A 139,749-nucleotide genomic window follows, 5' to 3' on the forward strand; every position below is an offset into this window, starting at 1 on the left:
CTACTGGAGCTGTGAGAAGAGGGCCACTGTCCTCCAGACCCCAGGATGGTACATCCACCGACAACTTGCATTCTGCAGCTGGAAAGCTGCAGACACTCAATGCCAGCCAGTGAAAGCTGCCAAAAGGGGGTCTGTACCCTGCAAAGCTACATGGGTGGAGCTGCCCAAGACCATGGGAGCCCACCTCTTACATCAGCATGACCTGGATATGAGACATGGAGTCAAGGGAAATCATTTTGGAGCTTCAAGATTTGACTGCCCTGGCCAGGCTGTGGCTCATGCCTGTAATCCCAGCACTTTGGGAGGCCGAGGCAGGCAGATTGCATCAGGTCAGGAGTTTGAGACCAGCCTGAGTGACATGGTGAAACCTCGTCTCTACTAAAAATATAAAAATTAGCTGGGCATGGTAGTGGGCACCTGTAATCCCAGCTACTCAGGAGGCTGAGGCAGGAGAATCGCTTGAACCCAGGAGGTGGAGGCTGCAGTGAGCCAAGACCAGGTCATTGCACTCCAGCCTGGGCAACAAGAGTGAAACTCTGTCTCCAAAAAAAAAAAAAAAAAAAAAAAAAAAGGAAGATTTGACTGCCCCCTTGGATTTCAGACTTGCATGGGGCCTGCAGTCCCTTCGTTTTGGCCAATTTCTCCCATTTAGAACAGGTGTATTTACCAAATGGCTGTACCCCCACAGTATCTAGGGAGTAACTAACTTGCTTTTGATTTTACAGGCTCATAGGTGGAAGAGACCTGCTTTATCTCAGATGAGACTTTGGACTGTGGACTTCTGAGAAAATGCTAAAATGAGTTAAGACTTTGGGGGACTGTTGGGAAGGCATGACTGGTTTTGAAATGTGAGGACACGAGATGTGGCAGGGACCTGGGCAGAATGATATGGTTTGGCTGTGTCCCCACCCAAATCTCTCCTTGAATTGCAAAAATCCTCATGTGTCAAGGGCGGGGCCAAGGGACGGTAACTGAATCTTGGGGGCAGTTTTTCCCCCATACTGTTCTCACAGTAGTAAGTCTCACAAGATCGGATGGTTTAATAAACAGGAGTTCCCTCGCACAAGCTCTCTTGCCTACTGCCATGTAAGACCTAACTTTGCTCATCATTTGTCTTCCACAATGAGAGTGAGGCCTCCCCAGCCACGTGGAACTGAGTCAATTAAACCTCTTTCCTTTATAAATTACCCAGTCTTCATTAGCATGTCTTCATTAGTATGTCTTCATTAGTAGCTTAAGAACAGTATGAGTTCAATTTCACACAGTTGAGGACAGCGGGTTTGATTTAAAAAAAAAAAAGGCTGAAACACTTGAAACACTTTGATAATTGTGTAATAGCCTCTCCTTGGATAATGCAAATGGTTACTATGTTAATAGTAGGGGTCATTTGTTGCATATACTATCTAAATGTTGGGATTTCCCTTTTAAGACAAAAAGACTAGACTTCTGAGTTGAGAGCTCATGTGTACTGAAACCTGGATAGTAGGGGAGACTGCAGGTGCAGGCTTTGAGCCAGCCTAAACTCAAGCTGCTGGAGAGAAATGGCCCTGGGGAAACCAACCACGGATTCACACAGTAAGGAATACGTTGGTTTTGGGAATACACCGGTTTTAGTGACTTACACCGCTGAGCAAGCACTTACACACCAATCTCCAGAAGTCAGAAGAAAATAAGGGAATATATAATAAAAGTTCTGTGACACTGGACGCCTCCTAAGGTACCTGTGGTAACTTCACCTGGATCAGACAGTATCATCACTTGGACACTGTCACTTGACCAACATGCCTTCAGCCTCCCAGAGACTTACGTATCACTACTGCACAGGCATTCCCTCCCTTCTACCTCCCCATCAGCCTAGACCAATTCCTGGTCCTGATCTGGCTGGCCTGCCCTGCCTGGAGGTTACCTAGGACCCAAGCCTCAAAGGGAAAAACAAAAAAGGCAGACTTTAAACATCCAGCTTTCTGTTCTTCTCTCTCCCTATGTATTTCTAGAGAATTAATATTTCTTGTCACTCAACACTACAATTCACAGGGGAGTTATTTTAAAAGGGAGAAGACACAAGAGTGGCACTGAAACATGGATCCAAGACAAAAGAAACACCAAGCTGGGCGGTGGCTCACACTTGTAATCCCAGCATTTGGGAGGCTGAGGTGGGCAGATCACCCCAGGTCAGGAGTTTGAGACCAGCCTGGCCAACGTGGTGAAACCCTGTCTCTACTAAAAATACAAAAATTAGCTGGGTGTTGTGGTGTGTGCCTGTAATCCCAGCTACTTGGGAGGCTGAGGCAGGAGAATCGCTTGAATCCAGGAGGAGGAGGTTGCAGCGAGCCGAGATCGCACCACTTCACTCCAGCTTGGGTGAAAGAGCAAAACTCTGTCTCAAAAAAAAAAAAAAAAAAAAAAAAAAAAAAAAGAAACACCAGTAATGTGAAGCTCGACATGCAGGTGATTGCTCTATTTTCAGCGTTAATGATGAATTTATAAGAAGCACAGATGGCTAGCTCCACTCCCTCCTGAAATGCAACTAAAATGAGAGTTAAGGAGAAAACAAGACATAAATCCACAAAGAGAACAGCAGCAGACAAAAGCAGATGAGACACAACATTTTGAAGGTTCTAAGACAAACAGACAAGTGGCAACTAACATAAAATATGGCCACTTCTACTCTGTCATGTGGTAATAGAAGCCAAAACACAGCAAGCCAACTCCTGCCACATAAAAATAGATTCAGAAATTGGAGGTAAGAGAATTCTAAAGGTGGGGGAAATATCAGGAGAATTAATGGAAAGTCTTCAAAGGGGTCACCTGGCACCCACCCATGTAGACAGGGACCCTCCCTGATCCTGAAGATGATGTCTCTGGCGACTGGGCGCGGCCACACCACACACAGCTCAAAGTGACAGGCCACACTTAGAAGGAGAATATAGTCCACGCAAGTCAAATTCTCTATCTTCTTCCTTACTTCCCAGACTCGAGTTCTGAGCAAACGCACAGTCCCAAGAGGAAAGGTTCACTGATACTGACAACTGGGTGTTCTGTAATGAAAAAGCCAATCTTTGCCTAACACCCTCCAGGGAAGCTCACCAAGAGATAGACTTGAAGCAAACACACAGACTTCCAATCAGCTTTTCAGTACCTCTCTGAAGCAGGAATACAGAGCGAGCATCATCAGTCTGAGTGGAAAAAGATACTATTTTTCCTCTGCTCTCACATCACAACAATCAACATAGAAGACTTCTGTGACCAAATGCGTGATGGTTTCTCCCCACATACCAAGCAAGAAATCAATTATGCAGCAAGCCCATGCGCAGTGTCGCGTGTCTGTAATCCCAACACTTTACTAGGCGAAGGTGGGGGGACCACTTGAGCTCAGGAGTTTGAGACCAGCCTGGGCAACATGGTGAAACCCCAACCATACAAAAACATACAAAAATTAGCGATCTGCCCACCTCGGCCTCCCAAAGTGCTGAGATCACGGGCGTGAGCCACCGCACCCGGCCTAGTCTTTAACCCTTGACCTCAACTAATCCATCTGCCTTGGCCTCCCAAGGTGCTGGGGTGACAAGCATGAGCCCCTGTGCCCGGCCGAACTTCCCTTTTCTTTCCTTTTCTTGGTATTTTGAAAGTGAGCAGCCATGGAACAGCTTTTTCTTTTTCTTTTTCTTTTTTGGTAGAGACAAGGTCTCCCTAGGTTGCCCAGGCTGATCTCAAACTCCTGGACTCAGCAGCTGGTGCAGATCCAGCTGGTATGCTCGTTAGGCTTCTAGCTGAAGGAAGTGTCTACTGTAATCTCGCTGGCATCCCATCACCTTCCAGAAGCAGGACATCCGCCAGCTGTGTGTGCTCTTGGCCCATTCTGAGCCTGTGCTCGGGGTGCTGGTCTGGCCTGTTTCCCAACCCCTTGTTTTGGGTGAGATCCCCGCCCAGCTGGCACGGGAAGGAGGATGGGGAGTGGTCACCACTGTGGTTTGTTGCACAGTGAGGTCGGTGGCTGTCCTGCCTGGGCCCGGCACCTGTGTTTCTCCTGCTTGGCTGCAGCTCCAGCCCTTCTGCGTCCCCCGTAGCTTCCTGCCCAGTCCCACACTGCAGCGTTCCCAGCACCAACCCCACAGAACTCCAGCGTCCCCTCCTCTAGACTTTTACACACACCTGGTAAGTCGGGCCCGGGACCCACAGCTCCATAATGTGAGCTGTACACGGCCTGGCGGGTTGAGGTGCTAAGGTCACCCCTCACCTTTACAAAGCCTCAGCTTATACCGGGTGTACGAGCTCTGGGGCCCTCAGAGCCCAAGCTCCCCGCCTGAGGGTCTAGGGCTGTGGCCTCACCTGCCCATAGTCCTGCAGTGATCTCTGTCATGAGTCCAGCCGGCTCGAGCCGGGCGCGGAGCAGCAGTACCTGGACACGCTGAAGCAGCTGTCCAAGTGCATCAATCCCCCGCACCCCGTGGTCAACAAGATCGACAAGAACGAAGGTGGGCTGCGGCCGGGGTGGGGGCCACCGCCCTGGGGATGCCACTGGGCTCGTGTCTTAGTGTCCCCTCTGCTGTCCCAGACAGAAAAAAGGACCTGAGCATGATGAAGAGCCATCTAGACCTTGTGACAGACCCCTCCAAGCTGTGAGCTTTGCCCACAGTCCAGGGACGGTCCCCAAGGGCAGAGGTGGCCCAGCTGTGGACCGGCACTTGGTGGTGATGTGGGTTTGGCAAAGGCACCAGGCAGCTCTTTGGGCCCTCGACAGAGGCCTCCAAGGCTCCACTCTTGTGTGCTGGGACTTTGAGTCCAGGCTTCATCTTGGCCAGTGCCCAGTCTTTGCCCTACTCCTGACCACTGCTGTGGCCCTCATGCTGGCCCATCACAGCCAGGCCTCGTCCAGCCAGTAGCTGGGGGCCCAGCTTGCAGTGGCCTGACCATGAGCTGGCTGTGATGGGCCTGAACCTGACCTGGAGTTCTGCCCCTGACTTCCCAGTGACTGGGCAGGCAGCTGCATCTCATTACCCCATTTGCAGCCCATGTCTGCTGTCGTGAAAATGAAACAAGACGGTGCTGGTGAGAAGCAGGTGAAAGGCGGGGCCACTGGCCACAGGCTGCTGTGAGCTCAGGCAGCACCTCAGAACTGCATGGGCATTGGCCTGTACCTCCCTCTCATCTAAACTCAGGCTGTCCCCGCACCCCCATCTAGAAGCGTCTGTCTGTTCTGCTTGTCTGGATAGAGTGCCAGTCACTATTGGGTGGTCCTCCGGGCCTTCCTGAGTTGATCCTTAGGGTTATAGGACTGGGTGGGACAGGGATTGATCTAGATGCGACTGAGGCCTTCCCAGCCTGGTCAGGGGCCTAGCCACTGTCGCTTCTCTTGACCCATTGCCTCACTGCCAACAGGGATGGGCAGCTCCTGAGGGTGAGGGCCGCCTGCCTAGACTCTGGGTCTGGGAACAGCTGGTCAGCTGAAGGGAGCTCCTGCAGAGGTTCTGAGGGCCGAGGCCCAGTGGCGGTGGTTGGGATCCCAGATCCGAGCCTGAGACCAGCCATGTCTCCCAGCCCTCCGGCACGGAGCTCAGCCTAAGTTCCCTCTCTCTGCAGGTCCCCGAAGACCTTGCCAAAGTGTGACATCACCCTGGAGAAACTCCAGAATGACGTGGCAGTGGTGCGTGGGATGCTGGGAGCCCTACGGGAACTGGGGCTCCCCCAAGAGCTCCTGGGAGCACCGCAGGAGGGTCCTTCCAGGTCAGTGTGGCTGGGTGGGGGCTGGGCCTGACCCGAGACCCTGCCCACCAGGCCTCTTCCAGGCCAGGTTTGCTGTGCTGGGTGGGAACATGGGAGAAGTCACCCTCTGTCTGTGGCTCCCATGGGTGCCTCTGCCACCCGGCCCAGAGGAGGCAGGGACTCTGGGGAGGACAAGGCTGTGGGGGTGGGGGATTACACCCAGGATCAGCCAACATTGTCTGCACAAGGGTGGAGGCTGAGAGAGAGGCCTCCGGAATCAGGCTGTGAGTGAGGACAGGCCTGGGGTGGGAAGGCCCCTGAATGGAGAACCCTCGGGTCCCGGGCTGCTGACCGTGCCCATCTTGCCTCCAACCCACTGCCCCTGGTGCTGCTGACCAAACAGCAGCACCTGTGCCAGCAGCTCCTGGATGCCATCCTGGCCAACATCTGCTCACCTGTCTTCGGCCATTCCCTGCGCATTCGCTTCAGCTGTGACTGTCATCCACGGCCCACTCATCACGTACATCCAGCTGGGCTGGGCTTTGTGGATGGCGGCTGGCCAGCCGTGGGCCATATGTGCCCAGTGTGGTCACCATGCTGCCTTCTCAAGGCCCCGGTGGTATGCACCCAGAAGCACAGGCTTGAGGACGACCAGTGGCAGAGCACCCCTAGCATGCTCCAAGGCGAGGTGGCCAGGCTGGACCCCAAGTGCATGATAAACCCAGACCCTTCTCACTGTAGCAACAATGGCACCGTCCGCTTGATCTGCAAGTTGGGCGAGTGTCCAGGAGTGTCAGGCTGGCACTGGTTAGCAAACCTTGACCGCAGCCCCAGACCTCTGCCATTTGAGCCGGAGGGCACAGTGCCCAGACCCCACCCTGTGTTCACGCTCCGGCAGGCTGTCTGCCCTGTCTTCACATACACCGAGCCCAGGACAGACTGGCCATGTCTCTGCCCCCACCGCCAGAGCCCACGCACCCTCACCTCCCCAACACAGATGTGGCTCTGCTTGCCTGTGGCCCTAGGGACGTGGTGGGCAGGACCTGTGGGTACCCATCAATGCAGGGCACTCCGGGCTTCAGGTTTGGAAATCTGAGAGTCAGAGAGACCTCCAGGCTTTGCCACAAGCCTCACCAGAACCTCCCCGGGTGTGAAGAGTCCTGTTCAGGAGCAGAGTTTTGAGGCAGGGCAGGCCGGGGCTTGTCCAGTCACAGGTACAGCCTTGTGTGTTGCAGACGACAAGGACCTCCCAAGAGTGCCACCACGTGCCCACCGACTGCCGTGCCCAGAGTCCACTACGGATGGACTGACAGTGGCTGTACAGTGGGCAGACCCAGAGGAGCTGTCTGGGGGTTCAGGGCAGGCAGGGGTCGTTCAGGAAGACCAGGCTTCCAGTGCGGCAGGGACAGCCTCTGTGCACTCCAGCCCCTCCCAGCTCAGGCCCCTCCATCCCCTTTCTGGCTCCCCCTGTGCTGACAGGAGCGGGTTGTCCAGTGGTCACCTGAGAGAGAGGGTCTCTGCTATCTCCTGTGTCCTTTTGCCCCTTCATCTTGTATCAGGTCAGCTGTCCAGGGTGGCTGTGTTGGGTGGCTGAGGGGTGAGAAAGCTGCGGCTCAAGGACAGACCCTGCTCTTCCCAGAGCCCACTAGGGAGCTCAGCGCAGCTGACTTGTCCTACCAGTAGCTTGGACACACAGGGCCCCATCTAGGTGATGTGGCACCAGAGAGCCACGTTGACAGGGATCAATCTCCCTGAGCCCAGAGCTGGCACACAGCAGAGCCAGGGCTGGGTCCCCAAGATTGTCAGAGGCAAAGCCCTGGCCTCCAATTCCCGTTCAGATTCAGTTCTTCACTGACGATGAGGCTCTGGGAGGAGAGCCCGACGGCCAGGCAGGCAGCGTGCAGGGCTCCACCTGGTGCTTCAGCCAATCCTGGTGTGCAGGGCAGGTGTGCAGGGCCTGGGTGCGGTGCCGACTGCCTCAGGCTCATGCCCACTCTTCTGTTGGAGGCACCCACCCCTTCATCAGGTCGGTGCACTGCTGTGTGACCTCCAGGCTGCCACAACTCCCGGACAAGCACTCGGTTACCACCTTGCTCAACACCTGTGCCCAGAGCATCCACCAGGCCTGCCTCCCGACTGCCTAGCCAGGACTGCAGGGATGGCCCGCAGCCTCATCAGGGCCAAGGACACACGCCTCCTGTCAGACACTTCCAGGTGTTGGCTTCCATGGAGAGCCTGGAGTTAGGTTAACTTTCCTCCTTTTCTCTTCTGCCTTGGGGATCTCTCAAATGAAATCCCACACTTGCGCAGACTGAGACGGGCACAGTGGAGCGGGCTGCCTGCAGGGCGATGGCCATCTTCTTGGAGAAGGCGTTCCATGTGACTTCCTCCACAAAGCCGGACACGGTCCCCAGCCACCATCTTCGGGCTGCTCTCACCGTGGCCTGTCCAGGGTCCGGGTCTGTCTCAGCAGCATCAGGGTGCGCTCAGGGTGTTAGAGCGTCTTGTGTGTGCTCGACACACCTCCGCTCCTTTCTATAGGAGAACACGGAGGACATAGGAAACTTCAAACACACATGGGATTCTCTGCTCACAGTTTGGGGTTCAGGCTGCGCTGCTTTGGGCAAGTGGGGCACCCCCTGGGGAAACCCCTGAGTCCAGGGCACAGGCTGCCTATCGGAGGGAGGGCTGGCCGATGGCTGCTGCCAGCTCCCTCCCACCAGCTGGGCTTCGGCCCTTGTGGCATTCCTGCTGAGCACTGTGGGGCCCCCAGGGAGCAGGGGCATCAGGGATCGTGCTGCCAGCACCCCTGTGCCACTTGTGTAAGGGCCGTGTCCCTATTGTGAAGGATGAAGAGCGAGGCCCTCAGTACCTGCGTCCTCAGAACACCACGCGCTGCACCACCCAGAGAGAGCCTGGCAGTGGGCGGGGCCCCAATACGGTGAGTGCCTCCCTGTGTTGCCCGCTAACTTGGGCACCGGCCAGCAGCCCTTTGGTGATAAGAGGTCCTCCCTTTTTATGCGTACTACCCCATCATCTGTGATTGTTATAATCTTGTTATTCCTGTGTTTGTCAGGAATTGTCACTGTGTCCCCCTCTCCGTGAACCTGGGCCTGCTGTGCTGTTAGGATGCTGTCAGCCTTGGGGCCGGCACTGTCCACTCTGGCCCCAGGCCTCAGCTGTCCTTTCTAACACACCATCCCATTCCTTGGCCTGGTTCATCCCCCAGCTTCCTGGCAAAGTTCCTGCTCCCTGAAGCAGGGAGAGGCTGAGATTAATGCCAGGGAAGTGGGGCCATGGGCTTGGGAAGACTGTGTGGCTGGGTGAGGGTGGGCACTAAGCTGGCCACCCCACCCCCGACAGTGGACATGGTTGTGCTGTGGTGGAAGGGGTGGTGCGGGCATGTCCACACCATTCTGGAGATGGCCCTCCAAGGAGTAGGGCCAGCCTGGCTGGACCTCTTTGCGGTGCTGTGTCAGGGCAGGAGAGGACAGCCTCTTGCCCCCAGGAGCGTATAGTCTGGGCAGGAGACCCAGAGTGATCATGTGTTTGGAACGCAGCTCCAGCCCAGCCAGGGCACCAGAAAAGCCCTCCTGCCTCCAGGGAGGATGTGCACAGCTCTGCCAATGCGCCTCTCCCAGGGCTGCTGGCAGGTCCCGGGATGAGCAAGACAGGGCTGCCCAGGCAGCTCTCTGCAGACAGCAGGGGCTGGGCTAGGAGCCAGGGGCTGGGAATGGGAAGGGACATGACGCCGGATAGCCAGTGAGGAACCAGGCACACAGCTTGGAAATAAACAAGCTTTATTTTCAGTTTCTACAGGTGAGGCGATACCTACTTCATCATGTGCTTTTTATGTAAATGCTAAATACCAAAATAACAGAAAATAAATGGTTTGTTAGTTTAGAGATCAAGTATTTTATCTATTTTAAGTGTCCTCTATCTTGGAATTTAGCCAGGCCTAAAAGTAGTGGAAGTATCGGGAAATGCTATAGAGAACCAGTTTCCAGCGGCAGGTTGGTGGGCCTGGCACTGACCAGATATGGGTGCCTCAAAGCACTGAGCGGTGCAGGCGCCGTTTCTGCATTGCTTGCAGCCTCTTCTGCCTCTCGGCAAAGTTGTTCTTTGGGGTCTGCTTCAGGGCAGGCAGGATGGCACGCTGCGCCACAGGTGGGCTCAGAAGCAGGCTGGGGGTGGGTAGAGGGACGGTCACTGTGGGCATCCCTGGGAGTGGAGTGGTGTTGGAGTGGGGCCTGCATGGCCCTCACTGGGACCTAGAGAGCCCTCTGCGTGCTCTGCTTCTGCGCCGCCACCATCCCTTCCCCACTCCCTCCCTGGGGCCCAGGCTGCAGGGCTGCCCCACTGTCCCCATGCCCATGGGACTCACCATTTCTTCGAGAGGCCCTTCGTGGAGACCTTAGGAAAATGCATGACTCCCTGGTCCCTGGGTGAAGGAAGAGTCAGCAGTGAGCTGTGGACAGGTGCCCAGGGATGGGGCAGGGGTGCACCAGGCACTCACCTGGGAAAGCTAGACCCAGCCTCCTCTGGGGCTGCCTGGGGCCTCTGGCTCCCTTCCAAGAGGGACCTGAGGTGCTGCAGCTGAAAGGCAGGGGCAGGGGCGTGGTGGGGCCTGTGGCAGCGCCAGACTGCGCAGGGCCACCCCTACCACCCAGGGCCTCACCTCCTGGGTCTGCAGGAGGTTGGTGTTCCACAGCTCGCGGATGAGCACTTCGCACTGCTTCAGTGTGGTGGGTTTTCGCAGGTGAAGGGGCAGGGTCATTGGGGGGTGTGCCCCTGCCCCCATCATCTGCCTGTCCTGGTGCTGGCTGCTCCCCATGCAGGCCGCTCCTGCGTTAGAGGCCTTTGCTTTCTCCTTTCTGAAACAGTCATTGCAGCAGCCAGAGGTGACCTGCCCAGGTGTGTAACTGCTCACCCAGCATACCTCCCCAGGCAGCGTCCAGGCCCATGTGGGGAAGAGGGCCTGGTTCCCTCCTCCCACTCAGCAGGGTGCTCTGGGCACCAGGTGTGGGTCTCTGGGACTGCGGCCTGCCCCTTTCTCCCCTCTGAAGGTGCCCTAAGGGTCAGATGGGCTTCAGTGGGTAACCAGCTAGCTGCCAGGCTGCTCTTGGTCGTGACCCCACACCCAGTGGGGCATCTTGCTCCAGGCCTGGTCTTGGGATGTGCAGAGATGCAGGAGCCTGTCCTGGTGCTTGCGCTGCTGAAAGTGTGCACTCTAGCATCCCAGGGCGGTCCCAGAAACTCAGAGATCATCAGAACCTGGTCCTGCTCTGTACTGCTGGTCTAGTGCCCTCCAAAGGCAGGCTGTGGCCAAGGGGCAGCAGGAACGCAACTCACTTTTCTTGGTAAGAACATTACTTTTCTCTGAGAAAGTGGTGTAGGGGCTGCTACTGGTCCCCCTTGTGGGCTCAGGTCGGCACAGGTACCGCCAGGGGGAGGGAGGAAGACAGCGCCCACCGATGGGTAGAGCGTGGCCATCATCCGCTGTCATGAGTCCTGGAGACAGGCCCCTGGAGCTAGGGGCAGAGCAGCTGGTTGAGCGTGAGCCTCATAAATGCAGTCATGGGGCCCTTCAGGTGCAGGCAAACCTTACCTGGCCTGGCCTTGCACCCTAGGAACACCCAAGCCTTACCTGGCCTGCCCTTGCACCCCAGGAACACCCAAGCCTTACCTGGCCTGCCCTTGCACCCCAGGAACCTTGTCTAGCTTGCTGTTGTGAAGTAGGGGCTCCTCTTCCAGGTCTGCCTTCTGGGGGGCGTCAGTTTTCGAATCTTGCTTGTTGAAGGAGCCGGGCTGGGGCCTGGCCTTGCCTTGAGAGTTGGCTGCAAGTCAGACCCTACAAGGCCGGTCACTGCAGGCACCAACAGTCACTGCCCAAGTTTTCCAGGATCAGTTGTGTGTACCCAAGAAGCCCCTGCCCCTGCCTGTTTCCTCCTCTGTAAAGGGAAGCCTTGGACGGTGCTGGGGGGAATCACTGAACTGCTGAGGGTGAAGCCCATGGGTGGTGCCTGTGAACACCCTGCCCCTGCCTCAGTTTCCTCCTCTGCAAAGGGAAGCCTGCCTTGGACGGTGCTGGGGGGAATCAATGAGCTGCTGAGGGTGAAGCCCATGGGTGGTGCCTGTGAACACTCTAGAACAACTAAGATAGTGGAGGCTGGCCCCATTTTGGGTAAAATGAAACTGCATGAGAGGCTTGGGACCCAGCCTGCGTGGGTTTCCTCGGCAAGGACAAGGCCCCTCTGGCGCCTGGCCCATCACAGGAATGGTGCGGGTGAGGGCTGGGCTGAGGAAAACGTCTGGCCTCCAGCGGAGGCACAGTGGGGAAAAGAGGCTCTCTGCTCCGGCTCACTTTGCAGAAGGTGCCATGAGCCCAGGGCTCTGTGGGCAGTGCCATCCTTCCTGTGTCCTGCCTTCCTGTGGCAGGAATACGGCCAAGCAGGGCTCCTGCTGGGCAGCCAGGGTACATCCTCCCTAGAAGGCCACCTGGGGATACCCCTCCTGCCTGCCTGCTGCCTCGCCTGGGGTGCCCGCCCTGAGGCCTTACTGCCCTGTGTCTGGCCCCTGGTCCTGCCCACCCTCCCTTAGTCCCCTCCTGGTGGCTTCAACTTGCAGGGCTCTTTTCCGCTGCCCTTTCACCCCCAAATCCTTGAGCTTGGCCCAGCAGAGGGGGCCTGGTCAGCACCCCTAGTGGCCACCCAGGCTGGGATCCCCGTGGGGCACTCACCCCTGCGAGCACATGGACGCCAGCCTGCTCACCTGAGTTAGAGATGGACTTGACAGACTGGAAGCTTGACGTGGAGAGGCTGTCTGCAGGAAAGCGCAGTGTCGGTGCTGCCGCCTGCAAGACGCCCATGCTTGCCTCCTGGCCTGTGTGTCCGTGAGGGGCCCTCCTTCAGCCTGGCAGGGCTGTGTCCTCCCGGCTCTACCCACACTCCGCGGATGCAGACCCAGCAAGCACCCAAGGGAGCAGAGGCCCCGGAAAGGTGGTTTCCTGAGGGGGCCATCTGGAAAGCAGGAGAGCTTGGGACACATGGAACAGCAGATCCCGAGGGAGAGCATGGCCTCTTCCTGTGTCCCCTTCCTGTGTCCCGTCAGGGTCTCTGGCACCGCAGGGCTGGGGCTGCTGGCTGGGCCGCACTTTGCCCAGAACAGCTCACTGGAGTTGCTACAGCGGCTAGGGAAGGGCCCTCCCTCCACCCCATTCTACGTGTCTCCCTGGGTAGGGAGAGCCCTAGGCACTGCCCCAGCTGTGATGTTCCCAGGCCGGTGCCATCCACCAGTCAGATGTCCTGGTGTCATCCCCGGCCCCAAAAATAACCAGGAGTGAGCTCGAGACCACAACCCAGAATCCTGGGCTGGGTGGGGGCCACCGTCAGGATGGGGAAGTGCCTTGGACAAGTGGCGAGGAAACAGGACTTTGCTTCCTCCCTTTGTCCCCATGGTTGCTGCCCAGGTGGCAGGAAGGGATCCCTGGATGGAGTGTGTCCAGAGCCCCTCCCACAGGATGTCAGGACTCAGAGCCACAGGGCTGGAAATCCTGGGCCTGGCCACAGCAGCAATCTGAGGTAAAGACCTAGCAGGGCAAGGGCTGTCTCAGGGGTTCCCTCCCATGTCAGCTCTGCTTGGAGGAGGGAGGGTCTGGGAAGCACCCTGTGCCCACCTCCCCACTGCGATGATCTCAGGCCCTGGGCTAACTGAGAGCAGCACGTGCTGTGCTTGGCTGCATAACATCGTCCAGCCACGGCTAGAGGTAGCAGCATCTGTCCAGGTCCCCCAGAACCTGTCCCCACTGGGTTGGCATACAGGGGCAAGTGCAGCCAGGTGGGCAAGGACAGTCTGCAGGCACTTTCCTGGGTGGCAGGAGCATCCCCTCAGGCACTGAAGGGCCCAGTTCTCACCTTTCTTCTGTGATGTCTGATTCATTATGAGCTTGTAATGGAGATCTGGAAGCAAGCACAGGCTCTCCTCAGCACTTGTGAAACCACAGCCATTCTGAGAAAAGCCTGGCCTCTCCCCGCTGCTGAGCCTGAAGAGTCCTGGCTCCCCACTGGCTGACTGGGCCCTGCTCCATGGGTCCCACTCTCCACCACGCCTTTGCCGTGGGCATCAGGCCAGGAATGCCCCTGCCTGTTGCCTAGGCAGAGTCCACCCGGCATACCAGCCTCATCCATCTGAGATGACTGGAGGGCATGAACACCGTCAGGCAGGGCCTGGGCTTTAGGGGTACAGAGGTGAATTCCAGAACCCCTGGCCCTGGCGGGGTCATGATCCTGTGGGCATCAGGGACTGGGGGGGAAGCTCAAGAAGACATGAGGAAGAGGGGTCCTCAGGCTCAAGAAGACATGAGGAAGAGGGGTCCTCAGGCTCAAGAAGACATGGGGAAGAGGGGTCCTGACAAAACAGACGCCTGGTGATGGGATACTCGGCACTCAGGTAAGGCAGCACTAGGGAGTGGAGCGGGAGAGGCAGCTGTGGGCACTACTGCCCCTGCTGGAGCCCTCCTGAAGCAGAAGCGAGGAGCGAAGCCACATCCCACATCCTGGCAGACCCTCGTTCTGCTGGGGGAGTGGGGTGGGGTGGACGGTGGGGGGTGGTCCGTGGGGGTGAGGAGCTGCTAAGGGTGCAGTTGGGAAGGCCTAGCCCGAGGACAGCGTGGGCGCAGGCGAAGCGGTGTGGGGGCATGCCTGCTCCTGATCCCATGTGTTTAGCTGGAGGAAATTCACTGAGCTGCGCACTCGCACTTGGGCACGTTTCCCTCTATAAAGTTTTTGTTTGTTTTTGTTTTCTGTTTTGTTTTTTTGAGACGGAGTCTCGCTCTGTGGCCCAGGCTGGAGTGCAGTGGCCGGATCTCGGCTCACTGCAAGCTCCGCCTCCCGGGTTTACGCCATTCTCCTGCCTCAGCCTCCCAAGTAGCTGGGACTACAGGCGCCGCCACCTCGCCCGGCTAGTTTTTTGTATTTTTAGTAGAGACGGGGTTTCACCGTGTTAGCCAGGATGGTCTTGATCTCCTGACCTCGTGATCCAACCGCCTCGGCCTCCCAGAGTGCTGGGATTACAGGCCTGAGCCACCGCGCCCGGCCCCCTCTGTAAAGTTTTTAACAGGTGTGCCTGACCCTGCCTGGAGAGAAGAGGACTGGCGGGGTGAGCATCGGAAATGACGCTGCCCCAGGAGACAGGCGGACAGGGTCGGCACTGCCTGGGGCCACGCGGGTCTCCCTCCGGGAGGAGGGGACAGCTCGGCCTGGCAGGACCCGGGGCGGACTTGCTGTCCTGTGATCCCCGAGCCCAGGCGTGTGCGGAGTTCATGGCTGTATTTCTGCGCTGCGGGAGCGGCAGTGTTCGGGGTGCTGGGGAGGAAGGGCTGGCCTGGGGTCCCGCGCCGGCTCACCCTTGTTCTCCCGCTTCAGGTGCTCGATCTCCTCGTGGAGCTTGGCCAGCATCTCCGAGTGCTGCTGCTGCAGGAACTGCAGGCTCTTCTCCAGGTCCAGGTTCCGTTTCTGCGGGTCGCTCGGCCTGAGCTGCGGGCTCTGCGGCCTCAGGGACTGGACGCCCACGGAGGGGCGCTGGCGCCGGCGCCGGCGCCGGGAGCCCGGGGTCGGCGAGCTAGGGGGGCGTGTCCCAGCCACCACCCCCGCGACGCTCATCTCGCCATCGCCAGGAACCTTCCCGCGCGGCTGCACCCCGGCTCCGTGGCCGGGCAGCCCCAGCCTGGCGCCCGTCACCATGGAAACGGGCGACGGAGGCCGAGGCGGTTGGCGTGGGCGGGGCCTGTCGCTTGCTCTTCCGGGCTGAGGAGTGACCTCCAAGGCGTCCAGGGCCAGGCGCGGGGGCGCACGCCTGTAACCCCCGAACTTGGGGAGGCCGAGGCGGACGGATCACTTGAGGTCAGGAGTTCGTGACCAGCCTGACCAACATGGCGAAACCCCGACTCTACTGAAAAGTACAAAATTTAGCCGGGCGTGGTGGCGGCGCCAGCAATCCCAGCTACTCGGGAGGCTGGGGCAGGAGAATCGCTTGCCCTGGGAGGCAGAGGTTGCAGTGAGCCGAGATCGGTGCGCAGCCCTCCAACCTGGAAGCAGAGTGAGACTCTGTCTAAAAAAAATTAAACAAATAATAATAATAAAAGGCACCCAGGCATCCTTTCCAGCCTGGATGGAAAGTGAGACCCCAGTCTCTATAAAAAAAAAAAAAAAAAAACCTGGGCATGGTGGCTGGCCCCTGTAGTCTCAACTACTCGGGAGGCTGAGGTGAGAGGATCGCTGGAACCCCGGAGGTCGAGGCTGCAGTGAGCTATGATGGCACCACTGAACTCCAGCCTAGGCGACAAAGTGAGATGCTGCCTAAAAATAAGAGGCCGCGCACGGTGGCTCACGCCTGTAATCCCCGCTACTCGGGAGGCTGAGGCAGGAGAATCACTTGAACCCAGGAGGCGGAGGTTGCAGTGAGACAAGATTGCGCCATTGCACTCCGGCCTGGGCGGCAGGGTGAGACTCTGTCTCAAAATAAATTAATTAATTTAAAAATAAAAAGAAATACGTCTTTTTGCTTGTTTTTTAAACAAGGCCTGCCCTGAAAAAAAAAAAAAAAAAAAAAAAAAATCACAGCCAGGCCAATTGTGATTTTAACAAACCTGGAGGAAGAGAACATAATCTAACCCCAGCCTGCTCTGGCTCCCCTTCCCCACATCTTACTGCCACATCGACAGGGCTCCTGTACAATAACAGGGGATACAAGTGAAAGAACTGCTCATCTCAGAGCTTATTTGAGAAATCTCTAGGAAACCCTAAACAGGGAGACAAAAACTAACACCAGAGATTTAAGCCTCTGACACCTACAGTTAAAAAACAGCACACATGGCACAACCCCTACCCAGACCAACATAAAACTTCACACAGTCCATTTACCTCTTCCTGGTTCAGCACGACCAGCCCTCAACAAAAACGTGTAAGGCATAATAAAAAACACAGTTTGAAGACACAGCAAACATCAGAGCCAGACTTAAATATGGCAGAGATGTTGGAATTATGAGACCAAGAAATGGAATACAACTATTATTAATATGCTAAGGGCTCTAATGGAAAAAAGTGGACAACATGAGATTACAGACTGATAATGGGAACAGTAGAGGTAGACACTCTAAGAAATAATCTAAAGAAAATGTGAAGGCCAGGCATGGTGGCTCATGTCTGTATCCCAGCACTTTGGGAGGCCGAATTGGGCAGATCATTGAGGTCAGGAGGTCAAGACCAGCCTGGCCAACACGGTGAAAGCCCATCTCTACTAAAAAATACAAAAATTAGCTAGTGTGGTGGCATGCACCTGTAATTCCAGCTACTTGGGAGGCTGAGGTGGGAGGATCACTTGAACCCAGGAGGTGGAGGTTGCAGTGAGCCGAGATCATGCCACTGCCCTCAAGCCTGCGCAACAGAGTAAGAAAGACTCCATCTCAAAAAAAGAAAAGAAAGAAAATGCATGAAGTTGGCCGGGCGCAGTGGCTCACACCTCTAATCCCAACACTTTGGGAGGCCAAGGTGGGCAACTCACTTGAGGTCAGGAGTTCAAGACCAGCCTGGGCAACATGGTGAAAACCCATCTCTACTAAAAATACAAAAATTATTGGGAGGCCGAGGCGGGCGCATCACAAGGTCAGGAGATCGAGACCATCCTGGCTAACATGGTGAAACCCAGTCTCTACTAAAAATACAAAAAATTAGCAGGGCATGGTGGTGGGCGCCTGTAGTCCCAGTTACTTGGGAAACTGAGGCAGGAGAATGGCATGAACCCGGGAGGCAGAGCTTGCAGTGAGCCAAGATCGTGCCACTGCACTCCAGCCTGGGCGACAGAGCGAGACTCCCATTTAAAAAAAAAAAAAAAAATTAGCCAGGCATGGTGGTGCATGTCTGTAATCCCAGCTACTCAGGAGGCCGAGGCCAAAGAATTACTTGAACCCAGGAGGTGAAGCAAGCTGAGATCCTGCCACTACACTCCATCCCAAACAACAGAGTGAGACTCTGTCTCAATAAACAAAAAGAAAATGTAAGAAGTCAAAAACACAACAGAAATGAAGTCAGGTGCATGGCTCATGCCTGTAATCCCAGCACTTTGAGAGGCCAAAGCAGAAGGATCTCTTGAGCCTGAGAGTTGGAGACCAGCCTGGGCAATATAGCCAGACCCTGTCTCCACAAAAAACTAAAAAATTTGCCTGCATGGTGGTGCACGCCTGCAGTCCCAGCTACTCAGAAGGCTGAGACTGCAGTGAGCCATGATTGCACCACTGCACTCCAGCTTGGGCAACAGAGAGACCCTGTCTCAAAAAAAGAAGGAAAATGACATAGGAAATTTGGATCTAAAGAAAGGGAAGTGCATTAGAGAAGAAATAAATGAAGATAAAACATAATCTTGTATTGTTCTTATTTTTAACAGATGACAGGGTGTTCAAAATAATTATAGCAACATATATTCAGTAATTATGGCTTATTGATAGTGGAATGAATGGCAGCAATATTATTGCTGGGAGGGAGGATCTCCTGAGTGGAGAGAAAGTCATCCAGGCAGGAGGGCAGTGGCACAATTATAGCTCACTTGCAGCCTGGAACTCCTGGACTCAAGCCATCCTCCTGCCTCAGCTTCCCTAGTAACTGGGATTACAGGCACACACCACCATGCCTGGCTAATTTTTTTTTTTTTTTTTGTCTTGCTATGTTGCCCAGACTGGTCTCAAACTCCTGGGCTGAGGCAGTCTTCCTGCCTCAGCCTCCCAAAGTGTTGAAATTACAGGTATGAGCCTCTGTGCCTGGTGTGTGGTTGCTTTTGAACGTCCTAGTCCTAAACATCTGGTTCCGAAGGAGAAAAGAAAAATGAAGGCAGGAGGAGGTGCTGATCCATAAAAACCTCCTGGAAGGTATGTCCCCAGGGAAGGGGTGAGGGTTGAGGAGGGAGGTTGCAAACATAGCCTTGGAGATTGCAGCAGTGGCTGCCTGACTCTTTGTCTGCATTTTTACAATCAACAGCAACCATCATCAATCAGAGCACAGATCCCCAGGATTTGGAGGATGGGACTCTTAACTGCCCGCTCTAGTTCCTGCAAGCTATAGGGAAGCTGCTCCAGAAATGCATGCGTCGCTGTTTCACCACCAACTTAAATGCTAATTTCTTCTGAAAACACCCTTCCAGACCTGCCAGGAAATACTGTGTCTACTAAAAAAAAAAAATACAAAAAATTAGCTGGGTGTGGTGGCGGTGTGTAACCAGATGTGTGTGCATCCAGTGGCCCAGACAAGTTGACATACAGAATTAACCATCACAAGTCCACCCCTTGTCAACCTGGCACCCATACACATCTCCTTAAACCCTACTTACTCTCCAAATAAACACAGTAACCAAGTGTTACTGTGTTAGCAGTGGAAGGTGTTCGAGTTAATAGTGTTAGCAGTGGAAGGTGTCCAAGTTACTGGCAGCGAATCTGATGGGTCTTTAGCAACGACAGTTCTTGGCTCCTCAGAAGAAGGAATTCGACTGAGGGGCATAAGGCAGAAAAAGAGACCAAAGCAAGTTTCAGAGCAGGAGTGGAAGTGTATTTTAAAAGGCTTTAAAACAGCAAAGAAAGGAAAGTACACTTGGAAGAGACCTAAGTGGGCACATGAAGGTCAAGTGTGGTGTTTAACCTTGATCCTAGGACCTTCTAGACTGGCCCCTTTCCCGTGATCCTTCCCTTAGGGTGGGCTGTCCCGTATGTATAGTGCCCTCCTTACCCTTGGGAGGAGAGCACTCGCAGTGTGTTTAGGAAACCGTATGCATGCATCTGAGGGTTTTGGGTGGGGTGCCCCCAGAAGGTCATACTCCACCACTTTGTCTCCTAATGCACATGCCTGGGAAGTTGCTTCTCCCTGGAATCTGCATTCAATTAACACTTTAGTGAAATAGGTGTGGCCCATCAGGAAATGGCCTCTCCCTGGCATCAGCTGCCAGTTATCACTTTTATTTTTTATTTATTTTTTAGAAGGAGTCTCTGTCACCCAGGCTGGAGTACAGTGGTGCAATCTCGGCTTACCTGCAACCTCTGCATCCCAGGTTCAAGCGATTCTCCTGCCTCAGCCTCCCAAGTAACTGAGATTAGAGGTATGCGCCACACTAGCTAATTTTCATATTTTTAGTAGAGATGGGATTTCACCATGTTGGCCAGGCTGGTCTCGAACTCCTGACGTCAAGTGATCTTCCTGCCTCAGCCTCCTAAAGTGCTGGGATTACAGGCGTGAGCCACTGCACATGGCCAAAAGTAGGAATTCTTGACTGGGAAATAATTTGATATGTTTTGGCACCTTGTGACTTGAGAAAATTATGTTAGGAATTCTGGTTTGGGGAGTCAAGGGAAGCTAGCTTAGTTTTTACAGTGAAGGCTACATAAGAGTCCTCTCTCCAGTGTGGTGGCTCGCACCTGTAACCCCAGCACTTCAGGATGCAGAGGCGGTCGATCACTTGAGCCCAGGAGTTCAAGACCAGCCTGGCAACACAGTGAGACCCCGTCTCTACAAAAAAATTTAAAAATTAGCAGGGTGTGGTGGCGCATGCTGTAGTCCTGGCTACTTGGGATGCTGAGGCGGAAGGACTGCGTAAGCCCAGGAGTTACAGGCTGCAGTGAGCCGTGACGGTGCGGTGCACTCCAGCCTGGGCAATATAGCAAGACTTTGTCTCAAAAAGAGTTCTCGGCCGGGCGCGGTGGCTCACGTCTGTAATCCCAGTACTTTGGGAGGCCGAGGCGGGTGGATCACGAGGTCAGGAGATCAAGACTATCCCGGCTAACACAGTGAAACCTCGTCTCTACTAAAAATACAAAAAACTAGCCGGGCGTGGTGGTGGGCGCCTGTAGTCCCAGCTACTCGGGAGGCTGAGGCAGGAGAATGGCATAAATCCAGGAGGCGGAGCTTGCAGTGAGCCGAGATCACGCCACTGCACTCCAGCCTGGGCGACAGAGCGAGACACTGTCTCAGTAAAAAAAAAAAAAAAAAAAAAGTTCTCTCTCATTTATATTGGAAATGTCAGGGTTATTGGTGAGAGCTGGCCTTTAGGGGATCTAACTTGCTCTTGGATGTCCAAGGGGAAAGGTAGAGATTTCTCCTGACTGCACAGGGCCTCTGCTTGTGAGTTGCTTGCACAATCAGAATCTGACTTACCTCAGATCACAGGGGCGCTGGTATATCCTAGAGGTATAATGTGTTGGTCGTGGAAGGGAGTGGGCCATGAATGGGCTCCAGGGAACAGCACTGCCTCGGGGCAAGGACAATGTGGAGGTGCAGGGGGCAGGGGTGATATCAGTACAGCCTGAAGCTGTGCTGTCAGGGCCACTTGGTCAGAGAAGCATCTGGATTTGGCCTGTTAGCAGGGGAGTGGGGCCCAATGGCAAAAGTCAAGGGCGTCCTAGGAGCTGAGGCGGCGGCGGCGGTGGCAGTTAGGGCAGACCACTCTGGAGGCATCCAGGGGTGGAGACGAGAACGTGCAGGTGCTCCTGCCTCCAGCCTGGCCTCCCTCCTCCTTGTGCCCCAGACAGAACTGCTTCCCAAGATGCTCCAACTACAGGCCTTCCCTGGAAGTCCCACAAGTGCCTCCTGGCCGGGGCCCCCCCAACTGCATTTTGCTTCTGCTCTCGTCCCAGCATTTTCTCTAGAGTGAAAGCTCTTGGCAATTTAAATCCCAATTTATTGGCGAGGTCCCTATCCCCCACCTGTAAGTGGCTGGAACCTAGTTGCCTGCTGCCGTCCTCGCTCCCCAGGCAGGAGCCACTGAGCTGGCTTTGTGGCCATCACTGTCCAGGTCCCAGCCACCAAGACCCTGCCCCCTCACTCACCTTTGCTGTTCTTGGTTCTCAATATGTTTTTGTCTGCACCCCCGCTCCTGGCCAGACAGTTCGGCCCCCAGCAACTCCCGCAATCCTTGGAGCTTCTGGAAGCCACAGACATGGCAGCACACATTCCTGGAGGTCCGCTTTTGAGAACAGGGTCTCACTCTGTCACCCAGGCTGGAGTATAGTGGCGTGATGAAGGCTCACTGCAGCCTTGACCTCCTGGGTCCTGACGATCCTCCAAACTCAGTGTCCCAAGTAGCTGGGACCACACATGTGAGCCACCATGCCTAACTTTTTGCATCTTTTGTAAAGATGGGGCAAAGTCTACTGTGCCTCTGAGAGAGGAAAGAATAGGAAGCCAGAGGCCCAGGCCTGTGGACACTGCAGGGAGGGGCCGACAGGGTGCCCAGCAGTTGTTCCTGCAGCCCCCGTGTGCTCAGGGACTCTGTACAGGTGAACCTCCTGGAGACTGAGCCCAGGTGCCAGAAGACTCAGAAGCAAGGACAGGTTTATTCAGATCCATGGTCGAGTTACAAGCTTGATTTTTGGTCACAGGCCCTAAAATGCCATTATTCTGTTTACATCAAAATACAAAGCCCAACATTTACAATATGAAAAACATTAAAGCAAACCCCTAAACCCCCACACCAAAAACAAAGGCTTGGTTTGGAAATCGCCACTGAGATGCTGTTGTCCCTGGTGTGTCATCTGTGGGGTGAAGGAAGGTGAAGACCCCGTGCTGGTTTCTGTCAGAGAATCTGCAGTTGTCGTCCATTTTGAATACTTAAGTACCATCAAACAGTTGCCATGTCTTTGAGCACTTGATGTTAGTGAAGCGACAATGCTTCTGACCATCTTTGGCTGCAGAGCAGAAACTGGCAGAATCCGACCCCATGGACCCAGCAGTGTCTGCAACACCTGAGGACCAGCACCCATCTGTGACAAGGCACAGGGGTCCATGATGTTGGCCACTGCTCTGGGCGATGTGCTCGATGGCTTGGGGTCTGCGGTGAAGCACCTGGGCTCTGGGCGGGTCTTAGGCTCCTGAAACATGGAATTCTACGGCCCAGTCTTGGAACAGCTGGGAGAACATGAAGAATGCCCCTCACAGTGAAGAATCAGAGGACAGCCACTCTCAATAGTTTTCTCACGACTCTAGAAACTTTGATTCTTCCCTGGAGTGGAGGCTGAGCCACCGTCCTGGTCCCACACAGGGAGAGGAGGCACCACAACCCACTCTGCCCACCTCAAGGCCAGCCAGTCCGGAGGCCAGGCCAGGGGGCTGTTGGCAGGCTGGCTCCCAAGCTTAGTGTGGCAGAGTACCCAAATGGGCGCTGGAAAAAGGCCCCGAGAGCTGGCTGGGCCATGAGTCCTTGGCGGAGGGAGGGAGGGGCCGGCGCTGAGCTCTGCGCTGTCACAGAGCGTGGTTGTTGAGCCCTGGTAGCCACTCCTTTGCTGGGCCCCGCCTGCCTTCCCTTCTTGGTTGCGTTTCCTCCAGATGCCTCTGCGGCTGCAGGAACCCTGCTCCAGAAGCCTGAGGATGATCGTGTTCCCTCCTGGAGGGGCTTCCCAGGTCCTCTCAGGCCCAAGGGTGGGGCTGCGTGGCAAATCCCCCCAGCCTGCTCTGAAGGCAGCTGACACCCTCAGGGCCGGTGCAGGTTCCCCCGCTCGGTCAGCAGGGTCATGGCAGGGCGTAGAGGACGTAGCCCAGGGTGAGCAGCAGCGTGCATGGGAGGGGCCTGATACAGAACAGAGAGGCCACGAAGAAGGTCAGCAGCAGCGAGACCAGCGTCCGGTAACTGCCCAGGAAGCGCAGGCTGAGCCTGGGGCCACGGATGTGGCCAGCCACCTGCCTCCGCACCACAGGGCTCAGCAGGTGCCTGCTAGCCAGCCCGGGTTCTGTGAGGTGGTAGCGACAGAAGCTGCCGAGGAAGTCGTCCCGGGAACACAGAGCCGCCATCTGTCCTGCAAACTGAAGCACAGACAGAGGCATGGGGGTGTGGGGTGGTGGCACCACAGGCCTCAGGACAGCAGTGCCCCACCCCCACCAGCCACCCCGGGACTGCACCCGGGGCAGGAGCATCCAGAACCCTCTCTGAAGAGGCCAGGCCGGTCTTCCTGCCCACTCACTCTGCGGTTGATGGCAGACGACAGCCTGAAGAGCGTGCGGACCAAGCTGGCGATCTCATAGCTGCGGATGGGCTGTAGCTCTGGGTCCCCCTGGTACTCAATTTCAAACCTTCGCAGCCCATTGATGATCTAGAAAGCCAGGCCATAGGGACGGGTCAGAAAACACAGCCCCACATACAACTCAGAGGAGCCTGATGGCCTCTGCTCACGAGGGAGGAGGGAGGTAGGGATGGGTCAGGGCCCAGCCCATGCTCCTCTGAGACACGGGCCTCTCACCTGGTACCGCCCCAGGGGCGTGAGGATGAGTCCGTCCTCACCCACAATGCAGTCGGGGAGCTGCTTTTTTCCATTCTCATCCTGGGTGGTGCCCAAGGCGAGCGTGAACTGCCTGAGCTGTGCTTCGCTGAGCTGCCAGAGAGAAGTGCCTCTGCCCTCAGCGTCAAGATGAAGGGAGGGGACCAGTCTTCACCCCACCAGCCTACAACAGCGCCAACAAGGGGACCCAGATATGACGCTCGAGGTGTGGGCCTGCCTCCCACAACACTGGGTCCGTATGTGTGGGGCCTGGGACTGGTACGTGGCTGAGCACAGGCTGGGTGGAGTGGATCTTTCGGGGAAGGGGACCCTGATGGCCGTGGGGCAGGTCCCATAGGTCGTACCCGGAATATCTGGCGCAGGTACTCCAGGGCCTTCTCCAGATATTCATCTGTCTTCCGGACGCTGTCTTGCCCCATCTCGTCCAGGTCGTTGGCTGGGTAGGAGCCGTTGGTGTCCATGGAGCTAAAGCCCAGCCATGAGAGGAAGGAGTGGCCAGCCGGGCTCTCCGCACACTGGTCTGAGATGGACTTGGCTGTGTGTTTGGCCTGTGTGATGAGCTGAGCGAGGCGTAGGACCTGCAAGGGAGGTGCGGGCAGGTCACCAGGTCACCAGCAGGACAGGCCTGTGCTGCCACCCAGGCAGGCTGGCCGGGGGCCCCAAGAGCAATGCACAGCCAGACTGCTGAGCGGGAGGAGCAGCTTCCACCGGAGGACTTTTAAAGACTAAAGGATGATCATCTAAATTTGAAATTTCCCAACAAACACTGCCTTCGTTATCAGGAAAAAATGAGACTTTACTAAAACGGGGGAAGGAGATACGGCGATAAATCGACACCCAGCCTCCCTCCTTCCTGCTGGATCACAGCACTTCCCCGGCTCTGCTCAGCCACATGGCTCCAGGGGCCCTGAGGACAGGCACCGCCGGCCCACTCACCAGGGTGCGGGCTTCGGGCCCAAACATCGGGGTGTACTTGCAGTCCTGGCCCTCCAGGCTGTAGACGTGGTTCTTCACCTTGAAGGAGGCATCAGTGACTGCGGGTGGCCAGGGTGACAGGAAGCTCCCAGTGAAGGTGGGGGCCATGAAGAGTCGGTGCTGGCGGTGGGGTATGACCAGCTCTGGCTCCAGGAATAGCTGCTCACCTAGAAGGCAGGAGACGGTCGAACCTGGCACCCACTTCCTGGGGGCAGAGTACCCGACTTAGAATTCTGGGGTGCCTCTGAGGTGTCTGGGGAGCCGTGACCCAGGGGTGTCCTCCTGAGGCCCTGCCTGGCAGCATCTCCCACACAGTAGGTGGCTGAGGAGGGCAGGTGGGGGAGCTGGTGGCTCAGAGCCCCCAACAGTGTCTGCAGGAGGTAAACAACAGCAGGAGGAACAGAAACCAACGCCCAACCCAGCCAGGATGAATGCACGGCAGAGTCCAGGCTCACCTCCTCAAGCGGCCACCACGAGTCGCCAGGGAGAAACGGCGGGGCCACAGGGCCGCAGCTTGGACCGTGCAGTCCCCCTCTGTGGGCACACCTGCCATCCTCCCCGCCAGTGCCTGGTGGCTGCAGGGCAGGCAGGATCCAGCCGGTTTCAGACTTCACCATACAGATGTGTCCCAGGAGTCTCCACAGCCCCCTCTGCTAGGGCCCACTCTGGGTGTGTGGGTCCCTCTTAAAGACCGGTCGCCTCCAGCTAAGGGCCTGGCCCTGGTCTGGCTTGGTCGACGTTTACCCGGCTGGCCCAGGCTGACGACTTACCTTTCTGAATCATCTCAGCCAGGTTGGGCTGGGCAAAGACTTTGGCCACTCGGAACACCATGAGCGCATGCTTGGGGCTGACCAGGTCTGTGCGGAGTGCGCGGTTCAGGAAGCCCACAAACAACTTGGTGTACATCAGCAGGTTCTCCTGGACAAAGGGCGCCCTGGGGACCGAGGTGGCAGGTCAGGGCCAGTCTTCCAACTGGAGGCGGGGGCTGTGCTGGTCCATGTCCCTAATAGCCCTTGCTCACCCTTGGGCTTTCAGACTCTCCCTGGCCAAGGTGACAAGCTGTCCCAGATGACAACTCAGGGGCCATGGGCAGGCAGGGAGGGCAGGACAGAGGCAGGTAAGACCCAGGCCCTCTGAGGACACCACATCCTTAGCAAGGCTGAGTCCCCTTTCCAAGTGAACGGAGGCCACCATGGCAGAGGCCTGGCCCAAAGCCTGAGGGGGCTGAGGAGGATCCCCCAGAGGGTCCAAAGGGGAAGGCCGTGGGTGAGGGGAGGGGTCAGTGGCCATGTGAGGTGCCACAGAAGCCTGGGGGTCTGCTGTAAGAATCAAGCAGGGGATGAGGGGAAGGCGGCCTCCCTCATTCCCTGCTTGATCACCACTGCTCTGCTCTGTGCTGATGAGCGTCAAGGGATAGTTTGGGGATGGCTGAACACTCATCTGGGACAGAAGGGAGAGGGGACAGGGCAGGATGGGTCACCCACCGCTTCCATGAGAAACCAATTCTAGGGCCTGGCAAAGTTGAGTCTAGGAAGGGCTGGTCTGTGCTCCACTCGGCAGGTGGGGGAGAGGACTGCAGGCGGCCACGGGGCCAGGGCCAGGCTGACCCCAGCACAGGCCTCTGGCCTGGCCTCCACCCACTGGAGCAATATCCACCTGGGGGAGCCAGTGCATGTCTGTGAGAGGGGCTGAGGCTCACCATTTCTCCGACACACACCGGGGCTGGGAGTCGCTGCCCGGAGCCTGCTTGTCAGGCGCATACCGCCATGGCTGCAGGTAGCTCAGCCACATCTCTAGGACCTGTGGGGGAGGTGTGTGCTGAGGGCTCAGTGGCTGGGGGCCAAATCCTCTGGTGGCCTGGAGCCCAGGTCCCAGGCGGCAGCTGGGTGGGACTGGCTCTTCCCACGTCGCCCAGAGGGCGCAGGAGAGACGTACACAGCCCTGTGAGGTTTGGCTCTCTTGCTGGCCCTCCAGAAGCCAGGGTCATAGGTGGCCTTTTCCCAGCCCAGGGGGCACAGTGCTCCCTGGTCAGGCAAGGGTAGGAACCTGCCCTGCAGCAGACAGGTGGGACAGGGCAGGGGCTTTCCTGAGGGTTGGATTTGGAAACAAACAGAAAGAACAATGTGGCCCTCCAAGACCCCTCCTTGCCAAGGCCTCTGGGAAAACACTTGCTCTCCTCCTTCATCTGCCCCAGAGGACCTCGCACCTCAGGGCACACAGAGGACACAGGCACAGGCACATGTGTGACGGGGCCAACACTCACAGCTCTGAACGATGCGTCCAGGGGCCAGTGGCCAAAGCAATGCTGCAGGAATAGGTAGAGTTTCTGCTGGATGAACCTCGGGACAGCGGCCCTGCAGGGGATTGGGAGGGTCACCTGCTGCTTGCCCAGTAAGGACGCCCTGCTCACAGGTGAGCCCGCGGCTCCCATCAGTGAGGGTCGGCTCTGCCGGGGGAGAGCACTGGGCACCTCCGGGAGGTTCAGCCCCATTCTTCAGAGGAAGAAACCAAGGTTCAGAGAGTTTAGGGAACATCCCAAGGACACACAGCACAGCAGGCGGCCAAGTCAGTGCCGCTCCTGCACACACCTCACCTCAGTCCCATACAAACAGCCCACTCTGCTGGCCCTAATGGGCCTGGCAGTCAGGGCTGCCCCAGCTCTTCTCCTGACAGGGTTGAAGAAGATGAGATGCAAGAGATGGAAGCACAATGGGGCCTCTCTGGCCAGTCTGGAGAGAGGCTCTGGGAGCCAACTGGGTGGGGAGAGAGGGCACCTGCCTAGGCCTGGAGAGGCCTCACGTGCGCTGTGAGCAGAAAGGGACTCCCCTCACCCTGCCCTCCATGCCCTGGGGAGAGGCTGCTGTGGGCGACACCTTAGGAGGGGAAAGCGGAGGGAGACAGCAGTGGTGGGAAGCCGCAAGGGACATCTACCGTTTGAACTCCTCCAGGGGACTGGTGGCGTGGGAGTGAGCGGAGGGCGAAGCCTGCTCTGGCTTCAGGCTGTTGGCAAAGGCATGCAGGTGCTTCAGCAGCAGGCGCACCACCAACACATGCTCCTCAGTAGGCGTGAACGACTCCTAGGTGGAGAAGGAGGGGTGAGGGCCTGGGAAGGAGCGTAGCACCCACAGCACTAGGCCTCCAGGTCTGACCACATCCCACCCTGAGCCGGTTGCTCTGCTTCCCCACACAAGGCAGGAGGCACGAGCCAGGCTGGGAGTGGGGCCACTCCCTGGGGCACCACTGTGCCTGGCACCCAGTGGACGTGCCTTACACTGCTTGGTCTGAACTCTGACCAGCTTGTGGTAGGGAAGTGCTTGGCCCAGCGCCCACACAGCCCACCCTGGGGAGGCCTCACTAAGACAGACACATCTGCAGAGGCCCCCCCAGCCCTGCTTCTGCACTGCTGCAAGCCCGCAGTGGGTGGCACAGGCTGTGCCCTTGGGCACTGGTGCCTGTCTTGATCCTCAGGGCAGAAGAGAGCCAGCATCACCCCCAAGCTCTGGATCCAGGGTCTCCCACCAGCCTCCCAAGTGTGTGCAGAAAGCACATGGAACCCAGGTGTGGTGCCTCAGACCTGTAATTCCAGCACTTTGGGAGGCAGGAGGCGGAAAGATCGCTAAGAAGTTAGAGATTAGCCTAGACGACATAGGGAGACCCGGTCTCTACGAAAAATTTTAAAAAGCTAGCTGGGTGTGGTGGTGCACACCTATAGTCCTAACGACTCAGGTGGCTAGGGTGGGAGGATCACTTGAGCCCAGGGGTTTGAGGCTGCAGTGAGCTAGGATCGTGCCACTACACTCCAGCCTGGGTGACAGAGTAAGACCTTGTTCAAAAATAACCCCATAGGCTTCGCTTTCCTCCCCAAATCCTTCCACCTGCTCATCCTGGACACAGCCAGATGAGAACTCAGCCCAGCAGAAGCCCCGGGCGTCACTTCCTCTGTTGCCCAGGGACCTGTGGTCAGGAAAACCCCAAGACAAAAGCACAGTCAGGGATATTAGGCGAAAATTTTTTTTTTTCCTGAAACAAGGTCTCCCTCTGTCGCCCAGGCTGGAGCACAGCGGCACTATCTCGGCTCACTGAAACTTCCGCATCCAGGTTCAAGCGAATCTCCTGACTCAGCCCCCCTGAGTAGCTAGGACTACAAGTGTGTGCCACCGTGCCCAGCTAATTTTTACTTTTAGTAGAGATGGGATTTCACCATGTTGGCCAGACCTCAGGTCTCCCAAAGTGCTGGGATTACAGGCATGAGCCACTGTGCCCAGCCTAGGCCAAACTTTGATTTGTAACATACAAGCAGGATCCTGGAGATCTAGCTGGAGAGGAAAGCCTTTTTGGTGGCCATGGGCTTCCTCCGGTTGCTTAGCATTGGGAGGGCAGGTGGGAACATCAAGAGTTGACGAGGGCAGGGGAGTTAGGGTGCTGAGGGCAGGGCCCTGAGTCTGAGTGGACATGCTCGTCTCTCCACGCTTGTCCCCCAGCCCTTTGGGCCTTCATACATCTGTGCTGCTGAGGCTGGTGCAGGGCCCATGCTCTGGGTATATCCTGGGATGCTGCAGACCCCGCACGGGCCACTGCCCATATCGCTGCCCACTCAAGTCTCCCTGTTAGAAAACTGTCCCCACAGGTCCAGGTGACACGCCCCAGAGATCAGTGGCTGAGTCTGAAGATGGAGCTACAGGGTGGGAGGCATTTTCTTCTTTTTTTGAGACAGGGTCTCACTCTGTCACCCATGCTGGAGTGTAGTGTCGTGATCTCGGCTCACTGTAGCCTCTGCCTCCAGGGCTCAAGGGATCCTCCCACCTCAGCCTCCCGGGTAGCTGGGAACACAGGCACACACCACCACACCAGGCTAATTTTTGTATTTCTTTGTAGAGACAGGGGTCTCGCCATGTTGCCCAGGCTGGTCTCAAACTCCTGAGTTCAAGCAATGCGCCTGCCTCAACCTCCCAAAGTGCTGGGATTACAAGCGTGAGCCATCGCGGCTGGCTATTTTCTTCTATCTATCTGTATCGTTAAGTCTTTGGGCAATGAATCTGCATTGTTTTGGAAGAAAGGGCCGGGTGCGGTGACTCACGCCTATAATCCCAACACTTTGGGAGGCCAAGGCAGGCGGATTACTTGAGGTCAGGAGTTTGAGACCAGCCTGGCCAACACGGTAAAACTATGTCTCTACTAAAAATACAAAAATTAGCCGGGTGGGTGGCACGTGCCTGTAATCCCAGCTACTCAAGAGGCTGAGGCAGGAGAATCACTTGAATCTGGGAGGTGGAGATTGCAGTGAGCCGAGACCATGCCACTGCACTCCAGCCTGGGCAACAGAGCGAGACTCCGTCTCAAAAAGAAAAAAAAGAAAAGACGGAAGGAGAAAAGTATGAGACATAATACCTGTACCTATACTGCCCAACTAGAAGGGCACCAGTGGGGTGGGAAGTTAGACCAGGGTCTTTCTCCTCCTCCAATCTCAGCCCAGGCCCTCCCTCCAACCCTGGCCTAGGATCCTGAGCCCTAACATCCTCCCTGTGGCTCAGGGGAGGGGACAACCTCCACATGGGAACTGGAAACCTGCCTTCCCCTGCTGGTGCACTTGCCCCACCTCACCTGGTCCTTCCGAAGGGTCGGAGGGCCCACTGTCCGTCCCTGCCCCCGGCAGTCACCTGGAACCCTCTCAGGCTATTTTCCCACAGGTGTGCTGAGCCAAACTCCTCCCTCAGCTCGGCACCCCTCCTGGGCCATGTTCCCACATGGAGTCCCTGGCCACAGTCACACCTGCTTGCTTCTTAAGGATGTGTTCCCCAAAGACCCACATTTCCCACTGGGCTGAGACTCACAGCACCTCAGCTCACCCCACCTAGGTCTCGCTGGTCACCCCTCCCACCATGGGGTTTACCAGATGCTTTCTGGACACTGTCCTCCCTCCCTGGCCCAAGCCCTCTCAGGTCCCTCCTCTCCTCTGGAGCGGCTCCTGCGGTATGAGGTGCCCCCGTGTGCTGTGGCCGCCATCCCAGCCCAGCGGCGCTCAGGGGCCAACACGTTTTCTCATCTTGTGCTCTAATTCCTGTTCAGTCATGCGTGCTCCTTCCCAGGTGAATGGGACAGATCACTGGCTGTGAGCACAGCCTGTCTCCCCTGGCTCACCGATTCCGCTGTCATCCCTGAAGTCCCCTACAAGTCTGAACTCTGCTTCACTGACCTCAAATCCATCCACACACGTGTCATTTCTGCCTAGGCAGCTACAACCTCTATGAGGTCACCACCCACTCTAATCCGCCTCTGGAGGTGTGCATGAGTGGCCAGGGCTCCCCAGGTGACGGCCGGGTCCTGGCTGGGCTGTCAAGGACGGACAGCTTCTGTGGGCTATAGGGTCAAGCCCTAGGTCCTTCCCACCCCCCTGCCTCACACACAGGCTCTGGGTCACAGCACCTCCAGGCTGGGTGACAGTTCTAAACAAGGCGGAACCCACACCACCCGTAAGTCCCAGGCCTCTGCGTCTTCAGCTCCTTCCTGAGCACCAGACCCTGCAGAGCGCAGTGAACCAGGCCACTGCTGAGGCCTGAGGACTCCAGTTTTTCAAACCAGGGCCAAGCACGGGGCCTCCAACACCGGAGAGCTTGTGACACCTCCACTGGCTGGGAGCCTGGACAGCCAGGACCACATGCCTTGTTCTGCCACACAGCCACCATCCCCACCCCCAACCAAGCTAGACTACAAAGCCAGGGGCCAGCCAGACTGGAGGCTGACCCCTGCCTCCCCCAGACACAGGGGCCTCGCTCTGCTTGGAACTAGCCTCTGAGTCACCAGAGGCTGGCCCCGGCGGCCCCTTGCTTTGCCAGGCATGGACATGCACTCTGGGCAGGGGGAAGGGAACGAATGAGCCAGTACTTGGTAGGCGTGGAGGGCCTGGAGGCTGGGTTGGGCGGGGCTGTAGAGGGCGCTGGAGACACTGAGTCGGTAGTGCAGAACCTCCAGCTGAGACAAGGAACAGAGAGATGCCGGAAGCGGCAGAAGAGCAGAGGACAAGAGGAGGGGGTGGGGAAGGGGAGAGATAGGACCAGACACGGGAGGGGGAAGCGGAGAGAGAAAGAAAGCAATGAGAACAAGCCCAGGAGTGAGGAGAAAAAAACAAAAACAAAAGCACGGTCAGTGACAATCCAAACAATTGCAGTCCCAGCAGCCGCGGGCCAGCGCAACACCCCCCTCCGAAGCCAGGCCAGGGCTGTGGCCACACTCTCCTCAGCTCTGGAGGCCCGGGCAGATGGACCCTCCAGGTCACCTGGGGGGCCCCTCAATATTGCTGGGGCCTAAAGGCCTCTCTAGCTCATTGGAAGGGCCCAACTCACTGCCCTTCAAGATGGGACCCATTCTCCCCAGTGACTCTGAGGCCACACTCTGTGTGGCACGTGCACACACACCAGAGCCCTCCAAGAGCCCAGGGCCCTCGCGGGGACATGCTGCCAGCCACCAAGACCTCAAGATCCTGAGGCTCAGAAAAACCAGCGAAGCATGTTCCAGGAGGAGGACTCTGTCCAGAAAAGACACACGTGGAATTGACTGGATTCTCCTGAGTTGTCTTAAGAAATTTACCAAATTGGTATAAGACATGATCAATTCCTATCTGTCTAAAACTCAATCAGTGTCCCCTCCGTGTGGCTCTCTGAGAACTGAGGGCGAAGACAGTTCCCCAAGGGTAGCACAGAGACGAGGAGCACAGGCTCAGGCCACCAGGCCCTGCCCTCCACCCCCACAGTACGGAGGTCAGCTAAGGTGGTGTGCACATCAGCTCTGACTCCTGGAGGCAGCCTCTCCTACCGCACCAGAAACTCCCACCCTCCAGATACACTGGGTTCCCAAGGGTGGGAGCCCCCGAGGATCTGGCCACAGCCACACACACCCAGAGGCAGCAGGAACCTGAGGCTGAGCTGGTTCCTAGCCACGACCCTCCAACCTACTGCCCCGCGGCACCATGGCCTGCCAAAGCACCCCTTCAGCCCAGTGCAGCCAGAGCCAGCCTGGTGCACATCCTGCCTCGCCAGCAGCATGCCTCCTGCCCAAGCAGTGCACCCACTGGGCTCCACAAAGGAGAGATCAGAACACTCGCCAGTCGCCATGACACGCAGAGCAGGGAGCGAAGGAGTAGGGCAGGGAGGTGTTGCCCTCCACAGCCTTCCCCTGTGCCAGACCTGGGGCTCAGGGAGGAATCAGACACACAGTTCCCCAGTGTGGCTCTGCCCTTGCCTGCAGGAACACAGTGGCCTGCAGCGCCATGGCCATCCTTACTGCCCACAGGGCCACTGGGGAGCAAGCACACATCCTGGACTCAACCAGGGTGAGGAGGATGACCCCAGGAGCCTCACTTCCTGCATCTGAAAATAAGGGCTAGTGGGGACAGGCAGGGATTTCTGCACAGCAGTACGTGTAGCACAGGCCTGGGCAAGCGGCAAGAAGCCTTGGGGGACACAGACCTCCATAGCTGCCTTTCTCTGGCTCCCACCCACCAAGTTTTCTTGCGTTTTGTGTTTTGCCTGAACTGGAAGAGGCGAAGAGTAGAGCATCCCTGCATACTTGGTCCGGCCACTGCAAGGTATTCTGAGCAGGGCCCACCCACCCCAAGGTCTGGCCAAGAGGAAGCGAATGTGGGGAGAAGGGAACCTGCACCTCCTGTGCTCCACAGGGACAGCCCTCTGCCCTTCCTCTGGCCTGTGAGGACACAGAATCCTCACAGGTGACAGCCCAAAAGAGTCTTTCTGGCTGACTCTTGAACGTAGGTGTGCTTCCACTCCCTCAGAAGGCAGAAGGAGCAACAGGAACACAATGCAGTGTGGTGGACCTCTGCCCCTGCCAGGCCACGCCACGCCACATGCACTAGTGCTGAGTGAGGGACCCAGAGCCCCACGAGAGGAGCAGGCCTGGGGAATAACCAGGCCCCCAGGCACCAGCCAGGGACATGCAGCAAGTCTGCTCTGGAAGCAGGAAGGGGACTGCAGGCTCTTTGTGACTCAGGAGGCCCAAGATGGGGTCCTCAGCTTTTCCCCATTCTCCACCCATGTGATTCTGAAGGGTGAGGATTTGGGGGACCCTATGCTCTGAGAGAGCCTTCACATGGCAAAGCATGGGGCCCTGGAACTGACTGTAGAGACTGTGGCAGAAGCAGACCCACAGCTCTTTGCCAGAACCCGAGGAAAAGTGACAGGATGCTCCTCTGAAGTTTAACTCCATCACCCACATTCATGGAGGAAGCCCTCAATAAATCTGTCAGTGACAAAGCCAAAGTTTCCCAAGCATACTGATGCACAGACGCCATGGGCACCAGACTGCGTGGCTGATGCCACATCAGGCAAGGGCCCAGATAGGCATGAGTCAAGCTGCTCCATGGAGGTGACTGACTGGAGATCTAGGGTTCACCTAGCTGCTTTCTCACTCTGACCAGTCCGGGGCGGTGCTAGCTTCAGGAACAGCAAGAGCAAGAGCGACCCAGGGCCTCCTGCCACCTCCAGGCATCTGCAAGCAGCGTGTTGCCCCGAGAGAGAGCAGGGGAGAGGAGAGAGGTAGGGAGAGGAGGCAAGCAGGCTGCATGCAGGGGGGCACCAGGTGCCACCCACCACGAGAAGGGCTGCTTGCTCATGCTCTGGAGGAGGTAGGGGAGTAGGGGGAGCAGGCAAAGGAGGCTCCAAGCCACCCCTTCATGGGAAAGCACAAAGGCACTGCTGATGGTCAAGGAGACAGACAAGAATGTGGCTCCCAGAGGCATCGAAGCTCCCCCGCCCTCAGAGCAAGAGCACCACAACCTCATCTGTTCCTGCTGCCAGGGAGGGGGCTCAGGCAGCTGCACAGGGTGGGCCCTGGAGAGGCCAGACCTCTAGTCCTCAAGTGTCTACACGTCAGGGGGGCAACTGTGGGGAAAAGAAAGAGAGATCAGCCTGTTACTGTGTCTATATAGAAGGAAGTAGACATAAAAGACTCCATTTAGTTCTGTATTTGAGATGCTGTTAAACTGTGACCTTACCTCCAACCTTGTCCTTGCAAGAGACATGTGCTGTGGTGACTTAAGGTTAAAAGGATTTTGGGCGGTGCAGAATGTGCTTTGTTAAACAAGTGCCTAAAGGCTGCTTATGGTTAAAGGTCATCACCATTCTCTTTAATCTCAAGAAAGAGAAAAACATTTGTCTCCTGCCCCTCCCTGGGCTGTGGAACATCTCCGGGTAATACCCATTGTGTGCCTTGTTTACTGAGTGAGGAGAAACCGCCTTTAGGAATAAGGTGGAACTTGCTGGAGCAATACTGCTAAAAGGTTTATGGAGATGTCGCATATACATCTCAAGGCACAGCATTTTCCTTTAAACTTATTCATGTTACAAGGATTTTTTGTTCATATGTCTTACTGCTGATTTCCTCCCTACAATGATCCTATTGTCCAGCCACTCCCTTATCTTTTTGATGGTAAAGATAATTATCAATAAATACTAAGGGAACTCAGAGGCCGGTGCCGGCGTGGGTCCTCTGTAAGCTGAGCGCCGGTCCCCCGGGCCCCGCTTTTCTTTCTCTACACTTTGTCTCTGTGTTTTATTCCTTTTCTCAAGTCTTTCGTTTCCACCTAACGAGAAACACCCACAAGTGTGGAGGGGCAGGCCACCCCTTCATCTGGTGCCCAACGTGGAAGCTTTTCTCTAAGGTGAAGGTACGCTGGAGCGTGGTCATTGAGGACAAGTCGACGAGAGACTCCCGAGTACGTCTACAGTCAGCCTTGCGGTAAGCTTGTGCGCTCGGAAGAACCTAGGGTAACAATGGGGCAAACTAAAAGTAAATATGCCTCTTATCGCAGCTTTATAAAAATTCTCTTAAAAAGAGGGGGAGTTAAAGTGTCTACCAAAAATCTAAATATGCTCTTTCAAACAATACAACAGTTTTGTCCATGGTTTCCGGAACAGGGAACTTTAGATCTAAAAGATTGGGAAAAAATTGGCAAAGAATTAAAACAAGCAAGTAGGGAAGGTAAAATCATTCCACTTACAGTATGGAATGATTGGGTCATTATTAAAGTAGCTTTAGAACCGTTGCAAACAGAAGAAGATAGTGTTCCAATTTCTGATGTCCCTAAAAGCTGTGCAGTAGATTGTGAAAAAGAGGCAGGGATAGAATCCCGGAAAAGAAAAGAAAGTTCACACTGTAAATGTGTAGCAGAGCCGGTAATGGCTCGGTCAACGCAAAATGTTGACAATAATCAATTACAGGAAGTAATATATTCTGAAACGTTAAAATTAGAGGAAAAAGATCCAAAATTAGCAGAGCTATCAGAGTCTAAACCATGATGGCCAACTCCTCTTACAACAGCTCAGATGCCTGCAACCTTAGAACCTCAAATGCAGGTTAAACACGTACAAACTCCAAAAGAAGATCAAATAGAAAAAGATAGAGTCTCTGTCACGGCAATGCCAATCCAAATACAGTGTCCACAATATCAGCAGGTAGAAAGTAAGATCCAGCCGCCAGTAGCCTATCAATACTGGCCGCCAGCTGAACTGCAGTATCGGCAGCTCCCAGAAAATCTGTATGGACAGCCAGGAACACTTCCAGTGCCACAGGGCAGGGTGCCATATCCTCAGCCGCCCACCATGAGACTTAATCCTACAGCACCACCTAGTACACAAGGTAGTGCAATACATAAAATTATCGATGAGGCAAGAAAACAGGGAGATATTGGGCGTGGCAATTCCCAGTAATATTAGAAGCAAGACCACCTGGAGAAGGGGCCCAAGAGGGAGAGCCTCCCGTAGCTGAAGCCAGATATCAGTCCTTTTCTATAAAAATGCTAAAAGAGATGAAAGAAGGAGTAAAACAGTATGGACCCAACTCTCCTTACATGAGAACATTATTAGATTCCATTGCTCATGGACACAGACTCATTCCTTATGATTGGGAGATTCTGGCAAAATCATCACTTTCCCCCTCTCAATTTTTACAATTTAAGACTTGGTGGATTGATGGGGCACAAGTACAGGTCCGAAGAAATAGGACTGCCAATCCTCCAATTAACATAGATGCAGATCAACTATTAGGAATAGGTAAAAATTGGAGCACTGTTGACCAACAGGCAATAATGCCAAATGAGGCCATTGAGCAAATCAGGGCTATCTGCCTTAGGGCCTGGGAGAAAATCCAAGACCCAGGAACCGCCTGCCCTTCCTTTAATACAATAAGACAAGGCTCTAAAGAGCCCTACCCTGATTTTGTAGCAAGACTTCAAGATGCTGCTCAAAAGTCAATTACCGATGAAAATGCCCGCAAAGTCATAGTGGAGTTGATGGCATATGAAAACGCCAATCCTGATTGTCAATCAGCCATTAAGCCATTAAAAGGAAGGGTTCCCGCAGGATCAGATGTAATCTCAGAGTACGTTAAAGCCTGCGATGGAATTGGAGGAGCTATGCATAAAGCTATGCTTATGGCTCAAGCAATCACAGGGGTTGCTTTAGGAGGACAAGTGAAAACATTTGGGGGAAAATGTTATAATTGTGGTCAAATTGGTCATCTAAAAAAGAATTGCCTAGTCACAAATAAGCAAAATGTAACTACTCAAGTTACTACAACAACAGATAAAGGGCCACCTGGCCTATGTCCAAGATGTAAAAAGGGAAAACATTGGAGTATTCAATGTCGTTCTAAATTTGATAAAAATGGGCAACCACTGTCGGGAAACGAGAGGAGGGGCCAGCCTCAGGCCCTGCAACAAACTGGGGCATTCAAAATTCAACCCTTTGTTCCCCAGGGTTTTCAGGAACAACAACCCCCACTGACGCAAGTGTCTCAGGGAATAAGCCAGTTATCACAGTACAGCAATTATCCCCCGCCACAAGTGGCAGTGCAGCAGTAGATCTATGTGCTTTACAAGCAGTCTCTCTGCTTCCAGGGGAGCCTCCACAAAAAATCCCCACCGGGGTATACGGCCCATTGCCTGAGGGGACTGTAGGACTAATCTTAGGAAGATCAAGTTTAAATCTAAAAGGAATTCAAATTCATACTGGTGTGGTTGATTCAGACTATAAAGGAGAAATTCAATTGGTTATTAGTTCCTCAATTCCTTGGAGTGCCAGTCCAGGAGACAGGATTGCTCAATTATTACTCCTACCTTATATTAAAATTGGAAACAGTGAGATAAAAAGAACAGGAGGGTTCGGAAACACTGATCTGGCAGGAAAGGCTGCATATTGGGCAAGTCTGGTCTCTGAGAGCAGACCTGTGTGTAAGGCCATTATTCAAGGAAAACAGTTTGAAGGGTTGGTAGACACAGGAGCAGATATCTCTGTCATTGCTTTAAATCAGTGGCCAAAAAATTGGCCTAAACAAAAGGCTGTTACAAGACTTGTCGGCGTAGGCACAGCTTCAGAAGTGTATGAAAGTACAATGGTTTTACATTGTTTAGGGCCAGATAATCAAGAAAGTACTGTTCAGCCAATGATTACTTTAATTCCCGTTAATCTATGGGGTCGAGATTTGTTACAACAATGGGGTGCGGAGATCATTATGCCTGCTCCATTATACAGCCCCACAAGTCAAAAAATCATGACTAAGATGGGATATATACCAGGAAAGGGATTAGGAAAAAATGAAAATGGCATTAAAGTCCCAATTGAGACTGAGAAAGGTCAAAAAGGAAAAGGAATAGGCTATCCTTTTTAGGAGCGGCCACTGTAGAGCCTCCTAAACCCATTCCATTAACTTGGAAAACAGAAAAACTGGTATGGGTAAATCAGTGGCCGCTACCAAAGCAAAAACTGGAGGCTTTACACTTATTAGCAAAGGAACAATTAGAAAAGGGACACATTGAGCCTTCATTCTCACCCTGGAATTCTCCTGTATTTGTAATTCAGAAAAAATCAGGCAAATGGCGTATGTTAATGGACTTAAGAGCCGTAAACGCTGTAATTCAACCCATGGGGCCTCTTCAACCTGGACTGCCCTCTCCAGCCATGATCCCAAAAGACTGGCCTTTAATTATAATTGATCTAAAGGATTGCTTTTTTACCATTCCTTTGGCAGAGCAAGATTGTGAAAAATTTGCCTTTACTATACCAGCCATAAATAATAAAGAACCAGCCACCAGGTTTCAGTGGAAAGTATTACCTCAGGGAATGCTTAATAGTCCAACTATTTGTCAAACTTTCGTAGGTCAAGTCCTTCAACCAGTTAGAGACAAATTTTCAGATTGTTATATCATTCACTATATTGATGATATTTTATGTGCTGCAGAAACAAAAGACAAATTAATTGACTGTTACACATTTCTGCAAGCAGAGGTTGCCAACGCAGGACTAACAATAGCATTTGATAAGATCCAAACCTCTGATCCTTTTCATTATTTAGGGATGCAGATAGAAAATAGAAAAATTAAGCCACAAAAAATAGAAATAAGAAAAGATACATTAAAAACATTAAATGATTTTCAGAAATTGTTAGGTGATATTAATTGGATTCGGCCAACTCTAGGCATTCCTACTTATGCCATGTCAAATTTGTTCTCTATCCTAAGAGGAGATCCAGACTTAAATAGTAGAAGGATATTAACCCCAGAGGCAACAAAAGAAATTAAATTAGTGGAAGAAAAAATTCAGTCAGCGCAAATAAGTAGAATAGATTCTTTAGCCCCACGTTGGGCGCCAGATGAAGGGATGGCCTGCCCCTCCACACTTGTGGGTGTTTCTCGTTAGGTGGAAACGAAAGACTTGAGAAAAGGAATAAAACACGGAGACAAAGTGTAGAGAAAGAAAAGCGGGGCCCAGGGGACCGGCGCTCAGCTTACAGAGGACCCACGCCGGCACCGGCCTCTGAGTTCCCTTAGTATTTATTGATAATTATCTTTACCATCAAAAAGATAAGGGAGTGGCTGGACAATAGGATCATTGTAGGGAGGAAATCAGCAGTAAGACATATGAACAAAAAATCCTTGTAACATGAATAAGTTTAAAGGAAAATGCTGTGCCTTGAGATGTATATGCGACATCTCCATAAACCTTTTAGCAGTATTGCTCCAGCAAGTTCCACCTTATTCCTAAAGGCGGTTTCTCCTCACTCAGTAAACAAGGCACACAATGGGTATTACCCGGAGATGTTCCATAGCCCAGGGAGGGGCAGGAGACAAATGTTTTTCTCTTTCTTGAGATTAAAGAGAATGGTGATGACCTTTAACCATAAGCAGCCTTTAGGCACTTGTTTAACAAAGCACATTCTGCACCGCCCAAAATCCTTTTAACCTTAAGTCACCACAGCACATGTCTCTTGCAAGGACAAGGTTGGAGGTAAGGTCACAGTTTAACAGCATCTCAAATACAGAACTAAATGGAGTCTTTTATGTCTACTTCCTTCTATATAGACACAGTAACAGGCTGATCTCTCTTTCTTTTCCCCACAGGCAACACCCCCCACCCGCCACCAGGAACTAGAGAACGATGCCCACTTCTTATTCGGCTTCTGAGTGACAAGTGGGTGGTGGGTTTCTGCTTCCCACCATTCAGTCTGTGAAAACTCACTCAGAGGCAGGATAAGCAGCAGCAGGTTGAGCAGGGTCAGAAGCAGGAGGTGGGAAGAAAAACTGTGGAAACTTACCTTGGCGTGAGGGGACTGCATTTTTTGATACATCTCCAAGGAATAGTGATGAAGCCACATTTCAACAAAAACCTGCAAAAAAGCATTAGCTAGTCAACCATTCTCAACAATGGTGCCAGACCATTCAGTGGGGAAAGGACAGTGTCTCCAACAAGCAGAGCTGGGAACACAGAATATCCACATGCAGAACGATGAAGCTGGGCCCTTCCTTCACACCATTGCCAAAATATAACTCAAAATGGGTAAGCGACCTGAGGACAAGAACTAAAACCATAAACTCTCAGAAGAAAACATGGGAGAAAACTTCATAACACTAGATTTGGCAATGGTTAATTAGGTATGACACCCAAAGCACAGGCAACAAAAGGAAAAATATAGACAGACTTCATCAAAATCAGCACTCTTGAGCATGAAAAGATACTATTGATAGAGTAAAAAAGCAATCAACAGGCACAGTGGCTCAGCCTTGTCATCCCAGCACTTTGGGAGGCCGAGGTGGGTGGATTACCTGGGGCCAGGAGTTCAAGATCAGCCTGGCCAACATAGTGAAAATCTGTCTCTACAAAAAATACAAAAATCAGCTGGGTGTGTTGGGGCATCACACCTATAGTCCCAGTTACTTGGGAGTCTGAGGTGGGAGGATTGCTTGAGCCCAGGAGTTTGAGGCTGCAGTGAGCCAAGATTGCACCACTGCACTCTAGCCTGGCAACAAAGTTAGAACCTGTTAAAAGCAAAACAAAAAGGGCTGGGCACAGTGGCTCACACCTGTAATCCCAACACTTTGGGAGGCCAAGGCAGGTGGATCACCTGAGGTCAGGAGTTCGAGACCAGCCTGACCCAACATGGAGAAACCTCGTCTCACTAAAAATACAAAATTAGCCGGGCATGGTGGCACATGCCTGTAATTCCAGCTCAACTACTTGGGAGGCTGAGGCAGGAGAATCGCTTGAACCTGGGAGGCAGAGGTTGCGGTAAGCCAAAATCGCGCCACTGCACTCCAGCCTGGGCAACAAGAGCAAAACTTGGTCTCCAAAAAAAAGAGAAGCCATTCAAGTGTCTACTGAGAGATGAATAAATAAACACAATGTGGTACATCCACACAATGGAACACTATTCAGTCTTAAAAAGCAAGGAAATTCTGATACATGCTATAACATGGATTAATCTTTAGTCCATTATGCTAAGTGAAGCATGCCCGTCAAACACAAATAAGTACTATATGCTACAAATACTCTGGGTATGAGATCTAGGAGTCAAATCCATAGAAAAAGAAAGTAGAATAGTGGTTGCCAGGTGCTGGGTGGGGAATTGTTTAATGGTTTGATTTCTTCGTTTTTCATTAAAAGAGATAGGGTCTCGCTATGTTGGCCAGGCTGGTCTTGAACTCCTGGCCTTGAGCAATCCTTCCCTGCTTGGCCTCCCAAAGTGCTAAGATTAGAGGTGTGAGGCCCCTGTGCCCAGGCCGGTTCAGTTTCAGTTTTGCAAGAAGAAAAGCATTCTGAAGATTGGATGCACAACAACATGAATATATTTAACACTACTGACTGTACACTTGGAAATGGTTAAGACAATAAATTTTGTTATGTGTATCTTATAATTAAAATTTTTTCTTAATTAAAAAAACCAAAAGGGCTGGGCACGGTGGCTCACGCCTGTAATCCCAACATTTTGGGAGGCTGAGGCAAATGGATCACTTGTGGTCAGGAGTTCAAGACATGGTGAAACCTCATCTCTACTAAAAATGCAAAAATTAGCTGACCGTAGCAGCGGGTACCTGGAATCCTAGCTATTTGGGAGGCTGAGGCAGGAGAATCACTTGAACCTGAGAGGTGGAGGTTGCACTGAGCCAAGATTGTGCCACCACACTCCAGCCTAGACAACAGAGGGAGACTCCATCTCAAAAAAAAAAAAAAAAAAAAAAAAAGCTTTGGTCCAGGTAACAGCAGTACCTTCCAGTTCTGCCCTATAAGCCCTGTGTCACGATCTCCTGCCCTCTTCATGGCCAGCACAGCCCACAATCCACACAGCCAAGAGTCATCTGGGCATCACGGTCCCCTCTGTGAACAGGGCAACGGTTCCTACCATTCCACCCTGCAAGGATGCTGTGAAATGGTGTGGAGGCTTCAAAAAGTGCAGCACTTCCAACACTAGGAGTTATATACAAGGTGGAAGATAGAATCCTATCTTATCTACATGCCAGGCTGTCAACGGCAAGGCTGTGGCTACCAAGTCAGCCCCCGGATCCAGCGTCAGAAGCAGCACCTGCTGAAGCTCTCTGATGTGTGCCTAGAAGACACAGCCAGGACCTGGGAGTTGGCCAGCACTCAGTGAGTGAGCCAGCCCATACCATCCTGACAGGCTTGGGCAGACAAGGAAATCTGTCACCTACTACTTGGATCCCCTGAATCATTCAGTGTCATAAAAATGCTACTGGGGCAGGGCTTAATATCCACATAATGGTAATCACAGGAAACATCTCCAACAACACGGGAGATGGAAACCAAAACACTCTGCAACAATTATATCACCACAGGCAAAACAAAACAACTTCCATGGACAGGGGATCCTGGGATGAAAAACACCACCAATGACATATAAGTTAGAAGGGTGGGTAGATTTATTTTCATGGTTTCTAAATAGTCATAGCAGGAAAATACCAACAATTTAAAATCAGGCCCAGGCTGAGGGGTCATCTCTGGGACTCTGTCCCACATAGTAGAAGGTGGCTAAACAGTTTCTTTTTTCTTTTTCTTTTTCTTTTTTTTTTTTTGAGATGGAGTCTAGTTCAGTCACCCAGGCTGGAGTGCAATGGCACGATCTCAGCTTACTATAGTCTCCACCTCCTGGGTTCAAGCGATTCTCCTGCCTCAGCCTCCCGAGTAGCTGAGACTACAGGCATGTGCCACCATGGCTGGCCAATTTTTGTATTTTAGTAGAGATGTGGTTTCACCACGTTGGCCAGGTTGGTCTCAAACTCCTGAACTTAGGTGATCTGCCCACCTCGGCCTCCCAAAGTGCTGGGGATTATAGGCGTGAGCCACTGCGCCTGGCTGGCTGAACAGTTTCTTTTGACCAGCTCGACTCTCACCTGGAGCAGAGTTTCTGACCTCCAGATCTCGTGGGAGGCGGGGTCTGCATCACAGATGTCTGATGAGAGATGTGTCGCTTCAGGAGGCTAGTGTGGTGGAGGCCATAGGAAGCAAAGGGCATGGCTGGTGTCCTGAGGGAGACACAGAAACAGGCCTGAGTTACAGGCTCCTGCTGGCCTAGCCAGGGGCAATCTGGATCTCAAAATCAACGAGAGCAGGGACAGATTACAAGTTGCTCAACAGCACAATGCACACCTCCCCCAGCCCCCGATCCACACTGATATACCTGAATAAATCAATAGCACAGAGAGAAGTCCTCCTTACCACAAAGTGACCACTGACCCACCAATCAATGAAGGAGGGATGAAGTTTAGAGAACCACCATTTGGTAACGCCCTATTAATAGCTAATTTGGTCAGCCTCAACAGTGAGGTTGGGCATGGGGGCTCACACCTGTAATCCCAGCACCTTGGGAGACCAAGGCAGGAGGATTTCTTGAGGCCAGGCATTTGAGATCAGCCTGGGCAACAAAGTGAGAATCCATCTCCACAAAAACATTGAAACATAAAACAGCTGGGCCTGGTGGCATGTGCCTGTAGTCCTAGCTACTTAGAAGGCTGAGGAGGAAGAATGGCCTGGGCCCACAAGTTGAGGCTATAGTGACAAATGATCAGGCCAACTTCACGCCAGCCTGGGGTGACAGAGCAAGACCCTGTTTCTAAAAAATTAAGAAATTTCCAGCCTGGGCAACATGGCAAAACCCTGTCTCCACAAAAAAACTCAAAAATTAGCCAGGAGTGGTATGCCTGCCTGTAGTCCCAGACACTTGGGGGTTTGAGACGGGAGGATCACTTGAGCCCAGGAGGTTGAGGCTGCTGTGAGCAGAGATTGTACCACTGCACTCCAGCCTGGGGTAAGAGAGTAAGACCCTGTCTGCAGATAAAATCAATTTCAAAAAAGGGGAGAATCAAAAGTGGATGTTAATACTAGTGATAATTACATAGTCTCCATACATCTTTCTGGTAAATCCTCGTTATCAATTTTTTTTTTTTTTTGAGACAGGATCTTATCCTGTTGCCCAGGCTGGAGTGCAATGATGCAATCACAGCTCACTGCAACCTCAACCTCCTAGACTTAGGCCTCCCAAGTAGCTGGGACCAACACCACCATGTCTGGCTGGAGTGCAATGGCACGATCTCAGCTTACTGCAGCCTCCACTTCCTGGATTCAAGCGATTCTCCTGCCTCAGCCTCTCGAGTAGCTGGGACTGCAGGCATGTGCCACCATGGCTGGCCCATTTTTATATTTTTAGTAGAGATGTGGTTTCACCATATTGGCCAGGTTGGTCTCAAACTCCTGACCTCAGGTGATCTGCCCACCTCAGCCTCCCAAAGTGCTGGGGATTACAGGCGTGAGCCACTGTGTCCGGCTGGCTAAAAGTTTTGTGCTATGTTGCCCGGGCTCTCACTACTGATGTTTTTTTGTTTGTTTGTTTTTGAGATATGATCTCACTCTGTAGCCCAAGTTGGAGTATAGGGGCATGATCTTGGCTCACTGCCACCTCCGCCTCCTGGGTGCAAGCAATCCTCCCACCTCAGTCTCTCAAGTAGCTGAGATTACAAGTGCATGCCACCGCGCCTGGCTAATTTTTAAATTTTTGGTAGAAATGGGATTTTGCTACATTGCCTGGGCTGATTTCACACTCCTGAGCTCCAGTGATCCACCCACTTCAGCCTCTCAAAGCGCTGGGATTACAGGTATGAGCCACGGTGCTTAGCCTCATTACTACTTAATCTGGACACAAAGTAATTATTTTACAGTGGAAAAACCTGACCGACACCTTTTTCACCCACTGATAAAGGGCGCTTGGCAAGGACCAGGTGTCCCACTACAGTGCTCCTGCCAACAAAGCCTGTGCTAGGCCTAGTCACCAGCAAATACCAGACAGCCTAAGGGGTGGCCACATGCTCTGGAGGGGTCAAGGTCAGGAAAGACAGAGAGGCAAGGGACCATTCCTGACTGAAGGGGACTAGAAATATCACTGCATACAGTGGGTGAGCCTGTGAAACATCACTGCACACAGTGTGTGGCCTGGTGGCAATACTAACTTTCTGGTATGGTTATAGGCACTGTGACTATATAGGATAATGCATTCTCTTCTAGGAAATACACTGAAATATTAAGAGGTCAAGGGGTGTCATACCCTTTAGCTTACTCATAATGGCTTAGAGAAAAAAACACATACAATAGAGGTCGAAAACAACAGATGCAGCACAGTGTTAACAATTTGGAAATCTGGGTGAAGGGTCTATGAATGTTTCTTTTCTTTTCCGAGACAGGATCTTGTTCTGTTACCCCAGGCTAGAGTGCAGTGGCACACTCACAGCTCACAGCTCATTGCTCCTGGGCACAAGTGATCCTCCCACCTCAGTCTCCTGAGTAGCTGGGACCATAGTTGCACATCACCACACTTGGCTAATTTTATTTTTTGTAGAAATGAGGCCTCCCGACGTTGCCCACGCTAGTCTCGAATTCCTGGTCCCAAGCGATCCTCCCACTGTTGGCCTCCCAAAGTGTTGGGATTACAGGCGTGAGCCACCGTGCTCGGCCTGCAAGTTATTTTTATCATGCATGGAAACTTTTCTGTAAGTCTGAAGTTATTCCAAAATAAAAACTTAGGTGTGGTGGCTTGCACCTGTAATTCCAGCTACTTGGGAAGCTGAGGCAGGAAGACTGCTGAAGCCAGGAGTTCAAGACCAGCCTGGGCAACACAGCGAGGCATCCCCATATCTCTGCAAGAAAAAAAAAAAATTTTTTTTTTACTTAGCTGGCTGTGGTGATGCATGCCTGTAGTCACTGAGGTGACAGGCTGGCTTGAGTGATGATTGTGCCACCAAGTGATGACTGTGACACTGTACTCCAGCCTGTGTGACAGAGTAAGACCGTCTTTAAAAATACATAATGGCTAGGCCAGGAGTGGTGGCTCACACCTGTAATCCCAGCACTTTAGGGGGTAAAAGCGGGCAGATCACTTGTGGTCAGGAGTTCAAGACCAGCCTGGTCAACATGGTGAAACCCTGTCTCTACTAAAGATACAAAAATTAGCTGGGTGTGGTGACAGGCATCTGTAGTCCCAGCTACTCGGGAGGCTGAGCCAGGAGAATCACTTGAAGCAGAGACAGTGCCACTGCACTCCAGCCTGGGCAACAAGAGCAAGACCCTGTCAAAAAAAACAAAAAACAAAAGAAGCCCACAATGGACCAGGGTGGTGGTTCATGCTTGTAATCCCTGAACTTTGGAAGGCTGAGGCAGGAGGATGGCTTGAGCCCAGGAGTTCTAGAGCAGCCTGGGCAACATAGCAAGACCCATCTTACAAAAAAATAAAATAAAAGCTGGGTGTGGGGGTGCATGCTTACAGTACCAGCTACTTGGCAGGTTGAAGTGGGGGGATCACTTGAGCTCAGGAGGTCAACGTTGCAGTAAGCTGTGATCACAACACTGCACTCCAGCTTGGGCAACCAAGCCAGACACTGTCTCAACAAAATTAAATTAATTAAATTAATTTAAAAAAAGGCTGGGCATGGTAGCTCACACCTGTAATCCCAGCACTTTGTCTGAGGCCGAGGCAGACAGACTGCCTGAGGTCAGGAGTTTGAGGCCAGCCTGGCCAACATGGTGAAACCCCATTTCTACAAAAAAAAATACAAAAAATAACTGGGCATGCTGACCTGTGCCTGTAATCCCAGCTACTCGCAAGGCTGAGGCGGGAGAATCACTTGAACCCAGGAGGCGGAGGTTGCAGTGAGCCGAGATCGTGCCACTGCACCACTCCAACATGGACAACAGAGCGAGACTCCGTATCCAAAGAAAAAACCCAAACCATACATATACTTCTTTTTTTTTTTTTTTCTGCAGTGGCGCGATCTCAGCTCACCATAACCTTCGTCTCCTGGGTTCAAGTGATTCTCCCGCCTCAGCCTCCTGAGTAGCTGGGATTAGACACCTGCCACCACGCTCAGCTAATTTTTGTACTTTTAGTAGAGACGAGGTTTCACCGTATTGGCCAGGGTGGTCTCAAATTCCTGACCTCAGGCAATCCCTCCGCCTCAGCCTCCCAAAGTGCTGGGATTACAGGTGTGAGCCACCGCTCCCAGCGTACATATATAATTTCTAAAAGAAAAAATTAAATTAAAAAACCCAAAAAGTTAAAACAAGGCATCAAAAACCGCTTGGCAGCTGGACTGTGCATCTGAGAGGGTGTGAATCTGCCTCGCCTCCAAGTCCTCCACAGGATCAGCAACATGTCAGGGTCACTGATCACTGCCGTCAACCGGGCAGCGTCTCCTCCCTGCCGCTCCCTTTCTCCCCTCCACCCTCTGGGGAATCTGTCCACATGTGTGAACTGTAGGTAAAGGCCTGGCCTGCCTTGTATATGCCAGCAGATCTGGGGTGGGCCAGCATCTGCAGGAAGGGGCCTGCATGCAGCTTCCCAGGGAAGGTGATGGGCCAGTGAGATTAAGGAGGGTCAGAGGTGCATAGGCAGCTGCTGCCGGGGCAAGAGGGTCTCCTGGGAAGTCGGCCAAGAGGCCCTGCGTTAGGACCCACTGAGGACCCAGGACAGCCAGGCATGAGAGCCCCTGGTTTACACTCCCTACCTGTGCAGGCGGGCATCAGGCTCAGCCTGTCTGGACTGGCACAACAGGCTCTTTGGCCCAGGGCCTCCCCTTCAAGACCTGCTCCTGGGGCCCAGGAGATTTCCATTTTGTTTTTGCTCACTAGGACAACCTTTCCACCCTGCTCACTGGCTCAGACACTGTCTGTGGGGAGGGCTGCTCCATGCACAACACAACACATTCCCATGAAGGCCAGGGAGGCCTCCAGGGACCTGATAGCTTCAGTGATGGCCAAAGACACTGAAAACTAAGGACAGATTGCCCTCCACACCCCCACCCTCCAACCTGTGCTAAGACAGCTTAGGGTGGGGAATGAGGCATGAGAAAAATTGGGGAACCCCGGACAAAGGGTGACAACATTGTCCCCGTGGGCGATGCCAACTGACCAGGCCACTCCCTTATGGAAGAGCCAGGTCTTAACAAAGGGCAGCCTTACCTGGGAGGTGGTGAGGGACTGGTCCCCCCTGGGCTGGAGGAGAGTGGCGGAGGCACACTGCCTTCGGTGGGCAGGAACCACGACAGGTACCTGTCCACCAGGATGAAATAGGCACAGTCTGAAGTACGGACGTGGAGGGACACAGGGAGTGGCTGGAAAACCAAGCTAGTTGTTAGCATGGGCTCTGGACGCTGCCTGGCCAACAAGTGCAGGGAAGCCCTGGGCCATGGTCCCACCTCTCCCAGCTAAAGGCATCCCTTCCCTACCTTTTGAGTGATGAGGCTCAGGGCAAAGAAGAATACATAATACTCGAACGGATCTGAGGGCAGCGTCAGGGGCAAACAAGCAGGGTTGATGAGCAACCCCCAGTGTCGAGTGCTGGGCCACCCACAGCCTCCCTACCTCAGGGCCACCAAAGGATACTCAGGGCCAGGTTCAGGCCAAGGCCCCCAGTAGGGGTGAACTGGACCTTGTTGTGGTACAGGGGACTGTCAGGGAGGATGCACTCCTGGATGGACGCCTTCACAGGACCCTGCAGAGAGAGGCAGTGAGGCTTGTGGGCAGGTGCTGGTGCACAGTGCCCGATACGCAGTGCCCCACATGCACAGCAGCACTTTGGGAAGGCCACTGGGGAAGAGACCCACACACAGAACCCATCTGTGGGGATAGTGCCCTGCCTCTCAGTAGTGCCTGAACAACAGTCTTTGCTTAGAACTTCTCCTACCATCTCATAAAAAGCTACAGACAGCAAGGGTAGCAGCCATGCAATACCCATTTCCTTTGCCTCTCATACCCCGGGAACAAATCACTCCTCAATTTGCCCTCAGAGGACTGGAGGAGATTGCCCATCACCACAGGGCTGTGCAAGGCCCACTGCCCCGAGCACCACTCTCGCCACTGTGGTTTACTTACAGGCAGGTAGGAGACAGGAAAGTCAAACTTATAGTCTTCAGCTTGAAGCTTATAAACCAACTTCATCATTGGGCCACTGAACATGAAATTGAACAAACACACAAAAAAGCAAATGAACTGCAAATTATCCTGCTTTGATTGCTTCTCAATCGTAAGAAATTCAGAGAGTGGTTTAAAGACGGAATCACCATGAGGAATCACCCAGCCTCTCTCCGGTGACCAATCTACCTACCCAGGGTCAAGAAATTCCATCACAATGCTGTACTTCACAGGATTCACACACCCTTGTAAGCAGCGGAGGTTCCAGCCAATGAGGACACCATCTAGGCTGCCAAAAATGCTCTCTACCAGCCATGGGAAGATGGTGTACAGGTCCTGAAACAATGTGTGGTGAGGCCGCAGGCAGGACTGGCACCCACTCCTGCCCCAGCTCTAGTGCTGCACTACCTGCTGCCTAGCTCCCTCTGAGGAGGCCACTCCCTGGCTGAGACCTATGGGATCAGTCCTGCACCCAAAGGAATCCTGGTGCCATGGTGCCAACAAGAGCAGCTTTGGGTTCTTCCAGTGGGGTACATGGCATACCAAGCAGGTCGCCTTAGACTTGGGCCAGGTAAGTAAGTTGGCCTCCGATCAAAACACATTTTTGGTGTGTGATACAAGACTAAATTAAGAAAAAAAAATAAACAGAAACAATGAAAAAATAAAAAATAAAATAAATAAACAAAATACATATGTTTTGAGACAAGGTCTCACTCTGTTGCCCTGGCTGGAGTGCAGTGATGCAATCATGGCTCACTGCAGCCTTGACTTCCTGGGCTCGAGCAATCCTCCCACCTCAGCGTCCTGAGTAGGCACACACCACCACACTCAGCTAATTTTTAAATTTCTTGTAGAGATAGGTTCTCAGTATGTTCCTAGACTGGTTTTGAGCTCCTGGGCTTAAGTGATCCTCCCACCTTGGCCTACCAAAGTGTTGAGATTACAGGCATGAGTCACCACCCCAAAAGATTCTTTAGAAAGTGTTGGAAACTTCTGACTTGAAGGATGCTCTATCAGAAAGGAAAGCAACATCCTTCCCAGAGTGAGGCCCCTAAAACCGAACTGACCTATTGCCATTTGGTATGAACTCCTTGTCTAGGCCAGCTTCCTGGGCTTGACAATTCCAGGTGTGATTTAAATACATATTTTTAGCATTTACATCAGGGTTTCTCAACCTTGGTGCTACTGACATTTTGGGTTAGATACTTCTTTGCCACAGGAAGCTGTCCTGTGCTTTGCAGGATGCTTCCAGCAACCCTGGCCTCTACTTCCTAGGTGCCAGTAGAACACACTCCCCATCTACCTCCAGATACGACAACCAAAAATGTCTCTGACATTGCCAAGTGTCCCCTGAGGGACAGAGCACCTGTGGCTGAGAACCCCTGGTCTATAAGTTCACATGTTTAAATGTGTCTATAACATAATGGTTATGATAAGGGCCAGCACTCTGTGCCAGGCAGTGCTTGGGGTTGGGACGGGGAGGGAAATTAGGAATTATAATAAAGTTCTTCAAGGAATGTATAAGACATGCTCCAAAGAGAGACATTAGCAGAGCTATACCTTTGCTGGGAAATCCTCAATGACTTTAACCAAGTCTTGGCACTGCTGTGCAAAGGGCTTATTTATAGAGTCAGCTTTCAGGCTAGCCTAGGAGACAGAACGAAGCAAAAACATCACGAGGACATTCACTCTGCAGCTTTTCGTGATACACTGGATTGACTCAAACAGAAATTCAAGCAATAGGTTAAGTCAGACACATAATCACTGGCCTGCTTCCCCAGCCTCTCATGTGCGTCAGTGGCCCAAAGAGTCCTACTAGGAGAGGCCACAGTTCGATGCTCTCTGGACCCGGAACTGTCAGGCTTGTTTCCCAGTGCCCCTCAGAGGGCTGCACATGGTCAGAACAGGACTGACTTCTGCCAATCCTTAAGCAAGGGCTGGCCCCAGAGCCAGCCCCAGAGCCAGAAGAGGATCTTGACTGTGTAAGGGCACCCCTCACAAACCACAGAGTACCAATGAGTTTGTACACATCAACTGGAAATTCCCAACCTGATGGACCACCATGATGACACCATTGTGATCATCAATAAGAACGCCCAACAACATTAGGGATATGGCAGAAGCTCTCTTAAATGAGCTGTTCTTTATTCAGTAGACAGTAAATCTACTAAACTAATTATCTTAAAACACAGGGCAGACAAAAATTATAGATGGCTTCAGCCAAGTAGACACTAATCATGAAGGCAATGGAGAGGCCAGAAAAGACTCAGGACAAGGACTAATGAAATCTACCTAGTCATGGGATGTGAGGAAAGCACCCTGACTACAAGGAGAAAAAGGGCATCTGTGCAAATAGATTAAGATCAGGAGAAACGGCTAGAATTTCAACCTAGAGAGCTCTGCCAAAGGATATCTAAGGCCATATCTACCTCCAAATGAGAGTGGATTTCACAGCACTTGAGATAGAGACCTGAGCCATGGGCCAGACCTGTTGACTCTAGTGGGGTGCACTGAGGAAGAATGTCCTTCCACATAAATGTTTACAAAAACACCTCCGAAGAACTAAAATTAGGAACTTTCATCGCCAATACTTGCCTCATACCTAACTTCTCACTTCTCAGTATCATTTTTTTTTTTTCTTTTTGAGTCTACCATGTTGCCCAGGCTGGTCTCAAACTCTTGGGCTCAAGTAATCTTCCTGCCTCAGTCTCCTCAGTAGCTGGAACTCCAGGTATGAGCTACTGTAACCAGTTCTCAGCATCATGTTTAATACTTAAAGTGCAACCTAGCAGCCCCCAGCACAACAGTGTCTCCATTTTTCACCGATGACTGTTACGACTGATTATTAGAATGCTTCGTATCTATTTGAGAATTTACAGGTCATGAACACTCTGATGTGCATCCTTCTCACTTGCTCCTCCTCCTCCTCATACCCTCGGGAAATAGAGAAAACAGAATTTGAATGAACTTGTCTTGTATGAGAAAACCCAGAGCACAGAGGTTGCGTAACCCTAAGGTCCTGTAGTAATAAGGAGGCACAGTCAAGCTTAAGGAGTCTGCCACTGTTTCCATCACATGCCCCTAAAAAACAGCGACTACAGAGTTCTTCAAGTCAATGGGAAGAACATTCAAGTCCCACAGCTACAGAACTATGGCCACACTGACATTCATGCAAGCAGTTGATATTTACCAGTAGAAAGCTGGGCTGTTGGAGGTGAGGGAATGCCATAGCAGCCTCCAGTGGATAGCTGAAAATGGCCTTCTTAGCAAACCACTGTGGAAAAACAAAGACAAAAATCTCAATATCTGCGACACAGCAGAATCTTTCTATATTAGTTTTTGAGAGACAGGGTCTCGTTCTGTTGCCCAGGCTGGAATGCGGCAGCACGATCATAGCTGACTGCAACCTCAAACTCCTGGGTTCAAGCAGTCCTCCCACCTCAGGCTCCTGAGTACAGGCACATGCCACTATGCCTGGCTAATTTTCTTCTTTTGTCTTTTTAGAGACAGGGTCTCACTATGTTGCCCAGGCTAGTTTGTCAGGCTATGATGCCCAAGATCCTGGCCTCCACTGATCCTCCTGCTTTGGCCTCCTAACACCTATTTTCTCCAGGCGCTGCTTCGGACCCCATCTTTTTTGTTTTGTTTTCCTGAGAGCGACAACCCTTGGGCAACACCAATCATTCCAAGCAAATTCTGTCAGGCCAAGATCTCCCTCAGCAGCACGCGCCCACCTGTTCCCAACTCTCCCGCCAATTGGGCTTCGGGACCCTCCCAAACCAAGGCTGGGAGAAGTCGAGCACACATGGGAAGGGTCGAGCTGGGACCCACACCTGGCTCTTCCCCCCATACCGCCTGTTAAGCCCAAGGCTCAACTTCAACACAAAGCTCTCCTTCCCTCAATTCCTTCAAGGAAAGTTAACTTTCAACGAACACCTACCGGACTAGGACAGAGTGCAGGAGCCGTGAGGGAAGGTGACACAAAGGCATGGCCCAGCGGGGTGGCAGGAAGATTCAGCCGGGGCTCTCCACTGCCCGGTCTGGGCAAAGCAGCCAGGCCGGCCAGAGTCCTCGGGCTCGCGGAGGAACGGACATGGCCTCCGCAGCGGCTCGGGGAAGGCCCCAGGACGCCGGACTGTCTCACGCGCGCGTCCCGCCCCACTCACCTGTGGGACCCATAACGTCGCCCGCCTCAGAGGTAGAAGCCACCATTCCGCCACGGCGCCGAAACTTCCTCATCAAGCTGCGCGCAGAGCCACGCCCCGCGGCCGGGCGGGAAAAGTGCCTCTCTGGGCCTTTACCTCACAAAGCGCCTGCGCAAAGCGAAGGCCTGCCGGGCGAGGAGGGTAAGTGGCGAGGCACGAGTGCGGGGGGAGGGGGTGGTCCGCAGCTGAATGCGCCTGCGTTGTGGTGGCCTCTGGCGTCTCAAGGTAGGGCTCACGCACTTTCGCCCCAGCAAGGAATGCGCGTGCGCGTAAGCAGGGCGGTTGATTAGTGCCCCCCCTCCGCCCCCCCGCAAAGAGCGACCCCCTAGTGGTGCACCGGCGCGGACCAGAAAATTGCACACTTTCTTGTAAGAGGCATTTACTGAGCGCCCAATGTATGCCTAGCACTGGGCTGGGTGCTGCCACCTAAGCGAGCACCATCAATGCAGTCTATCAGGGAGGCCCTGACCGCCAAGCAGTGGGCCCCTGCAGTCCGCCATGCCACCCCCGACCCCTAGCGCGCCGCTCAGCACACATTGAGCGCCCAGTAACTGTTGGACTCCAATGACACCGCGGAGCCGGCCCCGTCCCTGGCCCGCCCTCCCGCCGCTCCCGCGGGGGCGCCGGGGCCGCCGGGGAGGCAGGACCCTGGCGCTGCAGGGAGAGCGCGGTGGGCGCAGCCGCTAGGGGGCGCGGCGGGGGCGCACCTTTTCTCGGGCCGCGCAGATGGCGGCGCAGGGCGTAGGGCCTGGGCCGGGGTCCGGGGCGCCCGCGGGGTTGGAGGCGGCCCGGCAGAAGCTGGCGCTGCGGCGGAAGAAGGTGCTGAGCACCGAGGAGATGGAGCTGTACGAGCTGGCGCAGGCGGCGGGCGGCGCCATTGACCCCGACGTGTTCAAGTGAGCGGGGCGGGTGGGGGCCGCATCCTCGCCAGACACCCCGACCTCTGCTCTCCGGGTCCCCCGGTCCCACTGGTCGGGAGGAGCCCCCCGCGCCCCCCGTCCCCGTCCTTGTCGGGTCTTCAGGGAGGTGGCCGCGCCAGGCGGAGAGGGCTCACCCGCCCCGCGTCTGTCCCCGCCAGGATCCTGGTGGACCTGCTGAAGCTGAACGTGGCGCCCCTCGCCGTCTTCCAGATGCTCAAGTCCATGTGTGCCGGGCAGAGGCTAGCGAGCGAGCCCCAGGACCCTGCGGCCGTCTCTCTGCCCACGTCGACAGTGCCCGAGACCCGAGGTCAGACCTGGGCCCGCTGTCCCTGCCCCAGTGGCGGGGTGGCGGGCGGGAGAGGGGCAGGCGCGGCACAGCGGCGGCGTGGCCCTGAGTGGCCAGGCGTGTCTGTCGGTCTCGGCCCAGCACCTGCAGGGCCCATCCGTGGGCTCTGCTCCTGTGCTTCGCTACCAGCCTTAGGAGGCACGTTCAGGTCAGGTGGACGCAGAGTGCGTGCCCCAGGGTGGTCCAGGCTGGGTAGGGCTCTTCTGCTTAGCTCCTCCCCACCTCTTCACTCAGGCCTTCATCTTACAAAGTCGGGAATCCAGAAGGTTTGGGGCTGGGCGCCATGGCTCACGCCCATAATCCCAGCACTTTGGGACGCCACAGCGGGAGGATCGTTTGAGGCCATGAGTTTGAGACCAGTCTGGGTGACAGAGTGAGATCCTGTCTCTAAATATGTTTTTCAAAAGACAGTCTCTATCCCTGTCCTGTGGTATACAGCATCCAGGGAAGTGCCCAGGGAGTGGGGCAGGCAGAGGTCTTCCTGCCTGTACCCCACCTAGGCCCAGTTCCTGCGCAGGGGCTTGGCCAGCCCTGGCCAGCTTCCCTCTGATGATTGCAGGAAGGGAGTCAGACGTAGAACTCCCAGGATGCAGAGGCCTGCGGGGTCTGAAGGGCCTCCTCCCTCTCCAGTGTGGTGACTGGGCTGAGCAGATGCTGGGGCTGAGAGTGTCATGGTGGAGCCTCCGTCCCTGCTCATCCTCCCCGCATGTTGCTTCTGCTCCTGATGGCTCTCTCTGAAATGCAGCACAGCGTCCCAGGCCAATGGAAGAAGGCCCAGAGCTGGCTCCCTGCCTGGAAGCACCAGGATACCCGCGCAGGCATCCTGAGAAGGCGTGGGGAGCAGGCTGCCTTCATCGGGGGAAGTGCCAGGGCCTGGGCACCCACACCCCCTGACCCAAGAGGGCCCGGGCACCTGTGTGCTGGCCTTTTCACTGACCCTCACTGTCTGCTCTCTTTGTGTCTCTCTCTGACCTCCAGAGGCCTCCTTTCTCTCTGCCAGGAACAGTAGCCCCCCAGCAAGTTCCTCCTTTTTCTCCAGCCGCAGCCTTCGGCCTCTCCCTTTCTGCTCCACAGCCTGGCTGCTGCACACTCGCCTCTCTCTCCAGGCCCCCCGGGTTCCCTCCGCTTCTCTTGCTGCCTGTTCTCTCCCTTTTGCAGGTTGCGTTTATTGGCTTATCTCTGGGGGTTGGTGCTCTCCCTTGTTTCCATTTAAACTGCCTGGCCCCAGGAGGCCCAAGCAGCTTGAGCTGCAAGGGCAGGACCATGCAGGCCACCAGCTGCCCTGCCGCTTAGCAGCAGGGCAGGATTTCTGATTCGGTTTATTAGAGACAAGGTATGGCAGTCTCTAGAGCCCACAGTCGGGCTGGCATCCGGGGACAGGACCAACACCCCACACTCCAGAGGCGGAACTGTGGTGAGTGTAAAGAGCCCCGCTCCAGGGGAGGACAGCTGGCCAGGGTGCGGTGTGCTGTGCTGGAGAGCACAGCCACGACTGCTGTGCTTGTCACCTCGGCCTCTTAGAAGTTGCCCCCTACCCGGACAGGAAGTCTGGAGGCTGAAACAGAGAGTCCCACCTTCCCCGAGTCTCCTGGATGCCATCTCACACAGATGCCATGTGCTGGTCCCATGGCCACACTCCAGCACTCAGCCCCATTGCCCGCCTCACTCCTGAGTTGGGGCCACTTTCCAGGTGTCACCAGGTGTGATCAGGGGCCCAGAGCCAGCGGCCTGTGAGAGCCCAGGGGTCTTTGGTCACACCTCCTGCATGCGCCTCCCGACAGCGCCCACCTCACTGCCACCCAGAGCTCAGGCCCAAGGTAGGGTGGAGGGGGCTGAGGGACAGGCCTGGAGTAGGGGTGTATGGACTGCAGGCTGAGATGAGCAATTGAGGGGCAAGTTTCCAGCAGGAGGGAGAAACTAGGAACAGAGTCCCTGTCACTCCAGGGGAAGTTGCTGCTCACTCAGCACTCAGGGGCCCTGGGTGCCAGGCCCAGCTCTCAGGGCAGAGGGCGTGGCAGGGAAGTGAGATGGTCACACTCAGTTCAGTGAGAGGCAGTGAGGAAAACTGCCTAGTGAGACCAGCATAGTGGCTCACCCCTGTAATCCCAGCACTTTGGGAAGTCAAGGCAGGTAGATCCCTTGAGCTCAGGAGTTCAGGACCAGCCTGGGAAACATAACAAGACCCCATCTCTACAAAAAATACAAAAACTAGCCAGGCAGGGCCGGGCGCGGTGGCTCACACTTGTAATTCCAGCACTTTGGGAGGCCGAGGCAGGCGGATCATGAGGTCAGGAGATGGAGACCATCATGGCTAACACAGTGAAACCCCGTCTCTACTAAAAATACAAAAAAAAAAAATTAGCCGGGCATGGTAGCAGGCGCCTGTAGTCCCAGCTACTCAGGAGACTGAGGCAGGAGAATGGCGTGAACCCGAGAGGCGGAGCTTGCAGTGAGCCATGATCACACCACTGCACTCCAGCCTGGGCGACAGAGCGAGACTCCTCCTCAAAAAAAAAAAAAAAAAACTAGCCAGGCAGGCATGGTGGTGGTGCCCATCTATAGTCCCAGCTACTTGGGAGGCTGACGTGGAGGATCGCCTGAGCCTGAGGGAGATGTTGCAGTGAGCTGAGAGCTTGTGACTGGACTCCAGCCTGGGCAACAGAGCAAGACCCTGTCTCAAAAAAAAAAAACAAAGAAAGAAAAAACCGCTAGCAACGGAGATGGGAGGAGGCTTCAGAGCCCAGAGAGCAGCAAGGGTTACACGGGGCGGAGCAGGAGCCAGGGGCGGGGGGGCGGTCAGCAGAGCTCCACAGGTGTGAGCTGTGGCGGTGGGAGGGGGTGGGTGAGGCAGAGTGCTGTCCAGGTGCTGTTAGGCCCGGGGTGGGAGGAGGCAGGTGGGGGGCACAGTCAAGATGTATGTGGGGGTTGTGGCACTGGAAATGCAGGCATAGAGGGGCCGGGAGGATTGGGGGTGCCGTGTGAGTGAGTGGGGGCTCCGAGAGAATTTACCCAAGGACAGGAGTGGCCTGGAGTGCTGGGCCCTTCGGGGTCTTTTGTTCCTCGAGGGCTCTGTCCTGGAAGCATAGCCCAGGTCCGGTCCTATAGGCTGGGTGGCAGAAAGCCAGGACATGAGGGCACGGAGGCCCTGTGGGGATAGAGTGGAACCTGAGGAGGAGGTGGAAGGGAATGGGGCCACACCAGGAGTGCTGAGTGAGAGGCAGAGGCCACAGATGGAATGCTGAGAGCTCTCTGAGGCCCACATGTTACAGCATCTGACCACACGGAGCTCCGGCTGCCCTGGTAATGGCAGAATCTGGGGTGGAGGACATAAGGGGGTTGTCAGAGTGATCCGGCTGGGGGGCATGGAGGCCATAGATTTCCCACAGGACTCGGGTGTGGAGTTCTCCAGGCTATGGGCCAGGCCCACTCAAGCTTGCCTCTGTGAGCTGCAGCAGGCACCCTGGGTCCTCTGGATGCCTGTCCCCCAGCCATCCAGACCGCCTGGGGGAACCACCACCACCAGATTCACTCATACCCACAGGGAAGGGGAAACAGAAAACCCCAGAAGCACAGAGGGGTGATGCTTGTCTTGGTAAGAGTCTGGAGTCACTGAGGGAAAAATAAATGCAGTCAAGCATTCTATTTAAGTTTAGGGAAACTATACATTTTAAAAGTTGTCCAGAGCATGCACGTAAGATGACACTTTGGAGTGTGGAAGCCGTGAGTCTCACCTGAGCTGTGCTGCCTGATACAGGAACCTCGAAGCCACACATGGCTGGTGTGGTCATTGCACTGCATGTGTTATGCACAGCAGATGCCAAAGGACTGGTACAAAAGGGAATGCAAAAAGCCCACCACACCTTGGGAGGCCGAGGCTGCTGGATCTCTTGAGCTCAGCAGTTCAGGACTAGCCAGGACAACACGGGGAGACCTAATCTCTACAAAAAATACAAAAATTAGCAGGGCATGGTGGCACACATCTGTAGTTCCAGCTACTTGGGAGGCTAAGGTTGGAGGATAGCTTGAGCCTGGGAGGTTGAGGTTGCAGTGAGCTGTGACTGCACCACTGCACTCCAGCCTGGGTGAGAGAGTGAGACCCTGTCTCAAAAATAAACAAAAAAACCCAAAGTGAATGAGGCTGGGCATTGGTTCACACCTGTAATCCCAACACTTTGGGAGGCTGAGGCAGGAGCATCACTTGAAGCTTGGAGTTTGAAACCAGCCTGAGCAACAGCAAGACCCCACCCATCTCTACAAACAAGAAAAAGAACAAAGGTGAATGCAACATCTTATGAATAACTTATGTACTGATTACATATTGAAATAATACGTTGGATATTTTAGATTGATTAAAGTATTTGAGCTAATTCTGCATTTTCTTTTACTACTTATTTATTTTTGAGACAGTCTCTGTCACCCAGGCTGGAGTGCAGTGGCCACTCATAGCTCACTGCAGCCTCAACCTCCTGGGTTCAGGCAATCCTCCCACCTCCTCTTGAGTAGCTGGGACTACAGGTGCACACTACCACACCTGGCTAATTTTTTTATTTTTTTGTAGAGATGGAGGTCTCACTATGTTGTCCCAGCTGGTCTCTAGCTCCCGGCCTCAAAGGACCCGCCTTGGCCTCCCAAAGTACTGGAATTACAGGCATGAGCCACTGACCCCTGCTGAGCCAGGCTGTTTTTAACATTCAATGGTCATTGACTATCTTTGGGCTTAGGAGGGCCCTCCAGGGACCAGGCCTAGGGGCATCAGTCACCCCGCCCTCACACCCCAACCTGCAGGCACACTTGGTTCAATCCCACTGTCTAGCCCGTCTGACTTAGTGGCCCCTCCCGAGGGAGCAGGGCTAAGCCAAGCTGGTTTTCCCACTGCACGGCACTGCAGACCATTCTATTCTGGGCCTTCTCATCCTTCATAAATTGAGGAGGCCTGAACAGGGCTCCCCACTAACCCCGAGAGCACGCAATTCCTGAAGATTTCCAGGATTTTCTTAATATCAATTATGGCTTAAAGTTATGTTAGTTTCACATTTACAGGGTTTGTCAACCCTGTCAGATTTAAAGATAAGCATTATTAGCCAGGTGTGGCCCCATGCTTGTAGTCCCAGCTACTTCGCATGAGTTTGGGGCAGCAGTGAACTGTGATTGCATCACTGCACTCTAGCCCAGGTGACAGAGCAAGACTCAGTCTCTAAAACCCCCTCCGCCACCACTCAAAACAAAACAAACAAACAAACATCATTTGCTCTTTTCTGCTTCCCTCTCATCCTTGTTTCCAGAACGGACCGGGTCATTACTGAGGGGAGGAGAGGAAACTCAGATGGCGGCAAACTGAAGGGAAGCCGGCTCTGAGTCAGGCCCAGGTCTGCGGCCTGCTACGCAGCAGGCTGTGGGGAGCTAGGCATTAGTAACCTCGAGAGCACATGGGCGCCTAAGCACCCAGGTTAGGCCGCCGCTGCAGAAGATCTGCCTCTGTCTGGCCTGGCCTGCGGAGGGACTGTGGCCTCAGGAGGATGCTGGCCCAGTGTGGGAGCTGCTGCAGGGTGGCAGGTCCTGTCTGCTCATGGAAGACAGAATCCTCACCCCTTGACCAGTCAGTGGAGACTAGAATAATGGCAGTTTGTACCACAAGAGATGCGTGGTGGCTGTTCTCTGCTTTGTGCCGTTTTCACGAGTCACTGCTGGGCTGAGGTGGCCAAACGTCAGCCACCACGTGTTCTTGACTGCGCTCCTCCTTGACTCAGGGCAACCCCGACTCCATCTTTGTTGAGTCAAGTGTGCCAAGCTGTTCCAAGCACAACACTGCTATAACCCTCACCAGCCACCAGGCAAGAATGAGCAAAGATCTCATTCTCTGAGGAAGAACTCCCCAGAAACTCATAAGGAGGGCTGTCCTGTCCCTGCAGGGTATGGGGAGAATTTTGTGGTATCAGCATCGAAAGGGAGCTAGAGGTACCTCTAGAAGAGCCAGGGTCCACGGCATCTCAGACACAGGAGTCTCTGCTTGTTCAAGGTGACAGATGGTGAAACAGAAATGACCTAATGGATCCCTAAACACCCAGTTACATCTTTTCTCCAGGAATGCAGTTTCCCATTGCAGGCTGTTTGACTACACTTGGTAAGAGGCCAGGGAAGGACCAGGATTGAGGCTCGGTGTTCTGTTGGCTGAACCCTTGTCTGGAGTCACCCTGAAAGTGGTGGCAGGGGAGTTCCTGCAAGGGACTGCCCCAAACCTTTCCAGGATGAGAGCCAGTTGGGATTCCAAAGGAAGAAACACTTAATGCCAGAGTGGTCAGTCCAAAGCATTTGTTAGGGAACTTACATACAGAGGGGGCTGCAGTGTGCCCTCATGAGGGACAGCCAGGAAAGAGGTTGTGCCTGTGCACACCACACTGAGGGGCTGGGGTGTGGAGTTTCTATGAGAGTGCGAGGAATCTGGCTGGGGTGGGACCGGTTTCCACATGCTTAGCAACATGTCAGATAGCAACACATCAGATCTTTCAGTGTTCCAGGTAACAACCTAAACCTGTGTCAGTGTCTGGGAAGATGCGAGCCCCAGCCAGGGTTTCAGCCTGCAGGGGGAACATGTAGCTGATGAGGTCAGAGTGGTCAAGGCACTCCCTCAGTCAGGACAAAGGAAACGCTGGGGGGATGAAATGGGGGACCCAACACTGAGGCAGGGGACACACGCCCTGTTTAGAGCCCATGGAGCAGACTCTGCCAGACCAGAGCAGGGGAGAGCCCTGGCCAAGGCACTCCGCACGGTGAGCCTGCCACCCGGGTACATTTGTACCTTGCAGGGTCCTCTCAGTCAGTCTTGCTGATGCTGTCAACACCCTGAGCCCAGGGAAATCCATCCCATTAAAATAAAGCTCTGGCCCAAGTGTGGTTGCAGATCTTTCTTGGCTATCTTAAAGAGTAAGCAAATTACAAATCAAAGAATCTCTGAACCAGTGGTCTTCATCTGAGAAACACTCTGGTGGTCAGAAGGAAAGTCTCAAGCATTCAGACTGTGGCAGGAACCCTGTCATGGAATCTGGCAGCTAAACCCGAAAGCAAGAGGGTTGACCACTGTGTGCGGAACACTCAGGTAGGTAGGAAACAATGAAAGACCTTCCAAAATCAAAATCAGAAACCCAATTCCAGGACTTGGTGACTGCAGTACTTCCTGCCCGTCACCATCTGGGGCAGCTCAGATGTACAGTCCACAAGAAAGCACCTTGAGGATGAGGCAGCGCGTCCCTGCTGCTGCTGCTGCCGCTGATGGCAGCGTCAGGGCAGACTAGGTTTGCTGTCCAGGCCAGGTGTGCACCAGCCGCCCCTGCCTTTCCCTAAATGGACACGTGGCATGTATCCTTTCAAAACGTGCCCTTGGCAGTGTGCTCCTTGTGCCCTTGGCAGAGGAGCACTTGCATGGCTTTGCTCCTGGGACACATCCTCAAGGGTCCCGTGCACACTGCCAAGGGCTTCTGGGGCATGACCTGTCTTTTTAGTGGTTCTGAGTCTCAGGACTTGGGGCTGATGCAGAGCCTCTAGCTGCAGCAGCCTTGATGGAAATGTGTAGACATAAATGTTGCCCAAGGAGCACGAGTACCGCAGGTGCTGCAGTGACGGGGCTCGCCCATTCCTAATCATTGTGCTTTGTGTCTCCTCAGGGAGAAACAAGGGCAGCACTGCCCTCGGGGGAGCATTGGCCCTGGCGGAACGCAGCAGCCGCGAAGGATCCAGCCAGAGGATGCCACGGCAGCCCAGCGCTACCAGACTGCCCAAGGGGGGCGGGCCTGGGAAGAGCCCTACGCGGGGCAGCACCTAGGATGGGGCAGAGACTTGTCACATCTTTGTTCCCAGCAAAGGCTACGTGTTTTCTTCTTCAGTTGACAATAAACCTTTTTGAGATGCAGAGGGTCCAGGTCAGACGTTCTCTACCTTTTTTTTTTTTTTTTTTTTTTTTTAAATATTAAGGCACAGACTTAGAATGAGTTTTCTGGACTCAAAGGTATCTGGACTGCCAGGTCTTTTATAAACAGATGTCAACAAGCTTCACTTGAAGTGAAATGTGGGAGGTTTTTGTTTGTTTGTTTTCGAGAGACGGAGTCTCTGTCGCCTAGGCTAGATTGCAGTGGTGTGATCTCAGCTCACTGCAAGCTCTGCCTCCCAGGGTTCATGCCTTTCTCCTGCCTCAGCCTCCTAAGTACTGGGACTACAGGTGCCCGTCACCATGCCCGGCTAATTTTGTTGTATTTTTAGTAGAGACGGGGTTTCACCGTGTTAGCCAGGATGATCTCGATCTCCCACCTCATGGGAGGTTTTCTACCAAGACAGCTGACAGTGCTGAGGGACAGGGTGGCTGTGTGTGTGCAGAGAGGGCGAATGCTGCCCTCCAGGTTACAGTGGAGCACTGGGGTCAGCATGGATGTGTTGTGACCTTCTGTGGGTCATGAATGCTGTGCAGAACTTGGTTGATACCCTTTCCCCCTCTAAAATGTCCTGACCTTACACATTTGACCCACTGCTTTAGAGACTTCATGGACGAGCCCCATCCGCAGACCTCCAACACTTCACTTCTAGTCTCTTCCTTTTAGCCAGCATGACCCATCAATAAAGAAGCCCAAAAACTCGCAAATTCAATTGAAAACCCTGACTCTGCTTTCCTAGAATTTAGGAAATCTATACTTTGAACGCTTGGCTTTGAAGAAACACTGTTTTCCCCTGGTCAGTTTACTTCTGTGGCAGCTGCTTAAGTATGTACAGTCCTGCTGCACCCAACCCCACGCCAGCAGGGCAGGCTGGCACCCCACTGCTGTCCATGCAGTCTCTGGGGTCCCACCAGCTCCTGTAAGGCAGAACTAAGCTGCATGACACACAGAGGTCTTGGTTTTGTACAGAACCTTTAATTGCAAACAACTTGAAAGCAGCCATCCTGGGGGTGGCAGGGGAGAACTCACCACACCCTCCCCTCAGTATTCTTCGCCTTCCTCAGCCTCAGCTTCCACGGAATCCACGCCCACCTCTTCGTAATCCTTCTCCAGAGCTGCTAGGTCCTCTCGGGCCTCAGAGAACTCTCCCTCTTCCATGCCTTCGCCCACGTACCAGTGCACAAAGGCCCGCTTGGCATACATGAGATCGAACTTATGGTCCAGGCGGGCCCAGGCCTCCGCGATGGCCGTGGTGTTGCTCAGCATGCACACGGCCCGCTGCACCTTGGCCAGGTCTCCCCCAGGGACCACTGTGGGGGGCTGGTAGTTAATGCCCACCTGCCGGAGAAGGGAAATAAAGCAGTCTGTGAAGCTTATATCATACCTAGAAATGGTAGCTACTTTTCCTCAAACAGAAGACACCCTGTAGGTGACAAGGAGGATACTCAGTTCACCTCACAAACATCACTAAGCCCTTCTCTGTGCCAGGCAGGGTGATAGTTCCAGATGGAGAACACAGAAAAGAACCTTGGAGGTAGCCACCCTGGTGGGATCCGAAGCTACCTAAAGGGCTGTGTCCTAGTACCTGTGACGTGATAGGTGCCCAGGTGAAGAGTCTTCCCTCTGAAAATGTATGCTGCTTGTCTTTTTAATTACAATTAAAAATTTATTGTAATTTGTAGATTACAATTAAATTCTGTAGCTAAACTTTTTCCACCCAGATAGATTCAGAGTACACAACTCTTCCCCATGCTATCACAAGGAACATCATACCCACTTCTGACCCACAAAACAAGCCACTGTGGATATGCAAAGGTAGCAGATCATGGGTCAAGAGTCATATGAATGCTGCTACCACAGCATCAGGAAGTGGTTGAAGTGGTCCATGTGCCTGCCTAAGTAGGGGGTGGCATTCCAAGGTGGTAACCAAAGGGGAAGCATTCCAAGTTTCAGAACTCGGGATTAACATGACCTGAGGTCCTGGCAGCAGTGCACAGGGTCAGCTAGAGCAGGGATCAGCACACTTGTTCTATAAATGACAACATCAGGCCAAGTGTGGTGGCTCAAGCCTGTGACCCCAGCACTTTGGGAGACTGAGGTGGGCAGATCACGTGAGGCCAGGGGTTTGAGACCAGCCTGGCCAACATGGCGAAACCCCATGTCTACTAAAAATACAAATACTAGCTGGGTGCAGTGGCTCATGCCTGTAATCCAGCACTTGGGAGGCTAAGGCGGGTGGATCACCTGAGGCCAGGAGTTCGAGACCAGCCTGGCTAACATGGCAAAATCCCATCTCTACTAAAAATACAAAAATTAGCAGGTGCCTGTAATCCCAGCTACTTGGGAGGCTGAGGCAGAGAACTTCTTGAACCTGGGAGGTGGAGGATGCAGTGAGCCAAGATTGCGCTACTGCATTGCAACCTGGGTGACAAAGCGAGACTGTCTCAAAAAAAAAAAAATTACCCGGGCATAGTGGTGCATGTCTGTGGTCCCAGCTACTCGGGAGGCTGAGGTGAGAGAATTGCTTGAGCCTGAGGGCAGAGGTTGCAGTGAGCGAGGATCACACTACTGTACCTCAGCCTGGGGTACAAAGCAAGACCCTATCTCAAAAAATAAATAAATAAATAAATAAATAAATCTCACCACAGATATATAGTGTGATGACTCAGAAAGAGAGTTCAAAAGACATCACTGGGCTGGGCCCATTGGCTCACGACTGTAATCCCAGCACTTTGGGAGGCTGAGGTGGGCAGATCGCCTGAGGTCAGGAGTTCAAGACCAACCTGGCCAACATGGTGAAACCCCATCTCTACTAAAAATACAAAAATTAGCCGGGTGTAGTGGCGGGTACCTGTAATCCCAGCTACTTGGAAGGGTGAGGCCGGAGAATCACTTGAACCCGGGAGGCAGAGCTGCAGTGAGCTGAGATCATACCACTGCACTCCAGCCTGGTCGACAGAGCAAGACTGTCTCAAAAAAAAAAAAAAAAAAATCAGTGAATCAATTATCAACTCTGGTTCACTACTTTATGCCCACATGCCTAGCCCATGGAACAGGGATACTCTCCCCAAAGGATGTGGGCCTTCAGGGACAGTGTTATTTTGTGCGTCTGCTGCTTGCTGAAAGCCCTCCACATCACCCAGTCATACCTTAAATCCAGTTGGGCACCAATCCACAAACTGGATAGTGCGCTTGGTCTTGATGGTGGCGATGGCCGCGTTGACATCTTTGGGGACAACGTCCCCCCTGTACAACATGCAGCAGGCCATGTACTTGCCATGGCGAGGGTCACACTTGACCATCTGATTGGCTGGCTCGAAGCAGGCATTGGTGATCTCGGCCACGGACAGCTGCTCGTGGTAGGCCTTCTCGGCTGAGATGACCGGGGCGTAGGTGGCCAGGGGGAAGTGGATGCGGGGGTACGGCACTAGGTTGGTCTGGAATTCCGTCAAGTCCACATTCAGGGCCCCATCGAATCGCAGGGAGGCCGTGATGGAGGACACGATCTGCCCAATCAGGCGATTGAGGTTGGTGTACGTGGGACGCTCGATGTCCAGGTTGCGCCGACATATGTCGTAGATGGCTTCATTGTCGACCATGAAGGCGCAGTCAGAATGTTCCAGGGTTGTGTGGGTGGTCAGGATGGAGTTGTAGGGCTCCACCACGGCCGTGGAGACCTGGGGGGCTGGGTAAATGGCAAACTCTAGCTTGGACTTCTTGCCATAATCCACTGAGAGCCGCTCCATGAGCAGTGATGCAAACCCAGAGCCAGTGCCGCCCCCAAAGCTGTGGAAGATGAGGAAGCCCTGCAGTCCCGTGCACAGATCCGCCTGAGAGAAACCAGACAACGTGAGTCAATGCCTGTGGAAGCCACACCACCAACCTCCAACAAGCCAGGGCCACTTCTCTTTGCCTCTGAAGACTTGATATGGATTCAAATCATCCATAATAAACATGCAGTAAGTACACTTTGAAACAAAGAAAAGCAGACAAAGGTCTACAGACAAATCACTATTGCAGACTCAGTAGGACTCAAGATGCTGGTCTAAGTTTTTGTTTGCTTGTTTGTGATGGAATCTTGCTCTGTTGCCCAGGCTGGAGTGCAGTGGTGCAATCTCAGCTCACTGCAACCTCTGCCTCCCGGGTTCAAGCAATTCTCCTGCCTCAGCCTCTCAAGTAGCTGGGAGTATGGGTGTGCACCACCACACCCAGCTAATTTTTGTATTTTTAGTAGACGTAGAGTTTCACCATGTAGGCCAGGCTGGTCTCAAACTCCCGACCTCAGGTGATCCACCCACTTCAGCCTCCCAAAGTGCTGGGATTACACATGTGAGCCACCGCGCCCGGCCAACATGCTGATCTAAATTTTGATAAAATGACCTCTCTTTCACCTTCCAAGAACTACCGTCTCATGCAAGACAATGGCCACATGAAACCTTCTCTTCTTACCAGTTTGCGGATCCGGTCCAGGACTAGGTCAACAATCTCCTTGCCGATGGTGTAATGGCCTCTGGCGTAATTATTGGCTGCATCTTCTTTCCCAGTGATCAGCTGCTCCGGGTGGAAGAGCTGCCTGTAGGTCCCTGTGCGCACTTCATCTACAAAAGAGACAGTGTGTGCTATGAATCTTTAAGGCCTGTACTCACCAAGATGGACACATTCCAGGACTGTTCACTTCTACAGAGTACATGCTGTTCAAAGTACATGACCTACAAGTCATAGGTCAACAGTGGCAGCATCTGGTAGACAACGTCTCTGTGTGATAACCAAACTGCATACGCAATTTATGACTTTACAAAGTTACACTCAGCTTATGGTATAAATGTCAGCATGACTAGTTCCTAGTGAAAGGAAACAAGCTCTTGCACTCCTACGCAGGTACATAATTCTTTCCTACGTGTAGCTACATCAAAGGCTGTAAGTTAAAAACTCTTACAACCTGGGAAGTCACCAGATCAGTGTGACTTCTGCAGGGCAGTCCCATCAGGGCACCCTGGATGACCTGGGTCTCACAGGCTTTCAGGTGATGCTGTCATTTCCTGGGGGGCCACTGAAAGATGCTACCTCTTGGCAGCTCTCTTTGGAAACTACCTCAGGCTGCTATTCTGAAGGAAGCAAATGACTGTTCTGTACTTACTTTCTATGCCTAAGATGCAGGTCAAGACTATCTGCACCAGCAAAAAAGAGCGCAGAGCATTCAGGAGGGAACCAAGGCTACTGTACCCTGCAGGCAGGGCCATCTGAGCAGGGCTGAGGCAGCCACAAGGGAATCTCTCCACAGCCCATCTTACTGCTGGCAAAGCAGCTTTTCCCTGTAGGTCAGGTTTTCCTAGATTAGGAGCCAAGTCTCACAGACACTTTCATCACGAGTTTCTCTCCTAACAACGCCACAGGCATATGCCTGTCCATTCCAACCTTTCGGCAGGAGGATTCAAAGGAACCCACGCGGGGCTTTACCACTGCTCTCCCGCCCTCTCAGGAAAGCTGCCATCCAGTGCCCAGGCACCTACCGACCACAGTGGGCTCCAGGTCCACAAACACTGCTCTGGGCACATGCTTGCCAGCCCCAGTCTCACTGAAGAACGTGTTGAAGGAGTCGTCCCCGCCACCAATGGTTTTATCACTTGGCATCTGACCATCGGGCTGAATTCCATGTTCAAGGCAGTACAGTTCCCAGCAGGCATTGCCGATCTGGACACCCGCCTGCCCCACGTGGATAGAGATACACTCGCGCTGTGAACCGGAACATAAATGTGAACCCATTCATTTCAAGGCAACTTGAAGCTATATGGCATGCAAAATATTTTAATTTAATATTTATATAGCGCTTCAGTATCTGGTGCTTTCCCAGTTGGTATTTCCTAGGAGGGTTAGGGGACTGATCCCTTTAGCCCTGTGAAAACTAACTTGCTGTAAACCATACTAGCTACTAAGTTCTACAGGTAGCCCTAGAACCTGTTTTCCACTACACAAAAATTAGGTTATTTTAACACTTGGAAGCCATGTAATGTCAATCATCAACCCCACATTATAGCCAGTCACGGTAATTCTCTGAAGAATATATAGCAGTTTCTGATTATGTCTTGATCAAAGGATAAGGTAGTTGGGCTGGGTAAGGAAATACAGAGTAGCTCTCAGGTCCCCATGGTCCAAGCCCAGGTGCTCAGTGTGTGTCCTCTCTCTGCCCCCAGATCTACCCTCCATCATTCACCATCTGCTCTGTGCTCTCGGAGGCCGACCCTTGAGAACAGCATCAGAGGCCTTCCTTGCCCTCTGGCTTCTTGCTGGTTTGGTCAATGGCAGGCAGCAGTGGGATACTGGGGGGCTGGAGGAGAGCAACGCCAGGGTACTCCCTCCTTAGCCCCTTCCTGCTCAACTGCTGCGGTGACCTGAATCCCTCTTAAGGCCACACTTTTGGCAGGTTGCCCTCTCAATTTCTTGTAACCACTCCCTCTCTTCACCCCTTGAAGCCTACAGGTGTAATGGCTCCCAGACATCATCAGTGCTGGGACACTGCACTGTCCTTTGGTGGTTTCTTTAAACCCTGCCAAGCCGGGTGTGGTGGCTCATTCCTGTAATCCCAGCACTTTAGAAGACTGAGGAGAGAGGATCGCTTGGGACCAACTTGAGACCAGCCTGGATAACACAGTGAGACCCTGTCCCTATGAAAAATTTACACATTAGCCAGGTGTGGTGGCAAACACCTGTAGTACCAGCTACTTGGGAGGCTGAGGCAGGAGAACTGCTGGAACCCAGGGGTTCAAGGCTGCAGGGAGCCGTGATCCCGCAACTGTGCTCCAGCCTGGGCAACAGAGCATTTGTTGAGTGCTGTCAAAAAAAAGAAAAGAAAAGAAAGGGTAACTGACAAACCACAGGTATTCAGACTTGGGACTTGGGAATCTGTTATGTTCATGGGTTGCTTTTTTTGTTTTTTTGAGGCAGGGTCTCTGTGGCCCAGGCTGGAGTGCAGTGGCACCATCAGGACTCACTGCAGTCTCAAACTTCTAGGCTCGGCTGATCCTCCCACCTCAGCCTCCCCAGTAGCTGGAACCACAGTCCCGCATCACCACGCCCGGGAAATTTTTGTATTTTTTTTGTAGAGACCGGGTTTCGCCATGTTGGGTCAGGTGATCCACCCGCCTCCACCTCCCAAGGGCTGGGATTCCAGGCGTGAGCCACCGCGCCTGGCCTGACGTGTTGCCTCTAGTGAACGAGGCAATGTTTCAGAGGCGTCTGAACCATAATTCCTAATCTGACCCACGTCCGCAGCCCCAGCCCCGTCAGCGAAAGCTCCTGGGGCTGCTCAGTCGTTGCCGGCAGCACAGACTCTTGCACTCCCACGTGGAGGCTGGAAAGCGGGAGCAGCGCCCCCCGTCTTCAGCAGGCGACGCCACTATTTGCTCTCTGGGGACTGGACACCGTCAACAGTCCCCGTCCACCGACTGAAGACCGGCAGCTTCATTTAAAACAAAAGCCGCCGTCCCTGCCCTGGGACCTGCAGATCCCGGAGACGATTCCGTGTCCTCCGGTCCCGCACTAGACCCCGCGTCCTTCTCCGGCTTCCTCTCAGCTCAGCGCCCAGGCCCGCAACTACGTCCCTCCGTCCGCCCGAGGCCAACTTAGTCTGCCTGGGCGTCTGCGGGGCGGGAATGACCCGGGTCTTACCATGGCGAACTCCGCCGCTTTCGCCCGACGCTGCTTCCAGACCTCAACCGGCTGCGGCAGCTGCTGAGAGCCAACTGCAACCGTCCGCCCGCGCGCGCTGCACGGGATTGGCCCGCCGCTGCCAGGCTGCCATTGGCTTGGAGTTCCTGGGAGGCGGGCCGAGGGCCGGGTCCCAGTTCTGATTGGCCGTTGCTCAACACGTGTAGTGGGGACGCTCTCTGATTGGATGCAGGATTGGCGGGAAGGCAGCGGGGGTAATCAAAGGCTTCGCGGGTGCTGAGGCATTTCCGGGGTGTCTTCTGACCAGGGTTGGAACAGCTACTGCACGGCTTTTGTGGGTCACGGAACATTGCCTTGCTCCCAATGTGCCACTGCCCTTCCCTGAATGCCCCGAGCCTACTCCTCTCCAAGCCTTTTTCAGATCTTTGCAAACAAGGCCGCTTCTGAGAGGCCTTCCCGCCATCTACCCAAGTCACAGCACTGCAATCACCCTCCTCTTCCCTGTTCCCACCCAGCCCCCGGGAAGTGGCAGGATTCAATCACTTTTGTGACCCAAAAGGAGAAAACGGGCTGGGCGCGATGGCTCAACCCTGCAATCCCAGCACTTCGGGAGGCCGAGGCCCGTGGATCACCCCAGGTAAACAGTTCCCCGAGACCAGCCTGGCCAACATGGTGAAAACCCGTCTCTACTAAAAATACAAACATTACCCGGGCTGGTGGTAGGCATCTGTAATCCCAGCTACATGGGAGGCTGAGGTAGGAGAATTGCTTGAACCTGGGGAGCAGATGTTGCAGTGAGCCGAGCCGAGATTAGGCTACTGCACACTCCAGCCTGGGCAACAGAGCCAGACTCCGTCAAAAAAAAAAAAAAAAAAAAAAAGGAGGCAAAATTAGCCTAAGTGGAGAGGTTGGGCCAGGCACAGCGGCTCATGCCTGTAATTCCTTCCAGTGCTTTGGGAGGTCACGACAGGAGGATCGCTTCAGGTCAGGAGTTGGAGACCAGCCTGGGAAACGTGGTGAGACCCACCTTGCCCGTTTCTACAAAAAATAAAATAACATTAGCAAGGCACGGTGGCACGCGCCTGTAATCCCAGCTACTCAGGAGGCTGAGGCAGGAGAATTCCTTGAACCTGGGAGGCAGAGGTTGTAGTGAGCTAAGATCGCACCACTGCACTCAAGACTGGGTAACAGAGCGAAATGCCATCTTGAAAAAAAGAGTTTATTTGTGCCAAGTTTGAGAAGTGCAACCCTGGAGATGCAAGTTGTCTTAATATACACCTCTAATTAGCAGCAGTTACAAGTGGGTTTTTAAAGGAAAAGAAGAGACAGTTCCTAAGTTACCAAGAATTTTGAAATTAGAAAGGAAGACTTGCTGTGTTGCCTAGGCTGGTCTTGAACTCCTGACCTGAAGGGATCCTCCCACCTCAGCTGGCCTGGCCTGAGGAATTTATATTAAAATAACATAAGCTATTTATTGGGCGGGGCGTGGTGGCTCACACCTGTAATCCCAGCACTTTGGGAGGCCAAGGCGGGAGGATCACTTGAAGTCAGGAGTTCGAGACCAGCCTGGCCAACATGATGAAACCCTGTCTCTACCAAAAATACAAAAATTAGCCAGGCGTGGTGGTGAGCGCCTATAGTCCCAACTACTTGAGAGGCTGAGGTAGGATAATCACTTGAACCCGGGAGGTGGAGTTTGCAGTGAGCCAAGATCACACCATTGCAGTCCAGCCTGGGCAATAGAGTGAGACTCCATCTCAAAAAAAAAAAAAAAAAAGCTATTTATTGTCTCTATATTGTCTACATTGTCTTTTGTATCACAAATTCTAGGAACAGGAAGATAATGGGTTAAGCTAGTCAGAAACAAAATGTCTTTAAATAGTCACCCCGGGGCATGGGTATGAGGGGTGTGACTGAAGTCCATATTCCTGTCTTTTTGGGCCTGATAAATTCTGCACACCTCACATAACTCAAAGTGCTGTGAATACTTTTTCTTTTCTCATTTCTTTAGTGGGAAGGAGTGGGTTTATGGCCAACAGGAAAGGAGAAGTCCCACCCCTGTCCCAGGAAGAGCAGAGTGGGGACCCCATACCCATTTTGGAGGAGTCTGGAACAATCACCTGATTCTTCCTTTTTATTTGTTTGTTTGTTTGACACTGGTTCTCACTATGTTGACCCGGCTGGACTCAAATTCCTGGGATGAAGTGATCCCAAAGCCTCAGCCTTCCTTGTAGGCTGGGACTACAGGCATGTGATTCTTCGCAGTTTGATCCTTCCATTCCTAAAGATCATCTTAACAGTGTGCATTCAGTTCTGGGAAAAGCACCAGAAGAGACATGCTGGCTTACCCCCAGCTCATCACTAGGATGCAGCATCCCATCGTGGCACCTCCCTAGAGGGTGGCCAAGCAGGCCCTTAACTTTCCCTCCTGAGAGGAGAGCAGAGCAGAGACAGGGAGCTCCACCAGTGGGATGGGACTCGTGAGGTCCAGGAGTTGAGACTTTTCTGTGGCCTTTGGGGACCTCTGGACAGTGCGATCAGGTCTGCCCTTAGAAGGATGCTTTGGCGGAAGGTGGAGGGGCAGGGACCGAATTCTGCGGACAGCCAGGAAAGTCAGAGGAGGCCACTGGCCCCTGCCTCTTCTCCCCGAGAGGGCGAATCCTTCTGCATTAGTCAGCCCCAGGCACCCTAAAAAAATACCATTGACTGAGTGGCTTAAACAACAGGATTTTATTTTCTCACAGTTCTGGAGGCTAAAAGCCCCAGAGGCCTCTTCCTGGTTTGTACACAGCCACCTTCTCACCAAGTCCTCCCATGGGAAGGTAGCACCCAAGCTCTCTGGTCTCTTGTAAGGACACGAATCCTATTGGATCAGGGCCCGCCCTTATAACCTCACTTAACCTTCACCATCTCCTTACAGGCCTTGTCCCCAAATACAGTCACATTGGGGATTAGCGCTTCAGCGTCTAATATTGGCAGCGGGGGACCCCATTCAGTCCATAGCCCTCCCCTTCCTCAGGGCTCCAACCACGTCATGCACAGAACTCAGCTGTAGCCCACATCACACAGTGCTCTTCAGTCCAGCCATGCGTCCCTCAGCAGCTGGGATACGTTCTCGACAATGCATCATCAAGTGATTTCATTGATGTGAGAATATCTTAGAGTATACTTAGACCAATGAAGGTGGTGCAGCCTACTGCACACCTAGGCCACGTGGTGTAGCATATTGCCCCTTGGCTACAGATCTGTGCAGCAAGGATTTGTGTATCTAAACACAGAAAAGCTAAGGGAAAAATACGGTATTATAATTTTATGGGACCACTGTTATATATATGCTGTCTGTTGTTGACCAAAATATCACTATATGCTACATGACGGCAATATTTATTTTTCTGATTATAAAAGTAACACAAATTCCCAGTAGAGAGTGTAGAAAATCAGCAACAAACTATTTATTCTACTGTAAATGACGAAAGAAAAATTGAGCCTTGGACATGCCCATTTTTACTGTAAGTTATGATTACGTAACTGACTTGTAGTAAACAGTGTTTCTGGCCCCTAAGTATTGCTGCCTTGTGTATTTTATTTAGTATACAGCACTGAAAAAAAGAGTTTTGTGAATTATTAAATCATTTCAGTAAGTCAGCTAACAACGTTTACATATAGTCGCTACACAGAAAGGAACACAAATTATTTCCTCTTTTGCTCAGATTCAAACAGGCTTGAGTGACAACTTGAGGACAAGGTGGCGCCTCAACAAGATTTCACACAGCGGCTACGGGGGCCAGAGAAGCAGCACTGCATGGTGCGGCAGGAGAAGGAGGACCTGCACAAGGTAGGCAGCTTGGTTCTGGGTGAGAAAGGCTTAAGAGGCTTTGCAGAGTTTTGTAAGGTTGAGTTCATACAGATGTTTAACACATCCTTGGGACCCCCGCTCATGGACTGTCCCTGCTGCCTGCAGGACACCAGGGCCAAGCCTGGTTCTAGGGCCCCTGCTGTGCCCAGTTGCTACACAGCCCATGTCAGCTGGCTGGGCTGGGCTCCCCGCCATGGGTGCCTTTCAGCGTGCTGCCTGCAGCAGGCACCCATTTCACAGTCATCATCTGCCATCTCCAGTTCAGCCCCACAGAGTAAGCAGTAGCTCCCCCACCCCGCCCATTCTGAATGAGGAACAATGTCCAGAGGGCACTGTGTTATCTGCAGTGACACACTGCGCCTGACGCCAGTGACCTCGCCCTTCTCTCTACACCATGCCCGCTGCTCTTAGAAGGGGCATCTTAGCAACGACAGGGAACTGCAAAAGAGGACATTTGTTAAAATGTGGCTGATTCCCCCATAACTCCTTTACAAATTTGGTTTTTAGTAAGATATGTGGACTTTATATTCAAATGCCATTAAGTATATAATAACACAATTAGGTTCTTTTTTCTTTTCTTTTTCTTTCTTTTTTTCTTTTTTGTGAGACAGAGTCTCTCTCTGTCGCCAGGCTGCAGTCCTGCAATCTTAGCTCACTGCATAGGCTCTGTTTTCTAAAATACATTCATTTATACACTGAAGTCCTTGGACATGTAGTTTGTGATCTGTCCTCTAAAATGTGCCAGATTTTAAACCCAAATTGCTTCTTAAGATCATCTGTGGTATCATCCCCCTGCATGACTTGTCTGGGAGTGCAGTGTGGGCTGTGTGGCGTCTCATTGCTTGACACAGTCACAGTGACTCTGAGCCGGACCCAGAGGGGCCTGGGGAGGCCTTTCCTCCCCATGTGGGAGCCACCCTGCCAGCTTGCTCCAGGTCTTGTCACTTCCAGTCTTAGTCCAACAGGTGTGACAGTGACCAAACAGCCAGATTCTTGGCCAGATCGGCTGCAGGAAGGTCAGAGTCATCAGGGCAGCAAGTGGTAAGGTTGGGTTGTCAGTGCAGCTGAACTCATGGTAAGTCCTACTTGTGGCCCTCCACCCAGGGAGACTTTGATTTAAATCTCTTTCTTCTTAAATTTCTTTTCTTTCTTTTTTAGTTTTTTAAGAGATGAGGTCTCACTATTTTGCCCAGGCGCTGGTCTTGAACTCCTGGGCTCAAGTGATCCTCCCACCTCAGCCTCCCAAAGTGGCGGGATGACAGGCATGAGCCACAGTGCCTGGTCTGATTTAAACCTTCAGCACTTTGCCTACATGTTTTTTTCTGCTTCTGCTAATGTAACTAGATTGAATGCCCAAATGTTTTATTCACCTTTGCAACTGTGTAGATGACATCAGGCAGAGGTTGACGTTACAGAGCCAGCTGTCCTGCTGGAAGCTACTCCATGCAGTGCAGGGTCTTTCTTGGTGTGGGGTTGGTGCTCAGCACCTGAGCCCGGGTGGTCTTCCCATTGCTTGCTTGGCTGGGGTGAGGCGAGCACAGGGCTTTTTCCAAGCAGGGGATTTTCCCCATCTGTGACTTTCATCTGTAACCAGCATTGGCTGTCACTTGTGACTCTTTAATATAGTGTAAGACTAAATGTCCAACCTTCCAGGCCTTTGTTAAGCAAACGTAAAACATCTATAAATTTTTTTTCAGCAATTGGTTGAAGCTGCAGAGATATTGAAATCCCAGGCCAAAGAACTGAAAGATGCCCATCAGCTGCAAACGCTGGCCCTGCAGGACTTCTGGGAGCTCAATGAGCTTATTGCAGAACTCTGCTCCCAGAAGCAGAAGGTGTGGGACAAGGAGGAGGAGATGGAAGTAGCCATGCAGTAAGTTGACGTGATGTGGCAGGAGATCTGAAGATCCAAGAAGCTCCTCTTTCTGTCCCAGCACTTTGGGAGGTTGAGGCTGGCGGATGGCCTGAGGTCAGGAGTTTGAGACAGGCCTGGCCAATATGGTGAAACCCCGTCTCTATTAAAAATGCAAAAATTAACCAGGCATGGTGGTGGGCACCTGTAATCCTAGCTATTGGGAGGCTGAGGCAGGAGAATTGCTTGAACCTGGGAGGCGGAGGTTGCAATGTTGCAAAGAGCCAAGATTACACCACTGCACCCCAGCCTGGGCAACAAGAGCAAAACGCTATCTCAAAAAAAAAAAAAGGAGGAAGCTGTTTAGATATTTCAGCTATGGTACTGATTGGACTTTTGTATGACCTTAATAAAACATCTTTGAGAACTTGGGCTGCATTATCTAAATTACTTTAAAATGGATCTTAAGATTATGTGAACCCAAGTAAGTTGATCTGCCAAACATTTATTTTGTGCTCATCCCTCAATATCTATTTGTGAAATTATTAAAAGAGGTTCCTATTCCTAAATTTTTAAAATTCCTTTTTAAGTAAGTAGAAGGTATTTATGCTAAGCTGTGATATGGCCCAGCTTAATTGAATAAGAGAACCTGTAGTCCATAAAGGGCCAATGGCAGTAGAAAGGCAAATCACAGTCTAGGACGCTTCAAGCCACTTGCTCTAGACCAGTGCTACTGAAGCGTCTTGGTCTAAGCACTTCTTTACACTCTTACACATCACTGGGGATCCCAAAGAGCGTCTACTTATGTAGATTACAGCTCTCAATATGCACCAAGGCAGAAATCAGAACTGAGAATTCTTTCAATACAGTAAAAACCCATTACATGTTAATGTAACATTTGTAAAGAAAAGTAACTATTTCTTTAAAAATCTAGTGAGAAGAATGGCATTTTTACATTTTTTTTTTTGCTTCTTCCTTGAGTTTATTTTATTTTATTTTATTTTATTTTATTTATTTATTTTTTTTATTATACTTTAAGTTCTAGGGTACATGTGCATAACGTGCAGGTTTGTTACATATGTATACTTATGCCATGTTGGTGTGCTGCACCCATCAACTCGTCAGCACCCATCAATTCATCATTTATATCATGTATAACTCCCCAATGCAATCCCTCCCTCCTCCCCCCTCCCCCCTCCCCATGATAGGCCCCAGTGTGTGATGTTCCCCTTCCCGAGTCCAAGTGATCTCATTGTTCAGTTCCCACCTATGAGTGAGAACATGCGGTGTTTGGTTTTCTGTTCTTGTGATAGTTTGCTAAGAATGATGGTTTCCAGCTGCATCCATGTCCCTACAAAGGACGCAAACTCATCCTTTTTTATGGCTGCATAGTTTTCCATGGTGTATATGTGCCACATTTTCTTAATCCAGTCTGTCACAGATGGACATTTGGGTTGATTCCAAGTCTTTGCTATTGTGAATAGTGCCGCAATAAACATACGTGTGCATGTGTCTTTGTAGTAGAATAATTTATAATCCTTTGGGTATATACCCAGTAGTGGGATGGCTGGGTCATATGGTACATCTAGTTCTAGATCCTTGAGGAATTGCCATACTGTTTTCCATAATGGTTGAACTAGTTTACAATCCCACCAACAGTGTAAAAGTGTTCCTATTTCTCCACATCCTCTCCAACACCTGTTGTTTCCTGACTTCTTAATGATTGCCATTCTAACTGGTGTGAGATGGTATCTCATTGTGGTTTTGATTTGCATTTCTCTGATGGCGAGTGACGATGAGCATTTTTTCATGTGTCTGTTGGCTGTATGAATATCTTCTTTTGAGAAATGTCTGTTCATATCCTTTCCCCACTTTTTGATGGGGTTGTTTGTTTTTTTCTCGTATATTTGTTTGAGTTCTTTGTAGATTCTGGATATTAGCCCTTTGTCAGATGAGTAGGTTGCAAAAATTTTCTCCCATTCTGTAGGTTGCCTGTTCACTCTGATGGTAGTTTCTTTTGCTGTGCAAAAGCTCTTTAGTTTAATTAGATCCCATTTGTCAATTTTTGCTTTTGCTGCCGTTGCTTTTGGTGTTTTAGACATGAAGTCCTTGCCCATGCCTATGTCCTGAATGGTACTACCTAGATTTTCTTCTAGGGTTTTTATGGTATTAGGTCTAACATTTAAGTCTCTAATCCATCTTGAATTAATCTTCGTATAAGGGGTAAGGAAAGGATCCAGTTTCAGCTTTCTACTTATGGCTAGCCAATTTTCCCAGCACCATTTATTAAATAGGGAATCCTTTCCCCATTTCTTGTTTCTCTCAGGTTTGTCAAAGATCAGATGGCTGTAGATGTGCGGTATTATTTCTGAGGACTCTGTTCTGTTCCATTGGTCTATAGCTCTGTTTTGGTACCAGTACCATGCTGTTTTGGTTACTGTAGCCTTGTAGTATAGTTTGAAGTCAGGTAGCGTGACGCCTCCAGCTTTGTCCTTTTGACTTAGGATTGTCTTGGCAATGCGGGCTCTTTTTTGGTTCCATATGAACTTTAAAGCAGTTTTTTCCAATTCTGTGAAGAAACTCATTGGTAGCTTGATGGGGATGGCATTGAATCTATAAATAACCTTGGGCAGTATGGCCATTTTCACGATATTGATTCTTCCTATCCATGAGCATGGTATGTTCTTCCATTTGTTTGTGTCCTCTTTGATTTCACTGAGCAGTGGTTTGTAGTTCTCCTTGAAGAGGTCCTTTACATCCCTTGTAAGCTGGATTCCTAGGTATTTTATTCTCTTTGAAGCAATTGTGAATGGAAGTTCATTCCTGATTTGGCTCTCTGCTTGTCTGTTACTGGTGTATAAGAATGCTTGTGATTTTTGCACATTAATTTTGTATCCTGAGACTTTGCTGAAGTTGCTTATCAGCTTAAGGAGATTTTGGGCTGAGACGATGGGGTTTTCTAAATATACAATCATGTCATCTGCAAACAGGGACAATTTGACTTCTTCTTTTCCTAACTGGATACCCTTGATTTCTTTCTCTTGCCTGATTGCCCTAGCCAGAACTTCCAACACTATGTTGAATAGGAGTGGTGAGAGAGGGCATCCCTGTCTTGTGCCAGTTTTCAAAGGGAATTTTTCCAGTTTTTGCCCATTCAGTATGATATTAGCTGTGGGTTTGTCATAAATGGCTCTTATTATTTTGAGATACGTTCCATCAATACCGAATTTATTGAGCGTTTTTAGCATGAAGGGCTGTTGAATTTTGTCAAAAGCCTTTTCTGCATCTATTGAGACAATCATGTGGTTCTTGTCTTTGGTTCTGTTTATATGCTGGATTACGTTTATTGATTTGCGAATGTTGAACCAGCCTTGCATCCCAGGGATGAAGCCCACTTGATCATGGTGGATAAGCTTTTTGATGTGCTGCTGAATCCGGTTTGCCAGTATTTTATTGAGAATTTTTGCATCAATGTTCATCAGGGATATTGGTCTAAAATTCTCTTTTTTTGTTGTGTCTCTGCCAGGCTTTGGTATCAGGATGATGTTGGCCTCATAAAATGAGTTAGGGAGGATTCCCTCTTTTTCTATTGATTGGAATAGTTTCAGAAGGAATGGTACCAGCTCCTCCTTGTACCTCTGGTAGAATTCAGCTGTGAATCCATCTGGTCCTGGACTTTTTTTGGTGGGTAGGCTATTAATTGTTGCCTCAATTTCAGAGCCTGCTATTGGTCTATTCAGGGATTCAACTTCTTCCTGGTTTAGCCTTGGGAGAGTGTAAGTGTCCAGGAAATTATCCATTTCTTCTAGATTTTCTAGTTGATTTGCGTAGAGGCGTTTATAGTATTCTCTGATGGTAGTTTGTATTTCTGTGGGGTCAGTGGTGATATCCCCTTTATCATTTTTTATTGCATCTATTTGATTCCTCTCTCTTTTCTTCTTTATTAGCCTTGCTAGCGGTCTGTCAATTTTGTTGATCTTTTCAAAAAACCAACTCCTGGATTCATTGATTTTTTGGAGGGTTTTTTGTGTCTCTATCTCCTTCAGTTCTGCTCTGATCTTAGTTATTTCTTGCCTTCTGCTAGCTTTTGAATGTGTTTGCTCTTGCCTCTCTAGTTCTTTTAATTGTGATGTTAGAGTGTCAATTTTAGATCTTTCCTGCTTTCTCTTGTGGGCATTTAGTGCTATAAATTTCCCTCTACACACTGCTTTAAATGTGTCCCAGAGATTCTGGTATGTTGTATCTTTGTTCTCATTGGTTTCAAAGAACATCTTTATTTCCGCTTTCATTTCGTTATGTACCCAGTAGTCATTCAGGAGCAGGTTGTTCAGTTTCCATGTAGTTGAGCGGTTTTGATTGAGTTTCTTAGTCCTGAGTTCTAGTTTGATTGCACTGTGGTCTGAGAGACAGTTTGTTATAATTTCTGTTCTTTTACATTTGCTGAGGAGTGCTTTACTTCCAATTATGTGGTCAATTTTGGAATAAGTGCGATGTGGTGCTGAGAAGAATGTATATTCTGTTGATTTGGGGTGGAGAGTTCTATAGATGTCTATTAGGTCCGCTTGGTGCAGAGATGAGTTGAATTCCTGGATATCCTTGTTAACTTTCTGTCTCGTTGATCTGTCTAATGTTGACAGCGGAGTGTTGAAGTCTCCCATTATTATTGTATGGGAGTCTAAGTCTCTTTGTAAGTCCCTAAGGACTTGCTTTATGAATCTGGGTGCTCCTGTATTGGGTGCATATATATTTAGGAGAGTTAGCTCTTCCTGTTGAATTGATCCCTTTACCATTATGTAATGGCCTTCTTTGTCTCTTTTGATCTTTGATGGTTTAAAGTCTATTTTATCAGAGACAAGGATTGCAACCCCTGCTTTTTTGTGTTCTCCATTTGCTTGGTAGATCTTCCTCCATCCCTTTATTTTGAGCCTATGTATGTCTCTGCATGTGAGATGGGTCTCCTGAATACAGCAGACTGATGGGTCTTGACTCTTTATCCAGTTTGCCAGTCTGTGTCTTTTAATTGGAGCATTTAGTCCATTAACATTTAAGGTTAATATTGTTATGTGTGAACTTGATCCTGCCATTAGATATTAACTGGTTATTTTGCTCGTTAGTTGATGCAGTTTCTTCCTAGCCTCGATGGTCTTTACATTTTGGCATGTTTTTGCGATGGCTGGTACCGGTTGTTCCTTTCCATGTTTAGGGCTTCCTTCAGGGTCTCTTGTAAGGCAGGCCTGGTGGTGACAAAATCTCTAAGCATTTGCTTATCTGTAAAGGATTTTATTTCTCCTTCACTTATGAAACTTAGTTTGGCTGGATATGAAATTCTGGGTTTAAAATTCTTTTCTTTAAGAATGTTGAATATTGGCCCCCACTCTCTTCTGGCTTGTAGAGTTTCTGCCGAGAGATCTGCTGTTAGTCTGATGGGCTTCCCTTTGTGGGTAACCCGACCTTTCTCTCTGGCTGCCCTTAAGATTTTTTCCTTCATTTCAACTTTGGTGAATCTGGCAATTATGTGTCTTGGAGTTGCTCTTCTGGAGGAGTATCTTTGTGGCGTTCTCTGTATTTCCTGAATTTGAATGTTGGCCTGCCCTACTAGGTTGGGGAAGTTCTCCTGGATGATTTCCTGAAGAGTGTTTTCCAACTTGGTTCCATTTTCCCCCTCACTTTCAGGCACCCCAATCAGGCGTAGATTTGGTCTTTTTACGTAATCCCATACTTCTTGTAGGCTTTGCTCATTTCTTTTTCTTCTTTTTTCTTTTGGTTTCTCTTCTCGCTTCATTTCATTCATTTGATCTTCAATCGCTGATACTCTTTCTTCCAGTTGATCGAGTCGGTTACTGAAGCTTGTGCATTTGTCACGTATTTCTCGTGTCATGGTTTTCATCTCTGTCATTTCGTTTATGATCTTCTCTGCATTAATTAGTCTAGCTGTCAATTCTTCCACTCTTTTTTCAAGATTTTTAGTTTCTTTGCGCTGGGTACGTAATTCCTCCTTTAGCTCTGATAAGTTTGATGGACTGAAGCCTTCTTCTCTCCTCTCGTCCAAGTCATTCTCTGACCAGCTTTGATCCGTTGCTGGCGATGGGCTGCGCTCCTTTGCAGGGGGAGATGCGCTCTTATTTTTTGAATTTCCAGCTTTTCTGCCCTGCTTCTTCCCCATCTTTGTGGTTTTATCTGTCTCTGGTCTTTGATGGTGGTGACGTACTGATGCGGTTTTGGTATAGGTGTCCTTCCTGTTTGATAGTTTTCCTTCTGACAGTCAGAAGGACTGTCTGTTGGTCTGTTGGAGATTGCTTGAGGTCCACTCCAGACCCTGTTTGCCTGGGTATCAGCAGCAGAGGTTGCCAAAGATAGAATATTGCTGAACAGCGAGTGTACCTGTCTGATTCTTCCTTTGGAAGTTTCCTCTCAGGGGTGTACTCCACCCTGTGAGGTGTGGGGTGTCAGACTGCCCCTAGTGGGGGATTTCTCCCAGCTAGGCTACTCAGGGGTCAGGGACACACCTGAGCAGGCAGTCTGTCCGTTCTCAGATCTCAACCTCCGCGTTGGGAGATCCACGGCTCTCCCCAAAGCTGTCAGACAGAGTCGTTCGCGTCTGCACCGGCTCCTGCTACTTCCCCTGTTGGTCTTCAGCTGTGCGCTGTCCCCAGAGGTGGAGACTACAGAGACAGGCAGGCTTCCTTGAGCTGCTGTGAGCTCCACCCAGTTCGAGCTTCCCAGCGGCTTTGTTTACCTACTTAAGCCTCAGCAATGGCGGGCGCCCCTCCCCCAGCCTCGCTGCTGCCTTGCGGATAGATCGCGGCAGACTGCTGTGTTAGCAGTGAGGGAGGCTTCGTGGGCGTGGGACCCTCCCGGCCAGGTGTGGGATATATTCTGGTGTGCCTGTATGCTTACAGCGCAGTATTGGGGTGGGAGTTACCCGATTTTCCAGGTGTTGTGTGTCTCAGTTCCCCTGGCTAGGAAAACGGATCCCCTTCCCCCTTGCGCTTCCAGGTGAGGCGATGCCTCGCCCTGCTTCAGCTCTCGCTGGTCAGGCTGCAGCAGCTGACCAGCACCGATTGTCCGGCACTCCCTAGTGAGATGACCCCAGTACCTCAGTTGAAAATGCAGAAATCACCGGTCTTCTGTGTCGCTGGCGCTGGGAGTTGGAGACTGGAGCTGTTCCTATTCGGCCATCTTGCTCCGCCCCTTTACATTTTTTTTATTTATTTTAAGATGGAGTCTCACTGTCACCTAGGCTGGAGTGCAGTCGTGCAATCTCGGCTTACTGCAGCCTTTACCTTCCGGGTTCAAGCCATTCTCGTGCCTCAGCCTCGAGTAGCTGGGAATACAGACATGCACCACCATGACCGGCTAATTTTTGTATTTTTAGTAGAGACAGGGTTTCACCATGTTGGCCAGGCTGGTCTCAAATTCCCGACCTCAGGTGATCTGCCCTCCTCAGCCTCCCAAAGTGCTGGGATTACAGGCGTGAGGCACCGCACCCAGCCGCATTTTTACATTTTTTAATGTTTCTTTAATATCTGGCTTAATAGAACACACTTGGGTCCTCATGTCTGTTTCCGCACTCAATCTGTTTTGATACACTGTTCTGGATGAAGTACATGAAGAACTCCTGGTTCCCACAGTTAGCTAGTTAATTATTAAAAGAGGTTCCTGGGTGCTAAGTTTTAAAAATTCCCTTTTCAGTAAGTAGAGGGTATTTATTCTCTGACACTGTCTCAGGATCCCAGGGTTCTCAGCCCACGCTTTGAGAACTGCTGCCCTAGGTATTCTGAATGTTCTGCTGTCGATGAGTGACATGTTTTAAGCAATACTTACTTTAAAATTTGATTAAAGGCCAGGGGCAGTGGCTCACACCTCTAATCCCAGCACTTTGGGAGGCCAAGGTGGGCAGATCGCTTGAGCTCAGGAGTTCAAGACCTGTTTGGGCAATGTAGTGAAACCCCATCTCTACCAGAAATACAAAAAATTAGCTGGGTGTGGTGGCGTGCACATCTAGTACGAGCTACTCAGGAGGCTGAGTGGGAGGATCGCTTGAGCCTGGGAGGTGGGGGTTGCAGTGAGCCGAGACTGTGCCACTGTACTCCAGCCTGGGCGACAGAGTGAGAATCTGTCTCAAAAAATTTCTATTAAAATTTACTTAATGAATCCCACAAATGAGAAGGCCTGGAAGCACATGCTCAAGTTCAGGGCTCTTTGCTGTTTAGCCACAGGATATCTGTTTGTTTTCTTCTTAGTTTATTTTGCAACCCAAATATATTTGAAGTTGTAGCCAGTTACAACTCGAATTAACGAAACCCCTAACTAAGGATTACCGTTCCACATACGGATGCAGTGATACGTTGCCTGGGATTTGCTCTCAAATAGTTTGTGCGTAGGCAGAGATGAAGCAAGCTCAGCTCAAGTTGCTCACTGTCAGCCAAATACGGTGGCTTGCCTGTAATCCCAGCACTTTGGGAGGCTGAGGTGGGTGGATCACCTGAGGTGAGGAGTTTGAGATCAGCCTGGCCAACATGGTGAAACCCCATCTCTACTAAAAAATATACAAAAACTAGCCGGGTGAGGTGGTATGTGCCTGTAATCCCAGCTAAACTGGAGGCTGAGGCATGAGAATCGCTTGAACCCAGGAGGTGGAGGTTGCAGTGAGCTGAGATCACACCACAGCACTCCAGCCTGGGCGACAGAGCAAGACTCTTGTCTGAAAAAGAAAAAAAGGTCCTCTCCTCACTGTCAAAGCTGGGTGCCAGGCACAGGAGGAGGTTCGTTACTCTCTCTTCTTCTGTGTGTGTTTGAAATTGTCCATTTAAAACATGAATCAATGTTCTACAGAAATCAGAAGTACTTGTTTTCACAAATCAGTACTCTTTCTTAAATTAGAATTTAAATTTGTTTTATTACTAACCAACCACTTCGGCGGAGCCCTGCACTGTGCTTACTTTCTGTTAATGACAAGTGCATCTTCGTTTTGTAGCTGGAAGCTCAGCTCAAGGACGCTGTTCCTGAGGCCTCAGAGGAATGCAGACTTCATGAGCACATCGCAGACTTCAAGCAAACAGAAAGTGAGCCTGAAGCCCTCGAGGTGGTGCTGGGTTAGAGTCTTTACTCTTAACCCTGAGACAGAAAGCTCATCCTTGCTGATCCCAGCACGTGGACATTGCCTTGTATAATGTGCTGGTCCTAGCTAAGCATTACCCAACGCAGTTCCAGACAAGACAGGGTTATGGAGAGGTGGGGAGGGACCCTGCCTTCGTGATTGTTTTCATTTGACTATATATCTCAAATAAGGGCTGCTACTTCAGCCTAGTTCCCAGAATGAGCACCTCTCAACTTTCAATGAGACTGATCAGGCAGAGCTGCCTACATGAGGAGCTACTGCTAATGCACAAAGCCAAGCCACAAGTATGTGGTTTTGGTTAAGTCACTGGGATTTGGAGGGATTATGCCTGCACTGAAGCTGCCTAATGTGATAGCCAACACTACATTACCCACAGATGCATGTACAGCTTATTCCTTTTCCTTATAGAAGGCATAGAAACCCAAAATGCCATTGATCAAGTAATTCTAACAAACTCAAACTGCAAAAAGAGGAGCAGAATATCAACAATTTCAAGAGGGATCAAAGACGTATTTATTAAGCATTCTTAGTACTCTTCCCATTTATATGTAAGAACATGGCAACTTCCCTCACGCTTACATTTCATCTAGCATATAATGAAATTACAGATTTTGCAGTTGGAATGGCAGCTTTTGCAGCCCTGCTTTCTCCATTCTCGAGAGAAATCCTCTTCTGTTCTTGGAGAATCACAGTGGATACGGAAAATCAGAACTGTCTGCCCTCACTTAGCAAACAAAAGGATTCTCTAATGCAGTATAACTTCACTCACACCAGTGTCAAATTTACCAAAACACATGCTAGGTTCACAACTCAAACAACCATCCTTCAGCTTTCTTCTAGTTCCCAGTTTCTGAGTGAAGGGGACAATTGAGCCAGACTGCAAGGAATGAGCAGGATTTGGACTGGTGAAACAGAAGGAGGACATTTAAGGCAGATGGTGCAGTTTAAACGAAGGCACAAAGTATGCTGGAATATGAAGAGCTGAGGGCGGTTGGGGCAGAGGGTGGAGGAGTGGCTACAGATAGGATTGACAACAAGCTGGAGGGCCATCCTCAGAGCCCGTGTCCTTGATTCTACCCTAGAGCAAAGCTCAAGAAACAATAGGTAAACACTTCTAAGTTTTATGGACCATAAATGTATATATTCCTACCTGATTTAAAAATGGCTTCGCTTTAATAAATACATTATTTTGCATAGCAGTTAAAAACACGGGCATTTTCAGCAGACAGGTCGATTCTATACTATAGCTCTGCCATGGATGTGCCCTGTTCAACCTGGGTACAGTGATTAACCTGCCTGACGGAGCCTCAGTTGCCTCTTCTGAATAATGGTGATAATAGTGATCATCATTCTTGTAAACGAGGACCATTGGCTATGAAGATGCAGGTGAATTCTTGGCAAAATATGCAAGTCAGAAGTAAAAGCTCCAGAAACAGCACTTTCTGAAATTGTTTTTACACAATTGTTCAGAAATGAAAGCTTAGTCATATGCCCCCCGGAGGTTTGACCACCTGCACCCCTTAGTTGTGCTGACATTCTGAAGACTGCTTCTTATCTGTTTTAAAAGGTGCCTAAGACAAAGCCAATTCGCTGATTGATGTGGACTAGATGGAGAGCCACAGTTATGCCCCTCAGTGCCTGTCTCAGCTGAAACAGGGCTAAGCTCACACCGTTCAAAGCCAGCTGAAGGCCTGATTTTCACTGGTGACCATACCAGATACGACCATGGAGCGGGGAAGAAAGCGAATGCGCCTGGCGACTCCTCTTCTGGAAGCTCTCTGGGAAATCAGTCCTCTTGGCCACTATCAAGGCTTGGGGGCAGCTTAGGCTGAAAACTGTGGTGCCCCATTAGCAGGCAACTTTCCTTCAAGAAAATGTTATTTTTCTTTCCTTTATTGAATTACTGGCTTCATTATTTTGGGGTTTATTTGGGAGAGGAAATTTCTGTCTTCCTTGAATTAAAACCTGTGGTTAGACACGGTTCTTTTGTACGTTTGCCATTTGGTAAGGTTTTGAAGAAGGGAAAGGATGAAGGAAAAGAAAATGATGAGGATAAAACCACTAGTTGGTTTAGTTCTCCGTAAATATTTTCTAGTTCTAGTTTCAGATGAAAGTATTTAATCAATGGGTCTTTAAAACCATATGATTGTACTGTGAGAACTTTGAGAGCGTGTTATCATAGAAATGAGGAATGTCACCACCCAGAATCATTTTCCCTTTTCCCACTAAAATTAAAACATAGGAGCACAGGGCTTGAATGGACAGTAAACATTGGCATTTGTTTTGCACTATCTCCCCAAAATCTAAACAGGAAAGCTACTTCTCTTATCAATCAAATAAACTTAATAAAATATATTGACCTAATTTATGGTATGGAGTGTCAATCTGAGTGTCCCAGCTGCTCTTCATTGCTGGTGGGTTGGGTGTTCCCCTTAAATAACACATTTCTGTTGGGTGATACTAATGATTGTAGATAATGTTTCTTAATAAAATTATCACAACAATCAGTTCTCTTTCTCGCTCTCTCTCTTTCTCTCTCTCCCCTGCCTGTCTCCTCCATTTTCCTCTCTCTGTCTCTTCTTCCTTTTTCTTTCTGTCTTCTTTCTCAAATTTTTTTGTTTGCCTACCATTCATTCATTTAATCTACATTTACTAGCACTTAAAGAAGCTTCAAGGCTAGGCGTGGTGGCACACACCTGTAATCCCAGCACTTTGGGAGGCCAAGGCAGGTGGATCACCTGAGGTCAGGAGTTCGAGGTCAGCCTGGCCAACATGGTGAAACCTAGTCTCTATTAAAAACACAAAAATTAGCTGGGCCTGGTGGTGGGTGCCTGTAATCCCGGCTATTCGGGAGGCTGAAGCAGGAGAATCTCTTGGACCCAGAAAGCGGAGGTTGCAGTGAGCCAAGATTGGGCCATTGTACTCCAGCCTGGGCAACAAGAGTGAAACTCTGTCTCAAAAAATATAATAATAATAATAATAATAGTAATAATAATAATAATAATAATAATAATAATAAGCTTCAAGAGCAGAGAAGGGAAGCCTTGGAAGGAATCATGATTCAGAAAAACACAGCAGCCCCCTCATCAATCATAAAGGTCAGATTTCTCAAAACACTCAAGGGGAAAAAATCTAAGTGCTTAAAGCTGTAAATCACATGGGTGTTTTGAACTAACAGGCAGGCCTGTTAAACTCTGCCTATTTTTATTACTTACAATAACCAAAATAAAATGTCCACTGCTTTTCCTATTTCCAAACTCGAAGTTCATGACAACCTCTGACTAAACTCTATGTTCCACTGAGCTTCCAGAGGCACAGAGTGGCTTGAATGTCGGTGTGGAGGGTGAGAAAAAAGACTATTTCAATCACTTGTTAACTTGGTTTCACTTATTAGGCTAATGAATTTATATACATCTCTGCCTAATTCTTAGTGTACAGGATGACACTGATGACAAATGGGGAATTTTCCTATTTATCCCTGAGGCTTCAGGTATGAGATGCTCAGCTCAGAGTCCATTTGCCAGGTGCTCCCTCTCACGGGCCCTGGAGGGAGGTGTGGGGTGACCTGTAAATATACTTCTGCCGAGGATACAGTGACTGCCCAGACTGGAGTATATTTCTAAAAAATAAAAAAATGGCAGGGCCGGGCACCGTGGCTCACGCCTGTAATCTCAGCACTTTGGGAGGCCGAGGCGGGCAGATCACAATATCAGGAGTTCAAGACCAGCCTGACCAACATGATGAAACCCCATCTCTACTAAAAATACAAAAATTAGCTGGGCGTGGTGGCATGCACCTGTAATCCCAGCTACTCAGGAGGCTGAGGCAGGAGAATCACACAAACCCAGGAGGCAGAGGTTGCAGTGAGCCGAGATCTTGCCACTGCACTCCAGCCTGGGTGACAGAGCGAGACTCTGTCTTAAAAACAAAAACAAAAAAAAGCAGAATACCTGCAGAGTTAAAGAAAGATCTGTGTTTACATCTGTTTGGGTGAATGACTACCCTAGTAACAATAAATGCTATTATGTTTATGTTCTATTAAAAAATCATACTAGAAGTCAGCTCTCATGGAAACAACTGACTTATTAGTAGAATATCTTAAACCACTTGAGAATAGCAGCTGAGTCACTGAGAGCATCGGTTAGAAAAGAACAGGATATAAAAGAAAGAGCTCAACTGCTCTCAATTAGAAAAACACAGGAATATGGGAACCAGAGAAAATATAAAAGGAAGAAGAAACTTTTTGAAAGAGATGCCCAAGCCACGTGCAGACAATTTCCATGAGAATCTTAAGAAATGGATATGTCCAATTTTTTGGTGCATTCTGTGCTGCCTGTAACTCCTTCTACCTGCCTAAAACTGCAGCAAAGACCCTGAGTAATTTGTTTCTTTGTAAAAACAATAGAAAGGGGTTGGATCTAAGTTCAGTCAGTGCCAAGGTATGAATAATAAGGAATAACGGCAAGCATGGAGCAGAGAATGATTCAGCGGTGTTTGGAAGTCACGGCTGGCGGTGATTATGGGAACGTTAACCTCTCCAAGAATTCACAATGCATGGGTAATGGAGACAAAATTCTGGGCACTATGGGAAAAAAAAATCCAGAAGTACAGATACATTTATTGGAATTACCCAACACAGAAACTCACTGTTGGGGACTGATTAGTGTATGACAATGTAGGTTTGTACAAAACCTTTTGGAGTCCCCTAGGATAGAATGATTCATTGAGTCGAACAGAAAGGAATTCACCCTACATACCAGAATTTGGTCAAATGACCGCCTGCCCAATATAGTCCATTAATGATGACTAGAGCAGATAGTTCTTGCTAGACAAACTTTCCTTCAAATTCCTCAATATAACACTCCTGCTAGAGGATAAGAACAACCTGCTTATGAGATCCATTGCTGGAAGTGCCCAAAGGCTGTTCTGTAATTGGATTCTCCTCTCCATGTCCTCTCTGAACTCTCCCCTGCCCTAGAGGACTTCAGCGTTGGAGCATCTGAGTGCCAGCCAGGTAGACAAGTACGAGGATTTTGCTTTAAGGTAAGGTCATAAAGCATTGAAGGACCTGAAGTAAGTTCAAGAAGACCAAAGGGTGGCCCAGGAGGCAAATCCTTAATTAGTTGAGTTAAAGCCAGTAAAAAATCAGTTCATATGTCCAGGAGTATGAGCAGAGCCAAATCAGGATGAGAAACCTAGACTAGAAAGAAAAAGGAACTGTAATAAAATGGGAGGAATTCAGAGCCTGGGACAGAGGAGATTGCCTCGGCTAAGCTGATGGGTCCCAGGCTTATACATACTTGCTGTCAGCCACTTGGTTTGGGTTTCTGGCTGTGTTGGTTCAACTTAAACGTACAGGTTCAGGACAAGCTGGTGCAAAGAAAAAGCACAGAGGACTCAATGGTAGCTGAGTCCTCATGGGAGTGACAGAACCCAGAATGACTCAAAAGTTCGGGCTAATTCACCAAATCGATGACCAAGGCTTTGCAGTACAGTCGAAAGAACATCAAATTCAAAAGAAAGTAAAAATGACTGATGCCCAACTTGTCCAACAAATTACTAGTTTTTATTTTTTTAGTTCAGGAGACCTGTTTCATGGTTCTGAGCCTATTCAAATTAAAATGTAAAAAATACCTATCTTGGGCCGGGCATGGTGGCTCACTCCTGTAATCCTAGCACTATGGGAGGCCGAGGTGGGTGGACTACCTGAGCTCAGGAGTTCGAGACCAGCCTGGGCAACTGGGTGAAACCTTGTCTCTACTAAAATACAAAAATTGGCTGGGTGGAGTGGCAGGCACCTGTAGTCCCAGCTACTCGGGATGCTGAGACAGGAGAATGGCGTGAATCCGGGAGGCAGAGGTTACAGTGAGCGAGATCGCGCCATTGCACTCCAGCATGGATGACAGAGCGAGACTCTGTCTCAAAACAAAACAAAACAAAACAAAACAATCTACCTTGCCAGGCTGTCTGTGAGGATCAAATAAACTACACCTGTGAAAGTAAATCACGCAGTGTTTAGCAAATACTTGCTGGCATCTTTTTCTTCCCTTTCTCCCTTTCTTTTTCTAGTTCTCCTCTTTATCTTCCACAGTAGACACCTTAGAAGCATCCCTACCTGAGAATCAGACCCACCAAGCCATTCACTGCAGTCTGATTTTCTGACATTGTCACAGTGACCTTCAAGGGTATTAATTTGTTAGTTTCCTTCCACACCGCCGCAGCTGGGGGGATGCCCTATGCCCACATGGATGTAAGCAGAGGGCGACTGGAGCCCTGGGTCAGGGTGCCTCAGGGAAGATGAGTGGAAACCTCAGCAAATTCAAAGCATGTGCTTCATATATCAGGAGAGCACACAAGGGCCGACTATCGGTCAACTGTTTCCAGGGGCGAATAGGGAAGGCCTTGCTGACGGCACCCCACCAGTCACTGTTCATGCCTCTTCAGAGGTGACTCATTCCCCTCTCCCCTGCAGCAGATTTGTCTTAATAGCTAAAATGGTATCAGTACAGAAACATCCTCTAAAAAAGCAGTTACCTATAGAATTACAAAACAGGGCTTAAGCAAACCATATAAATATTCATGTGACCAAAATTGTGCATTATTTATTTTGTAAGCAGATGAGAAAAGGGTGATAGCTGAAATCGTGCCACAGGTAAGATCACTCAGAGAAAGGGATCAGGGTGAGATCACTCAGTGGAAAGCAGTGTTTAAGGAGTGGGCGGAGATGAGCTGGGCGTGGAGGCGGGCGCCTGTAATCCCAGCTACTCCGGAGGCTGATGGAAACGAGGTGAGATGAGGCTGAAGGGCAATTCAGGCATTGTGAGGAATTGAGGAACTTATCCTAGGAGAAATGGGACACCATTGAAAGACACCTCTCTCGTCCTCAACCTGTATGTCAATCTACACTCCTAGCCTGTTAACCCTACAACATCTTGACATTCTTAGACTTGATTCTTTAGAGATACTACTTTATTCTGGCTGTATTCCCATTACTCTGGCTCTGTTTTCTTCAATCTCATTTTTCTCTGTCTGCTCCTTTTTTCTTTTTTTTTCTGAGATAAGAGTTTTGCTCTTGTTGCCCAGGCTGGAGTGCAGTGACGTGATCTCAACTCACTGCAAACTCTGCCCCCCGGGTTCAAGCGATTCTCCTGTCTCAGCCTCCTGAGTAGCTGGGATTACAGGGATCCACCACCATGACTGGCTAATTTTTGTATTTTTAGCACAGATGGGGGTTTCACCATGTTGGTCAGGCTGGTTTCGAACTCCTGACCTCAGGTGACCCACCCGCCTCGGCCTCCCAAAGTGCTGGGATTACAGGCATGAGCCATCACCTCTGGCCAAGCCAAATTCTTTAATTTTATAGAATCATGCTTTGTTCTATCCTAGTACTCTTCACAATTTATAATTATGCACGCATATGTGTTTTTGGTGAGCATATCTCATCCACTGGATTGTAAACTTTATTAGAGTGAGACTTGAGACATTCTTAGCACAGCAGGATTTTAACTAAACAGCAATGGAATAAAGTTTCCCACTGGAATAAAGTTTGATATAGAAACAGACTTCCTGTACTGGCTTCCCATTAGTACATGCCTAAACAACCCCATCAGAATTGCTTTGGTGTTTCTCCATGATTTGGCACTCAAGACATACCGTGGCCCATCTCAAGTCTACAAGCTTGTGGGTTAGGTTGGTATAGGATGAGCTATTAAGAAGATTTTACAGTCAATAGTTCGTAGTCTTCGGAAGGGCCACAGACACCTTTATAAATCCAATGAAAGCTAGATTCTATTACGGGTTGAATTATCTCCCCCCTCACAAACCGATGTTGGAGTTCTAACCCCAGTGCCTATGAAAGTGACTTTACTTGGAAATAGAATCTTTGCAGATGATTACATTAAAATAAGGTCATTTGAGTGGGCCCTAATTCAATATAACTGACATCCTTATATACGGGGGAAATTTGGACACAGAGATGAGTACGTATGGAGAAGACACAAGGAGATCACCATCTGTAAGTGAAGGTTGCTTGGAGCTACCAGAAGCTAGGAGAGAAGCATGAAACAGGTTCTCCCCCACAGCCCTCAGGAGAAACCAGTCCTGCTCACACCATGATTTCAGACTTGAGCTTTCAGAACTGTGTGGCAATACATTTATGTTGTTGAAGCCACTCAGTGTGTGGCAGTTAGTTAAAGCAACCCCAGGAAATGAACAGAGACATTTTCTCTAGAAATAAAATTTCTTGAAAACATACCCAACTTTGCATGCAATTTCCAGGTGTTCACAGATCCATGGAGGTTCAGATTCATCATTTGATAACATCAAAGATGCTATAAAATTTCCAAACTAAAATCCCCCGGGAGAAAGGAAAAGGAAGGAAGCAAATTGGCATCAGCTACTAGTTGCTACGTTTGGCCCCTGCCTAAGCACCTGGCATGTAGTACTCCACTGAATCCTCATAACTACTCTGTGCAATACATGGAGATAGAGACCCAGGGAGACTGCATGTCGTGCAGAAATTCACACATCTAGAGGCTGTGCTGAGAATAGGACCTGAGTTTTCTTTCACCCTGAAATCAGTGCTTTTTCCATTCTTGCCCTACCTCTGAGTGACCAGTGAGAGCCAAAGCACATGATACGTGGCTTCCTGGGCTGTGCGGTACAGTCAGACCAGGGTTACATGTGTGTCAGTGGTTTAAAAGGAAAGTGGAGGAGTTTTTTTAAAAAAATAAGTTAAGCCGAGCACGGTGGCTCCCGCCTGTAATCCCAGCGCTTTGGGAGGCCAAGGCAGGCAGATCACGAGGTCAGGAGTTTGAGACCAGGCCGGCCAACATGGTGAAACCCTGTCTCTACTAAAAATACAAAAATTAGCTGGGCATGGTGGCAGGCACCTGTAATCCCAGCTACTTGGGAGGCTGAAGCAGGAGAATCGCTTGAACCAAGGAGGCGGAGGTTGCAGTGAGCCAAGACCATGACACTGCACTCCAGCCTGGGCAACAGAGCGAGACTCTGCTTTATTAAAATACTGCTCTGTATTATTTTTTGGCATTATTATAAGTTCTTTTGAGCTCTCTATGGATTTTGGTACACAATAATTTTTGTTCTTGTTTTATCATTTGGAGACAATAAAGTTTTAAGTCAAACTGATGATGCTAATCATCAGCAAGAACTTTAAATTAGGATTTTCAGAGTCAGGGGAGGGACAGTGATGGGAATGAGACAGGAAAGCAAAAGAAATTCTAATTTTTGTTCATCCAAAGATATTTACTTATCACCCATTTGGAGGCAGGCGCCATGCTCTGTGGACAAAGTCTGGCCACATACAGCCTTGTGTCTAGTGAAGAAAAAAATAGTTCCGTCAGTCAATACGATAAAATAAATACAATAAGCAAAGAGCAATGTACTATATATAGCAGATTATATGAGTAACTACCCACTTCTTGCTGGGGAGAACACTAGATCTAAGTTTATCCTGAAGTCTGAATAGTGGTTTTCCCGGACAGGGATATAGGAAAGAGGTGGTTCCCAGCAGAGAAAACACATGCAAAAGTCCTAAGGTGACAGAGAATAAACGTAATACACTTGAAGACGTGAACACAATTCACCCCAGACTAAATGCAGAATGAGAATGGGGCAAAAAGAATCATAATTACACTAGAGAGGTACGCAGGAGCTGGACTCTGAAGGGTCTTGCCTGCAGCTGTGATGGAGATTGTATTTCCTTCACAGAGCAAGGGGACGCCATTAAAGATCTGCAAAAAAAGGACTGAGCACGATCCTGAAGAGAGGGCTACTGGTTGGGGGAATCAGGCAGGTCACTGAATCTGAGTCTCAGTCGTCTCATAATAAAGGATAATAAGGACATTGTGAACAATCAAGGAGGCATTTCATACAGTACTCTCAGAACAGTGCCCCAGGAAATATCAGCTCTCATATTAGAACAGTGACATAGGCGTGCCCTGCCTTCATCAGACACAGTAGTCTAAGTCATGCCTTTCATTTCACCTGCTCTCCTTAGAACCACTCCCTAGTGGCAAGTGTGACAACAGTGCCCTGTGCAGTGTCCCTGGATCACATAGATGTTTTAACAGGTGGTCCCATTCCACCTTGGTTTTCCTTCCACCATTTTCAGGCAAAGTCTGCAAGCCTGTAAGTCTACTAGGAGGTAGGCAATGCATTGGGGCAGGGCAGCGGGCAGAGCCCAGGGCACTGGACATTCAGTGGTGAGTTGCTGGCCAGTGGCCCTTGGAGCCTCACACTTCATCTGAGCTTGGACTCACCAAGGCTTGTCTCCTTCCTGGGTTGTCGTGGGCTGGCAGAAACTTACCCTGGAAGCATGCATGCATCTGAAGCTTGATGCCCTGTCCTTTTTGGGTTTAGTTCACTGAGGCCTGGGGAAGGTAAAAGTTAAAATATCACCGTGGCTCTCTGCCATAGGAAAATCCTGGAAAATTCAATTCAGTTGAGAGCTTCCTTCTTGTCTCTTTTAGGTGCAATTTTAGTGACTCAGGCAAAATGTGTACATGTGTGCATAACGACTCCTCCAAACACAGCATGCCCCAGGACAAAGGGATGTTCTCATCTTCAGCCACAGTGCCTCTAAGAGTGGAACAGAACACCTAGATGTATGGGACCAGAGAATGCAAAGGGAATACTCTTGGTTCTGAAGATTTCTTCTAATAAGGACAGAAACTTACACGTGCTGAGTACACATGCTCAGGGAACCGCTGTAGTTGTTTATGCACACATATCATTTTATTTTATTAAATCTGTGAAGTAATGATCAGGATCCTTGATGTTATATGGATAAAAAATCGGCTTCAGAAAGGTCTATAGATTGGACCAGAATTTCACAGGCATCATTTGACTTGAAAACCTGTGGCATTCCGGTATTCCACTGCAGTTCAGCTGAATTGCTTTAACTGAGTGGTTAGAACCTGACCAGCATAAATCCCAGCTGTATCACTTCCTGGCTGACATTGGACATGCTGCTTAGTCTCTCTATACTTCAGATTTATCAACTATAAAAAAAAGATAATAAAATAGGACTGTTATAAATTAAATGAATTAATACTTGTCAGATACTTAGGACAGTGCCTTGTGATTCATAAGTGCTATAAACAAGTTAGCTATTATTGCTATAACTGGAAAGGGCACCAAAGTCCCAGCTTCATCAGGGGAAAATAGGATATTGCCCAATGTCTGGGATAAAAGTAAATACATATATAACCACATCAATTTACAAAAAAGGAGACAAAGAACACTCAATATCTAACCTCAACAGCTTTTTCCAAGAAATCTTCCCTAAAAAAAGAAAGAAGGAAAGAAAACGTTGAGACCAGTATATGAGAAATGTTGGCTTTAAAAAATTGTTTTCCAGGCAGAGCTAATTCCTTTATTTGCATCTCTCACACTCCCCTTCTCTTGCCCCGCAACTTCATTAAGAACTGGGATGAACTGAATAATACCATCCTCGTCCCATGATTACCATTATTATTGGCATCCCAAAATAAAGCCCATCCAGGGACTGTTAGAGAAGCTTTATCGCCATTAAAATCTTCAACCTCAAAGTTTATTCAGCTTATCAGCTACAACTGGGATGATGGAAAGATAGGGATTCAGTGACAGTCCTTAACTGAGTTAAGCACTAAATCCTAAATTGTAGCTGTGGCTACAGGTCCAGAACTTTCTATGGACTCTCTCTTCTCAGGATATGTTTGATTTATGAGTTCAGTTCAATTAGCAAATCTCTATTGATCCTTTACTTGGGCAAATAACAATGGGCAACTCAAAAATGTTTAAGATGGGGATTTGCCCTTGAGGAAAATAAAGCCTAACTGGAAAACCAAGGGCTGGCCCCACATTAAAAGTAATCAGTGGGCCAGTCGCGGTGGCTCATGCCTGTAATCCTAGCACTTTAGGAGGCCGAGTCGGGTGCATCACAAGGTCAAGAGATTGAGACCATCCTGACCTACAAGGTGAAACCCCATCACCACTAAGAATACAAAAATTAGCTGGGCGTCATGGCGCGCTGCTGTAATCCCAGCTACTCGGGAGGCTGAGGAAGGAGAATTGCTTGAACCTGGGAGGTGGAGGTTGCAGTGAGCTGAGATCGTGCCACTGCACTCCAGCCTGGCAACAGAGCGAGACTACGTCTCAAAAAATAAACAAACAAACAAATAAATAAATAAATGAATAACAAGTAGTAAGTGACTGTCTGAGTCTGGCTAGGATATCTCTCACACACTGGCTGATACATATTCAAAATCGTTCTATCATAGTTTCATGTTTTTAATTCAAACTTTTAGCCCCCCTCAGAAACCAAGTGACTGCTCTTCCTTCTCACCTTAGAAATACTCTCCTCTGGGCCAGTGGTCCTCCACCAGCATCGGTATCACCTGGGAGCTAGTTAGAAATGTGAATTATCAGACCCTGGCCCAGATCTACTGAATCTGAAACTCTGGGAGCAGGGGGAACCAACAACCTGTTTTATCATCTGTCTCAGGTGATTCCAAGTCATGCTACAGCTCGAGATCCACTGGTCTAGGAATTTTACTCTAATCACCTACCCGAAATTGGACTTGTGGAGGACACAACGTATTTTTGCCCAAGCATGTGCATATTGAAGGAGTGAGAATCCAAAGATTCAATGGCTGGTAAAGAGAAGACCCCCAACATTTCAAAAGCCCGTTGGGTTGCATTAATACCCTTTGATGGAAGATTAAGAATGGATGGATACAAAATTGCCCTAACTCTCAAAGATTAACTGAGGAAGGGCCAATGTTTAAAAGTAATGTGGAGGTGACTCCAATAAATGGTCAAATGATTCATTAGAACTTAAAAGTTCTACAGCACAAATCCACACTGCCAGAATTTAGCTGGAAATATGTTTAAAGCTGGCAATACTTAAAAGCCCTTCTCAGTACAGTCAAGTGTTGCTCAACAGCTGGGATACATTCTCAGAAATGGATCACTAGATGATTTCATTGTTGTGAGACGATCATAGAGTGAACACAGACAAACCTAGATGGTGTAGCCTACTGCACACGTAGGTCACATGGTACAGCATATTGTCCTTTAGCAACAGACCATACAGCAAGTATTTGTGCTAAACACAGAAAAGCTACAGTAAAAATATGACATTATAATCTTATGGGACCACTGCTGTATATGCAATCTGTCATTGACCAAAACATCATTATATACCGCATGACTATAATATTTATTTTTCTGATTACAAAAGTAACACCTAATCCCAGTAGAAAGTAAATCTTACTAGTACCAATCCTCCATAATTGGGGATACTTCAAATTTTCATTATAATAAACAGCACTTCAATCAACATGTTTAGGCATCAATCTCTTTTTGCATTTCTAGTTATTTCTCTAGAGCTAATGAGACAAACGATTGGATCAAAGGGCATGGACAGTTGTGGATTCTTGCTGCGTGATGATAAATTGCCTTCCAAAAGGTTGTCCCAGTTAGCATTCTCACAAGTAGACTTTGGGAATGCCAGTTGCACACCTCCTTATCTTTTAATAGTTTCCTGAGGTCACCAGAACGTGAACATTTGGAGGCCAGGGGCTTGCTTGGGCATCATGGACCCCATGTCCAGCTCAATGTACAGCACATAGTAGGGAAATGCGTTACATGAATGAAGATGTTTTTGATTAACTTTTTGGAAACAGTCTTAAAATTAGAGAAAAGTTCCAAGTTTTACACAAAGAACATTTACCCCCGGAAACATTTGAGAGTAAATCACCCCAGATTACTTTGATGAGTGTTGCTACAGATCAGGTCATTCTAACTACAATGCAGCTTTCATAATCAGAAAGTTAATATGAATACATTGTTAGGTAATACATTCTATTATGCAATCCTCAGATTCTTTTTAAGTTTTATTACTTGTCTATAATGTCCTTTACAGCAAAAGGATCTCATTCAAATTCATGGATTGCATTTAGTTGCCATGTCTCTTAGACTCTTTCAGTCTGGAACAGCTCCTCAGTCTTTCCTTGACTTTCATGACCTTTGATCTTTTGAAGAACAAAGTCCAGTAATGTAGAACTTTCCTCAGTTGGGTTTCTCTGATGTTTCTTTTAGTATTAGACTTGGACCATGCATTTTTTTTATGAGTATCCTGTGATCTCATTGCGTCTTACCATGGGACCTACAATTTTGATTTGTTTTGGTTTTGGTGATGTTAGCCGTGATCACCAATGGTGGCATTTGCTGGGTTTCTCTGTCATGTTATATTTTCACCTTGTAATTAATTTGTATTTTGTGAAGAGGAAATTTGAGACTATGGAAATATATCTGTTTCTCATTAAACTTTCCATTTACTCATTTACTGGTATCAATATGGATTCATGGTTTATTTCATTCAGTGGGTTATAATTTGTTAATGTTTTTAATCAGCTTTTCTTTTTAGAAATGTTTTATTTTTACAATTTCAGATTCAGAGAAAAATTATAAGAATTGTACAAAGAATCATTGGATGTAATTCCTCAGATGTTAACACTTTACCACATTTGCTTTATTCATTCTCCTCCTTTTCTCTTTCTAGATAAATACAAATATATATATAATGATTTTTTGTGAACATTTTGTAAGTTGTGAACCTGATGCCTCTTTACTTTTAATACTTCAGTGTGTGCTACCTAAAAATAATTATCTTACATGGTTATGGTATGATTCACAAATCAGGAAGTTCAAGTTTGTCTAATATTAATATCTGATCTACAGACCTTATTCAGATTGTGCCAACTGTCTCCCTAATATCCTTTGTAGCCAAAGAAAATCAAAGATGGGGATTCACAATCCATGATGTTCTGTGTTCAGTTGTCCTGTTTCTTTAGTCTCTTAATCTGAAATAGTCCCTCAGTCTTTTTGGTTTTCATGGCGTTTATGCTTATTTTTGTTTCTTTTGTTTTGCTTTTTGTTGAGACAGAGCCTCATTGCTGAACGTAAAAGTACATTGCTTATCTGATATGTGTATATACATGGATGTTGTAAATACTTTGCAAGTATGTTGTGTTTTGTCGATTTTTTTTCTTATATATGGGGTGTTTTAATTTTTATTTTGCTAAACCAACCTTCAAAATGTTTCCTTGTGAGGTCTTTAGGAAGGTCTTTGTCAACATGAAATGTGTCTGTATGACAGGCGTGGTGGCTCATGCCTGTAATCCCAGCACTTTGGGAGGCTGAGGTGGGTGCATGACCTAAGGCCAGGAGTTCAAGATCAGCCTGACCAACATGGTGAAACCCTGTTTCTACTAAAAATACAAAAATTAGCTGGGCATGGTGATGCATGCCTGTAATCCCAGCTACTTGGGAGGCTGAAGCAAGAGGATTGCTTGAACCTGGGAGGTGGAGGTTGCAGTGAGCCACTGCACTCTAGCCTGGGTGACAGAGCGAGACTCTGTTTCAAAAAAAAAAAAAAGTATCTGTATAAATAGACATTTGTGTTTTCTTCTGATAGTTTTCTCATTTTGTATATTTAAAATTTTTAATCTATATTCCACCAGGAACCTATTTTTGTGACATAAAAATCCAGCTAGTTTTCTCCAAACAGCAGGCATTCCATTTATGAATAATTCATCTTTTTCTACTAATATGAAATGTCGCCATTATCGAGTTCTAAATGCTTTCATATATATGGGTGTTTCTGGATTTTCTACTCCATTCCATTCATTTACGTCTTTCAGCTGTTAGTAAATGATTTATAGAAATTAATAGCACATCTTGACATGTAGGAAGGCAAGTCATTTTTCATTGCATTACAAAAAAATTTTAATGTCATAACAGTAAAAGACAGCATGTGTAATTTTTTTTTTTTTTTTTTTGAGACGGAGTCTCGCTCTGTCTCCCAGGCTGGACTGCAGTGGCCATATCTCAGCTCACTGCAAGCTCCGCCTCCCAGGTTTACGCCATTCTCCTGCCTCAGCCTCCCAGCATGTGTAATTTTTAAATGTTAAAACTTTGGTATTTTTATTTGGTTTAGGTAAAATCGATAAATACAGAAAGAGACTGCATCTTGAGAAAATTCTTGCTATTCAAGAACACGAACCATCATCCCACTTTCCTTCTAAATTTCCTCAGTAAAGTATGTATTTACATAGGGGTACATGGATAGAAAATGGATATTGGTTTGTATCTAAATAATTATTAGCCCAGAAGTTCATACATTATGGGAACTATTTCTCTCATTATACACTTCTCTATAATGTGAATGACATGTTTTAAGGTGTGTACCTTAAAAATATTATATAGACTTAATTTTGTGAGTTAAATCACTTTAAAGTTGTCTCTAAAGTGCTCTATAGGGAAATGATGGGTGCATTGGAAACCAGCTAAAGTGTTGTTTTCGTTTTGCTGCTCGTAAAGAGTTCCAGGCCCTGACTCCTCCAAGGCTTCCACATCCCAGGTGTTGTGGGGCCTGTGGAGGCAAGAAAGTTGGGCTTTGTCAGATGCATAGTTTGCAAATATTTTCTCCCATTCTGTGGGTTGTCATTTACTCTGTTGGTAGTTTCTTTTGCTGTGCAGAAGCTCTTTAGTTTAATGAGGTCTTATTTGGCAATTTTTGTTTTTGTTGCATTTGCCTTTGGTATCTTCATCATAAAATCTTTGCCAAGACGTACTTCTAGAATGGTATTTCTTAGATTTTTCTCCTAAGATTTTTATAGTTTTAGGTTTTATATATGTTTTTAATTCATTTTAAATTGATTTTTGTATATGGTGTAAGGAAGAGGTCCAGTTTCAATCCTCTGCATATGGCTAGCCGGTTATCCCAGTACCATTTATTGAATATAGAATGCTTTCCCCATTATTTGTTTTTGTCAACTTTGTTGAAGAGAAGATGGTTGTAGATGTGCAGCTTTATTTCTGTACTCTCTATTCTGTTCCATTGCTCTATGTGTCTGTTCTTACACCAGTACCATGCTGTTTTGGTTACTGTAACCCTGTAGTATAGTTTGAAGTTGAGCATTGTGATGCTTCCAGCTTTGTTCTTTTTGCTTAGAATTCTCTTGGCTATTTGGGCTCTTTTTGGTTCCACAAGAATTTTAAATTAGTTTTTTCTAGTTCTGTGAAGAATGTCTTTGGAAGTTTGATAGGTATAGGATTGAATCTGTAAACTGCTTTGGGCAGCATGGCCAATTTTAATGATACTGATTCTTGCTATCCATGAGCATGGAATGTTTTTCCATTTGTTTGTGTCATCTCTGATTTCTGTGTGCAGTGTTTTGTAATTCTCAGTGTGTAATGATCTTTTACCTCCCTGGTTAGCTGTATTCCTACATATTTTATTTTGTGTATGTGTGGCTATTATGAATGTGATTGTGTTCTACATTTGGCACTCAGCTTGAACACTATTGGTGTATAGAAATGCTTATTATTTTTGTACATTGATTTTTTTATTATACTTTAAGTTCTAGGGTACACGTGCACAACGTGCAGGTTTGTTACATATGTATACATGTGCCATGTTGGTGTGCTGCACCCATTAACTTGTCATTTATATTAGGTATATCTCCTAATGCTATCCCTCCCCCCACCTCCTCCCCACAATAGGACCCGGTGTGTGATGTTCCCCTTCCTGCATCCAAGTGATCTCATTGTTCAATTCCCACCTATAAGTGAGAACACGCAGTATTTGGTTTTCTGTTCTTGCGATAGTTTGCTGAGAATGATGGTTTCCAGCTGCATCCATGTCCCTACAAAGGACACGAACTCATCCTTTTTTATGATTGCATAGTATTCCATGGTGTGTATGTGCCACATTTTCTTAATCCAGTCTGTCACTGATGGACATTTGGGTTGATTCCAAGTCTTTGCTATTGTGAATAGTGTCTCAGTAAACATACGTGTGCATGTGTCTTTATAGCAGCATGACTTATAATCCTTTGGGTATATCCCCAGTAATGGGATGGCTGGGTCAAATGGTATTTCTAGTTCTAGATCGTTGAGGAATCACCACACTGTTTTCCACAATGGTTGAACTAGTTTACAGTCTCACCAACAGTGTAAAAGTGTTCCTATTTCTCCACATCCTCTTCGGCACCTGTTGTTTCCTGATTTTTTAATGATTGCCATTCTAACTGGTGTGAGATGGTATCTCATTGTGGTTTTGATGTGCATTTCTCTGATGGCCAGTGGTGATAAGCATTGATTTTATATCCAAAAACCCTGCTGAAATTTTTTGTCATACCTAGGAGCTTTTGGGGAAATACTATGGAGTTTTCTAGGTATAAAATCATATCATCTGCAAACAGAGATAAATTTGACTTCCTCTCTTCTTATTTGGATGCGGTTTGTTCCTTTTTCTTGTCTGATTGCTCTGGCTAGGACTTCCAGTAGTATATTGAATAGGAGTGGTGAGAGTGGGCATCCTTGTCTTGCTCCAGTTCTCAAAGGGAATGCTTCCAGCTTTTGCCTGTTCAGCATGATGTTGACTGTGGGTTTGTTATAGATTGCTGTTATTATTTTGAGGTATGTTCCTTTAATGCCAGTTTTTTTAGAGTTTTCAACATGAAGGGATGCTGAATTTTATCAAAATCCTTTTCTACCTGTATTGCGATGATCATGTGGTTTTTATTTTTTGTTCTGTTTAGGTGGATGAATCACATGTATTGATTTGTATATATTGAACCAAACATGTATTCCAGGGATAAAGCCTACTTTACCGTGGTGAATGAGCTTTCTGATGTGTTGCTGGATTCAGTTTGCTAGTATTTTGTTGAGGATGTTTGCATCTATGTTTATCAAGGATATTGGCCTGAATTTTTTTATTGTGTCTCTGACAGGTCTGGGCATCAAGATGACACTGGCCTCATAGAGTGAGTTAGGGAGGAGCCCCTTCTCCTCGATCTTTGGAATAGTTTCAGTAGGAATGGTACCAGCTCTTCCTTATATGTTTGGTAGAATTCAATTGTGAATCAATCTGGTCAATATTTTTTCTCTTCTTAAAAAGAAACCAGACTTTCCCCTACAGGAAGGCATTCCACCAGTCTTTTTGAAATGGAGTCTCACTCTGTCCCTGGGGCTGGAGTGCAGAGTGCAATGGCACGAATACAGCTTGCTGCAACCTCCTCCTCCCATGTTCAAGCGATTCTCCTTTCTCAGCCTCCCAAGTAGCTGAGATTACAGGTGCACGTCCCCCTGCCCAGGAGAAGCCCTTTTAGTGGAGACAGGGCTTCAGCATGTTGGCCAGGCTGGTCTTGAACCCCTGACCTCAAGTGATCGTCCGCCTCGGCCTCCCAGAGTGCTGGGGTTACAGGTGTAAACCACCACGCCTGGCCCATCAGTCTTTTTACTACAATACTCTCCAGGATATTTTCACAGGTGAAAAAGGCACTTAATACTCCTATTCTCTGCAGCATTTTTTAGCCCTCCTCAGAGAGTCTGATCCATCTGTTCTAATGCTCTGCCTGATGCTGAGAGAATGAGGAAATGTCATCTATTGAATGCCTATTAAAATGTATTAGGTACCTACCTATAAAGCACTCCATTTACCTTTAGAGATGCAAAGGTGTTCAAAAGAAACTTCCTGGAACTCGGTAGGTGGGGAAGGCAGAAATAGACACAATAAATTATAGAACAGTTTATTACAATAAATTATAGAACAGTTTATTACAAAATTACAAGTCAAACACTGAAGAGGCAGAGAAAGCACCTGGAAATACATCCTAAACAGAAAAAAGCTAGAGGGATGGTCTTTCCCTTGCACTAAGGTGCAACATCATATAGAGGAGAGAAATACAGAAAGACGCTAAACAAAAACAAGTCTATAACCTGAGTTAACCAAGATGAGAGGAAGAGCAAAGAATGAGGGTCTCGCAAGGTCATTCCTGAGTTTTAACATAATCATATAGGAAAGCTTTCAACAGAATGCAAGGGGAATCAGAAGGCAACACCATCTCCCACTATCACCTATTATATATGTACCTGTTCTTCAGCCCAGGCTGAAAACATGATTCTCAAGGAATATAAAAAACCCAATGCTGCTTCAATTGACAAAGCACTGAAACAGAATGTCCCTCCCCATGTAATGATAAAAATGCCCCAAAGTCGGGCGGGCGCGGTGGCCCACGCCTATAATCCCAGCACTTTGGGAAGCCGAGGCAGGCGGATCATGAGGTCAGGAGATCCAGAGCATCCTGGCTAACACGGTGAAATCCCGTCGCTACTAAAAACACAAAAAATTAGCCAGGAGAGGTGGCCGCGCCTGTAGTCCCAGCTACTCGGGAGGCTAAGGCGGGAGAATGGCGTGAACCCGGGAGGCAGAGCTTGCAGTGAGCCCAGATCGCGCCACTGCACTCCAGCCTGGGCGACACAGCCAGACTCCGTCTCTCAAAAAAAAAAAAAAAAAAAAAAGCCTTAAAGTCAAGAGTTAATCAGCTAGGGCCTGTTGCAGTCTGCCAAATGCAATAAAGGTAAGAGGCAGACACAGTTCTTTACTTCTTCCCTAATTCCATTCACCCTCCCTCAGCTACCAAATTATGGTTTCTGATCCTGCAAGAGACAAATTTGCAAAGGGTGGTTGAGTTCTTATCTGACTGATACAGTTGTAAGATAATTGCCAGCAATCTTTATATGGCATTGAAAGGTGACAACGTGCTAGCAGCCCTTGCTCTCTCTGGGCGCCTCCTCAGTCTCCGTGTGCGTTCTGGCCGCGCTCTAGGAGCCCCTCGCCGCCGCTGCGCTTGGGCCTGGCGAGGCCGCAGCCCGGCTCCCTCTGCTAGCGGGGAGGTGAGGAGGGAGAGGCGCGGGTGGGAGCCAGGGCTGCCCGGGGCGCTCCCGGGCTGGCGCGGGTTCCCGGTGGGCGCGGGCTCGCGGGCCCTCACTCGGTGAGGCTAGTCGGCGCCTGCTGGGCTTGACTGGGGGACAAGCTCCCTCTGGGCTGCCTGTGTGTCTGGCCTAGGTGCGGCACAGTCGCGCCCTCCAGTGCCGTTGAGAGAGGAAGCCAGCTGGGCTTCTGGGTCCGGTGGAGACTTGGAGAACTTTCCAGTCTAGCTAAAGGTTTGTAAACGCACCAATCAACCAGCGCTCTAGCTAAGACATTGCTCTTTCCTGTCTAGCTAAACGTCGGGTGGGGATTTTTCTGTCTAGCTAAAGGATTGTAAACGCACCAATCAGCATTCTGTGTCTAGTTAGAGGTTCGTAAATGCACCAATCAGCGCTTTGTGTCTAGCTAAGGGTAGGGTGGGGACTTGGAGAATTTTTGTGTCTAGCTAAAGGATTGTAAACACACCAATCAACACTCTGTCAAAACGGACCAATCAGCTCTCTGTAAAACAGACCAATCGGCTCTCTGTAACATGGACCAATCAGCTCTCTGTAAAATGAACCAATTAGCAGGGTGTGGGTGGGGCCAGATAAGGGAATAAAAGCAGACCACCGGCACCAAGAGCTGCAATCTGGTCTGTGGGCTTCCGTTTTGTGGCAGGTTTGTTGTTTCTCATTGCAGTAAATCTTGCTGGTGTTCGCTCTTTGGGTCTGTGCAGTGTTTATGAGCTGTAGCACTAACCGTGAACGTCTGCAGCTTCACTCCTGAGGCCAGTGAGACCACGAACCCGTTGGCAGGAAGAAACTCCAGACGCGGGAACATCTGAAGGCACAAATTCCAGGCACACGATGTTTAAGAACTGTGGCACTCACAGCAAGGGTCCAGGGCCTCATTCTTGAAGTCAGCAAGACCAAGAACCCACCAGATTCCAGACACGGCATTTGTTTTAAAACCAACTCTTTCAGGAGTACTTATCTGCCCATAACTGTCCTCACCTGTAATTGCTGTAACCTGAATGAACGTGCTCCTTCCTGGCCTTTATTTTCTCATAGCTTCAAAGGAATCCAGAGATTCACTTTGAATTATACTCTTCTGAGGCCTCTTCACACCTGTAGGAGGCCCTTTCACACGGGATCTAAAGTGGATCCTGCCTCATCACAATGGCTCACTGTCTTGTGCCTTTGACCAACATTGGGGCCTCTGTAAACACTCAAGCATTCTTTGCCAAAACAAATTCGGAGAGTGCAGGTCAGGCTCAACATAGTAACAATTCTCCCTTTCTCAGACAAAGCAGCTCTCCAGACCTTCTCTCAGGCTTGATTTCTTGGATGAGTCAAGCACCTGCTTCCAGAAACGCAGAACATTCTCGTTAAACTCTCGGAAGTAGAATTTAAGGAGTAGGTGTCCTCCCACCCTCCCTGTTTGGCAAGTTAGTAATTTTTTTTTTAATGAAATGCATTCTCACATAACAAATTAGCCACCCATTATATTGTCATGCTGATGGAAGATGGAAATAGTTCAGAAAAAAATCACTTTTATATATAATTTAATTTTCTGTTGTGAAAGGGGAGGAAAGATTATATTCCTGACTAAAATAAGGATTCATGCGTAACAGAGTGGAGACAGAAAGGTGTTTGCATAGAAATAAAATATTTGTTTCGAAGGTACCAAGTCTCCAAATCTTCATGTCCACTGCACAGTATTGTTTTTTCAATCCAAAGATCAAGTCTGTATTTCAACATATTTTATTAAAACATGACACATTAAAAATAAGAAATATGCTCATAACTAAATGGATGTGGTTTTCAAAGTGACTGTAGAATTTTGTATTCTAAAAAGCAATGTATGAAGGTTATAGTTTCTCCACATCTTCTACATTACTTCTTATGGTCTGCCTCTTTATTGTCCATTTTAAAATGTTATAACCATTTAAATTCTGATTGTAACTGAATTACAACTCTCTACTCTTAAACATTGTATATGCAGTTAATCTGAAGCATAATTACTGCATCTTAATTGTTTCCACTGATGTACATAAAATGATTTACCAACAACCAAATATTTTAGTATAAAAGATAAATGGTACTATCAAGAGATAATGGATATCCTTCAACAATTTTAGCTTACAAATTAAAAATGCTTCCAAAGAGCTAAGGAACAATTTTTATTCGCATCTGGTAGAGTCACCAACCATAGGATCATTACTTTCAACTTTATGACTGACATTTCTCAAATAAGCTGCTCTAAATCCTGGTTGTTCTTTTTTAAAATATGTGTGCTACAAGGTTGCTAATTTGCAATAGGTGTCATCATGGCACTAGACTGACAAGGTATCTCACACCCTTAATTCAAGAATGGATGGGAAAGCACTGCTGAAAGACTAATGCTTCCATTCTTCGATGAAACTAGCAATGCATCCTTATCAAGAAGAGAGTTATCATCTCACTTCCAGTTTCTTTCTTCCCCTCAAGAACAACTTGAATCTCTTTGGCATCCAAAGTCTCAGAGGCCAATAAAGCCTCTGCTAGATTCTTACACTCTTCTGCCTGAGTGTTCAATATATGTTTTGCTCATTCATATGAGTCCGGAAATAGAAAAGCAGATGCATAAAAAGCAGAAAATGTGCGCTGGGTGCGGTGACTCATGCTTGTAATCCCGGTATTTTGGGAGGCTAAGGCCGGTGGATCGCTTGACCCTCAGGAGTAGGAGACCAGCCTGGGCAACATGGCGAAACCCCATCTCTACAAAAAATACGAAAACAAATTAGCCAGACATGGTATCACAATCCTGTAGTCCCAGCTACTCAGGAGGCTGAGGCAGGAGGATCACTCAAACCTGGAAGGCAGAGGTTGCAGTAAGCTGAGATTGTGCCACTGCACTCCAGTCCAAGTGACAGAGGGCAGACCTTGTCTCAAAAAAGGAAGGGAAGGAGGGAGGGAGGGAGGGAAGGAAAAGAAAGAAAATAAAGAAGGGAGGGGAAAGAAAGAGAAAGAAATGTAGGGGGAAAAAACCAAACTCAATAGGGAAAGCAATAAAAAATTTATCCTTAAAAATGTGAAATCTGTATATTTAAATGTATAAAAGCTTGGTTCTGTAGTGTAAATAATTTGTGCATCATAACATAAATAGTAAGGAAAAGAGAATATGCATTCTGGAAAGGCAGAGACCTCCTCTTCTGAAAGTCTCTAAACCTTTCCATTATACAAACTTTCATATCCTTAACTAGTCTAAAGCATTCCTTTGACCTCCTCAAATTAAAACCTGGCTCTCTCCTGCCAAGACTACCTTTCCTAAGTACTCTCAAGTGTTATTTCTTCACTTGAGGGTGAAGCAGTCAGTTCTTTGTACCCATCACTATTTCCAGACCGTTACTAACCCATTCTCTTGTAGAAAGCAGTCTTCCTGTGAAGAGACCAAACCATTCAACCAAAGTTCTATCCAATCCCCTTTGTTGTGCCATCTAAAAAATACCCTAATTACATTCTTCATTCACTAGGGACTATGGCACTTAGCTCAGTATTCCTTTTCATTCCAAGACCTTCCTGAAAGGGTAACTTCAACATCCAGATGGAACACATAGCCAACCTCTCCACTGAGCTACAGACCCACATAACCATTTCTACCTTCAAATCTTTAACCAACAGGGCTAAAATTCAACATATATAAAACTAAACTCATGAAGCTGAGTACAGGGGCACACACCTGTAGTCCCAGCTACTCAGGAGGCTGAGGTGGGAGGATGGGATCCTTTCAGCCTAGGAATTCAAGTCCAGGGTGGAAAGCATAGCAAGACCCTATCTCCAAAAAACAAAAAAACTACCCACTTCCAGCCCAGTTTAGTCTCCAGTTTCTGCAGTGAAAGGCACAAACAGTTGCATGAGGCAGAAATCTGGAAAACAGCTTTAATTGCTCTTTGACCCCTCACATCTAAACATTGCAAAGACACACTAATTCCACTACATCAGTCTCTCTTCAACTCACCCACATTTCTTCTTTTCTACTTTCACCAACCTAACCTAACCATCACTGCTCTGCGAGGCCAGCCTTCAGAGCTTCCCATTCCTGAATCAACTGCATGACCTCCTTGTTGGGGGTCTCGGGCAGGGCAGGAAGAAGGGTTTCCTCCCCTTTCATTTATTTTTTATTTTATTTTGTTTTTGTTTTTGAGACGGAGTCTCGCTCTGTTTCCCAGGCTGGAGTGCGGTGGCCCAATCTCGGCTCACTGCAAGCTCCGCCTCCCGGGTTCCCGCCATTCTCCTGCCTCAGCCTCCCCTGTAGTTGGGACCACAAGCCTGCCGCCACCTCGCCTGGCTAATATTTTGAATTTTTAGTAGAGACGGGGTTTCACCATATTGGCCAGGATGGTCTCGATCTCCGGACCTCGTGATCCGCCTGCTTCGGCCTCCCAAAGTGCTGGGATTCCAGGCTGAGCCGCCGCGCCCGGCCTTCATTTTTCAGGAAGCACCGGCCGGCGGCCTCCGCGTGTGTGAGCCCTTGTCCTGCACGGGGTTCGAGGGACACACGGCGACAGCGTCAAGGCAGACAACACCAGAGCAGTCCACGAATACTATCAAGGACTGGAGGGATGCCCTGGATCCGGGAAGAGGCTGCAGGCGCCCCAAACCCGTGAGCGACCAGGCCCCGGGCGGTGCTGGCAGCGCGGCCGCCCGCTGTACTGTGCGGTGGAATGGGCCGCAGAGAGTCACTGTGGTGCCAGCCATGTGTCCGCGTAGCCTGATGAGCCACTCAGCCGGCTGTATGGCACCTGGAGGAGAGCCACACCCCCTCACTCCTTGCCCGCTTCTGTGGAGTCTTCTGACAACCAGAAGTAGCCAGTTTGAGCTGCCTGAAACGCTTGATACCTTGGTTTAGGAGAAACTCGGGATGACTCAAAGTTTCACAATTTGGGAATGAGATTCCCCAGACACCCTGTAGACAGCAAAAAATAGCTGCGTCCCGGACTGGTGCTGCCACCGGGTGGGGCCAGTCTGTAAGCAAGGGCGGCCTAGTGGCTGTCATTGTAGCCCACCAAACCACTCTGCTTGCTGGGCCCGCTGCTTCAGTAGGTTTTATTATTATTTAGGTAACGTTATTCAGATTAGGAAATGACTGATACTGAAAAGATAGGATATGACTGACCCTGAAACATTTTACCCACAGTTCCTGAGAGCACGTGGAATGGGGTGGGGAGGGAGTTGGTTAGGGCAGGTGTGCAGAACTCAGATTGACAGAGTCCAGTGGTTGCAAGTATGAACTTAACTGGGTGCCCAAGAAGGGAAACTGGCCTCTAGCCAGGGCCTCAAAAGTGGGTCAAGGCAGCAGTTTTAAAACTTTGTTATAGGAATCCACTGGTTTTGCAGTTTGTCCCTCCAAGTGCTCTGTCTTGGGTTGAACAGTGTCTCCCCATCAAAAAGAAAAAAAAAAATCGTGTCTACCCACAACCTCAGAATATGATTTTATTTGGGAATAGAATCTCGCAGATGTGATTAAAATGATTTGTACTGGATTACAGCAGGTTCTTGTTTCTGTTGTTGTTGTTGTTGTTGTTTCGCTCTTGTTGCCCAGGCTGGAGTGCAATGGCGCTATCTCGGCTCACAGCAACTTCCGCCTCCCGGGTTCAAGTGATTCTCCTGCCTCAGCCTCCCGAGTAGCTGGGATTACAGGCATGCACCACCATGCCCGGCTAATTTTGTATTTTCAGTAGAGACGGGATTTCTCCATATTGGTCAGGCTGGTCTCCAACTCTTGACCTCAGGTGATCCGCCTGCCTCGGCCTCCCAAATTGCTGAGATTACAGGCATGAGCCACTGCGCCCAGCTTAGAGTAGGTTCTATATCTAGTGACCGCTGTTCTTGCAGGAGGAGGAAAGGACACATGGATACATATGGAGAAGGCCACGTGAAGGATGGGGCCAGAGATCAGAGCGCTGTAGCTACAACTCAAGGAACACCGAGGACTTTCAGAACCACCAGAAGCTAGGACAAGCAGAGAAGAGTTCTTCCCTAGAGCCTTCAGAGGACACATGGGTCTGCCAGCACCTGGATTCCAGACTTCTGACTTTCAGAACTGTGAGAGGATAAATTACGAAGTTTGTATTAAATTACTGTGGCAGCCTAGGAAACTAATACAGACATTGGTGCCAGGAAGTAGGATGTTTCTGTAACTAATAGTTAAAATGTGGAAGGAGCTTTGCAATCAGGGAGAGGCTGGAAGAAGTGTGAGGCACGTGATAGAAAAAGCCTAGAATCCATTGAGGAAACAGTTGGTTGAGATGTGAACAGTAATTCCAATGAAAGCTCAGAAGGAAGTGAGAAGACCTGTAGAGAAGCTTCTATTCTCTTAGCAGGGGTCCCCAACCCCCAGGCCAAGGACTGGTGCAAGTCCCTGGCCTGTTAGGGACCAGGCCACACAGCAGGAGGTGAGCGGCCAGGATCCAGTATTACCACCTGAGCTCCGCCTCCTGTCAAATCAGCAAGGCATTAGATTCTCATAGGAGCACGAACCCTGTTGGGAAGTGTGCATGCCAGGGATTGAAGCTGTGCAGTCCTTATGAGAATCTAACTAATGCCTGATGATCTAAGGTGGAACAGTTTCATCCTGAAACCAGCCAGTCATCCCCCCAACCCCCAGCCCCTGTCCCTGGTGCCAAAAAGTTGAGGACTGATGCTCTTAGAGAATACGTATATTGTCATGAACAGAATGTTGGTAGAAACATAATGTTGAAGGTGCTTCTGGTGAGGTCTTAGAAAGAAATGAGGAACATGTTCTTTGACATTTGAGTAAAAGAGGTCTTTGTTATAAAGTGGTAGAGAACTTGACTAAATTGTGTTCTGTTGTTATATGGAAAGTAGACATGATAAATAATAAGCTTGGATATTAAAAGCTTGGATATTTAGTTGAGGAGATTTCTAAGGGCAGTGTCGAAGGTACACCTGCTTGTTGCTAATAGAAACTGTGAGAGGAAAAAGGTACATTGAGTAAAAAACAGTCAAGCAGAAAGGAGCTGGCACTTAATGATTTAGGGGCTCTCAGGATGTCCAGATTACAAAGACTACAAAAATTAGGAAACTTACCATTAGAAAGTGTACTCTGGAAAGAGGACCAAGGGTGTGGCTGGATAATATTTTGCTAAAGAGATTGGACATGTGACTCACAGAACCACTCCACCATCTCAGCAGAAGCCAGAAATAGAGATGGGGTTACTAAGGAAAGATCTGTGGAAGGCCCGTTTGTCTGTTGGCTGAAACCCCATGAATTATGCAGGAGACAAAGGTTTTGAGACTCTGATAGCAGTAGAAACATGGCAGCCTTGACTAAGGGACAGAGATGGAATGGAATAAAGGAAGGCCATGGGGCTTCCAAAATTCCACAGGCAGGCAAGTGACTGATGGAGGCATTCTGCTGCAGAAATGTTTTATCTCCCGTCTTGTAATTTTCTGTTGAAAGCCAAACATGCATGAGGTGAGAGGAACTGAGGTAAATAGGTTTTTACTGTGAAGTTTTATATTTATCTGACTAAGGAGCAAGGCTGTGTTTCTTGTTTGCTGTAGTTGTAAATGTCAGAGGCTAACATTTCCTCTAGTGTCCTTGTTTTTGCATCCCCTGTTGCCTTTGGGTTTCTCTAGAGTCTTACATAAAAATTCTGGGCCTTGCAGTTCTTTCAGTTGTAATCCCCTGTTAATACATCGGAGCCCTAAGTGATGTGGCAGTGAGATGTGGGGACAGTGGGGAGTGGTCTATAAACCCATGATCAGGGCCCAGCCTTGTTGTGAACCAGTGGTCCCTAGGCTGTGCCCCTCACAAGTGCTTCTCAGCTTTTTTTATTTGAGATTGGAAGACTAGGGAGGACTGGAGGTGGATATTTTCCTTCCCTTGGGTTGGGTGGGCTCTGGTAGTTGCTCTGACTTTAAGCCTTTGTTAAGGAGAACAGGATATTCTGTGTGCATTTCAAAGTGGTTACACTTCCCTCCCCTTGCCAGAAGCTCCAGCAGATTTTTCTCTGATTTTCACCCAAGAACCTAATAGAATTCCTGGAGATAAAACCCATGAGAGTGTGGGGGCCCCTCAAGGCTAGGTCCCCAGCATTTTCCTCTCTCATGCTTACATGCCCAGGCTCCGGCAGTTAGTCAGCTACCCTTTAAGCTTCCCTACAAGTTGCTGGCTGCAGCAGCAGCTTCTGCGCCTGGCAAGCTGTGGCTTTGTATTTGCCTTTCCTTCTAATTTTCAGGGGAGTGGTTTGCCATGTGACCTCAATTTTCTGAGGGATCTCAGAGTTGTTGATTTTCCAGTTTGGCTTTTTTCTTGTAAGAATGGAAGTGATGATTTTGAAGCTCTTTATGTGCCAGAACAATAATTTTCATTGGTATGCTTACTAGCGATAATTATAAAAATAATTATAAAAAACAAAAGCAGGAATGAATGAATGATTGTGGCAGTAATTCCTGAAGACATGACCTCAGCCCTACATATAATCTCCCTGAATTAATTGAGCAAGCAAGCCGAGAAACAGTGTCTTTTTTAGGTAAGAGGTCTGACTCTGCGGCCCAGGCAGGAGGGTACTGGCACGACCTCGGCTCACTGCAGCCTCAACCTCCTGGGCTCAGGCGAACCTCCAGCCTCAGCCGCCTCAGCAGCTGGGACTGAAGGTGCCCACTCACCCAGCTGGGTTCTCCTTTAAAAGGGATGTGTGTGTGTTTGCTGGCAGGAAGGCATTATTGAAGTTTGAAGTTGGTTTTCTGCTGAGGGAGTGGAGTCAAGCCTGGACTGTCCGAGTGAGAAAACAGGAACCCTGACTACTGGACCAAACAAAGCAGCAGCAAGAGAGAAAAGTAAATTTTTCCAGAGTGCTATGCTCCCAGCAGACTGCCTAGGACTTCCTCTCCCTGCCTTGCAGAGGCTGCTCATGGACCCGAGGTGGCCCCTGCCAACCTGAGCCAGTGCGCTGGAGCACGATGGGGGCCCGTGGGGACCTGTCTTCTGCTGGGGGTTCCACAGCAACACATCTTCAATATTTTCAATGTTATCGGGCATTTCACTAATTCCAATATTCACACCTGTGATGCACATGGCATCTAATATACTCAGTAAGCTATTGATGGTCAAAACAACTAGCTAATGCCGTGATGAAAATGGTCACTGCCATCAAAACACACAGCGATGGGGCTCGGATCTCCCTGGGTGTTTCTCCAAGTTCAGATGAAGAGGAAATACCCAATCTGTCCTGGAGCATTCTAGTGGCGAAAAGTCAAAGTTCTTCTGGCGAACATTTTCAAGTTGAAAGAAAAAAATATACACCCGCAAAAAAAAAAAATCTACTTCTGTTCTCATACTGGGAGTCAAACCCAGGGCGCCTGGATGAAAAACCACGAATCCTAACCACTAGACCATATGGGAACCGCTGAGAGAGGAGCCCCACCATATCTGTATACATGACATGCATCAGCTTCCCCACCAGCACCTCCCAACTACCACCGCGCAGCACCGAGCTCCTGCTGTCCCTGTGGAAACCGGTGTGACTGCAGCCTGCCACACTCACTGCACGGACCGTCTCCCGACTTAGCTCTGGTGGGACAAGGCACCTCTCCCCGGCAGGCAGAACCCCCTTTCCTGGCGGTCTCCCCCAGAGCTGGAGTTAGGGCAGAAGATCAGGGCAGCGAGTTAAGGACGCTTTGCTGAAGATTTGCTGTTTTCATCATTCCCATTTGCAGAGCCCATGGTCCCACCCCGACCCGACCTGCGAGTCCAGCCCTGAGCCCGCAGTGGCGGCGCCTGCCCACCCCAGTGCCCGCCCACGACCAGCAGCGAAGGGCGTGCTCCCTGGGGTCGCACCTCCTCCTTGAAGAATTTGTGGCCCCAGCAAAATTGACTTATTTTTTTCCTTACTTTGACTTCAGAATCTCACTAACCGGCACCTTGTGGATAGGATCTTGTTATGAAAAGAAACCTTTGGTGAGGGCTGGGGGCAGATATCCATTTTTCCTGCAGTCACGGGGGTTCCATTTGAGTTCCTCCCTTAGTCTTTTCCCTGACAACTCAAGGTCAACAGGCCAATAAATGACCCCTCAACCAATGGCAAATCTGCCCTACAGGGATTATGTTAAAGTTCAAGAAGTAAAACAATGTAGTACTGGTGTGTTGACAGTAATGTCCACCGAACAGAATGAAAACCCCCAAATTACATTGGGTTTACACTGGAGTTAGCAAAACAAAAGGGCAGCATTAACCAACATACAGCACGTGGGCGGACGGTGGAAAAGCTGGCCATGACTCACTGGATGTTTCAACCGAAACCACAGAGGTTCTTGAAAATGCTGGAGAATTCCCTGACTGCCTTATCAGTTACAAGCCCAAATTCAGAATCATGTGACAGCTGGATACATTCAACTGTATGTACAAATAATGATCAAAAAACACAAAAGTTGGGTAGTGGGTACCATAGCTTTCACTGTAGTTATTCATTAAGCTATTCAACTGTTCTGTGTGGTTTGATGTACTATGTTTTATTTTATAATAAAAAGTCAAAAAAATCATAACCAAAAAGATAAACTGGAAAATAAGACTTACATCTCATACATATGAACAAAGGACCAATTACCCCTAAACATAAACAGCTCCTAGAAATTATTGCAAAGATCAACAACCCAGTAGAAAAATGAAGTTCCCAAAACAGAAAACACAAGTGGCCCTTCCAAAAAATGAAGAGAGGCTCAGCCTCTTATGGTAAGATAAAGAGACAGGATTTTAAAAACCTAGGCCTCTTCCTAGAGTTCCCTTAAAAATCTAGGCCGGATCATTTTTACTTCATGGCTTAGACCCTGCCAAGGGCTGCCCAGCTACTCAGGTGTTTGTATCCTTGTGGACTCAAGTCATATTGTCCTCATCTTTTGGCCCAGTACGGTTCTCTCCTCCAGCAAACACAATTTGGAGGATGTAGTAAGCATGAAGCACTACTTCCTGTCCCCCACCACCTCCCTTCGCACAGTGTGCCATCATCTGGCCACGAAACCACAGCTGAGTGATCCAAGAGGCAGTTCCAGTTGTTGACTAACGTGTACCTGCCCACGTGAGTGTGTCCTGTGGGAACTCAGGCCTCAGAATGGTTTCAAAATAGTGGCTTTCAAAATTAGTTTGCCTCTTCAAACTTCACCCCTAAGGAAACATGCAGAGCAGGGACAGAGTGGGCATTAGCTGGCATGGGGTAGGGGCAAGAGCTATTTGTGAAGGAAGAAGGCCTGAGATCAAATAGCGATGTCGGAGAACAGCTGAGCTCACTGCCCTGCCTCTGTGCATGCATGTCAGGCAGCCCCAGGCTCCAGCTGCTTGAGTTTCTCTTGGAGCCCCCGGAGCTGGCTTCGACCCCAGTCAATGCGGTTCTGGAGGCTGGCTATGTCTGCGGCCAGCTGCAGGCCTGGAGGAAAGGAGAGAAGGTTAGGATGGTATCTGTGGTATAACACAGGACCAGGAGGATCTGGACATCCCCAGAAATTGGAAAGTCTCCAGGCCTCTCTGCCCCCCACACTTGTCCCAAAACATTCCAGGTACGGCCCTGCATTGGCTGCTCCAGAACCTCTGCAGTCTTATGCCTCCTTCAGGTCTTTGCTAAAATGTCACCTCCTCAGACTTCCTGGACCCATTATATCACCCACCAGGAACTAAAAATTCACAGTCAGTAATACCATCTCATGCCCTCATTTCCTTCCTTCCCCCATTCCTACAGCCTCTCGCTCCCCTCACCTGCTCTCCCTCCACTTCTTTTCTCTGCCCCAACAGTAGTCCACACTCTGGATCCACCTCTAGGTGGCTTGTGCCGGTGTCTCTGCTGGAACAGCTGCTGCCCAGTCCTCCGGGCAGCTCTCAGTCTTCAGCCTCCTGTTCAACAGCAGGGCTGACCACACATTGGATCACTTGCTCCAGGAAACACTTTCTCTTCTTGGCCTCCAGGACACCTGCTCCCAGGTGTTGCTCCTAAGTTTCCTTGACTGGCTTCTCCCCTCCTCTCCCTCACCTCCTGTCCATACTCCCCAGGCCCTCTGCTGATCTCATCCTATTTCAGCTTTAAACCAGTGTTTGTGTCAAAAACTTTGGAATTTAAACAGTGCTATGCAGTGCACTCCCAAATCTCTCTCCAGCCCAGGCCTTTCCCAAACTCCAGAGGTATGTGCCCAAGTGCCCACTCAGACTGTCCAGCAGGACGTCAGTAGACACCACACAGACCACACCAACTCCTGCCTTCTGGCATCCCCTCAGCTGCCCACAGCGGGTGAGGGTCACTCCATCCTCCAGGGGTTCTGGGTGGAGACCGCGGGCTCTCCTGGACTCCTTTCCTTCCCTTACTCCCATATCTTATCTGTCAGCAAATTCTGAGGCTTCTACTCTTAAAACCTGTGCAGGTTCCCACCACTTACCTCCTCCTCCAGTGGCACCATCTGCTTCTTGCACTGGCTGCTCCCTGATGCCCGCTTCCTCCCTCTGCTCTGTGTCCCCGCCCAGCACCCAAGGATTCCTGTGACCCTGTGCCGCCAGTCGAACCATCCCCTGCTCAGAGCCTCTCTGTGCATCCCACAGTCTTCATATGACTCCACTCTAGGCCACCAGCCTCGGCACATACCTGATATATATGGCTTCAGGGATTTTGTCCTGGCTGGTTCCTCCATCTAGAGCACCATTCCCCAAAATCACCCACAAAGCTTTTCCTTCACCTTCTCAGAGAGACCTCCCCTGGCCACCCTTCATAAAATAGCTCCCCTGGCCCACTCCTGTCCCACTCCATTTTGTGTTTTTTGTAACAATTTTCATATCCTGACTTATTACTTATTTGCATATTGCCTTTCTCTGCTCCTAAACATTACATGAAAAGGTGTCGGCCGGGCGCGGTGGCTCAAGCCTGTAATCCCAGCACTTTGGGAGGCCGAGACGGGCGGATCATGAGGTCAGGAGATCGAGGCCATCCTGGCTAACACGGTGAAACCCTGTCTCTACTAAAAAATACAAAAAAAACTAGCCGGGTGAGGTGGCGGGCGCCTGTAGTCCCAGCTACTCCGGAGGCTGAGGCAGGAGAATGGCGTGAACCCGGGAGGCGGAGCTTGCAGTGAGCTGAGATCCGGCCACTGCACTCCAGTTCCGGGCGACAGAGTGAGACTCCGTCTCCAAAAAAAAAAAAAAAAAAAAGAAAAGGTGTTTTTCTCTTTTGTTCTCTGCTGAATCCCCAGCAGCTAGCATGAACCAGAATGCTGCCAACAACCAGTAAATGCTTTTGGAAAAAACAATGGGTGTACAACAGAAGTCTGGATGGCCTTTCACAGGCAAAGGCCTTTCACAGACTAACCCCAGCCATGGGAGCAGTGCTCAAGTGTTCCCTGTGGATAGAGGCTCTGAGGGCCACACAGTCAAACGACAGGGTCCACTCACCATCCCGGAAGCTTGCTTGAGCCTGACGTAGACTGTGAGGAACCAGGATTCCAAACCAGTTCAGGGGGTCCCGAGGGGCCTCAGAGGACTGTGGTTCTGGGGTCTTAGTGGGGGCCTTGCGCCTCCGCAGAGCTGAGGAAAGAAAGGTTGGAGAAGGCTGGGATCTTACTCCCTGGCCTTTATCGTCTTGGTGACAATGTTGCCCTTGATCTGAGCTCATGATTCTAGAAAACACTGTTGGTTGGAAAATTCCAACTTTGGGGTTCCAGGAAACAGCTTACCACAAAACACAGCCTTTCCCCTTGTGATTCAGATGAGACTGTTTGTCCACTCTTCCCCGTGACTCCTGTAGGACCCGCCCATGACCCTGTTTGCCTGTGACACTGACCTTACCCATTGGACTTGAACATGCGGACAGACCAGACACAGACGTTCCAACTCCCCATTCTTTGCCTCAGGAATGATTAACTGGGATTAGAAGTTTGTCCCTCTGAAACTAGCTAGACACACAGATGAATATTTTCTGTTCAGCTGACTGAAACTTACGTGATTGTAAAACTATTCCCAGTGTAAAGCAACTCCCCAACTTCTCTACTCCTCCCTATAAAAGTCTAAGGCAAAACCACCCTACAAAAACATTCTGTTCTTCAGCTCTGGGATGCTCTCTCTTATCGCAAAAACCTAATTAAAACCATCTCCATCATTTGCATTTTGTCTTTGACATTGGGAAGGGTTTCTGCAGAAGGAAGAGGGGGCTCACCTGCTTCGCGAGGCCCCACCTCCTCTGGGGCGTGGACACCAGATCTCACCACCTTGAACTTCTGGAGTCCCTCCTGGGCCTCGCTGAAGGACAAGAAGGGAGGATGGAGCTTTGGCAGCCCGGGCCTGGAGCGCGCCCGCCCACCCAGCCCAGCATGGACGCTTCCTCACCTGGCCTGGAGGCAGACCTGGGGCTCCATGTGGGAAGCATACTGCAGGGGCCCCACCGACTTGGTGCCCATCGCGTAGCGAGCCTTGGCGAGCGAGAGCCAGCCCTGAAAGGAGAGGACAGCGGTGAGACTCAGTTTACGTCCGTGTGCCCTCCTGCCCGCCCCAGGCGCCTACCTCCTCCACCCGGGCGTTCAACACCGCTCGCTTCCCCTCCAGCTCCTCCAGGTCCCCAAGCAGCTGCAGGAGCAGCGAGTCCAGCTCCGCTCGCAGGTCAAGCGCCGCCATGGACACACAATCAGATCCGGACCCGCCACCTTCCCTGTCACCGCCAGCGGTTGGCAGGACAGCCAATGGACACACGAGATCTTCCATCGAGGGGCGTTCCCAGCTGGGGATCCCCACGCCGGCAGCACCTAGGCCACCGGGTCAGCTCCTTTAAGGGCAAGCGCCCTTAGAGAAGCAGCACGGAAGCAACCAATCAACTGGTTTCTCCAATCAGTTCCCAAGTGGATCAGCCAGCTGGACTGTCGGCTGGGGTCATAGGTGGTTCTGAGTTCTTCCGGAAGCTGCCCAACCTTAGAACTCGGGCCACTGCTGCGGCGATGGAAGAAGGCGAAGCTGTGCAGAAACCATTTTGGTTGAGGGAAGAGTGGTTTTTAAGTTAATTTGGAAAGGAGCCGGCAAGCAATCTCCAGATCAGTCGGTGTGCGATTTTTACAGCTGATGAACTGTTTCGAGCTGCTAATTATGATTGTTTTAGCGGTTCATCATCTTGAAACCGTGCATTCTGCACGGCGGTGGGGGGGAAGGGAGGGGATGGGGACGCCTCTGGCGGACATCTTTATTAGCTGCAGTCGGAAGCCACGTGTGACATTCTGTATCCAGTCTATTGGTTGTTCCAAGGAGAACGCCCTGCTGGAACGGCCAATCGCCTTGCCATGCCCCCTCCGCACTCCGCCCTATTCGCCATCTTAACACAGGGCATTCCCGACAGCTGTAGGCACCAGTGAAACGTCTGAGGGACCATCTTGGTTGAGGGCGGAAGTGAGGACTGTGTCGCGCCAGAAGAACGCACAGATTCTCCCGGACCCACGTGGAAGCGCCACTCAGGATGGTAGGAGAATGGTTGAGCTCCTGTTTCGGAGCTCCCGGAGGCGTGAAGTGCTGGGGATGTGGCCCTGGGGCCTTGGGGCCTCGGGGGCTCCGGGGCTCCGGGGGTCGGGAGCTAGTAGTGACTGGGCCCGCTGTTCCCACAGCTGCGCCGCGAGGCCCGCCTGCGCCGCGAGTACCTGTACCGCAAGGCCCGGGAGGAGGCGCAGCGCTCAGCCCAGGAGAGGAAGGAGCGGCTGAGGCACGCGCTCGAAGGTACGGGGGTCGGCCCCGCGGACGTCTGCGCGGTAAACTCCCCGCACTGACTTGTGTTCGGATATCCAAGCGTCTTTCCAGATGCTTGCCGGCTGTTTTCCTTGCCCATTGGATTCTCCTGTTGGTTTTGAGAGTTTCTTCCGTGTGACAGTGTTACTTGTCGTTGACGTTGCAGTACTCGGGTTTTGCAGCTTGCCTGCTGTGTACAGTGTGTCAAGTTCGTCCCAAGTTTTAAAGACTTAACTTGCCCTATAGAAATTCTCTCTAGAGCGGTGGCTCACGCCTGTAATCCCAGCACTTTGGGTCAGGATTTCGAAACCAGCCTGACCAACATGGTGAAACCCCGTCTGTACTAAAAATACAAAAATTAGCTGGCTGTGGTTGCGCGCGCCTGTAATCCCAGCTACTCAGGAGGCAGAGGCAGGAATCACTTGAACCTGGGAGGCAGAGGTTGCAGTGAGGCGAGAGCGTACCACTGCACTCCAGCCTGGGCAAAAGAGCAAGACTCTGTCTCACAAAAAAAAAAAAAAAAGCAAGTTTCTCTAAAGACTATCTGGATAGCGCCGGTGCTGCAGACTGCACTGCCCATCCTCCCTGCAAGAGTTCCTCTGAGCTCCGGGGAGAACAGTGCTGCCCCAGTGCGCGCCTGGAGCGCTGTGCTCTGCGGTGGGCAGCCTGTGGCCCAGGGCCCGCTGAAGCCATGCCCTTGAGGCACTGTGGGCATCATGACCAGCGGTTTTGCCGTCTTGAGAGCTTAAAGGTCTCTGGTCCACCTTCATACATACAGAACAGTCTATATTTCTTTTCAAAAGTAATTTTTAAAGCCCAGCGCCGTGGCTCACTCCTGTAATCCCAGCACTTTGGGAGGCCGAGGCTGACGGATCACTTGAAGTCAGGAGTTCGAGACCAGCTTGGCCAACATGGTGAAACGCTGTCTCTACTGAAAATACAAAAATTAGCCGGATGTAGTGGCGGGTGCCTGTAATCCCAGCTACTCTGCAGGCTGAGGCAGGAGAATCGCTTGAACCTGGGAGGTGGAGGTTGCAGTGAGCTGAGATCACGCCACTGCACTCCAGCCTGGGCAACAGGGTTAGACTCTTTCTCAAAAAAAAAAAAAAAAAATCAATTTTTAGATTTCGACCTGATTATAAAAGCAATACAATATGTTTAGATATTTTAGAAAGTCCTCAAGTCGTGAGACTAAAGAAAATGAAGTCCTAGTAACCACTGTTTACGGGCTGGCCTGTAGAAAGTTTTGTCACCTCTATCCCTGCTGTATCCAAGCCCAGAAAGGACTGAGGTATTTTTATTTCAAGCGTGTACAGGCTTGTAAGCTGTGGTGTATTGGGTGAGCCGAGGGCTCCATGCTTGTGACCCACTCGGCCCCTCTCTCTTCTCTCTGCAGAAAACCGCCTGATTCCCACTGAGTTACGCCGAGATGCTCTGGCCTTACAGGGCTCCCTGGAGTTTGATGATGCAGGAGGTGAAGGTAACTATACAAGGTAGCCCTCCCCAACACTGAGCTGGCTGGTCTCCCGTCGCTCCTCAGACACACTGGGCACTGTCCCATCAGAGGAAACTGCTCCTGGAACTGTCTCGTATGCACTTGTCACTGCACAGATGGCATCGCAGGGCTCTCCCTGAGTGTGCCCTGTCCCACTTACATGGCACACGTGGGCCGCTGACTCCGCGCCTTGCTTGTTAATTCCTTCCCCCACCGGAGTGCCTGCCGGGGCAAGATGGTGTCCCTCACACATCATTGGTGCCCATACGTTTAATTCACTGCATTATTCAAGAAACAAAGGAATTCGAAACATTGTAGGTATTTGTTTTGAGGGAAAGGAGTTTGTCACTGTTGGCCTTAGCAGAGTGTGGACTTTGTTGTGTAATACAGTAGCTGCTAGCCCCATGTGATTAATATAGCTTCAGTGAACTACAATTAAACAAAAGATTCTGTTCCTCCGCCACATTTGTGTTCGGCAGCCAGAGTAGTTGGAGGCCGCTTTCTTGCCCGTTGTGCATGTGGAGTATTCCTATTCTTGAAGGCTTCAGCAGACAGCGCCATCCTGGCGGTCTTGGCTGCCCCCAAATTAGAATTTCATTCCCAAGACTGTCATGTTCTTGCCACTCATGCCCCTGACAGGCGTGACCAGCCACGTGGATGATGAATACCGATGGGCAGGAGTTGAGGATCCCAAAGTTATGATCACTACCTCTCGAGACCCCAGTTCCCGCCTCAAGATGTTTGCAAAGGTACTGGTGAGCAGGGAGTGACGGGGAGATGCCCAGGACACACAGCCCCAGTCCTGACTGCACACTGCCATCCACGCCCAGGAGCTGAAGCTGGTGTTCCCAGGCGCCCAGCGAATGAACCGAGGTCGACATGAAGTGGGGGCACTGGTGCGAGCCTGCAAAGCCAACGGCGTCACCGATCTGCTGGTTGTTCATGAGCATCGGGGCACACCTGGTGAGGCCGGAGGGAGAGTCGGGGTGGGAGCCGTCTGAGGGCAGACGGGGTCTCTGACAGCCACCTTTCCCCACCAGTGGGGCTCATCGTCAGCCACCTGCCCTTTGGCCCTACTGCCTACTTCACGCTGTGCAACGTGGTCATGCGGCATGACATACCAGACCTGGGCACCATGTCGGAGGCCAAGCCCCACCTCATCACACATGGCTTCTCTTCCCGCCTGGGCAAGCGGGTGAGTCTGGGGGCCTTCAGGCTGGGGCTGCGGGCCAGGCCAGGCATTTGCCACTCTCTTTCCCTGTGCCCCAGGTCTCTGACATCCTCCGATACCTATTTCCCGTGCCCAAAGATGACAGCCACCGGGTCATCACCTTCGCAAACCAGGACGACTACATATCATTCCGGTGGGTCCACAGGCCATGCCCTGGGAGAGCGTCCCCACCCTGTGTACCTCGTGCTGCTTGCCTTTGACCCACAGCTCTTCCCTCCCAGGCACCACATGTACAAGAAGACAGACCACCGCAACGTGGAGCTCACTGAGGTCGGGCCCCGCTTTGAGCTGAAGCGTGAGTTTGAGGCTGAATCCCATGTCTGGGGGCGGGAGGTGAGGCTGGCTGTGCCAGGGCTGATCGCCATCCCTGCCTGCAGTGTACCTGATCCGCCTGGGCACGCTGGAGCAGGAGGCGACAGCAGACGTGGAGTGGCGCTGGCACCCTTACACCAATACCGCACGCAAGAGGGTCTTCCTGAGTGCCGAATGAGCCCACTCACCACTCAGTCAGGACCTGGACTTGGAACTCAGGATGGGGCTGTCACAGACCGGCCTGCCGAGCTGGGATGTGGAACTGTGGTGGGTGGAGAGGTCTGAATAAACCGTCTGTGTCACGGCCCCGCCTGCCTCTGAGTGGTCAGGCCAGGTCTGCAGGGCAAAGTCCATTGGGGTCCCTTTGGGTGGGGACCTGATGGCTGTGGGACGTGCTTGGGCCTGGAGTCAGTGTGGGGGTTAACATGGTCAGATATTTGATGCTGACATCCCCTCTAGAGTTAGGGTCCTTTGAGCTCTTCAGCAGGTAGATGTGGGTAGCAGGGCCAGGCCGTGTCATGGGCAGCCCACCAACTTAACTCACTGAGTGGGAGCTGCCAGTGCAGAGGCGACAGGCCACACCAAGTGCTCAGCGGCTGATTCCACGTGTGAGTGGCATCATGTGGTGTTTGTCCTGTGTCTGGCTTATTTCTATTAACATAATGTCCTCTGGGTTCCTCCATGTTACTGCAAATGATAGGATTTTTTTGTAAAAAATAGATATGCCACATTTTCTTACCAATCCATCCACCAACAGACACTTAGACGTTTTCATAGTTTGGCAATTGTGGAAATGCTGCAGTAGTCATGGGAGTACAGCTATCTTTTCAAGATAATGATTTCATCTCCTTTTTATACGTATACCCAGAAGTGGGATTGCTGCATCAAATGCTGGTTATTTTTAATTTTTTGAGGAACCTCCATACTGCTTTCCATAAAGGCCGTACTAATTTCCATTCCCACCAACAGTTCACTAGGGTTCCCTTTTCTCCGCATCCTTGCCAACATTTTTTATCTTGTGTTTTTTAATAACAGCCATCCTAATAGGTATGAGGTGATCTCTCATTGCGGTTTTGATTTGCATTTCCCTAACGGTGATACTGAGCATTTTTGCATACACTAGGTCGTTTGTTCTCTGTTGTTGACTTGAGTCCCTTATATAATTTGGATACTGCTGTGGCCTGAATGTTTGTGTCTCCCAGAAATTCATATAGTGAAATCTCATCCCTATGGTCAACAGTTTAGGGAAGCGATTAGGTCATGAGGACTCTGCCCTCGTGCTCTTATAAAAGATGGCCGCGGGAGCTCTTTTGCCCCTCCTGCCATGTGAGGACACAGCTAGAAGCTACCGTCTGTGAACCAGGAAGACCCCCTCACCAGACACTGAATCTGCTGGAGCCACCATCTTGGACTTCCCAGCCTCCAGAGCTGCGAGAAATAAATGTCTGTTTAAGCTACCCAGTCTGTGGTATTTTGTTATAACAGCCCAAATTGAGACAGATAGTAACCCTTTATCAGATACATGGTTTGCAAATAGTTTTCCCCATTCTGTAGATGCAGCCATCGAGAAGCTCCTCAAGATAGACATTAAATACAAAGTGTGAAACACCATGTGTAATATGCTGTCAGTGTGCAAAAGGCAGGGAGGGCCCTGCACTTGTGTGTATGTGCCGCAGCGTCCCCAGAAGGCTGGACGCCTTGCTGGAGCACTGGGCACACAGGGAAGAGGGAGGTTCTTCACCGTAATGTTAGTGGGTGAACATTTTACCCGCTTCTTGACCACGGAGACCTGCCCTCTGAGTTCTCTGCCCATTTTTCTTTGGGGTGCAGGTGGACACTTGGAAGACATCCTCATGATAGAAAAGCATACAGAAGGCCAGGTGCAGTGGCTCACACCTGTAATCCTAGCGCTTTGGGAGGTCAAGGCAGGAGGCTCGCTTGAAGCCAGGAGTTTGAGACCAGCCTGGGCAGTATAGGGAGAGCTCATCTCTACAAAACATTTTTAAAAACACACACAGGTGCACATGGTGAAAAGTAAACCATCATCCTCCTTCCACCCCAAACAATCCATCCCTGCTCTCCAGAGGTCATCGGTATTGACTTTTTAAAGAAGCTGGACTGGGATTTTTTATTCATGGTATCCATAAATTTGTTGACTGTTTGTTAGTTATATTTTAACCTGAAAGGGATCATGTGCATGCCACTCTGAAGCTTGCGTCTTACTCTTTAATGACAACTGGATGCCACAGGGTGCCAAGGCTGTCTAGTACACATGAATCTGGCTCCTTCCTTGTGGCTACATTGTTGGGTGGCTTCCTGTTTTTATCCCCACAAATACTGCTTCAAGAGCATCATTGAACATACTTCTGTGCATATTTATGCAAGTGTATCTGATGAATACATTCCTACACGGGAATTCTGCCTTTAAAATGATAGAGGCCAGGCGCGGTGGCTCACACTTGTAATCCCAGCACTTCAGGAGACTGAGGTGGGTGGATCACCTGAGGTCAGGAGTTCAAGACCAACCAGGCCAACATGGTGAAACACCATCTCTACTAAAAATACAAAAAATTGGCTGGGCATAGTGGTGTGTGCCTGTAATCCCAGCTACTCAGAAGGCTGAGGCAGGAGAATCGCTTGAACCTGGGAGGTAGAGGTTGCAGTGAGCCAGGATCACTCCAGCCTGGGCAACAAGAGCAAGACTCCGTCTCGATAAAAAGAAAAAACTAAAATAAGATGATAGTAGAGGTTGTGTCTCTCCACAGGCACCATCACAAGATGTGAGCACCTGCCTCCCAGGTCAGCCCCGGGCATCATGAGAGGTTTTAACCTCTGTCAAGCGCTAGGTGCAAAATGTTTTCCCCCAATTGCATTTGCGTTTCTTTAGTTACTCTGGAGGTTGTGCCTCTTTTCAAATAATTACTGGCTGTGTGTGTACATATTTCTATGACTGGTCTGCTCTCCTTATAGATGCAATTGTTCACCTCTAGATTGATTGTTTTAAATCTTGTTAGTTGTGGAAAATTTGACATATACAAGAGCAGAGAAGATGGTACAGTGAGTCGCTGAGCTGGTTTTGATGTGAGCCAGTCTTCATAGCCCACCCACTCCCTGTATCCACTCTACCAGTTTATTTTGAAGTAGATCTCAGACATCACAGCATTTCATCCATATGTATTTCCATGTATATCTCTAAAAGGTAAGGACTCAATAACAAAAAAAATTACATTTAAAATTATCAATGATTATTCCTTAATATCATCAGATATCCAGTTAATGTTCAGCTTGCCTTGATGAGAGTGTGTTAGTTTCAACTAAGATTGACATCAGGTCCATTCATTGCAAATGATTGACAAGTCTCAAGTCTGTTTTTAAAAACAGCTTTATTGAGATAGTCAACATATTACACAATTCACAGCACAGGCTGAACTCAGCCTTGTGTGCCCATCCCTGTGCATCAATGATTTTTTAAAAATCATATTCACAGGGCTGTGTAACCATCACCACAATCTAATTTTAGAACATTTTTTCTACCCCCCTGCCCCACCCCAGAGAGAAACCCCATACCCATTAACTGTCACTCCAATCTCCTGCCTCCCACCAGGCCCCCAGCCCCTCTGGCAACCACTAATCTACTTTTGGCCAGATTCTGCTGAGACATTATAACAAGAATTATTATTATTTTTTTGAGACAAATTCTCGCTCTGTCGCCCAGACTGAAGTGCAGTGGTGCAATCTCCACTCACTGATAGCTCTGCCTCCCGGGTTCACGCCTTTCTTCTACCTCAGCCTCCCAAGTAGCTGGGACTACAGGTGCCTGCCACCGTGCCAGGGTAATTTTTTGTATTTTTAGTAGAGATGGGGTTTCACTGTGTTAGCCAGGATGGTCTCAATCTCTTGACCTCATGATCTGCCCGCCTCAGCCTCCCAAAGTGCTGGGATTACAGGCGTGAGCCAGCGCACCTGGCCTTAGAACAGGATTTCTTTTTTTAAATGAATACTTTTGGTCTCTATAGATTTGCCGTTTCTGAACATTTCATGTAAATGGAATAATATGTCTTTTCTGACTGGCTTCTTCCACTTAGCATAATGTTTTCTAAGCTTATTCACAGTGTAACTCATGTCAGCACTTCATTTCTTTTCATTGCCAAATAATATTCCATGTATGTCCCTATACGTAGGGCATTATTATATGCCACATTTGATCCATCAGTTGATGAAATTTAGGTTGTTTCCCACATTTGGGCCATTGTGAACAGTTCTGCTATGAGCATTTGTGTGTTAAGTCCTGAGTCTCTATAAGATTGTCTGTTTCTTTGCAGTTTACTCAATTAGGAAACTGATTTGTCTTAATAGACCTTTCACTGTCTGGATGTTGCTGATCTCAACACTGTAGTGTCATTTAACATTTTTGTGTGCCGTTGTGTTTCCTCTGAATTAATATTGAGATCTAGAGGCTTAATCAGATATACGTTCAAATTTTTTTTAGCAGGAATACTTGATGGGGGTATTATGTTCTTTCATTAGGAGTCGCAGTGCCTGCCTGGGAGTTGTTTTTCTGATGTCAGTAGGCAGTATTATTGCTTAACTCCATTAATTTATTCGGGGTTCAAACTTGGTGCCTATTTCTCAAGAAATTAATATGGGAGCTTTTTGCATTATAGTTTCAAATTCATTAAAATGGTGTGTGGAAGTACTTAGTATATACTTTTTTCTTTTTTTTGAGACAGTCTTGTTCTGTCGCCCAGGCTGGAGTGTAGTGGCGCGATCTCGGCTCACTGCAAGCTCTGCCTCCAGGGTTCAAGCAATTCTCCTGCCTCAGCCTCCTGAGTAGCTGGGACTACAGGCGCCGCCACCCCGCCCGGCTAATTTTTTTGTATTTTTGGTAGAGATGAGGTTTCACCGTGTTAGCCAGGATGGTCTCGACCTCCTGACCTCGTGATCCACCTGCCTCGGCTTCCCAAAGTGCTAGGATTACAGGCGTGAGCCACCATGCCTGGCCTACTTCGTGTATTTTAACTATCTACCTTATTAAATTTTCTTGTAAGTCCTTACAGTTTTTCATGAGTTTCTAAAATTTTGTAGCTGATTATGCTATATGCCAATTAGCATTTCTGATGGGCCCCTCCCTCCTTTCTCCTTGCCAGCCTGCATTGCCTAGGACTTCAGAACACCCTGGTCAGCAGCAGCAGTGAGGAACCTTCCAGAGGTGTTTACACTCACCCAAGCATGGATGCACACTCGTGTCTCTCTGGGGTTACAATTGATGGGCAGACAGCCACGCACACGGATCCATGCATCCCTTTGGCTGTCCTGGGAACTACACTCAGCTGTGATCCATGGGCTGTGCAATCAGGGCCCGCAGATGGCCCTTATCTGTGCAGGACCCTGGCCAGCATTTGCTGACAATATCGTGGCCAGTTGGTCTTTTCTAAATAAAGCACCGCATACAGAGGAAGTGTGCTGAGGCTGGGCTAGCATTAGGTATAGAACCTGCAGGCCGAGGAGGCAGCAGCCTGACCCGGCCTGTCAGTCATGGAAGTCCCAGAGTGCTACCAGCGTTGCTGTTAGAGCACTTGTCTGCCTGAGTTTATTTCCTCCAGGGGCACATCAGGGGCCTGCTCTGGGCAATGCAGATGCCCAGGCTCTGCCCTGGAGAAGTGGGGGAAAGTTGTTACGAGCATTTTAAAGATGGGGAAGAGGGCTTTCCCCTCTATTCCCAGTGGTTTCCCCTCCTTTCTGAAGCAGAATTGCAGGACAGCTCCTGAGGGCAGCAATCAGCCTCCACAAAGAGCTGGGGGTTCTGAGGTTTGGTCTAGCGCTGAGAAGGGGAAGGGTGGCTTTCTCTTTGGCCTGTTTCCCCTGCACTGAGCTGCTGACCCTTTCCCAGGGAGGGACCAGGAGGAGTCTTTGATTCGGAACACTGAAGCCTGGCACACCTGAGGGGAGTCAATGGAGACGGGAACAAAGGCTCTCCCAGAGGACTTACAGCTCTCAGGCATCAGACAGCAGGGGGCACGGCCATGGCTTCCTCTTGCACTGAAGAGGGGTGCCTTTTTCCTGTTTGCTAAATGCCAGACTTGTAGATGGACCAACAGGACAGCTCGACCAGCTTGAAGGTTTTTAACAGAATGAAACAATGGGAAAATGTTTTCAAATTTCTACCCCCCCTTCCACTTTTGTTTTAACTTAGAGGAGGTGGGTGTGGCAGTCTCAGAAAAGGAAACTAGCAGTGTAATAATAATATTAATAGCACCAAGTGTATACTGCAAGCCAAGTGCTGTTCTATCTAAATGCTTTATATACAATGATTTCCTTAAATTCTCACAATAAAGCAACAAGAAGAGACACAGTCCTACAGAAGAGGAAACTGAGACACAGAAATTAAATGACTTGCCCAAGGTCATACTGAGAAAGTCATGGTGCCAGAATTCTGACTCAAACATTTTGGTTCCAGTCTTCTGCCCTTTTTTAACTAAGCAAAAAGGGAAGCTGGAGAAGAACTGTACCCTGGAGATGCCAGCGGTCTCCAAGGAGCTCCCCGTAAACGTCCCGGAGGAACGGATGTCTGCCAGCAGTCTCCAATGTAGTTTCTCTTTTCCCCTTTGCAGCCTCAGAGCAGGCTGAACTCACAGCCTTGTGTACCTGTCCCTGTGCATCTTTCTCTCGGCTCTGTTGAGCGACCCATCTGGCCACACTGACTGGTGGGCAGGGGACAGACTGGCACGTAGCACGTGGGCTTTGGCATGCTTGGGGTCTCTGCAGCAGTGCCAGCTGCTCCCGTTGTGCGAGGCTGCCGCTGGCAGTGTGAACAGGAGGGCCACCAGCAGCAGTGAGTCTCATCGCAAGAACACGGCCGGCAGTCCTCCGCGAGAGAAAAGCTGGGGTGGGCCAGGGCCTCTGGAAGATGTGGGGTCTTCCCATCCCCCACACCCAGCCTGAGCTGAACAGAGGGCAAACTAAGAGTTTGGATGTTTGGAGAGACATGAGGGATGGTCAGGTGTCAGGAGGACAGGTGGGTTTAACAACAAGGGGGGCTTGGAGTGAGGGTGAACACCAGGGCAGGAAGACACTCAAAGCAGCTGGAAGTAGAAATGGCAGACCACAGCCTGAGCCACTTAATGTTCACAGGCCACGAGGCAGCATCTGGCTAGTCACTCAGATCCTCTAATAGATAAACCACCAAACACACACACACACACACACACACACCCTGGCTGGACAGACTTCCAGATGGACAGGATCCCAGGGAAACACCCAGCGGGACAAACAGACGGATTACTGACAGATGGGAAGACCCTCAGCCAGACATCCAAATAGACCTATGGCCAGAGAGACACCTGAGCTCCCCAGCCAGGCAAAGGTCAGAATCCCTCAAGGACAGGCTCCCTCCCTGAAATGGACAGAGACATTACCCCAGAGGAGAGAACACACCACCCACCTAGTCAACCAGACCTTCAGCTGGACAACATGCCCTCCACCAGTCAGACAGACCTCAGCCTGTGAGGACAGACCCTCAACAGGATCCCTGCTGCTGGACAGAGATCCTCTAGCCCATAATGACTGCCCTTAATAACCATGTGTGCTCAGGGGCTTAGCCTCCATAACTTTTCCCGCAAATGTACTTATTTTCTGAAAGCTCACTGATGCGTCTGTATTCTACCTCCCTGGCTCTCCATGGCCATCCACAAACCCTCAGTGATTACACTGAGAGTCACTATCGTGCACTGAGCAGAGCTCTCAATGACTTTCCAGACTCTTCTGACCCTTCAGTTACTAACACTTTAAATCCCAATGGCCCCACAATTACTTTCACTTCTTGTCCCAGGTATCCACTGGCCTCCCAATGACTGTCATTAATATCCACTGACACCCCCCCATGAACATCCAAGGGACCCCAACTGACTTCCAATGAATTCCCTATCACCACCATCCTAAACGATTACTATTGACCTCCGACCTCCCTTAGAATGCTCCAAGATGAAACTGAAAAATGATGACCATGGATTTCACAGTGACCCCTGCAGACCTCACAATAAATCAAACAGCCCTAGCTGCTGACCCCACAGAACCGCTTTGATCCCTCCATCACTTAAGCTAAGGTCAGCAAACCACAGCTTGTAGGCCACACACACACACTAGAATAATTCATGACGCATGAAAATTACATGAAATTCTAATTTCTTTGTTCATAAATAGTTTCACTGGGACACAGCCACACCGTAGATTGTCTGCTTTCACGCTGCCACAGCTGAGTTAAGCAGCTGGGGCAGAGATAGCAAAGCCAAAACCACTTCCTACCAGGGCCTTTAGGAAAGTGTGCCTTAAATACTCGGATGGCTCCTAGTGAATTCAATTTACTACCTGACATCCTGCCCCTGTTGACCCTTCAAAGACTCAGGCACACATCCAGGCCCCAATGCTACCTTTCAACCCCTCAACGACCTCCAACCAGTGTCCACTGACGCCCCTTCCACTGACACCCCCTCTTAATTCTTCCCACTGGGCGAGAAGGGGGCTAACCTAGGCCTGTCCTTGAAGAGACCCAGGTGCCAGTCCGTTCTCTCCAGCCTCCCCTCGGTGATCCCGGAAGCCGGCCAGGCGGCTCCCCTCCAACTCCGCACACTTTCTGCGGATGGGCGTGAAGGCCGAGCGCCCGGGGTGGGGCTCTGAACACCGTGGCTGGGGCGCCCTGCCCGCCGCTGCGCGCTTCCATTGGCTGCCCAGGCCCGGGCGGGGGCTCCGTCTCCGGCCTCCGCCTCCCGCGGGGTCCACACTTGCAGCGCGGAGCGCGGCGGCCGGGCTGGACCTCGCTGGCCCTCGCTGGCCCGCGGCGCCATGAGCTGCAGTCTGGACGCCGCGCGGAGCTTCCTGGAGCGGCTGGAAGCGCGGGGCGGCCGGGAGGGGCCCGTCCTCGCCGGCGAGTTCAGCGTGAGTGGCGCGCCCCGGCCCTGGCCCCGCGGACTTCGGTCCTTCGCCCTCGGCGGGCTCTGTCTTTCTATCTCGGCGTCCCGGGTGTCTCCCCGCCTCGGGGCATCTCTCCGTGTGCCTCTCCCCGGCACTTCTCTTCGCTCTTGCTGCCTCCGTCTTCACCCTCTGCCCACCGGCCCCAGAGCGCGGCCAGGCCTGGACGGACCGTGCACACCGGGGTCCGCGTCGCGCTCCCGGAACATCCCCTGGCTGCGGACGGGGCGGGCGGGGCGGGCGCCGCAGGGAGGGGGGTCCTGCTACGCTGGACAGCCCCGGCCCCGCCGCTCCTGGCGACCTGGCTGTCCCCTGTGACCACAGGAAGGAAGGGGCTGCAGCAGGGCGAAGAGGAACGCGGAGGCCGTGGCGTGGTGAGGGTGTGAACGCGGGGCCCGAATCCGCGTGTGGTCCCGGCGGTCTACCTGGCCCCTCTGACCTCGGCTTCTCCCTTGGTGAAATGGGGACGTGAATGACCAAAGGATTAAATGGTGCGGGTGAAAAGCGCTTAGCACATAGTGGGCGCACACTTCGCAGGGGCATTCGTCGCTGCCTGTAAAGATTCTAAACGTGGGCCAGGCGCGGTGGCTCACGCCTGTAATCCCAGCACTTTGGGAGGCCGAGGTGGGAGGATCGCTTGAGCTCAAGAGTTCAAGACCAGCCTGGGCAACACAGCGAAACTCCTTCTCTACTAAAAATACAAAAATCAACTTTGCGTGGGCACGCGCCTGTAATCCCAGCTACTAGGGAGCAGAGACAGGGGACTCGCTTCAACCTGGGAGGCAGAGGTTGCAGTGAGCTGAGATGGTGCCCCCTGCACAGCTGAGATGGTGCCACGGCACTCCAGCCTGGGCGACAGAGGGAGACCCCATCTCAAACCAAACCAAACCAAACCAAACCAAACAAAAAATCTAAACTTTACAATACGGGTAGTGCAAGCCCAGCGTTAGGAAGGCTCACGCAGCATGCTAGGCACTGCACACTACAGTCAATGACCTGTTTAAAGTGTAATAGCTTACATACCAGACATAGAAACATACCTTACAAATGTGTAAACTGATATATGGTGATGCATATCAAGTTTAGCAATATATGACAAATACATAAAAATAGTATAAGTGACCGTTTATACAATAAACATTGTATAACTGCATAAAACAATACAACCAATGAATATAACAAAGATTATAATTTACAAAATGACCAAAGTTATTTGATAACTTCGTAAGTTAATATACAATATGTAACAGATAGTTATCAATCTAAGTAATTTACACACATGTAGAAACATTGTATATAAGAAACTAAGAAATGCATAATAAATGTAAAATAATTATTACACAATATAAGAATGTATGTAACAAATGTAAACATAATACCCATGTGATATATGACATCAGGCCACTGGGTGGGTTCTGAACTGTGCACAGCGCCCAGGGCCTCACATGCCGAAGGCTGGGTGGTGAGGGCACCCCTGCTCCCCAAGCCTGCCTCCCGCATGCGCAGGAATCACTGGGCTCTTCTAGGTGCTCCCACTACACAAGGGCATCATGAGGGCTTAAATGACCCAATGGACCAAGTAAAGCACTTAGAATAGTGGCTGGCACACAGCCACTATTCTAAGTGGCATGAGTGTTACTTATTATCATTGAGATTATGAATACCTGACGATGATGGTAATACACGATTCACTAATTATTATTATAATCTCCCAGTAACACAGTGCCTATGGTATCTTGTACATAATATGTTATCCATTATAATGCCTATGCATTGTACGTTCTCTTATGTTTAGTTATATAACCCTTAATATATTTCATCGCAGTTATTGCTTACAGGACAGTGTTACAGATTGAGTATGCGGGGTGGGGTGGGGCGGGGGGGGGCGGTGGGTACCCAGAGGTCTGAGTTCAACCCTCACCATGTGACTTCCTGGTTGGGAACTTCCACAAGTCGCTGAACCACGTGGTGCATAAACTTCCCGGCCTGCACAATGGGGGCCTCAATAATACTACCCACGTGGTAGAAACCTGTGATTATTACATGCCCTTAGCACAGAGACTGGCACAGAGAAGGTGCTCTGGTCGCTATTTCTGTATCATTATTATTAGGCAGGCCGGGTGCCATCGGGGTCTGCACTCACCTCCCCAGGCCACTGGCTTTGTATCCTGTGCGTGCCTAGGTGGCCCAGGACTCTGACCTGGCTCCTCTCCTGTCTCCTCCCCTCCCCGGCCCACTCATGATGCTCTACCAGGACATCCAGGCCCGCTCGGCCGCCTGGAAGGCTGATGGCATGTGCTCCACCAAGGCCGGCAGTCGGCCAGAGAACATGAGGAAGAACCGCTACAAAGACGTGCTGCCATGTAAGTCGGGGCCATGCACCACTACTGTCCAGGCATCAGTGTGCACTGGAGTCACCCACTGCGCTCTCCTCCCAGAGCCTCACCCTCTGCACTGCTCAGCAGCCCACCAGGGCACCTTGGTGGGATCTCTGCAGGTGTGTGGTCCCCTGCTGGCTTTCAGCCAGGGGGCTGTCAGACTCTCGGTCACCCTATCCTCCCCAAACTCCACGTTTCTCACCTTATCTGCTGACAGATGATCAGACACGAGTAATCCTCTCCCTGCTCCAGGAAGAGGGACACGGCGACTACATTAATGGCAACTTCATCCGGGTGAGGGTTGGGGTCACGGAAGGAGGTGGACTGGGAGTGGCCGGGGGTGGGCAGCAGAATCTCAGTAGTGAATTCGGCCTTCACCAGGGCGTGGATGGAAGCCTGGCCTACATTGCCACTCAAGGACCCTTGCCTCACACCCTGCTAGACTTCTGGAGACTGGTCTGGGAGTTTGGGGTCAAGGTCAGCACTTGGGGGCAGGGCACAATGGTGGGGTCAACATCTAAGTACCCCCTCGGCGTTTCCCTGGCCCCCTCACCCAAATCACCTTCCTCTCCCCTTGTCTAGGTGATCCTGATGGCCTGCCGAGAGATAGAGAACGGGCGGGTAGGTGTCCTCTGCTCCCAGGTTTCATGTCCTCACGCAAGGAGGAGGGAGGAGGGATCTTGCTGGCTCCTCCTTGACCCCAGGACCCGAGGGTCCAGCTCTTGGAGTGACCTTACTGTGGCTCTATGGGAAGCCCCATTGTTCCTCTAAGTTTCTGTTGATATGTAATTCATCCCCCAGTGTTGGCAACCCCTCTCATGCTGGGCTTCCCAGCCATTTCACACCTTAGACCATAAGGCCGTATTCTGACTTCTTCCCCTGAAGGCTCTGACCTCTCTTTCCACCTTTCTCCCCCTTATTTACTCCACTCTAACAACTCTGGTCTCTGCTGTTCCCCACATGTTCCAGGGATGGCTGTGCCTCAGGGCCTGTGCCTTGGCTATTCCTTCAGCCTAGGACATCCTTCCCCATGGCTTGCTCTATCACCTCCTTCAGGTCTTTGCTCAAATGTTAACTCCTCAATGAGACCTTCCTGGGTGGCTCTTCACACCATTTTTTTTTTTTTTTTTTTTTTTTTTTTGAGACGGAGTCTCGCTCTGTCGCTCGGGCTGGAGTGCAGTGGCCGGACCTCAGCTCACTGCAAGCTCCGGCTCCCGGGTTTACGCCATTCTCCTGCCTCAGCCTCCCGAGTAGCTGGGACTACAGGCGCCTGCCACCTCGCCCGGCTAGTTTTTTGTATTTTTTAGTAGAGACGGGGTTTCACAGTGTTAGCCAGGATGGTCTCGATCTCCTGACCTCGTGATCCGCCCGTCTCGGCCTCCCAAAGTGCTGGTATTACAGGCTTGAGCCACCGCGCCCGGCCTCTTCACACCATTTTAAACTCTCAGAACTTCCACTCTCCCTCCTTTGTCCTACTTTTCCTTTTTTCTTCACAGCTCTTGCAAACTCCTAACACACTGGATAATCTACAAATGTATTATGAACATTGTTTATTCTTAATCTCCTTGATTTAGAAGGTAAGATCCATTAAGTCCAGGGATTTTTGTTTTGCCTGTTAACATAAATTAGTTACTAAATAAATAAATGCATGTCAACAATGAAGGCTGAAGGCACATAGCTTCATGGGGTTTCTACATTCTTGCCTGCTCCATGGGTGGGGTGGTGGTTCCCTGGGGTGATGTCTCTTTCTCATTCCTGATTTTGGGAATTTGTGTTCTCTCTCTGTCTTTCTGTTTCATCTCTCTATCTTGCTATCTCTTTTTTCATGCTCCTGCCTGTTTTTTGTAAACAATGTATTAGAACACAGCCACACTCATTTATTTATGTATTGTCTATGCCTGCTTTTATGCTACATTGGCAGAGTTGAGTAGTTGCAAGGTGAATAAATTATATGGCCTGTAACTTCTAAAGTATTTATCTGACCCTTTATAAAAGTGTCAACCAATCTTTGGACTAGAGATTTTTAATTATTTTTTCAAAGAAACTGCTTTGGTTCTATTCATTTGTATTCATTTTCTCTATTGATTTTTTTTTTTTTTTTTTTTTTTTTTTGAGACAGAGTCTTGCTCTGTTGCCCAGACTGGAGTGCAGTGGTGCAGTCTTAGCTCACTGCAACCTCTGCCTCCCAAGTTCAAGCAGTTCTCCTGCCCCAGCCTCCTGAGTAGCTAGGAATATAGGCACATGCTACCATGCCCAACTAATTCATTTTCTACTTTAATTTCAAGTGTACTTGAAAACAACATGTATTCTGCTTTGGTTGGCTGGAGTGTCCCGTAAATACCAATTAGGTCAATTGACAGACTTTTTTGAAAGACACTTTTATATCTTTACTGTGTATTTTATATCTTTACTGATTTATTTTCTCTAAATGTATCGATTGCTTAGAGAAGAGTGTTGAAATTACCAACTGTTCAATAAATATCAATTAGGTCAAGTTTGTCAACAGCACTATTCAAGTCTTATTTCTGACAATTTTTTTTGTCTGCTTGTCCTATTATTTGCTGAAAGAGGAATGTTGAAATCTACTGTAATATTCTTTCAGTTTTACTTTTCATGTTTTGAAACTTTATGATTGAGTACATATACATTTAGGATTATGTCTTCCTAACGATTGGATCCCTTTTCTAATATGTAATGACTCTCTTTATTTCTGTTAATATTTTTTTCTGAAGTGTACTTTGATATTAATATAGCCATTTAAATTTCTTTCTTTTCTTTTTTTTTTTGAGATGTAGTTTCCCGCTTGTTGCCCAGGCTAGAGTGCAATGGCGTGATCGTGGCTCACTGCAACCTCTGCCTCCCAGGTTCAAGCGATTCTCCTGCCTCACCCTCCCAAGTAGCTGGGATTGCAGGTGCCTGCCACCATGCCCAGCTAATTTTTGTATTTTTAGTAGAAATGGGGTTTCACCATGTTGGCCAGGCTGGTCTCAAACACCTGACCTCAGGTGACCCACCCGCCTCAGCCTCCCAAAGTCCTGAGATTACAGGGCATGAGCCACTGCCCCCTGCCTTAAATTTCTTTAGAGTTTGCATATGTCTTTTCCCATTCTTTTACTTTATATCTATGTTCATCTTTAATTTTTAGTGTGTTTCTTGTAGGTGGTGTATTGTAGGGACTTTTTTTTTTTTTTAAGAGGTGAATGGAGTGGTGCAATCATAGTTCACTGTAACCTCAAACTCCTGGGCTCAAGTGATCTTCCTAGCTCA

At 50.0% G+C, this 139,749-nt stretch overlaps 7 protein-coding genes and 1 pseudogene across 11 annotated transcripts in view; 4 read left to right on the forward strand and 4 right to left on the reverse strand.

Annotated features, from left to right (window-relative positions):
- Positions 1-2,442: 2,442 nt before the first annotated feature.
- Positions 2,443-7,847, forward strand: LOC115895812 (annotated as a pseudogene).
- A 1,635-nt stretch (positions 7,848-9,482) lies between these two features.
- On the reverse strand, positions 9,483-15,653 carry LOC104666917 (coiled-coil domain-containing protein 74B-like). Of its 3 annotated transcripts, none has more exons than XM_030926402.1 (8): positions 15,107-15,488; positions 13,617-13,661; positions 12,475-12,525; positions 11,390-11,528; positions 10,382-10,577; positions 10,220-10,299; positions 10,088-10,144; positions 9,483-9,887 (listed from the first exon to the last, which is right to left on the reverse strand). In XM_030926402.1, the coding sequence occupies exons 1-8, from the start codon at positions 15,441-15,443 to the stop codon at positions 9,752-9,754; spliced, it is 1,041 nt and encodes a 346-aa protein (XP_030782262.1). In that variant the 5' UTR covers positions 15,444-15,488; the 3' UTR covers positions 9,483-9,751. The 3 variants fall into 3 exon arrangements, with proteins under 3 accessions (XP_030782262.1, XP_030782261.1, XP_030782263.1); XM_030926401.1 differs by having other exon boundaries at positions 9,487-9,887; positions 12,475-12,585; positions 15,107-15,653; XM_030926403.1 differs by lacking the exons at positions 9,483-9,887; positions 10,088-10,144; positions 10,220-10,299 and having other exon boundaries at positions 10,571-11,234; positions 12,475-12,585; positions 15,107-15,653.
- Positions 15,654-22,047: 6,394 nt separating this feature from the next.
- Positions 22,048-53,948, reverse strand: LOC104682165 (sphingomyelin phosphodiesterase 4-like). The gene is given in 22 exon segments (XM_030926400.1): positions 22,048-23,246; positions 23,249-23,528; positions 23,687-23,815; positions 23,963-24,094; positions 24,346-24,579; positions 24,938-25,143; positions 25,747-25,910; positions 26,676-26,776; positions 27,240-27,330; positions 27,908-28,053; positions 31,859-31,945; positions 40,574-40,645; positions 43,662-43,711; positions 43,714-43,793; positions 48,772-48,923; positions 49,038-49,090; positions 49,195-49,303; positions 49,684-49,759; positions 49,916-50,058; positions 51,283-51,369; positions 52,913-52,996; positions 53,663-53,948. Coding segments are annotated over 21 exon segments (2,478 nt in total). The 5' UTR covers positions 52,952-52,996; positions 53,663-53,948; the 3' UTR covers positions 22,048-23,199.
- Positions 53,949-54,078: 130 nt separating this feature from the next.
- Positions 54,079-63,110, forward strand: MZT2B (mitotic spindle organizing protein 2B). 2 transcript variants are annotated; one of them, XM_010388707.2, is made up of 3 exons: positions 54,079-54,823; positions 55,006-55,154; positions 62,852-63,110. In XM_010388707.2, the coding sequence occupies exons 1-3, from the start codon at positions 54,654-54,656 to the stop codon at positions 63,007-63,009; spliced, it is 477 nt and encodes a 158-aa protein (XP_010387009.1). In that variant the 5' UTR covers positions 54,079-54,653; the 3' UTR covers positions 63,010-63,110. The 2 variants fall into 2 exon arrangements, with proteins under 2 accessions (XP_010387009.1, XP_030782264.1); XM_030926404.1 differs by lacking the exon at positions 55,006-55,154 and having other exon boundaries at positions 62,852-63,096.
- Positions 63,111-64,067: 957 nt separating this feature from the next.
- On the reverse strand, positions 64,068-68,840 carry LOC104682166 (tubulin alpha-3 chain). Its single transcript, XM_030926405.1, has 4 exons — positions 68,623-68,840; positions 67,562-67,710; positions 66,262-66,942; positions 64,068-64,450 (listed from the first exon to the last, which is right to left on the reverse strand). The coding sequence occupies exons 1-4, from the start codon at positions 68,741-68,743 to the stop codon at positions 64,154-64,156; spliced, it is 1,248 nt and encodes a 415-aa protein (XP_030782265.1). The 5' UTR covers positions 68,744-68,840; the 3' UTR covers positions 64,068-64,153.
- A 47,969-nt stretch (positions 68,841-116,809) lies between these two features.
- LOC104670097 (coiled-coil domain-containing protein 115) lies at positions 116,810-121,236 on the reverse strand. Its single transcript, XM_010373281.2, has 5 exons — positions 120,903-121,236; positions 120,729-120,832; positions 120,559-120,641; positions 119,799-119,930; positions 116,810-117,798 (listed from the first exon to the last, which is right to left on the reverse strand). Exons 1-5 carry the CDS (start codon positions 121,098-121,100, stop codon positions 117,686-117,688), a joined length of 630 nt encoding a protein of 209 aa, XP_010371583.2. The 5' UTR covers positions 121,101-121,236; the 3' UTR covers positions 116,810-117,685.
- Positions 121,237-121,700: 464 nt separating this feature from the next.
- On the forward strand, positions 121,701-125,810 carry LOC104670096 (U3 small nucleolar ribonucleoprotein protein IMP4). The gene is made up of 9 exons (XM_010373279.2): positions 121,701-121,842; positions 121,985-122,093; positions 123,499-123,582; positions 124,237-124,346; positions 124,428-124,560; positions 124,638-124,792; positions 124,867-124,961; positions 125,050-125,123; positions 125,206-125,810. The coding sequence occupies exons 1-9, from the start codon at positions 121,840-121,842 to the stop codon at positions 125,316-125,318; spliced, it is 876 nt and encodes a 291-aa protein (XP_010371581.1). The 5' UTR covers positions 121,701-121,839; the 3' UTR covers positions 125,319-125,810.
- A 7,982-nt stretch (positions 125,811-133,792) lies between these two features.
- LOC115895810 (tyrosine-protein phosphatase non-receptor type 18-like) overlaps positions 133,793-139,749 on the forward strand; it is a 14,133-nt gene continuing 8,176 nt past the window's right edge. For both annotated transcript variants that reach the window (XM_030926398.1, XM_030926399.1), the window contains exons 1-5: positions 133,793-134,071; positions 136,359-136,467; positions 136,700-136,776; positions 136,864-136,959; positions 137,065-137,103. In XM_030926398.1, coding sequence (XP_030782258.1) covers positions 133,979-134,071; positions 136,359-136,467; positions 136,700-136,776; positions 136,864-136,959; positions 137,065-137,103 — 414 coding nt within the window. In that variant the 5' untranslated portion in view covers positions 133,793-133,978. The remainder of the gene's footprint in view (positions 134,072-136,358; positions 136,468-136,699; positions 136,777-136,863; positions 136,960-137,064; positions 137,104-139,749) is intronic.

The sequence above is a fragment of the Rhinopithecus roxellana genome, unplaced genomic scaffold (genome assembly GCF_007565055.1).
Source record: "Rhinopithecus roxellana isolate Shanxi Qingling unplaced genomic scaffold, ASM756505v1 contig274, whole genome shotgun sequence".
NCBI classification, from domain to species: domain Eukaryota; kingdom Metazoa; phylum Chordata; class Mammalia; order Primates; family Cercopithecidae; genus Rhinopithecus; species Rhinopithecus roxellana.

Excerpts from the sequence above, each read along its gene's own strand:
- LOC104670097 (XM_010373281.2), bottom strand. The coding sequence starts at position 121,100 with ATGGAAGATCTCGTGTGTCCATTGGCTGTCCTGCCAACCGCTGGCGGT. Across the intron at positions 120,833-120,902 it reads TGAACGCCCGGGTGGAGGAG|GGCTGGCTCTCGCTCGCCAA; the intron begins GTAGGCGCCTGG and ends CTCTCCTTTCAG. Across the intron at positions 117,799-119,798 it reads TCAAGCAAGCTTCCGGGATG|GCCTGCAGCTGGCCGCAGAC; the intron begins GTGAGTGGACCC and ends CCTTTCCTCCAG.
- LOC104682166 (XM_030926405.1), bottom strand. The coding sequence starts at position 68,743 with ATGCCAAGTGATAAAACCATTGGTGGCGGGGACGACTCCTTCAACACG. Across the intron at positions 67,711-68,622 it reads CCTGGAGCCCACTGTGGTCG|ATGAAGTGCGCACAGGGACC; the intron begins GTAGGTGCCTGG and ends TCTCTTTTGTAG. Across the intron at positions 66,943-67,561 it reads TGGACCGGATCCGCAAACTG|GCGGATCTGTGCACGGGACT; the intron begins GTAAGAAGAGAA and ends GGTTTCTCTCAG.
- LOC104666917 (XM_030926401.1), bottom strand. The coding sequence starts at position 15,443 with ATGGTGACGGGCGCCAGGCTGGGGCTGCCCGGCCACGGAGCCGGGGTG. Across the intron at positions 11,529-12,474 it reads CAAGTCCATCTCTAACTCAG|GCAAGGCCAGGCCCCAGCCC; the intron begins GTGAGCAGGCTG and ends CCAACTCTCAAG. Across the intron at positions 10,578-11,389 it reads GGGGTGCAAGGGCAGGCCAG|AAAGGAGAAAGCAAAGGCCT; the intron begins GTAAGGCTTGGG and ends TGACTGTTTCAG.
- LOC104670096 (XM_010373279.2), top strand. Across the intron at positions 122,094-123,498 it reads GCTGAGGCACGCGCTCGAAG|AAAACCGCCTGATTCCCACT; the intron begins GTACGGGGGTCG and ends TTCTCTCTGCAG. Across the intron at positions 124,962-125,049 it reads GACGACTACATATCATTCCG|GCACCACATGTACAAGAAGA; the intron begins GTGGGTCCACAG and ends CTTCCCTCCCAG.
- MZT2B (XM_010388707.2), top strand. The coding sequence starts at position 54,654 with ATGGCGGCGCAGGGCGTAGGGCCTGGGCCGGGGTCCGGGGCGCCCGCG. Across the intron at positions 54,824-55,005 it reads ATTGACCCCGACGTGTTCAA|GATCCTGGTGGACCTGCTGA; the intron begins GTGAGCGGGGCG and ends TGTCCCCGCCAG. Across the intron at positions 55,155-62,851 it reads GACAGTGCCCGAGACCCGAG|GGAGAAACAAGGGCAGCACT; the intron begins GTCAGACCTGGG and ends GTGTCTCCTCAG.